Here is a 144,179-nt window from a genome sequence, read left to right as displayed (position 1 = left end):
ATATAAATACATGTCAATAATTTCATATTTCAATATTTCAGCACACATACGAATAAAAAATCAAATACCCGCTTTCTAAAGGGGTTGCCCTAGAGTTGGGAATATTAAAATTTAAATTAGATGGACTTGATCAAGGTCAAGTGAGCTAATCTATAGTTGTAGATGACTATAAAATGTGGATTGGTTAGGGATAAGGCAATGTCTAGTTGTGACAAGTTGATGGATTCAAGGTAGGAGTTAGTTTATGCCTTGATAAGACAAAATTGCATTCTATGTCTCTTACTTGAGAAAATTGCAAAGTGGTATAAATCAAAGATGTAAAAGTGTAATGAATATCATAAATGATGTGTCCTAACACTCAAATCATTTTCACAATTGAACAAATATTATTCTTAGTCTATTAGCTACATGTCACTCATGATCAATACACATCAACTACATGACCCCAAAAACTATTTTGAGTATTTTTCCATATTGATTACAACAATTTGATTAAACAATTCACTCTTTAATAGAAGAAACATTAAAGTGTCTCTATCTTGAATCACTAATTTCTATATCTATCCAAATTTTAGGATCCAATCTTTCATAACAATACATCAATCTATTATAGATATCCAAATCAACATCACACTAAAACTTAAAAAAATGTTATTCAGTCTCCATCATTCATAATATTATATATTTTGATTAATTCAATATTACATAATTATAAATATTTAATTGATAAAAAAAGTTATAAAAAATATCTCACACTAAAAAATACTATTCAATTATTTCATTTTAATAAAAAACTTAAAAAAATCATTATTCTAAATATAACATTACTATATATCTATATTTCCTATTGACAAACCCACTACACTTCCTAACAATACTTCAATTATAATCACTAAGTAGTCACATACAACTCTTTACATTTTGTTGTTCATGTTCATACGTCATTCAAACCCGTAAACAAACTAATCTTGCTCATTTTTTTGTCATCCCCGCCAAGAAAAGTGAGAATGGAATTTTAAATAAGCAGTCTTCGTTTTTGACAATTTTGTGCTTGCAACATCTGTAGATGAAGCATTGAATTCTCTATAATATCATCAGTTCTGTCGTTTGGATTCAGTTTATTTAATTTTATTAGATATAGATGAATAGTTGATCTTGTAATTAATTGAAATAAAAAATTTATTGTGGATTTGTATTTAAATACCAGAGAATATTTTGTATGGTAAAATCTAGTGCTTTAGATCAGGTGCAATTGTGTAGATTGGCTTGATTTTCTATTGACACACTTTTGAATTAATATGCTTTTGTTTATGAATATATTTTGCTTTAAAATATGATAGATTAGATAACTGTTTTCAATTTATATCAATTAAGATCACACGGAAAAATAAGATGATACAAACATTTCACATATGTAGTGCAAATATAGATCTAATGTCGTAGTGAAGTTTTACAATATATTAGATGTAGAATATAGATTTAAATGCTCTCATATCAAATGATCTTACAATTGATTTATTAATTATTTTTGGATGTTTAATTAAACCTATATATATATATATATATATATATATATATATATATATATATATATATATATATATATAGTTTATATTTTATTTTTGCAAACAAATAAGAAAATACCTACTTTCTTAAGTGGTTGTCCTTTAATTGAAAGTTTTAAAATTTAAGTAGATGGATTTCATCAAGTGACCTAGTTCATAGTGAACATGACTATGAAATATGAATTGGTTATGGATGAGGTAATGTTTAAGGGTGATTAGTTGATAGATTATAGGTAAGAGTTGGTATGTGTCTTGGAAAAATAAAATAAAATTTGACATGTACAAGTAAGAAATTGTGTAATTTGATATTAGTCAATGATGTAATAGTGTCATGGATATCATAATTTATGTCTCGGAACTCAATATGACTCATTTTCAAAATTAATAAAGATCATTCTAAGCCTATTAGCTATATGTCCCTCATGATTACTAATTATTAATAACACGAATTATAATCCCTATTTGAGTATTTTCCCACATAAGAGTACATTTGTTGAATTAAACAAAGTAAATTAATTAACTTGATTAATGTTATTAAAAATAATTATTTAAATATTTAAGTATTTAATTGATTTAAGTAAGATGCAAATTAATAAACTATACAAATGAAATGAAAGACTCACAATTATATTAAAACCAAAATTATTCTAGACAACAACAATTTGTTAGACTAAGTTATATAGTAGTCTAATATAAGACTAGGTTGCAAAAGACAATTCACTTCGGAACATTAAAATGTCTCTATCTTGAGTCTCTAATTTCTATATCTATTCAAATTTTAAGATCTAATATTTCATAAATATACATCAATCCATTATAAAAAATCAAAATCAACATCATAATAAAATTTAGATAAACTAATTATTATTGTCAATTTTCTCTTTCATTTAATGTGTCTATATTCCCTTGTAGACTAACCAACGACACTTCCTAACAATAATTGTGAGTTGTAACTTTTTGTCGTTCATATTCGTACGTATTTCAAACTTGAAAACGATAGATTCTCGATCAACGTTTGCCATCGCTACCTAGAAAAGTGCGAATGGCATCTACCCCAGAACAGAGAATCGACATTGAAGCAACCGAACATTAAGCCCATTTAAATAAGTACTCTTTGTTTTTGACATTCTTGTGCGTCCAACATCTGTAGGGGAATCCTTGAGTTATCTATAATATCGTAACTTTTGTCGGTTGGAATCAATTTAACACTTCAAAACTCCCCACTCTTTGTACAATCCGCCATTCAGCAAGACAGAAGCTTTCATAGTCTAACGTCTTCCACCACCTCTATAAAATTCCCCATTATCAAACACAACGAAAGCATCTCACAGTGCGGATCTTTCATCAAAATGAGCATCTTCTACACTGTCTTTGTATTTCTCTTTGCATCTGTGCCTGCTGAGAACGGAAAAGTTTATGTATGGCCAAAGCCAATCTCTGTCGAATGGGGAACCACTCCTCTGTTTTCCATTCCATTGTCTTCCAACTTTGAAATCGCGTTTCCCAGTCACAAAACCCTCTCAAATGCGGTCTCCCGCTGCAAACGAGCCGTTAATTTGTCAAAGCAATGGTACCCAATCGAACCAACTGGGGCAAAACCAGCGCCCATCTCTTTTACACAGTTGGAAAAACTGAATTTGGTGGTCTTCGATCTCAATGCCGACCTGCAGCACGGCGTGGACGAGTCATACAATCTCACCGTTCCGGCCAACGGAACGGTCGCCACTCTATCAGCCCGGACGCCATGGGGAGCCATTTGGGGCTTAGAGACATTCTCGCAGATCGTGCGCCGTTACAACGCGACGTCGATCTACTCTCGTGTCATCGTCGGCCCTGTGATGATCATGGATTACCCGCTTTTCCCACATAGAGGGATTGTTCTGGACACGAGCAGGAACTTTTACCCTGTTACAGACATTCTGCGGAGCATCAGGGCCTTGAGCTACAACAAGATCAATGTTTTCCACTGGCATATAACTGACTCGCATTCTTTTCCGTTAGAGTTGCCTTCGGAGCCGGCCTTGGCGCACAAAGGATCGTACCCTGGAATGACGTATACTAGCCAAGACGTGCGTGAGATAGTTGAATATGGTCGAAACTATGGCGTCCGTGTGATTCCTGAAATAGACACTCCAGGTTTGTTAGTTTTGGCCTGTTTACCCACAGTTTTTTAAAGAATTCTGTTAACAGCTTCTTTCCAGTCGGATTTTCATTTTATTTGCGATTTTCCCCCAGTTTTCTTTAGTGACAAATCAAAACTTGGGCGGAGGAAGGTAATAATATCCAGTTTTTTCTTTTCTCGCATCGATAACTTTTATTTGCTTTCCCCACAACACGCAAGTGAAAAGATTGATGCGATGGATACCTGCTGAAACCTTCACTACTGCTGTTGGACAAAATCAGGGGATTTCACAAAATTTGGGAAAAATGCGTAGATAGCAAAATAAACTTCCTCATATTAATTCAGAAAATTGCATTCATATTTATTTTCAATATTTAGCCCTCAGCGGTCTAAACAAAGTGGAACAAGGTAACTGCAATCAAACAGAACTACAATTAAAATCTTAGAGTGGGAGCATTATTTTTTTAACGAATTAAATGCTATCAATAAATGAACTAATTTCAGATTAGTTAATGGGTAACAAGTATGTTTGATCTTGATAAAATTTCATAGTTAATCACTTCCAAGTACCAAGTAGTATTAGGATGGGTGATATGTGGTGATGTCTTGATCCTTCATTTTATTGAATATCATCTACATGAAACAGATCATTCAGTTTCGTGAGTGATAAATTCATACAAACCACAATTCATAGAATATAGGTCAGTGGGTTTGATTGAAAAAACTACAGAATTGAATCTTGATATTAATATCATAAATCAAAGATTAGCTATAATATATTGATTAATCTGTTAATAATATTCAACTATTTCTCTATCTTATAATTTTAATATATTTTCTGCAGTTTAATTCTAGGGTAAAGGTACCAATAGTCATTATAGCTAACTTCAAGCTCCCTAAGCTTCTAAACAGTATATTAGATTTTGACAATTTTCTTTATTCCTCTTTATATGTGACTTAAGTGCTTATAGCTATTGTTTTGGTTTCTAAGTAGTTATGACAAATATGATGGGATTTGTTATGCATCGAGGGTTAAAAAAATTGCCATTTCAAGCTAACATCCAATACATATTTTCTATTGTACCGTTATTCATTCACTTTGACCAACACAAAATTTAGGTGATCTAATACTTATGTACAAATGTCTCATTAATTGAGTTATATTGATACCAATGAAATTGCATAATTCCTCTAATTATTAACTTTCTTTCAGCAATTAATTATAGTAATGAAAACTATTAATCTATTAAATAATTTCTCAATAGACTTTTCCTTAACAAAATCTAATGAAACATGAAACATGAATGATAATTGAATCAATTCCCCTATAACTGGAGGGCTTTTGGAGGGCTTTTGCAAACTATAGATGATCTATGAATACGCTCACTCCTGTAGGGTCAAAGTAAAATTCTGCATCTCTCCAAGGAAATTCTTACGTTTATCATTTCTCCAAGCATTTCTTTGTAAATTGTGAAGTTAACTTGTGATTTGAATGTTATAATGATTTCAGGTCATACATTGTCGTGGGCCAAGGCGTACCCAGAGATTACGACATGCTCCGATCTGTTCTGGTGGGAGGCCGGCACAAGCTGGGACGACCGAAAGGCCTCTGAGCCTGGATCCGGCCATCTCAATCCCTTACACCCCAACACATACAAAGTCGTCAACAACGTTGTAAACGACGTGGCCTCCATGTTCCCCGATAATTTCTTTCACGCGGGCAACGACGAGATAATACCAGGCTGTTGGATGGCGAATTCTGATATCCAAAAATTTGTTAGTGGGGGAGGAAACCTGAGCGAAGTCCTGGAGAAATTCGTGAAAGAAACCTACCCGTTAATAACAGCCCACAATAAAACTGTAATATACTGGGAGGATGTTCTTCTGGACGAAAAGATTAAGGTGAGGCCCGAGCTTCTGCCCAAAGAGACCACCATTCTTCAATCCTGGAACAACGGTCCCAACAATACAAAGCTTATTACTGCAGCTGGATACAGAACCATCGTTTCTTCTACCGATTTCTTTTACTTGGATTGTGGGCATGGCGGCTGGCTGGGTAATGATAGTCGCTATGATAAGCAGGTCAGCGACGATGGGAGCCCTTTCAACTATGCGGGAGGCAACGGTGGCTCTTATTGTGCGCCCTTCAAGACGTGGCAAAGAATTTATGACTACGATATCACTTATGGGCTGAGTGAGGAGGAAGCCAAGCTTGTTTTAGGTGCAGAGGTGGCCCTCTGGTCTGAACAGGCTGATGGAACTGTTTTAGATGCTCGACTTTGGCCCAGAGCTTCTGCCATGGCGGAAATACTGTGGTCGGGGAATAAAGACTCAAGTGGGCAAAAGAGATACGCAGAAGCCATCGATAGATTGAACCAGTGGAGATATCGTATGGTGGGCAGGGGAATCAACGCAGAGCCTCTGCAACCAATGTGGTGCCTCTTGAATCCTGGAATGTGTAATTTGAATCAATGATCTTGTCAGTGCACTCTTCTCAATTTATGATTATGCGCCCATGAATTTTCATTTCTTTGTGTAATGGTCGACATGGCCTATCTCGAGTAGATGGGCTTGAGCGGCAATGCATCTAATGTGGATCTGCTGAATTAATTTATGGAATATTTGGTTTCCGTAAACTTAAAATTCGTTGTGAATGAAATCCAATTGCTTGTGTATTGATTGTTGTTGATATCTTTTCTGGTTTGCCTTTTTTTTGGTTCACATTTTAAACCCACGTTTATTGATAATCAATTTGAGAAGTGTCAATTTTAGGCTTCTGCTTTTGGTTTAAACAACACATTTTAAGTTTTGATTTATTCACGTGACTGATCTGAAATCACTGTAATAGATGGGTTCTATGACAGAAGCTAGTGTAATTTAAGATGTGCCACTTAAACAAATCAAAGCTTAGAATATGTTGTTTGGGTTTTCCTATTACAAAATGATGATTGGTTGATTTAATTTCTTTTATTGTTCTCTCGCAATATTTATGTACTCTTGGGCCCCTCCCAATAGTGGTTGGCTGAAGTTGAATTTTGATGGCTCGTCAAAAGGAAATATAGGTCAAGCAGGTGGGGGTGGTGTCGTATGTGATCACAAGGGTAATTTTGATATGGCCTATGTGGCCAACTTAGGCACACAAACGTCGAGCTTTGCGGAGGTGGCAACTATTTACTACGGCCTCATTATTATCAATGAAAGAGGGTACAATCGAATCATAATAGAAGGTGATTCAAGAAACACTATCCTCCTTAAAAATGAAGCTACTTTGGACTAGAAGTGTGAGAATTTAAAAATCTAGATGAATATCTATGATATTCCAAATTTAGTTTATGCGGCGATCTTTGAAGACATAAAGTTTACTGATGGGTTATAATTCAAAACTTGCCATTTACATTTTCGTCGCCACCCTTTTGGCTAGTCATTTTCTGCTTTGGTGGCCAATGTCCTTTTCAAGAAGTAGTGTCACTTTCCCCTTTTCTAGCAAGTGTTGTGCGCAAACTGTTGGTTTTTGCGCTACCAACCTATTTTTTCCTATGAATCCATTTATGATAGAGATGGGAGGGGATTTAATACAAATAGAACTTGATTTGTGTGAAAAATTCAAGAACAATACAAAGCTATGTCAAAAAGTAGTAAAAGGGAACTTGAACAGTTATGTTGAAGGCATGCAAGGTTTTGACCTAGAGCTTTCAAAGAATTTTTCCCTAGCTTGGCAAAAGGGGGAGGTGAAGATTGGAAAGGTCACCTTTAGAGTCACTCCAGAGTTGATTGTCGCCATTACTGGGCTTTCGTAAGATGGGATAACCTTCCCTAAGAAGCCAAAGGGGTCTTATAAATAGGAATTCAAGTGATTCTTCAAGGTGGGTGAAGGTGTTTCTAGGTTACAAACTAGGTATAATTAGGAAGAGTTTCTTGGTATATGGAAGGATGCGGCCCTATTGTTGATGAAAATATTCACCTTGGATGGTCATTTCAAAATATTTAACACCCATATTTTCCTGATGTTAAATCACCTGAGGTATGGTATTTAGATGAATTTTGCTTATTGGGTTTGTTCCTTATTGTCCCAATCTGTTGCAAGACTTAAGGCTAGAAGTTCCCTCCCCCTTCATCAAGGTTTGATTCATAGACTATATAATTTTTACCTTGCTTTAACACCTACTAGTGGGTCCCTGTCAAATCCTTATGACCTCCCACTGGACCCAAATTTATTGATTGAGCTTTCCGGGGCCCCTATGTCAAAACCCAACCCTACTATTGGGTCTTCTTCCAAACCTAGACTTGTCCCCACTCGCTTTAACCCCATTAGAGAAGCGAAGCATAAGTCCTCTCCTAATCCACCTCTTAAGGATGTGGAGGTGTTGGAGTCAAATGAAGAGGAAGAGGTTTAGTATTCTGAGTCCTCTTATGATTTGAAATCCAACTGGTCCCCTTGGGCTTCATAGGAGGTTTCCCTCTTTCTCCCTAATCAATAGCATGATTCCAAGGATGGCCCCCTTACCTTGGAGTCTCTGATATGAAAGTTGGAGGATAATTTTGAGTGGCAAGACCTAGTGATCAAATGACTCTTATCACAATTCGACGTAGCTATCAGGAAGATTAATAGACTTGATGGAATGGTAGAGGTTGGGGTGAGAGAAGATAACTAGGCCATGGAAGAGAGGGATCATCTCATCTAGGAAGTGGCAAGAAATATGGCTGAGAAGTTAGAAAATTGGGAGAAATTTGAGGGGATGCTAAAGGAGCTTAGTGAGAAGATAACGCAAAAAGATGAAAACAAGATTGTTTTGGAATTGAAGAAAAACTAGGAGATCCTTAAGAGTAAAATTGAGGAGATGTTTAAGCAAAGCCAGGAGATGGTTTTGAAGAATTTGGCTTCTCTAAAAGCTATATAGGAAGAAATTGACTGCATGAAATACAAATGCAAGAGACATGTTTTATCCCCCTCTGCTTCGATGGTGCTCCCTACATCCATGTTCATAAACAAATCTAATTCTGGTACTCAAAACACTACAAAGGACTCTAATGAAAAATCCTCCTTTTCTAATAAATTTTTAGGTTTATGTAAGGATTGGCAAGAAGGCAATGCCTCTAGCCAATAGCTCATCTCTTTGTGGCTTTGGTAGTTGGCTAGTTCTATTTTGGTTTTTGTTGTTGGTTTTGTCTCTGGTCGTAATTTAGTTTTTGGTGGTTCTCTGTTGTTTATTTTTTATCATTTTGTCTTTAGCTAGGTGTGCACTTCTCGTGTGCCTTAAGTGGCGCTCTTTTTAGGTTATGTAATGGTACGGGCCTAATTCGCTTTTTATTAATCAAAACATTTATGTACTATTGTATGCATAATTAGACCCCTCTATATCTTTGTTCTTTGTGTACACTTCTACCAAGCTTAATTTTGTTATTTTCCTTCCCACTTTATATTCACAATGAACTTTGTTTCTTAAGTTGGTCTTGATCATGTATCGACGACAATATAATTAAGTCCAAATCTTTGTTTACTTTTAAGGAAACTTGCAGCCATCTTTATGACAATTTCCACATAACCCATTTAATATTTCAATCAAATCAACACATAGAAGCCACATGCAAAGAATAGACAATATACTTATGAAAATGTGATACAAGATATATCCTGGAAAAACCTAGCCTCCAAAAGCATCATCCACCATGTATTATCAGCAATGCATCCATTACAATACAACTATGGAAAGCCTTCAAAAACCCAGCCATAACCAAGCACTCCATGTGACCAAGTATGAATCTACACATCCCATGCCATGCTTCCTCCTTCGCAAATGCTCGCTTGGCTAACCCAGACAACTACCCTTGTGGTTGCTTTTATAAACACAAGCTCCCAGAAAACCACCAAGTGGTATTACATCAAAACCATGTGATAATAAAATATAATATTTTTCCTACCTACCCTTGACCCACATTTAATATTGGGCACTTCATCACAATTACATTCTCCAATATTAAATAAATACAATATAATAATACCGATGTGTCAATACAACTCATCAAGTGGTTACAAGAATATTCCAAGGGAATCTCTATATGTTGTACGTCGATCTAGGTGCACTCCAAGGTGCAACAACACAATATGATATTACAATATAATTTCATGTCCACCTCACACAATAATAAAATAATAAAACAATGAAAAATAATTATGCAAGGTGTACAACACCATTTTCCCAACATATTTTAGTATGCCCTACTAGCGGTAGTTATCATATATTTATCCTCCCATTGTAGAAACGATTCTATAATTCATAAAAATATTCTATGATGTGTTATGCATGTTGAACATCATCACTCTTCTATTAGGGAAGTCATGTTGATAGTTTTTAGTGGTTTAGACTCGGTAATACATCTTTGATGGTTATGTTGAATGGGTTGTATATGGTGATGGACATACAAATTACATGTTGGTTTTATGTTAATAATTTATGTTCAAGTGGTATATGATGCTTTTTATAAATCAATTTCTAATTTGAGCCCAATGGTTATTTATTGCCATATGTTTTTTTTAGCCACTATGTTCCTATCATTATATCTCCCTCTCTACATGTATCTAAAATTAGATATCCCTCCCCATATGCAATTGTCATCAAATATTATGAATGATTTCTTATGTATAACATGTGTAACAACACATAGACGAGTTCTACTCAACTAGGGTCTTGAATCTTCAAGGGGTAGGTAAGTATATTTTAATGATAGTGTGGACTATGTGGCATTTTTATTAATAAAATATTATGAACTTGAATCAAATACATGATTCATGTACTCACTTAACTCACTATATGAAATATTATATATTTGAGGTACACTAGGGAGGATCCAAGTTCATTGAATTGCCTCACCATTATACAATATTCATTACAACATAATGAATGAAAACTCTACCATAATCAAGCAAACTAATAGACTCTTCCTCTTCAACTTGCATCTAAATCTCTTCTAAATCACTTTATACATAAAAAAGTTATTATAATTCACACTAAATGGAAAGTCGTCATATGCAACGAATTAATCTTCATCCTCACAAAAATCAAGAAATAGTCCCCCAAATTGTACTTCAACATCCATGGTATTACTAAAAAGAATACTCTAATATTTAAAGTTTATCCTATTTAATGCATTAATAAAATCCCCAATAAATCTAGTCATATATGGCACTACAAGTATTCTCTTATCTTCATGGATGTGAGCACATGTGACAAGTAATGTTGATTCAACTTGAGCACATATTTAAATTAGTTTCTCCAGTTGTATATAAGTAGAAAAGTGCTAGAATTAACATATAAATCCTTCTTGGATCAATCTTATATACTTAATTTGTGTAATTTCTTGTACTTGGCTTCAATAGAGGAAAATGAAATAGTTGGTTACTTCTTGTTGCTCGAACAATTATTGCTTAACCCTGTATTGAATGAATAACTAAATCTAGATTTTTCATCATGTGGATTATCTACCCCAGTAGAATCTAAATAGATTGTCAACTCAACATTCTAGTACTCAATAGAAAAAAATATAGTACCCTATAGGTATCAAATAACTCTCTTTTCTACTTTCTAATGAATCTAAGAGGTTTATCCATGAATTGGCTAAGTGTATTGATTGAATATGTGATAATAGATTTTATTGTGCCTAAGTGGTTCAAAATACCCACCATCTATCTATATAGTGTCCCATTTACTTCTTGATTATCATTATCATTAAAAAATATAACAATTATGTTAATGAAGTTGATATTGATTTACAATACTTTTTATTAATCCTTCAGATCATTTTTTTTACATACTTTGAGTAATCGAACTCTTACCATCTTGTCTCCATACTTCAATTACTAAACAATTATATATATTCCACCAAGATCCTTCATTTTAAATTCCTATGATAGATCTTTTTTTATTTCATCAATAAAGTATATAACACTTCTTGTTTTGATTAAGTCATTGACATAAACTAAATTCAAAATAGCATTTCCATATTCATTTTTCTTTCTGTACAAATTTGGATCATTCTTACTCTTGTAAACCCTTGTTGGAAGAAGTTATAAATTTTCACCTACCATAGTCTTGGTGTTTGTTTAAGACCATACAATGCATTAACCTACATATTGGATGTTCTTGTCTATTCTTTACAAAATATTTTGGTTGAAAAAGGTAAAATTCTTCTTTTAATCACCATTCAAAAAATTCTAACTCAACATCCATTTCATGTAGATTCCAACTAAACATTGCAGCAAAGTGCAATCATAAGTCTAATAGTGTTTAGAATAGCTACAAATACAAATATCTTCATAATCTATTCCTTCTTTTGGGAATATTCTTTTGCAACCAATCTAGATTTGAATTTGTCAATATTGTGAACACTAAACTTACATGACTTGTGAAGCAATTTTGCTAAGGTGTATACTTGATGAAATACAAGCAAGAAGTATTAACTAAAATCAAATATGACAATCAAATTTCAATTAAAGTGGCCAACAATATAATCTATCATGCAAGTTCAAAACACATTTAAACATAACATCATTTTTTAAGAGAAAATATTCAATAGCAAGACATAGAATTGATATATTGTAACACAAATGAATACATGGCTCATATATTTACTAAGCTATTGGGCAAGAAAAAAATTGAACTCAATAGAGATATACTATGAGTCCGTCAAAATTCAATTATTCATTAAGAGGAAGTGTGAGAATAAGTCATAACTAAATCATGAATATGTGTCAATATAGATACATATATGTCAATAGGTATTATAAAGGTGTCAATAGTCTTCATTTTTCTCATCAATCAACTATAATTAGTTATCAATATTTTTAACACAATTATAAGAAAGTTGATAATTATTTTATATCTATAAATGTGTAGATCATCATTGACGAATAATAACGAGTCTTTCAAGTATCCACAACCTTTGTATCTAAAGAAATCACTAGGCAAACTTTAATAATATGACTTTAAAGAATAAAGGGATGAATAACAAGAAAAGGATAACCCTTGTTTGCTGGTTTTGGGAGCCAGTTTAAAATCCTTGATGAAGATTAGGGGAGCCTTTCAAAACCCTATTATTTTGTAGGTTAAGGGAGCCTTGTAAAACCCTTGTTTATGTGTTAGGGACGTTTTGTGTCCTGTTTGTGGCTTGGCTGCTGGTACGCTGATTTTCTTTTCTTTTAGCAGCATTGTTATGTGGGTTCCAGATCCTGGTAAAATCTGAGGGTTTCAGGTCCCTTCAAAACCTGTGGGGTTTTGGGTCCCCTCAAAACCTGTTTACGAGGTTTCTGGTCCCCTCAAAACCTGTTTACCCTTAATCAAAAACACAAAAAGGATGACATCATTACAACTAAATTTAGAGACAACTAAAAGACACACATTTTTCTTTATAAATCAACAATATTGCATATTTATAGTTAAAAATGATTTTAAAACTTCCTATACATATGTTAGTAATCTGATAGCTAACTACAACTGATCGAAATCAAACTAGAAACTCAAATAGAACTCTACAATATGTATCGAAACATGTTCAATACTTGTTGATACAGATCTTTCACCAGCATAATTTAATTATTGTTGATTATTCTAAGTCCTACCAAATATTTCATAATAGTTGAACATTTCGTCCTTCGTACCTCCTTTTGCATTGCTAACACTATGTTCTTGCAGTCACTGAAAACTGATAAATTGAAGAGGAATTTGATGAGAAAACAATCCACCACTTCCAAAGAAGAAGAAAAACTTATACTAAGTAGAAAAATCAAATACACTGAATCCATAAAAAATTAACCTGTTGAGCTCTTCGCCGGTAATATATGAAACATTTTTTTTTTAGGTGCCTGGCAATATTGAATGAATGCTTTGCCATATTGGATAAAACTCCACATCATAAAAAATGGGAATAATCTTAGCTTTTCTCTGCAACAAGTCGACGTCCGACTTAGTGTCTCCTATGATAATGATACAAAATCTGATTGTAACACCACAAGTTGCCTGTATAAAATATAAGATATTTTTATAATGGGTGACAAGTGCAGGCATAAATTATTAGGGTTTGCAAAATTTGGCAGATACGAAAGTGTAAGATATTATACAAATTTGTAAGATGCTTCAAATTGCGACATCAGGGAGGAACCTTCACGTAATTTTCAATGTGTTGGATGATGTGGAAGGTGGTCCATGAGCTTTCTTAATTATGCTAATAACTCAAGATATTCTTTTCTCAATGTTGTTAATGAAGAGTGTTATTCTCCTCAACAAATTACTTAGATGTATGAAATATAAAAAAATAAGTGTTTTGAAAATAGAAACAAAAATGAATAATATTGTATTGATAGATACATTCGCATTATAGTATATTATTAGTCTTTTTTCAAGTTTTTTTAATGTTTAATAGAATATAATTTATTGATAATTAAATTTTTTTTATCAATTTTTTATTTAAATGAATTTGATCAAAGTTGTAATTTTTTAATTCTAGAATTTTTTTTTTATTACAGATTGTTAACAAAAGTATATATAATACGAGGTGAAAACCATCACCCTAGAAACATCATCATGTCTACATTGAACACAACATAGTCAAAAGCTATAAAAAAAAAATGATTAGGTCTTATTATTAAGAGAAACTATTAGCACCAATATCAGAACAAAAGATCAAAATTAATGTCATAGAAGTAGCATGTGAAAGTCCAGCACTACTTCAAGCAACATATTCTTTTGTTGTTGGATTGATGCATGTCACACTCAAAAGTGCTAATCACTAGAACAACTAACTCTTCAATATCCAACTAGTTCAAACTTGACATTATAGAGTTAACTTTCTGAAAATTTTCAAGCATGCTAATCTTATGTTTCTTTATATGATCCCTTTATATTTGCAACTCTTTCTCGTTCAATTTGCTTCTATCTTGAGGCCAAAATACTTTCCTCTCACTTATTTTTTATATACCATGCCAAGTCCTAAAAAAATCATAAACCTATCTTTCAAGATTTCTAGGATCATAGAATCCTACATCAAATTTCCATGATGGGTGAACTCACATTGTGATTCTATAAGGTATCTTCTTTTTCCCTAGAAGGTATGAACCTTGATGTGGGGTCATGTGAAAAGATGTGCTATATTCAATAAGCTACACATGTTTCAATGCATGTGTAGTCAATGTTGTTCTTTTTTTTTTCTCTTTTATCATCTTTATAATCTATTGGCGATTTGAATTGTAGATCCCAAATCCCTAAGGTCAGATAATCTACTAGGTGCTAGGAGCATCAAACTTGGGAAGATCACCACAAACCTATCTTCAAGTTAAGTAACATAAACCCAATTGTTCAGGTGGTTAAGTCCTTTTAACTCTACAAGACAGAGGATTTATCCAAGGTTCTAACATGATGATTGAAAGTATAATTGAACACTTCCTTTAAAGAACAAATTATACCCATTACATAGTATATCCAAATACTAGTGTCACAATATACCTTCATGCTAGTTTGGACATAAAAATATTAACACCTTTTTAAATGAATTATCTACCACATAAACATGTTTAAGAATGTGTTCTATGATAATATTTGTGTTCTTATATGCATTCAAACACGACAATAAAACACACAAACTTATGAACTCAAAATATATTTAAGTTTTATTAAATAACTATGTAAAGGATTATGAGAGAGTAAGCTAGTCATAGACTAGTTCCATTATCCATTAGAAATATAGTATCTAAATTTAATTAAACATGTAATAAATGAAAATAAGGTAATGCCTTAATCAAGGCACCACAAAAGGTTATGCCTTTCAAAATGCACATGCATGTTGTGATATACGTATACATTCAAAAAAAAAAAATTATTTATAGTATAGTAAGTGAATATACTTGTTAATCCAAGAATATGCCCATATACTTCCTTTATTATGATGAAAAAATACCTTACAAAGGCTTTACAAGGATTTTACACAATTCTAGCTGAAAAACTTAATAACATATATATCAAAAAATGCATACCATACACAAGGAAACACTCAACTAATGTTGGTTCTACCTTTTATCATTTAATCTTTAATCTTCAAAATATGTTTTTAAAAGTTTGGGTTAAACCTAGATCACTACAATACAAAAATAGCTACACACGAAACTATAAATTGAAATCCTAGGGATTCTTTTATCTCTCTAATATTGGCTTTGTAACTACTCTCTTATAAATGTATTTCCCTCTTTGTGAATACTCTCTTATAAATACTCCATGCAAATCTCCACACACTAAGCTGAGACCCATAACAATATCCCAACTTGTCATCGATAGCATATCTAGACCAAAAACATGATCAAAATAAGATAAACCAATAGGACACATTGAACCATAACTGAATAAATCACACTCAAATCAACATAACTCACTTGTGAAGTACTAACACCACAATAGGATCTTATTGAGAACATTGTAAGAATCATATAATCACACTCTCTAAACTGCGACATAAACTTCAACATGTCTGGAGGCCGTCAAAGACTTTTCAGACCAGTAGATGATAGACACACTTCCTATCAGAAAGTAGTAACAACTAACTTAAAACCAATCCAACCTATCTATAGATGATGGGATATGCAACTCTCAAAGTGATTAACTTCAAGGACCAAACCAACCTTCACTCTACATCACTTTACTAACGCTCTAGTGAGATAGGGGATATAAATGATGAAACTAAACAGACAAGCCGCAAAACATTCTGAATGACCTTTGCTAAGTCTATGCTCTCGGGGTGAACTTGTAGAACTAGGACACCAACACGACATGCTAATGTCCTATACAGACAATGTACAAAAGTCATACAATGAATATAGATATAACAACAATATTAAGCTAAAGACACTACATTAAACAAAATAACCAATACAAAATTATAGTAGCTTAAAGAAGACAAAGAGGGATAAAAAAGGCTCACAACCGGTCCATGAGTGAAGCCTCCAGCAGAGTGACCTTCCTCCCTTGATAACAAACCTGCACATAGACAAAAGAAAAATTGTTGGGGCTGTGTTAAGAGGTATTCCTCAATTGGACCCTTGTTTTGGTATTTCCACCTCCACAACCAACCAAAATAATAGCCATGGATAAAAGAAAGATGATAAAGAAACAAGTAGATAATAGATAATCCTGATAGAAACTAATGGATGTGGAATTATGGAATGCAGATGAATGGAAAGAGAAGAATCCCCTTCAACACCTGAGAAACCATCAATCGATGGAATGAATTTGAGCACCAAGATCTTCTCCAAAGCTACAATAATGGCAGACATTGAATGCTAGAAAAAATTATTAGACTACCAAGATCTCCAAAAATCTCCAAATGATCTAGAAGACCAAAAATAAGCCTCCATGAATGAGATATAAAGCCCAAGAAAGAATCTTGTTGTCGGTGACTATGGACAAAGGCGTTACAAACTCTTCCAGGCACATGCGTAATGCTCAAATGGTGACCTGCAGGCTGACATATTCATGGGATGCTTTCACAACATGCAAATGTCTTCGCGATGCACTAGAGTCCATAGGTCAAATGATCGACATGATCAGGAAAAGGTCAGATTCTAAGCTAACAAGGAAATTCATGTGGACAAAAGGAAAAGGAGAAGAAGAATGACTCCAATCGACCTAAAGTGAAAGTGCTAATGTGGCATAAAATTGTATGGAGTGTAATTTACGATGTTATATTTTTCCCCCACTTTAGTGAGCATATCATTATCAAGAGATATGAAGCTAAAGTAGAGAGATATTACCGAGATTGAAAAGGGGAAGCATAATTAGCTCATTGAACAATGTTGCCCCCAATGAGATAAACTTGAAATTGTGCTAGAGTTTGCTAGGTTGTTTCATCACAAACACATTAGCTACAGACAAATGTGTTAGATGAGAGATTGAAAATAAAGTGACTAGGCACGAAGTAGACAAGATAGTGTAATAGAAATAGATCCCACTTAGTGGAGGAGAACCCCTATTATGAAAGATACAAGATAGCGTTGGTATGGGTAGCAAGTTTTGTTATTCTAGATAGCCATATGATTAAGCAAGATTTTGTCGACATGGGTAGCAAATTGTGTTATGCTAGATAGCCATACGATTGGGCAACTATAGATTGGTTTGATGAGTAGTGAATTAGCCCCCACATAAAACAAAAATATAAATAGATTAGTTGGTTTGGCCCCAAGAAAGGCAAAAAAGATAAATAGATCAATTGTTTTGGCCCCCACCAAGGCAAAAAAGATAAATAGATCAAATGGTTTGGTCCCCATCAAGGCAAAAAAGATGCCAAGATAAATAGATGCAAATGCAACCATGTCAATATGATAGCCCCCCCTTAGAATGGTATGCATGAAAGGCATGCCAGTCTAAGGAGAAGAAATGATGTGTCGTGTCAACATAGAAAGATGTTTTCATGGAATGCCACCTTTAGCTGATGACACATAAGAACCTCAACCTTGACAATAAATGCAATAACATAGGGGGATCTGATTATTTGGTGTCAGAACCCATAGTAGTAAGATAAAAAAAAAATAGTATAGTAGCATATGGGTATTTCATCACAATGGAAAAGTTCTTGGATCTGAGGAAGGAGACATGAAAACAACGATAAAAATAAAAATTTGGGTCAACATGGAAGAAGGCTTGAATGCCCCCAATGCTTTGCATCATCCCGAATGTTGAAAAGAAAGATACAACAAAGAGAAGAAAGAGATTAACAAATAGAAGAAGTACGATAGAAAATCTCCTATTTCCAGGAACCTACAAAGCAACCTGATTCCTTGAGAAGATCATAATAGATAAAGATAATCAACCTCCAGTTGCCAAGCACCAACTAAGTAACGTGGGTCATCTGAGAGGGAACAAACATGTAAAGCAAGCATGGGGGAAACAATCATGCACATTCTAATGCTACAAGATAAGAAGGGTATTATCCTAGAGGTTATCCCTTAGGAGATCATCGTCCTCCCAGTCTAGATCAAACAAGGAAGGAGGATGATCCCAGAGAGGAACAACCAAAAGGGAAATATCATGTGCCTCATCGGTAGCTAGAGAGAGGGATGAGGAAAATTCAACATCTAGGTCCACAAGCTCAAAAGATGCAAGAGTCAACGATCAGGTGAAGACCATAGACAATGCAGAGATATCCTCCAAAGAGTCAAACAAGCATGCCTCTATAGAGGAAGTAGGTGATTCAGTTCAAGGAATTGATATAGGAGTTGGACTGTTGGCCTCTGCAAAAGGGGCAGTGACAAACTCGGGAGAAGGCGAGACTCTCTCAACAACACAAATAGAAATAGGTAAAGAAATAGACATTGAAGTGGGAAAAGAGATGGGTGAGGAAGATGGCTGAGCTGATTTGCACTGATGAAACTATAGAATGGGGCCCTACTCAAACTTGCATTTAGGCTATGTAGGATGCACAGGCCACCTGTCAACCGTAGCAAGTTGGAGAACCCTAGGAAAGCTCTGATGAACAAGTAGTTTTGAAATAGGAGGATCAAGAAAAGTAGCAAGTTGGAGAACCCTAGGAAAGCTCTGATGAGAGGCAGCTCTAGGGACGACGCAATGAAGACTTGCACCTGCTTAGGGGGAGGTTCGTCAAGAGTCCTAAAAGAAGCCAATAACAACACCAAAGATGATGCAAATGTTGTAACTTTCAAAGGAATAGGAGCAGACACAACAAGAACAGATGTTGAAGGCACACCTCTAGTTTGCAAGGCAGGGTCACATTCCCAAGTCGTTGCCCATCGATGACACTTACGCTCACATGCACGCTGATTACAATGAAGATGGATACTAGGGGTTGAAGCCCTGAAAGGGTCAAGAGATTCATGCTCAATAGGAGAGTCTTTTGAGACCGTGTTTGGCATGGGAGAAGGTCCCACTGATGGAATAGGAGGTGCCCTTGAGATAGGTGCTATATTCACAACGATGGGCGTCCTACCTATCTTCACTCAAAGAGTAGATGGAGGAATAGGGGGGTGCTCTCAAAGGCCGTAATTAGGAGAATTTTTTTATGAATGAGCATGAGGGGAGTGCTTCCTTTTCTCATATTGAATTAGATAGGGGATATCTGTCAGGATCAGGAGCTCGAAGGGAGGGTGGGCCACAAACTTTGACAGCGTGGGTGTTTTTCCTTTTTCTGTAGTAGGTGCAGTCATAGGATGGAGGATACTATTGAAGGTTGTGTATTCTTGGGTGTATGAGGAGGTCTACTCGAAGGAACAGGCTTAACCTCAGCCCCTGATTAAGAAGGGGCAGAAGCACTACTCGCTCCAACACATGAATGGACAAATCAAAAGTTGATATAGAAAGAGGCAACTAATAGCTAGGATGAACCAATTTAGGAGCCAAATCCCCCATTTTATATTCATAATAAGCTCTATAAATTAAGTCACCATGGGGAAGCATAGGCCCAATCAGAAGAGGCCAAAAATGATCTTCTAAAAAATCCCCATGGGCTACTAATGGTCAATATCTAGTATCCTAGACAACATGCCCTGAACCTTCATGAGGAAAATTTAAGCACTTATGAATCATTAAGGGGACTACATCCATAGATACCAACAAGAGAATACCTAGTCTAGCTTGAGAGAGGTCTGATTTAGGAATGATGACAAACGTAGTTGAAACGGCCTTGGGTCCCATGATGACTATCAAGGTGATACTACCCAAAGGGGAAGGAGACAACCCATTATACATTCTCAATTTAGCATGACACACATCATATCTTGTCCTATGCCATCCATTTACAAAAAAAATATTCCTCTGTGATGACATTGACTTTGCACGAAGGATCAACCATTACACTAATAATAGTTTGACCATTGAGCTTCGCATGGATGTACAAAGGAGTAGGCTCTACACAATATGGGGCATCCAAAAGGGTGAATGATATGTTAGAGAATTTCATCTTCTAGCTAGGAGGTGATATTGGACTAATAGTGACCATGTTAATTGTGATGGTGAAAAATTAGCATTTCCACCATTAGATGTATGAAAACTGCTAATTTTTACTTAAGATCATTACATTAGGGAAAGATAGGAATTAGATAGATCTACATTTTGATATGATTACAAGGGTGTTTGGAATGTACCCATCTTTTTCCCTTGAGTTGAATTGATTTGTTGACTTTGCTAAAATTAGGGTAAATGGACTTAAATTGAGGTAAAAATGTGCCAACAATGAGCTACATTCATCGAATAGAGCCACAAACCTAGATCTGAAGATTGTAAGAGTATTCAGACCTGTTCCCAGAAGGAGCTCCTAATTTTTTAGGACCGATATGATGGTTTCTTTGGTCCTTTGAACTTTCTAATGGGGGAATGATTTGTCTCTGTAAATAAAGCTTATCTTGAAGATCACAGATCCGTACTTGTTTCCTACATAAAGAAAGAAGGGGAAATAGGTTGGGAATATTTGGTCCTTCAAACTTTCTGCACTCTAATGGGGGAATGATTTGTCTTTGTAAATAAAGCTTATCTTGAAGATCGCAGATCCATACTTGTTTCCTACATAAAGAAAGAAGGGGAAATAGGTTGGGAATAGGGGTTTGCATAAGTCAAACCCCAGTTTAGGAATTAACCTTGAATGAAATGTTGTAAATACTGAAATAAATGATGGAAAGATATATACCTCAAATTTGCAATGACTGATAATGATGCTTTGCTTCTTGAATGTAATCACATATGTTGTATGAAATGGCATGAACATAACAAAACCCTGATCACACACACATGTTTGCATATGAAAGTTATAATTTTCTCCACAATTATTGAATGAAGAAAATCGAGCCTTGAAGACCATTGGAAATGCATGATGATGGACACTTCAATTCTTGAATGGTTGATTGCTTGGATGTGAAGACTTCAGTTGAAATGAATTGATTAATGTCTTTATATATGAGGATCTATGTCAATTTACCGATTAGGTCAACCTCAAATGGTCATATTGAGCCATCGACTTCATTTCCTACCAGAGAAATGGGTCTCATCCTCTCCTTGAAAATTGGACCCCAAAGAGGGGGACCAAAGCACTAAGCATTCTGGTCTTGGACCTGGGCATTAGTGGCACCTTGGTTCTCCTCAATTAGGGACCAAAATCATTGCCCAAGGAGGATGATCCAACTCTAGAGGGTCATCTGGCCAGTGTATAAGGCATAAAGGTTGGAGTTAAGGCACTGAAAGGACACAGATTGAAGGTGAGGGGGGAAGGCACTAAAGTAGGGGCACAAATATTAGGTGTAAATTATCCTAGTGACAATTTATGATGCTACATTAATATAAGGGCCCTCATTTGATGTTGTATCCATAGATGATGTAGAGATGAAGTTGGGTGACTGCAATGGAAAAGGATCCTTATAAATTTTTAAGTCACTATTTTTTTTATCAGCAGATTTATTAGACATATGTTTTCTTTCACCCAACTTAATAGCTCCACTATCAATGCGGTCTTAGACTATGTGTCTAAGACGATAACAATATCAGTATCATGTCCGATCACACGGCGATATTGACAGAATTTTGACCATCATACCAATGAGGGTATGGTCTGTTGCTAGGCAACAGTCTAATCTCTAGAAGGGTTATAAGGTTATCCTTTAATGATTTTTGCATTATGCTCAGATAGGAGTCATTCAATTTGGTGAAGACCATATTACGTTGTGGTTCCTATGCAACAACTATTGATGGTGTAGCTATGACATTAGCCACAAATTTTTTCTTTCTATACCCTTCCATGGACATACCCCCAAAAGCACCAGTACAAGAGTTCAAAGCAAACTCTCTGAACTGAGTTATCATATGTTGGTAATCAGTGTGCAAAACACAAGCTAGAAAATGTTTGGTATCGATTAAGGGACAATTTCTCCCTCAATGTTAGCAGCAGATTTTTAATAAATATTTGTTACAAGTTACTATTTAGCAAGTCAAAGGGGATTTTGGTAGAGATAGATTAGTATCATGAAATAAAATCTGTAACCTTCTCATTTGGATTTCGCTTAAATTGAAAAAGGTCTAGGATGGTGAGCCTACTACCAATGTTGGCCTGCAACCATTTGAGAAACAATTCCATAAGTTGATCAGATGTTTGGATGGAATGATCAGGTAATGAGTTGTACCATTCTAACATAGTTTTGTTGAGGGAACAAGAGAGAAGCTTAAGCAAGATGAAATCTAAACTATGATAATCATTACACATGGTCATGAATGAGTCAATATGCACATTAGGATAGCTATCTCCATTGAATCAATCAAACTTCAATACTTTAGCCCCTTGGGGAAGGATAGTGTTAAGGATGGTCAAATTGAATGAGCTCTTCCGGTAATAATTATATACAGAAGAGTGGCTAGAGATGGATGCAAGATTTGTGAGTTGTTGCAAGATAGGATTTTAAGGTGGAGGAGCACCACGTGTGCCACCACCTCCACCAATACTAACATGAGGACCAGTACCACCACTAGGGATAGTGTTACCACCTATGCCAACACTGATAGAAGTGATATGAGCCACAGTGGAAGCAATAGAGGAGCTGTTAGAAATGCCTGTGTAACCAAGGGAATGGTAGAAGCATTGATGCTAGGGATAGTGGGTGTTGATTCAACCATGTGTATTGTCATCCCAAGTATATAAACACCAATTTCAAAACTATAGGTGTCAAACTAATTGTCTTGGGGAGGAGTACCTGCTAGGGGAACATGACTAATAACAATCAAAGATAGTTCCCTCAACATCTCTAGGCCTCTTCTATCTGAAATCAACATGTCTCTTAAAGTATTCACAACATTTTTAGCCTGAGGGAGGATATTTCCTAATTTAAGAAACCTTTGAAATATCTCAAGTTCTCATCTAATAAATGAATCTAGTCAAACTCAATAGTGATAGTGAAGTCATGATCAATAGAAAGAGGATAAGACGAGGGAGAGCTCGTCAAGGTGTTAAATCAAGAATTAGATTGTGAAATAGATGGAGAAAAACCCCCTGTCAAAATGGTCCTAACAAGGTGAGAAGCCATGAAGTCATTTGGATCGGGAAGTGGTTCATTATACAATGGACCTAGCCGAGGAGGACTATAATGATTTAGAGGAATTCTCTTCCTAATAGTCCTTCTTAGAACAGCCCCTGTGGCAGTCTGGGTCGTAAAGCTCGTAGACAAGATCTATGAGGGTACTATAATGGTCTTACAACACTTGGTGATAAAGGAAACTTTGTTGAAATTATTTTATACATATATACATATATATATAGATATATAGATATATATATGTGTGTATGTATGTATGTATGTATGTATGTATATAAGTTTTATAACCACACATACACAAATGAGGAATTAAAAATGAAATTGTTTCATTTTGGGTTCACCAAAATGTAGAGGATGGGATTTTCTACTGTCAAAGTGATGAAATTCAAGGAAAAAAACCAACCTTCACTCTACCTCACTTTACTAGCACTTTGGTGAGCCAGGGGATATAAACTATGAAACTGAACAGACAAGCCACATAAATTTCTAAACAACCTCTGCTAATTCTCTATTCTCGGGATGAATACGTAGAACTTGGACACCAGTGTGATGCACTAACATTTTGTATGGATAGAGTACCAAATCCATACAACAAATGTGGATATAAAAAAAATATTAAGCTAAAGAAACTATACTAAACGAAATCACCAATACGAAATAATAGCAACTTAAAGTTCAGAAAAAGATGAATTAGGAAGGCTCACAACCAGGACCCATGATTGAAGCCTCCAATAGAGTGATCTTCCTCCCTTGATAATGAACCTTCACACAGATAAAAGGAAAATTATTGGGGATATGTTAAGAGGTCTTCCTCAATCAGACCCCCATTTTGGTGTTTCCACCTCCATAGACAACCAATATAATAGCCACAAATAAAAGAAAGATTATAAAGAAACAAGTAGATAATAGATATGCTTGATAGAAACTAATGGATGTTGGCATTTTGAGTTTGTTGGCAATTTGCATAGAGATTGCATTAATGATATGTTGTCATTGATGTCAATTGAACCAGTAATGGTATTCATGTTATTGCTGATATTGTTGTTTTTGATATTGGCTAGTAACTGATAAGGAAGAGCTTTGTGGAAGATGTTGTAAACCGGTATGAAAAGTTTGTGAGTTGAACAGGTGAACCGGTGTAAAGGGTTAAACCTTTCTATGTAATGTAACCAGTAAACCCTATCAGTTTTCTAAACCCTAACCGATCAAGTTTGATGGTTTATTATCTGATAAGCAGTAATGATGGAGACACATGTGATCATTGTATGAGGATATATTCATATTGTTTTGGCACGTTTATTTCTTGTCTAGGGAAGGAGAAAAGTGGATTACATCTAATGCACAATGCATGGTGAGTTACAAAGTCCGATGAAGTGGTGATCATGGAGCGGTTGGAATTTTCTTGAAGAATGTGAAGAGATTGTCATGATTTCTAATGGTCAAGATTGTACTGACTTGTTTGTAATCTCGATGATGAGAATTAGGTTTTTGTTGTGTTACCGACCTAATTGATTTGTATTTAAGGTTGATGAAGTTGTTTGTAAAGTTTGTTGGCAAGATTGATAGAAACCTGTTGATTGTGTAGTTGCCTAACCAATGAATGGATCTACACTTTGAGTGAAGGAAGATTGAAGCTTAGAAGGATCTGATCAAGCAAATGTAGTGCTACTCAAACAGATCAAGAAAACATGTTGTTTTCTAACAATTACAGTAGAAGTGAAATCCCTTAACCGGGTAAGCTCTAACAAGGTGGTCCATTAGCTTGGATTCTTAAATCCTCCAGCGAGGTTACTCTTAATAGGGTATTGTGCTTTTCATCAAGGCATATTTGTAAATCCCTTAACCGGATGATTCCTAACCGGAATTAGTTCTTAACAAGACTTATTGTAAAGATTTAACAAGCTTGGCTCCTAACAGGGCGAACTTCAGAAGAGTTCAGATAGCTATCCTTGTGAGCCTCATCTCACCGTGGTTTTTACCTATTTGGGTTTTCCACGTATAAACATTTGTGTCAAGTGGTGAATGCTTTTGTGGTTGTGATCTTATTTGTTGATTCGGTTAACTTCTGATAAGGCATGCTAAGTAGAAGCATTGAGAGTTGAATATGTTGAGTTATGATTAAGCATTGTTGATGTTTACAAGATGGAAGTTGTTTACTGTTAAAGTTGTCATATTAGTTAAACCAGTTGATGTCAAGTATTCTTATGAATATTGATCTTGACTGAGATATGTTTCCTTTGTTTGACTGAGTTTGAGTTTGGGAACTTTCTATTAGTTTTTAAATGTACTAATTCACCCCCCCCCCCCCCCCCCTCAACTCCAACAAAGTTATAATGTTTTATTATAAGTATCTAGAGTGTCTTGGGTGCCAAAAATTAAAAAGAGATAAGATATCTATGCCTTTCATTGAAAGGAAAACACCAAAATATGTTTTTTCATGGGATTTTAGGTTTGTTGGTCATATGGCATGGAAAGAACCTTCATTTGTGGTGTATAAACAATATTTTTTTCTCTAGCTTGGCATATTTGAAAGGTTTGTTAAGAATATTGGGTACATTGAAGAAGATAATGGATAAATTTCACCATGTTGTAGAGCAAACACAAGGGTTGAGGACATGAAGATGATATATCTCTATTCAAGATGTGTTGATGATAATGATGATGTCAAGGTATTTAGTTTGTAAAAATTATGAATTCCAAAATTTTATGACAATAAACACCAATATTAGTCCATAATATCATGTTGCTAGGATTGATCATGTAGATAGATATGATAGTTTAGGAAGCTACAAAATCCTTGACAATTTTTTTGGTCATTTTGCTAATCATGGGTTCAAAGGCTTTACTCATATTCCATTAGGTTACTCTCCTCTTGATGCTTCTACATTTAACTCCTAGGGGGTGGTATCCATATAGATGGTTGTTTCAAAAAATCCCTAAACTTAACAAAAAATAATACTAATCTCTCACAGGAAAGTACTTTCCATAAACCCCTTGAATGGTATTCTCAAGCCTCTATATTTAGATTATTTTCCTAAATACATTTGAAATTTTAATTACATATTTCCTCTATTTCTTTTGATAATTATTTCCTAAATCCACAAGTAAGTGATGGTATTCATAGCATTTTCCTAGGAAGATATCATTGCACAATAGAGAGAATTTCAAGGTTTCATCCCAAGTTGACAAGAATGGAAATGTATTTGAAACTACTAAGGAGAATATGGGTGACTATGATAGTTATGAAGAAATGTTAGCTAGGTTGTTTGATAACATACTTGAAAGTCCTTTTTGTCCATGAATAAATTTGAAAGGAGTAGTTGAAAATGGTGTAATTTTGGGTTCTATAAATAAAATCCTTTCATATAACAATGAGAAAATCAAAATAGGCCAATGCCATTATCATCAAGAAGAGTGCTAATTTATGACAATCCATAATAGTTATAAACATGGAAGGAAAGGGACTATGCTATAGATAATTTCATAGTGATGTGATAAACCCTTTGACATAAGTTGATTGGAAGGTTATTGGCACCAAAAGCCACCTTTTTAATCTATACAAAACATCACCTTGCAAATTCACAAAAGGGTGTTAAATAATGATAAGAGAAGTCTCCTAAGTTATGATGAAGGGTTTGTGCTATATTTGGAGCTCCATAAAGTGGTGATGTTTGGGGTACGAAGAGACATATATTAATTTTTTATTTCCCTAAAAAACACTAGTTTATTTTTTTCTTGGAATATAGACTAGTAATGGACATTAAAGCTCATGTATGGAAATGGTATAAAGGGTTTAATTCAAGCTGAAGGGAGAATCACATCCCTTTAATAGATAGTGAATACATTAAGTAGAAGTGAAGGATAGTCTACTTTAAGTAAAAATGACAAGGAAAGTGGTCTTAAGGCATAAAGGAACATTCAAACAAGTAGATGATCATCAAGTTGAGGACAATAATACAAATTAGGAGTATCAAAGGAAATGACAAAGATATAAAATAGCATGGGCAATATACAATTCTAAATGAATTTTTATACCAAACAAAATTGAAATGAGAGTTCACAAGTGTAGCATGAAAAAAAAAAGTAGGCATGACAAGAATTAAAAGACAAATCCCTTGAGATAAAATATAGAAAGAGAAATCTTTTTAAGTTGACATAAGGGAAAATATATAGTCTTAAAATCATGCTACAATAGAGTTAATGGTGTGTGACTATGCAAAATAGACAATTTTTTAAACATGTTCAAAAGAACCTTGAGGTCACACATGCAAGAGGCAAGTTATGATGCATAATAGGGTAGGGACATTACTATCAACAAAAATGCATAGTCATAATTGTACTATTTGTGAGAGCATCATGATGGTGAAACAATAGAAAAAAGAAAAAGACACCGACTCTTCATGCATGATAGAAAGGTAGAAAATGGGTCAAAATCACATATGACTAACTTTATGACTTTATGGGTCAAAAATCAATGATATGGACTCTAGATGGCAGGGACCAAGCTTGAGTTGGATGAGGTCAAGAAAACCCAGTAGGCCCTTAACAAGAAAATTGAGAAGGTCCCTGCCTCCCTATAGGCTATTCATGATGAGATGGAAAGAAGGGAAAATAAAAGAAAACACAGGGAGTCCCTAGTCATGAGATTTTGTGCTGCAAATTCCTTGGTTAAAGCCACCCTTGACTTTGCGTTGGTCTTCTCTGCCTTTGGGATAGGGTCGAGTAAAAAGTTTCTTTTTCTAATAAAGTTCTTAATTTGTGCCACGATTGGCAGGAAAAGGGTACCCACATGTAGTAGACCATCTCTTTGTGTCTGTGTTGGGTGGTTCTTTTGAGTTTTTGGTTGTTTTTGTTCTTCTCTATTTGTTGGTCTTTTAGTGTAGTTGTTGGCTCTCTATTCACTTTGCTATGTTTTGGTGGGTTTTTTTTTGCTAGCTATGCATCCCTCATGCGCTCTTGGTGTTGCTTTGTGGATATGTAATGATACAAGCTTATCCTATTTTTATTAATCAAAACCTTATGACTTTTAAATGAGTCCTAACCCATTATCCTATGACCTAAGACTTTAGGAGAGGCATTATAAAGTGAGAATGACACATTAAACTCACTTAAAATTTTGGAATAGAAATTAAATTCACACTAGACTCCTAAGTGTTACATATTATCATTTGACTCCCTCATCATCACATTTGCATGCACTTTACAACACAACATCATACTTCACAACTAAAAGGTAAATTTAATAGTATTTATATTTTTTCACATCATAGGATATAAATGTGAAATAGAAGACCTTTACCTCCCCAAATAGGCTAGTTCAACTTAATTGGCTTAACACAATAGATCATTATGTCAAATCTTTGATTTGATTGGCCACGAATGCTTTCATACTCAATTCCAAATATTCGAAAGACATGATACTTCCATAGCTAAAGCAAAGGAACGCCAACATATACACAATCACATACATCGTTTCTAACTAACATATCTAGGTTTATTTCCATTCATAATAAAATTCCATTCAACAGTTAATGTATTCATAAGCTAGGTAATTAGGATTATCTAAAAGATAAACATATTTAACCCTAATTCATCAAATTAAATCATACATCACATTATAATACAAAATCATCAAATAATCATAATAAAATGTCCACAAAGATTATAGCATTAATATCTCATGATAATGATAAAATCATCCTAAATGTTCTTTCCTATAAATTGATAGATGAACTAGAGGGTGGGTCTCACAACTTTCTCCAAGTGCATTTTTTTTCATCATACATTTTCAATTGAAAATTCCACAAGAAAATTAAAAGTGAACATGTAGTCTTATATCTTGTAAGTATTTAAATATATATGTACTATCTTTGAAATGAGCACACTAAATTCCACCGTGTTGTGAATCATATTCACATGACATCCTCTTAATGAATTATGTATATATGGAGATTGAAATAATAGTATAAATGATTAGTCCTCCAACAACAATAAAAATTATTTGAGCTTGCCACTTGCACAACATATCATCATATATCCTAAATATTAAATTACCTTCATGGGCCTAGATGATCACCAATAGACACACACACACACACACACACACTTGTACCACCTAATAGAAATGACCAATATACATTTAATCTATAATAATTGTCAATATATGATAGATAGAATCACCAACAAAGTCCTAGCCAAATGTAAAGTGAATGAGACCATAGGAGGTGTGAAGACTATATATTGCAAATGCTATAAACTATCCTCATAGCTCTATCTATTGACATAATAAGAACTTTCTACCTAGATTTGTTAGGATCCTCTAAACATCCTATTCACCACAAGAGAACAACTCACATTATATATGGTATCACATTGTGCATATAAATAAAGCTTATAGGGTTGTACCACCTAATGGCCCTATCTAATGGATACAATATTGATGCAATAGTATGCATGGAGAAATAAAATGAAAAGTGGCACACTAATGATTACTCAATGAAAATGAATCAATACTAGGGGCACTAACATACCAAAATAAACTCTAACACCTTAGGGAAATTTCAAAGATAGTCCTAGATCACATCCATAGCTATCAAGAACTTGGAATCATCTGTATGTATAATTTAAGCTATGCAACATCAAACTATTAGCATATAAAACATATGATCATAATTTAGCTAATGAGAGCACATTATCATTGATCTCACATCCTCAAAGCTTATGATATCAAATGATCACAACCGAGATAATAGGAATACATTATTATAGCTCAAGAAAAGCACAGGGGTTGAACAATTAACATAGATTTAGGAAGGAAGAAAAAAGAGAGTTTGAATTAAGATTAATAATTGTATTCAATGGGGTCAATTGAATACTATTTTTCCCATTCATGACTAATATCTAGGCACCATAGAGTACATCAAAAGCCAAAAAATGGGGATGCACGACTTAGTGTCGATTGGGTTTTTCTTCCATAAAAAATTAAACAACATTAAATGTGCTCCCCTCTTTTTTTGAGTTTTGTTAAATATCTGATAAATACCATTAGTAGAAACTTAGTATAAATTATTCAATAATTTAAATATTTATTCGTACAACACAAACACACATATACATAAATTTACATATACATATACATATGCATATACATATACATATACATATACATATACATATACATCACACACATCACACACACACACACACACACACACACACACACATACGGAGAGAGAGAGAGAGAGAGAGAGAGAGAGAGAGAGAGAGAGAGAGAGAGAGAGAGAGAGAGAGAGAGATTCACTAAATTTGAAGTTTGAATGTGTGAATTATAATTACATATATATGTATGTTTGTGAAATTATATTATTCACACATCAACATTTCAATTGATATATTAGAAAAAATCTAATATGTACGCAAATATATAAATGTGTTAAGAAAGTTGTATTTAATCTTATCTTATATCTCATATATCAAAGAGTTAATTGAGACCTAATCCTTATAACTTTAATCTGAAAACCACTTATAATTTTTTTAATCAAAAATTATAATCAATATTACAGTCAATACTTTGTGCATTTATTATCCATTACATTTACTATTTTATTTAGATCAATTAAGAGTAACCGGACAAATTGTTCATATCCGCTTTCACATAAAAACAAAAAAAAATTGAAAAAAAAAATAAAAAAAATCCATCTAATATATTACGATGTCATAAATATTTTTTATTTTTAAATATAATAAAATCCAACCCATATTTCACAATGCCATCAGAGAATAATCTAATAGCCGGCAGCCGGGTTCAGCAGGCAACAATGCTGTGTTTCTTCAATCGACCTCAACGCCCGACACGTGTATGTCAAATTTTTTTTTTTCAATTCTAGTTTTGTCCCTCTCAATTGAATTAGCTTCGCATGATCCGCCTGCAACCTATCGACAAAAGCATAAAACAATCCATACACCTTTCTACCTCACGCACTCCATAAATTGCTCGTTCATCACCACAAGCAAACATAAAATCTTCAGCCATGATGAGGATCCCCCTGCGCTCTCTCATCTTCTCTCTCTTCGCATTCACAGCTGCGGCATCTGAAAACATTTATGTATGGCCAAAGCCCATCTCTGTAAAATGGGGAAATGAGACCCAATTCATGATTCCATTATCTTCGACCTTCCAAATCTCGTTTCCCAATCATACAAGCCTTGCAAACGCAGTCTCCCGCTACAAACAGATCATCTCGGAAAAGCCTTGGTATCCCATCCACTCACCCGACGCTGCACCATCCACGCCCGTTTCTTCGACCCCGTTAAAACAGCTCAATGTGCTGGTCCGCGATCTCAACGCCGACCTCCAGCACGGGGTCGACGAGTCATACAATCTCACCGTTCCCTCTGACGGAACGCCCGCCACTTTATCGGCTCAGACGGCATGGGGAGCCATTTGGGGCTTGGAGACCTTCTCACAGCTGATCCACCTCTACAACGCCACTTCCTCTTATCCTCTCCTCATCCCCGGGCCTTTGATGATCGTGGACTACCCGCTATTCCCACACAGAGGAATTACGCTTGACACAAGCAGGAACTTTTATACTGTGGAAGAAATTCTGAGGACCATTAGCGCCATGAGCTACAACAAAATTAATGTGTCATCCCGGAGATTGATGCTCCAGGTTTGTATATACAGTTCAATGAGCTTACTTTCTTTACTCCTTGAAAGATAATTCAATAGCTGATCTACACCAAAGAAGAATATGGACAGAAAGGTTTAGCTGGTATAGAATGAAATATTTTGGATGATTTTAGAATTATAATTCACAGGTCAACCAATATACATCGTAGCTTACAAATATCCTTCGATTCAATCTATAGTTTCTTGTTATCCTTATATTTTTCATGTCTGTACTGCCCAATCAGAAATGTCGCCCTTCAGGAGGAATGTACTCGATTAACTTATATATTGTTTCGTCGATATGATATGAGTAATTTTAAATATCTAATATTTGGATTTTATATTAAAATATAAAATTTATTGTTTAAATTTACATTCAAATTTAGGGACCATTAAATTTAGAAGATGTTTGTACGACATATTTACTATTGTGGGGTAAAATTTGTATAGTTATGTCAATTGTTATCTATTTTTGAATTTATTTTTACCAAATATTTTAATATAATTATATATTAATAAATAAGACATTTTTTTTATAGATTTGACTCATGACTCAATACTTTTTTTATTCAATTCATTTTATGTTTATATATTTAATTTTATCATATTTTCATTTGTATAAAACTTAATATATTTTAATTATTTAATCTATGTATATTAACTATTATTTTCATATATTTGTTTCCTACTACAAACTTTCAGTTCTAATCCTCTCATTCAATTTTATGCTACTCAGACTAGTCTAGTTCAATCTAGGACATGAGACTGAATCTAAAATTTAAAAATTTAATTCAATTTTTAATATTCCTATATCGTTTCATTAGCCATTAAGAACTAGATTGATGTATGTTTGTATTTATTATTGTTATTTTTTTATATTTAAATATACTCAATGTTCAATAAATTTTTATGGACACCAACAAAAAAATATTAGAGCACACTTCATTTATGAAGGGTGAAAGAATTATAGTCTATATAAAAATCATATAATACTTTTGTATGCTTACATATGATATTTATGATTATCCACTCAAAATTGCAAAGTCAATGTATCTAGAGGACTGACCTAGGAGGACTTGATCCTAGCAATTCAACAATCTCCCCCAAAGTGTTTGTATACACCACCTTAGTAGATTCATACACACAGAAGGTGAATAGATTTGTTAATTCATTCCCATATAATTATGTCCATTCTCATGTATTAGATCAAAGTTGTGGCACTTGGGTTCAAACTTAAGGGACTCAAATGTGAACCACATAAAGCATATATGCACAAAGTTTGCAACTTCTTCAAGACTAATATAATCAATTTCTACATATTTGAAAAGTGATTCCAACTTAATATCAATAAAATTTCTTTATATTTAAAATTCTCAAAACTTAACACATCTATCTTTCTGTAAAGCGGAAAAATCGAACCCTAGTCGTTCTCCCCTCCCCAACTCCAAGGAGAGAGAAGGGAGAGTCACTAGGGTTGATGGTTTTCACTTAGGAGAGACTTTACATTCAAAAGAGGGGTTGAAACCCACAAGATCCAATCCCACACAATGCAAGATTGGATTCTAAATGAGTTTCAAGGGTTGTGACATCAAGGATACCTTCTTTTGTAAAGAATGTAGATAGAAAGATTGAACTAGGAATGCATGTAAAGTAGGAAAGATTCGCTTATAAACAGAGATAGGGATATGGGATGAAGCTGTGGACCTGGAATTAGCAGTAAAATGTCGAGACGGTGCTGTTCTGTAAATTTGAGTGAAAGTTGACAGGAAGATGGCGCCCAGCGTGCACACGGTCCTCCGAAAAATCCGCAAAACGAAGGTGGATCTGTTCGTCTCTGCACAAGGATTCCAGATCTTCAATTACAATTGCGTACCTGCAACCTACACACAGAAAAGAGAGGACGATTGGGGGGTTAGGGATGAGGGGTTTGCCTTTAGGTCAAACCCCAGTTTTGGAATTAACCAAGAAATGAGAATGCTGTAAATGTAAATGTTTGTAATGTAAACAAGTACTAATACCTTGTTGTAAGAATGTTTGTATTCTTACATGCGAAGGTGTAATGTATGTAGTATGTTGTATGTTGTATGTGATCTCCTCTTCAATGGTTGAATCCTTGTCTTGAATGCAACACCTAGCCTTGAATGGAGACTTAGAATGCTCAATTGCTTGAAGGAATGCTTGAATGCTTGAATGCTTGAATGTTTGAATATCGCTTTTGCGTCTTGTGCTTGCTTATTTCCTTCCTTTTTCTTACCTCCTCAAATGGGAGGGGAAATGTAGTTTATATACTTGTCAATTAGGGCTGATAGACTGATTTTCCCAACCTTAGGCCGACCAGGAAACATTATTTCCCGAATTGCAAACTTAAAGACCCGATGCCCAAAAGAGACCGGGCCCAAAATAGGGCCAGGGAGCAAGGCGCTGGACGCCCTAGTCCAAAAGGACCAGGGCGCTGGGCATCATGGTCCCACCTCCCGGGACAGCAGGGTGCAAGGAGGGATCAGGCTAGGGTGCAGAAAAATGCAATTTTTGATGTCACAAGTAGGTTTCGGGGTCTCCATTCAGGTTCAACGTTGCGCCGCCATCGTGAAGACCCAAATGCAGTCGAAATTGCAAGTGTCGCAATTTTAGGATGCTACATTTAGCCCCCACTTTAGCGGGAGTATAAGCGTATACTCATACTTCTGGTAAAGTACAAGGAAACAACATTGAAAAACTTTCACCACGTCAAGGAGGCAAGATACACCAAGCCCCCAGTGGACTAAGGATCTTACGACTTCGATTGACAAAGTAAAAGGGAAGATCACGAGGGAGAACCATGACTGTCAGTAGTAAGGTTCCCTCACTATGAGTCATGCAAGAAAGATATCAAAAATTTTCAAGGCAAAGCTAAATTTGTCAAGAAATTTTCAAGTATCTTGAAAAGATATGAACGGGATGTATGCCCCCCTACGTTAAAGCGATCGCACATGCCTCACCGGGGGTGATTGCTTTAAGGTAGTGATACATATAAGAAATGAGAAAGGAGCACGTTATCACAAGGATTTAGCCCCCAAGTGTGAGATAAGCCCAAGGATAATAGACACAAAACACAAAGCACAAGGTGACTTCACTTTCCTCGGGGTCAGTATGCTGTATGATAATTCATGTATATCATATGTATGTATGTATGCATAATTGTTCTTCATTCCTCAATCAAGGAAGGTCACCTAGAAGAAGGGAACACATGTGTCTTTTGAGTCAACATGAGAGAGACCAAAAGAGATCTCAATGTTTTGCATCGTCCTCAAGTAGACAACACTAAGGACAACAAATAGAAGAATAAGAATAACACATAGAAGAAGTAACAAAAGAGATCAAGAGAGGAGGAGAGAGTCTGCTATGCTAATGAACTAGTCTAGCACGTCATCTACCCCCCGATCTTGTTGATCAATATTTCGGGAAGGTAGGAAACATGCTAGAGGAGGAACATCCAACACAGCAGATGGAGCTATCACAAGATCCAAACAAGGGCTATGTTCATACCCCAAGCCACGTTGTTCTTGTCTAGGAGCTAGGATAAGTGCTTTAGAAAATTCGTTAGATAAATGGTTATCAACATCAACATATTCATACTCACTATTAGAATGAACAAGAGTAACATTTTCATCTATATCATCATCAAGATTTATAAAAATAGGATCTTTAACTCGCACAGGATCAAGACCATCATGCATCTTATGTTTAGGAGATTTCGGGTCAATCGTTGGCCGAGGAGAAAATGAAATAATACTGGCTGAAGGTGTTTTTGGGGATTGCAAAGTTTGAGAAGTAGCTGCCTGAGCTCTAAGACGACGCTTTCGTCAGCATTCACGTGCAGAACGATTTCGTCTAGTCTTAGTAGGAAGTTGAGAAGATTAAGGAGGAGGAATATTCTCATCCTTGTCACTTGGGTGTTTAGGTTGTGGTCTCTTAGGTTGAACAATAGGAGAAGAGGAAGGTCTCTTCTCTCCATAAGAGGAAGGAGGAGGAACTGCTCCATATAAAGGAGGAATATTTGGTTTAGGAAGGAGACCAAGTCCATCATGACGAGGAGGTATAGGTCTACTTTTAGGAAGTTTATTAGATATAGACATAGTCACATTCATAGGGATGGGTTGGGAATCTTCTTGAGGAAAGACATTAGTTTTATCTTTCAAAGGAAGAACTTCCTTCTCAAGAACGATAGGAATGTCAAGTTTGGGTGTTCTAGGTTCACTTAGAGATAGGATCATATCTCTTTTCCACTTTTGATAAGATTTGAAAAGATGATCACTTCGCGGAGGAAGAGATTGGAATTGTTTAGGCCAAAAGTAATCCATAGGAACGCTAGAAGTTCTTTCAACTGGTTTAAAGAGACTATGATTGACAGTAACACCTTCACCATTATGGGGAAATTTCAAACACTTGTGAATAGGAGAAGCAATAGCTTTCATGGAAGATAGCCAAGGATAGCCTAGCTTCACACGAAATTGTTCGGATGATGGAATAATAGCAAAGTCCACATCAAGGGATTTGTTATGGACCTCAATAGGTAATGTAATAGAACCAATTGCAGGAGAAGAAAATGCATCAAATAGTTTCACAACCACATTTGTTTCATCATAGATCACTTGATTCAATTGCAAAGTAAAAAGAAATTCTTCAGTAATGATATTAACCATACAAGAAGGATCAATAAGCACTCCACGGCAAGGTGTATTCTTGACTTTTGCAACTATATATAAAGGACCATCAGGTGCCCTGATAGTTTCACTAGAATCAAAGGTGATGGAAGGTTCTTTAGGGATTTTCTGCTGCTCTACAAAGTTAATCACATTCGGAGTCATAGACACAAGATTATCAGGTGAGAAAGAGGAATCGTTAGTCTCAACCACATTAGAGGTATGAGAAGGTAATGGATCAGTAAAAATCTGAAGATTTTGGTTAGGAGGAGCTACAGATGTGTTGCCTTTATCATTCACAATAGAAATAGAGATAGTATTATTATCAATCAAATCTTGAATTTTACCCTTTAAAGCAAAACATTTTTCAGTATCATGCCCAGGATGACGATGAAATTGACAAAAAGATTTGTTATCAAAACAGGGTGAATTAATCTTTGCAGGATCTATTTGCTTTATAGGAGGAAGAGTAAGCACATTTTGTTCCAATAACTTATTCATAATACTATGCAATGATTCATTCAAAGGAGTAAACTTTCTTTCTTTCTTGAAAAACTTAGAAATAGGAGGCACACCTGATGCCGCATTCACATTGTTGTTGATGATGTTTTCATTGAATTTAATTGACTCTTTGTTCGGTTTAAACTTCCCAAATGGTTGTTGACTACTATCACCCTTATCACTCGGAGCCATAGGATTTGCTTGTTCCATTTGACTCACAGTCAGTTGATAATTGTGAAGAGTTGCGCACAACTGTTGGAAAGAAGTAAACTCAGAAAACAGAAGTTTTTCTCTAATATCCTTTTGTAAATTAGAAATAAAGATTCTTTGAATATCATTGTCAGGTACTGGAAAAGAAATTTGAGCATAAAAATGCTTATATCTACCAATGAAATCAGTCACTTTTTCTTTAACACCTTGTTTACAATGCATTAAATCAATCAAAGTAACTTTAGGACTTATATTGTTTTGAAATTGTTGAATAAAAGCATTTGCAAGTTGTTCGAAAGAAGTAATAGAATAAGAAGGCAACGAGCAATACCATTGTAGGGCTTTATCTCTTAATGTTCTAGTAAACAGTTTTGCAAGCAACCTTTGGTCATAAGCAAAATCAGTACATATTGTTTGAAAGGTCTTAACATGTGTTAGAGGATCACCCTTACCATTATAAAGCTCCAAATGCGGAATTTCAACATGTTTAGGGGGGATAGCTCGAACAATATCAAGAGAAAGTGGGCTCGCAACATCAAATGTGGGCACACTAAACATAGATTGATTCATAGAGGCAATTTGTTGCTGTAAAGAAGAGACAGTTTGTGCAAGATTGTTAATGGTCGCTTCAGTCGAAGAGTTCATATTAGACGTGTTAGATTGTGATGGAGGTGTTATGTTATTGAAAGAAGGTAGAGAGTAAGGTGGTGGGACACTATGATAGTTAGTCATAGGAGATGATTGGAAAGGAGGAACACTACAAGGAGGAATGGAAGGGTTAAATGAATTGCCCCCTTGCGTCATGTTCATTTGTGGAGATATAATAGGAACACTCATTGAAGGAATGAATGAAGAAGTCGGATTGAATGAAGGAAGAGGGTTGATTGAAGAAGAGGGATTGCCCCCATGACTAGTGATCATAGGTGGAATGTCTTGTATTGAAGTAGTCATTATGTTTGATGTAAAAGTAGGTATACTAGCAATAGGAGTTGTCAAAGGAATAGAATGATTAACTTGAGTAGGAGGTTGTGTATAACCTAAGGTTTCGGCACAACTTTTCATCGGCATCACATTCGAATCCACAATGTGTACAATACCATGCAAAATATCAATTCCATTCTTATCACTTTGAACCATACATTTTAGACCCTCAATTAAAGGAAGAGCTTGACTATCGGGGTATTCTTGAGACATCCATTGTCGAAAATCATCAAATTGGTTATCCAATTTTGAAAGTTGTTCTACAGAAACCTCATGGAGAGCTTCTTCATCATTAAGAGGATTAGAGGAATTACCCATGTCCTCATTAAAAAGGCCATTCAAATTAGGTTCCATCTCCTCGGTAATTACACCTTGGAAAGACTTAATTCTAAGGCTTCGTCTAACGGGAATAGTGTAAGTAGGGCTTATTGTTGTAAAACTCATGCACTAAAGAGAGAGAGAAGATTTTGAATTTTAGAGGTAGCAAATTTCAATAAAACCAGCCAATCTCCTGGATTTAAGCTGTTAAATACAATCAGGACAATCTCCCAAAATTTCGGAAAAAATGTCCGGGACCGTGGCGAACGGAGTGCACACGGTCCTCGCAACTTTTTTCAAAATTTTCAGGGATGAAAGTTATGATGATTTTAAAGCTAATCTGAAAAAATTGAGTGATTTTATGATCTGTAGATAGGCCAAATTAAAGTTGCAATCTCAAAATTGAACCCTACCAAGATTGTTGAAAAATGCAAAATTCGAATTTTGAAAAAGAGAGGGAAACTGAAATTTTGAATTTTATGATTTTAGAGGGAATACTTAAAGCAATGCAGGCTTTGAAATTTAAAAGTTGACTCGATTTCATGCAAAATTCAAATTTGAAAGTGGAAGTCAAAGTTGTTGCAATTAAACACTTAATTTCAAAAGTCACAAACTGCAAAAATTTGAATAAAACACTGAAATTTCGAATGAATGCCAACACACTTTTCAGATTTAGGACTGTAAGAAACACAATTTTGATATGAATTTTAATTTCAACAATTTTTGAATGATTAGAAGCCTCAATCCAAGTAATCGCTAGACCAACTTTGACTTTAATTTTGAAAGTGTTAAAATTGATAAAATCAGCCAAAATTCTGGATTTTAGCAGAAAAATACAGTAAGATCTAGCTCCCGAAATTTCGGAAAAAATGTTGGGGACGATGGCGCTCGGGGTGCACACGGTCCTCGCAACTTTTTTCCAAATTTTCAGGGATGAGAGATATTGTGATTTTGTTGCGGAATCCAAAGTTACAGCCGATTTGGAAGTGTTTTGATCAGTGGAATTATCAGTCAAAGGTTGAATCAAGAAGGTCTTAAAAATTAGGGTTTTAACATTTAAGCACTTAATTTTCAGAATTAAAGCACAAATATGAATTGATAATTTACAATAGAAGGGTAGATCTGAAACAAGCATTAACAATTAAACATTCCACAAGCTCAATTACTAAAATGAAAATTTTAGGGTTTTTATGCAATCAACCTCTAAAATTTGCAAAAGATCAAACATGGAAATGTAATTAAGGAAGCAAAATTTTCAGATCTAACCATGAATAATCAAAATGAGTATGTTCACGTCGGGTTCACCAAAATGTAAAGCAGAAAAAATCGAACCCTAGTCGTTCTCCCCTCCCCAACTCCAAGGAGAGAGAAGGGAGAGTCACTAGGGTTGATGGTTTTCACTTAGGAGAGACTTTACATTCAAAAGAGGGGTTGAAACCCACAAGATCCAATCCCACACAATGCAAGATTGGATTCTAAATGAGTTTCAAGGGTTGTGACATCAAGGATACCCTCTTTTGTAAAGAATGTAGATAGAAAGATTGAACTAGGAATGCATGTAAAGTAGGAAAGATTCGCTTATAAACAGAGATAGGCATATGGGATGAAGCTGCGGACCTGGAATTAGCAGTAAAATGTCGAGACGGTGCTGTTCTACAAATTTGAGCAAAAGTTGACGAGACGATGGTGCCCGGCATGCACACGGTCCTCCGAAAAATCCGCGAAACGAAGGTGGATCTGTTCGTCTCTGCACAAGGATTCCAGATCTTCAATTATAGTCGCGTACCTGCAACCTACACACAGAAAAGAGAGGATGATTGGGGGGTTAGGGATGAGGGGTTTGCTTTTAGGTCAAACCCCGGTTTTGGAATTAACCAAGAAATGAGAATGTTGTAAATGTAAATGTTTGTAATGTAAACAAGTACTGATACCTTGTTGTAAGAATGTTTGTATTCTTACATGCGAAGGTGTAATGTATGTAGTATGTTGTATGTTGTATGTGATCTCCTCTTCAATGGTTGAATCCTTGTCTTGAATGCAACACCTAGCCTTGAATAGAAACTTAGAATGCTCAATTGCTTGAAGGAATGCTTGAATGCTTGAATGCTTGAATGTTTGAATATTGCTTTCGCATCTTGTTCTTGCTTATTTGCTTCCTTTTTCTTACCTCCTCAAATGGGAGGGGAAATGTAGTTTATATACTTGTCAATTAGGGCTGATAGACTGATTTTCCCGACCTTAGGCCGACCAGGAAATATTATTTCCTGAATTGCAAACTTAAAGACCCGATGCCCAAAAGAGACCGGGCCCAAAATAGGGCCAGGGACCAGGGCATTGGGTGCCATGGTCCTGGGGGACCAGGGCGCTAGGCGCCCTAGTCCAGAAGGACCAGGGCGCTGGGCGCCATGGTCCCACCTCCCGGGACAGCAGGGTGCAAGGAGGGATCAGGCCACGGTGCAGAAAAATGCAGTTTTTGATGTCACAAGTAGGTTTCGGGGTCTCCATTCAGGTTCAACGTTGCGCCGCCATCGTGAAGACCCAAATGCAGTCGAAATTGCAAGTGTCATAATTTTAGGACGCTACACTTTCCATTTAAATTTCTAAATACTCAACTTTAATTTGACCTAAATTAATTATACTTTAATATTAAAGCAATTTTGTATTAGTCTATTGTCTCATTATGTAAGTGTTGATGCCATTTTACATTTGCACACATATATATAGTTATTATGATTACATATGTATATTGCAAATATATTGAAAGTAGAAGGAATGATATCGATAAATTTGGGATGATATGCAAATGCCTATCATTAAGCTATCCTCAATTCAATAGTTAAAAGATAAATTTTAAGTAACAAGATAAGACAACTATTTACCTATTTTTTATAAATGAAGTAAAAATATTCTATTGTTGAAAGATGATATATCTTTGTTACGGAAATATTCAATCTTTCAAACTTGTGAATTTGAGGCATACTTGTTCTTATGACTTCAATGCAAAGGCAAGATAATTAAATAATAATAGGTTATATTAAATATTATATTTGTAGTTATCAAGATTGAAATTTGTTGCTTCATCCTAATTGCCCATTGACTTTGCACATATAAAAATTCAACTCATGTTTATAGCTTTAATTATTTTAGTTATTGAAAACTTAAAATGGTTGAATGATTTTAGGGCATACCTTTTCATGGGCCAAGGCCTATCCAGAGATCATGACATGCGCAAACACATTTACTTATTCCTTAATTCAGTATTTAACTTTAAATATATTATTTTCTTATTTATTTATTTTTATTTACTTTTGGTGTTCAATTAGTCATCAAAGATCGTATTACATTTCATTGTAGTTACATATGTCTTAGTTGACAACATGAGATATATGTTCTACTATGATACTTCAATTTCATATTTACCTCCTTAGAAGGAAGAGAAAAAGCTAGAAGAAAGTTGGCAGTGGATTTATATTGTCGTATCTTTTGAATCTATAATTTTTACCTTATAATCAAATGATTGGAGCTTAATATGACATCACCACAGGTTATAATATTATTGTTCTCGTCGCAAGTAAATAATATATTACTTTGTTGTTCAACTGATTTTTTGTAAGTTTTTCTTTTATAGCAAGGTTGGGTAATCCATCACTGGCCCTTATGGCCATGACTACATCAATTGATCTTAGAGTATGGTCATTCTAACTAGTTTTATAAAATAAATTTGATAAGGAGGAATGATAACATGTGATGATTGTTGGTTCCCTGCAAATCAATAAATCCACTAAATCCTAAAGACTAGCCACGTTCTTATGCTTAGACCTAGTGTTGGATTTGGCCAACAAATGAGATTCAGTCATAAGGCTGAAATCGTCTACACTTCTTGCTTTGCTAGACCAAGGTGGGTGAACCTAACAATTCCTAAAGATTCAACACTTACTTTGCACAGACATTGTATTTTATAGCAGAGAATTCTCAAAAACAATTCACCAAGGGTAGTCTAAATAGCTATAAATATGGCTTTGATCTTGGCTATTTATCCTTTTCTTAGGAATTGGAAACAATTCCTACACTACACCTAATACCTATAAAAAAATTTCAAAAGAGATTTTAAGAATAATGTATTGTTTAAGAAAATGCATTAAGCTGAATGACAGATCAATGCCTCATTCTAGGCCATAGAGTCAGATATGAATCTATAAAGGAGATCATACCAACAAACAAATTTCAACTAGTGGATTCAAAATATGTTAATTCCTTACACTAACAGATCCACTCATGTTGTCATAAAATCATACTTATAGGTCCACCTTGTACACCTAATTTCACAATTGTCTAATCAAATTAATTTAACTTTTTTTTTGAAAGAGAACCATGAACAAACAATACAATCATAGGGAAGCTGATATGAAAAATTTAAATATATTTAATATATTGAATTCATATCATCAAAAGAATGCATATACAGAGACAACTCAATGATAGTAATATTTTATTTCATAAATTGGTTGGCATTTGCTCATAAAACTAGGCATTACAATTTACATCTTCCATCTGTGATTCAAACTCAACATTTTTCTATTAACCTCCTCAATATAAAATTTTAGGACCATTACAATGGAAGAGAAAAGAAAATATATAGAAAGAGAAGTTTCCAAATTAATCTTATAACTGACAATTGTCCACTTTCAAATCTAACTTGTGAGAAACATAAATTTCCTACTATTTTTTCAGTCTAACTTTGATATTCATTTTCCTTCATTTGCATTATGTTTGCAACAACACATTTTCACCTCTTCCCCTTGGTGCTATGTCTCTTCTTACTCATGAGAGTATTTTCACCAAAAAATAAATTATTCCCCTTTATGCACATCCTTTCTTGTTAATGGCTTTTACTATTATGTAAAAAAAATATTACTACTTGTTACACTTTGCTCCCTCCTATGAAAAATATTTTCACATGAAAAAAATACTATTGTTACATATTTTTTCCCTCATTAAATAACTACTTGCTACTGCATTATTTAACTTCACACAATATCTTTTGTGAGTACCCATGAGTAAAAAATACTTCACAAATGGATTCTGTAACGGACCCGGACTTTGCATTCATTTTTGGGACGAAGTCTTTTCTGTGTTCATGGTCATACTTGAACACTTAGCCGAATTCAAATGACACTTATCAATCTAAGGGGATCCACATGGATCACTTATGCATTTGGGGCCAACTTCGTGGAACAAGTACCTAGGAGGCCATAGATGGGTGCGGACCTATATGGTGCACGTTATGGGGGATTGCAAGTCCCTAGGCAGATCGCATGCTTAAGTAGGACCTATATTGGGCCGACTTCCTTAGCGTGTTGAGCCGACCGTTGGAGGAAAGTGGATCATCCTTCTACTTGATTTTTGTGTGTTGTGTGATCAAGCTATTACAAGATCGATGCCAGGGAAAATTTTGATCCATCCGATGCATTTGTAGGCGGGCTTGGCTATATAAGGCGGGATGCCTTAGCCATTTGAAGCATGAAGAGGAGTGACATCTGAGAGTTTGGAGCGAGGCACAGTCAGGTGAAAGTACGAGCAAGGCGGGCCGAGGAAGTCTAATTGTGGAGCTACGGACTGAGTTGGAAGCTCTGAGTGTTTTCTTTGTAATAAGTTTGGCTAAGCAATTTGTTAGCTCAGACAACACGGCGAATAGTGTTTCTTAACACAACACACTTGGCTTTTGATTTTGTAACGCTAGTTTTACATAATAGAAAAACATTTGTGTTCGCCCAGCATCTTTTGTGTTCTTGTGCATACTGAGTTAGTGCATTGCATCTGACTTCTTATTTCTGCATTCATTTGGATTCCACATTGGCAGCAAATCACGACATTGATTTTTAGGTGACATTGAGTTCCGATCCGAATAGGTATGAGAAGGCATAGTCTGGGTTGGTTGTCTGCAAGCTTTTGCACACCTGAGACGATTAATGCTAGCGTCACGCAGATCTTCTTGATAAGGTTCGTGACAGTTGGTATCAGAGAAGAACTTTGCAAAGGCTTTGCAAAGGAACTCAATGGTGGATGCTCAGGATGATGCACATCAAGAGGAAGTCACGGAACAACAAGAGCACAATCAGCATGGGTCGCATACCAGGCAATGGCTCTAGGATCATGAGCAGTGGATTTCTGATTTGGAGGCTTGGGAGGACTGATTTGATAGTATTCTATCAAGACTCAAGGAGATGAATGATGTCATAGACAGGATTCATCAGAGTGTGGAGGTTCACAACAATGAGATCAAGTTTCTAAGAGAAGGGCAGTCACTTCACCATGCATTGCTTCAAGATGGAACGCAGGGTTCCAAGACATCAGCACCGATTGGATCGTATGATGGTGATCGAGATGACAAAGTATTGGATAATTTCTTCTGGGATGTAGAATAATACTTGTTGAGCACACCTAAGTTGGTTGATGAGGCACAAGTCAGGAAGGTGGCCTTGTGCTTCACTAGAAGTACGAAGCTTTGGTGGCGGACGTATCTGGCGGACGAGCGAGCTGGAAAGGCAGTACGGTCGATTAAGAATTAACTCAAACTGAAGGCGGCTTTGCAAGATCAATTCCATCTAGGAAATTTGGATTGGGTGGCTCGAGCTCACTTTGATAAGTTGAAGCATACCGACAAGATTTCTAGATTATGTCCGACAGTTCCAAGTACTGGACTTGAAATGCACCAAGATAAAGGACTTTGAGAAGCTGTACTTGTTCGTGAGGAACTTACAACATTGGGCTGCCGATGAAATGTGACGACAGGTAGTGCAAACATTGGCTCAGGCGATTACTTTGGTCGATGGCTTGTTGGATTATAAGGGTGATGCAGCCAAAGGGTTTGGCAGATCATGGTTTGACTCAAGAGATCGACGCAAAAACTTTCATTGGAAGAAGGAAAAGAAGAATGATGGTCCATAGCCGAAGGCGGATGAGCAGAAGAAGAGTAAACTGACTGGGAACCACCCTCCCAAGAAGGCGAAGAATCAAACACCTGCTAAAGATAAGAAGGCAGATAATAGCTGCTTCATTTGTGGGAAACCTGGACATTGGGCTCGGGAGTGCCCAGAGCGGACTCACATCAATTCATTGCTGACCAAGAACCAGAAGGTCCAACCCAAAATGGGTGTGTTGTAATTGTTGAATGATTTGCAAGAGACGGCAAATCCGAATGCAGGCACATCAAGTCAACATGACTTATGCTTCATTGAGACATTCTTTGGAGCAAAGAAGGTCTTGGTGATGATTGATTATGGGGAAACGCATAATTACATGTCTATGAGCCAAGTGAAGTCACTTGGGCTCAAGATGGATCCGACTGAGACTAAATTCAAGGCGGTTACTGTTGCCGCACAGAAGGTTAGTGGCGAGATCCAGAATGCAGTCATGAGGACCGGATCATGGCAGGCTCCAGTCAACCTTGTGGCAATTGAAATGGAAGAGTTCAATCTAATTTTGGGACAAGCATATCTGAGATAAGAAGCAGTCGTTGTGGCTCCATACTTGGGTTGCGTTTTGATCTTGGATCCGACACGACCATTCTGACAGTCTGGTGAGGCGACTCAACTTAGATTCTGAGTGCAGTGAGTGCTAAGAGGGTTGGAAGCAAGACGACTGAGGAACTCTTCCTGGCTACCTTACTTGGTGGATAGGATGAAGGTGAACCATCCGGCTCATTTAATCCATCCGTGGTAGAGGATGTCCTGAAGGAGTTTGCAGATGTAATGCCAGAGAAGTTATGAGCAACACTGCCATCGAAGAGGCATGTGGATCACATGATTGAGTTGGAGACAAGAGCAAGACTATTGTCTCGGGCTCCTTATCGCCTCTTAGGACTTGAGATGGCAGAGTTGAGCAGCTTGCAGAGCTCGTTGAGGTAGGATACTTGCGGCCTTCTCGCTCATCCTATGCTTCTCCAGTCTTGTTTCAACGAAAGAAGGATGGGTCACTTTGTTTGTGCGTGGACTACCAGGTGCTCAACAAACTGACCATCAAGAATAAGTACCCTCTTCCCTTAATAGCAGATAGCTTCGATTGACTTGTGGAGGTTGGGAACTTCACTAAGTTAGATCTCAGGCAAGGCTACTACCAGATCTGCATCGCACCGGGCGACAAAGAGAAGACGACTATCACAACAAGGTATGGATCTTATGAATTTCTGGTTATGTCATTCGGCCTAACCAATGCACCAGCTACTTTCAGCACCCTCATGAATGATGTGTTTAGGCCCTTGCTGGATAAATGTATTGTTGTATATTTGGACGACATCTTGGTGTATAGTCGCACTCTTGCAGAACACAAGGAGCACCTTAGGGAGGTATTCGGCCTTCTGAGAGCACACTACCTCTTTGCCAAGAGGGACAAGTGTGACTTTGCATGAGAGGAGGTCCAGTTCTTGGTGCACATCGTGGGACACAGTTAGATCTAACCTGATCCAGAAAAGCTTGTAGCGATTCAGGATTGGGAACCACTTCGGAATGTCCATGAGGTACGACAGTTTTTGGGATAGGCAAACTACTACATGAAGTTTGTTGCAGGCTACTATAGGATCATAGGACCCTTGACCGACTTGTTGAAGAAGGAAAAGAGATGGATCTAGGGCGAGCGGTAGCAGCATGCTTTTGAGGAGTTGAAGAGAAAGCTCACAGTGGAACCTGTGCTTGCATTGCCAAGATACAATAAACCATTTGAGGTTCAGATGAATGCTTTTGACTATGTGATCGGAGGAAATTTGATGCAGCATGGACACCCAGTTGCATACGAGTCAAGGAAACTTAATGACAGAGAGCACATATATTCTACCCATGAGAAGAAGATGACAACCATTGTTCACTGCCTTAGAGTTTGGCAGCACTATCTTCTGGGAGTGCCTTTTGTAGTGAAGACGAACAACATTAGTTCGACTTACTTCAAAATGCAAGCCAAACTCACCCCAAAGTAAGCAAGGTGGCAGGAGTTCCTTGCAGAGTTTGATTTCGAGCTCGTGTACAACCCAGGTAGACATAATGTGATTATAGATGCTCTTAGTCGAAAGGCACAGTTGGGCACACTAGAGAACCTGGAAGGAGGTTCCAGCAAAGTCACAGTGGCTGAAGATGTGCTAGATGAGATCAAGGAAGGACTTGAGAATGATTCTCAAGCCTATCAGATTATTCTTCAAGTTCGTGCTGGGCGGACTAGGAGGTTTTCACTGCGAGATGAAATTCTCTACTATGCAGAGAACCATTTGTACATTCCAAAATGGAAGGAGTTGCGTAGAGAGTTGCTACATGAGTGTCATGATTCAACCTGGGTGGGCCACCCAGGGAAGAAGCGGACTTTGGCACTTATGGAATGTGGCTTCTACTGGGTGAAGATGCAAGATGATGTTGAGCTCTATGTGAGGACTTGCCTCACCTGCTAGCAGGATAAGTCAGTTCATGAGCGACTGGGTGGTTGCTCCAACCTTTGCCAATACCCATGTGGCCATGGACGAGTGTGAGTATGGATTTCATCACTCAACTACCGAATGTGGAAGATTTCTGCAACATTATGGTTGTGGTGGATCGGTTCAACAAGTATGTTATTTTTGTTGCTTGCCAACAACCATGTCTAGTTGAGTTAGCGGTCGAGTACTTTTTCAAGAATGTGGATAAGTACTGGGGCATACCATTGAGCATTATTTCAGACAGGGATACCAGGTTCACATCAAATTTTTGGACCGAGTTATTCAAACTTGTGGGCACCAAACTTTTGATGAGATCTACTTATCATCCATAGACAGATGGACAGACTAAGAGGATCAATGCGGTGTTGGAAGTCTACCTGAGGTATTTTGTGAATTCCGACCAAGGCAATTGGCCGAAGTTGCTTGACACAGCTCAATTTAGTTATAATTTGTATAAGAGTGAGTCTTCCAAGTACTCACCATTCGAGTTGGCGATGGGACAACAACCACTCACTCCGTATACAGTGATGCGTGGATATCAAGGAGGTGATACCAATGCGACAGACATGGTGCAGACCTGGAATGAGCGAGTTGACCTGGTTCGTTATCATCTCACCAAGGCATCAAACCGAATGAAAAAGAATGTTGATGGAAAATGCAAGCAAGTGGAATTTCAAGTGGGCGATAGAGTTTTGTTGCGCATGGATCCTTACCAGTTCAAAGTGCCAAGGGGTTGAGCACTTCACTTGTTCGCAGGTGGGATGGGTCGTTCTGCATTGTGAAGAAGATGGGTCTGGTAGCCTACAAAGTGGATTTGCCGGAGCATCTGGGAAAGAACCCAATTTTTCATGTGTCATAGCTGAGAGCGCACAATGTAGATGAAGAAGATTTGGTTCGCAACATTCCTGAGAGGGGGTCGGCTAATATGGTCGACCATCCAGGAAAGCGAGTGGGTCAAGTCTTGGCTATGCGAATCAGGGGCTATGGTAGGAAGGTGCACAGAGAATTCCTTATCATTTTTTAGGGTGCGCCACATGAATCTGCTTCTTGGCAAGCTGGCGAGACTCTTTGGCGCGATGAGGAAAAGATCATGGGGTTCCTCAAGAGGAACTCAACTCTGTAGACTTGACCGCAATAGAACACTCCCTCTGTAACTTTTGGTCTGAAGTTGCAGCAACGAGGGCATTGCACCAGTTTAAGTGGGGGAGGATGTAATGGACCTAGACTTTGCATTCATTTTTGGGATGAAGTCTTTTTTGTGTTCATTATCATACTTGAACATTTAGCTGAATTCAGATAGCACTTATCAGTCTAAGGGGATCCGCATGGATCACTTATGCATTTGGGGTCGACTTCGTGGAACAAGTACCTAGGTGGCCGTAGATGGGTGCGGATCTATTTGGCACACGTTATTAGGGATTGCAAGTCCCTAGGCAAATTGCATGCTTCAGTAGGACCTATATTGGGCCAACTTGCTTAGCATGTTGAGCCAACCATTGGAAGCACGCGGATCATCCTTCTGCTTGATTTTTGTGTGTTGTGCGATCAAGTCATTACAAGATCGATGGCGAGGAAATGTTCATCCATCCGATGCATTTAGAGGCGGGCTTGGCTATATAAGGCGGGATGCCTTAGCCATTTAAAGCATGAAGAGGAGCACCATCTGAGAGTTCAGAGTGAGGTGCAGTCAGGCGAAAGTGCGAGCAAGGTGAGCCGAGGATCTCTGACTGTGGAGCTACGAGCTGCGCTGGAAGCTCTGAGTGGTTTCTTTGTAATAAGTTTGGCTAAGCACTTTGTTAGCTCAGACAATGCGGCAACTAGTGTTTCTTAACACAACACGCTTGGCTTTTGATTTTGTAATGCTGGGTTTACATAATAGAAAAGCATTCGTGTTCGCCCACCATCTTTTGTGTTCTTGTGCATACTGAGTTAGTGCATTGCATCTGACTTCTTATTTCCACATTCATTTGGATTCCACTTTGGCAACAAATCGCGGCATTGATTTTTACGCGAAATTGAGTTCCGATCCGAATAGGTACGAGAAGGCGTAGTCTGGGTTGGTTGTCTCTAGGCCTTTGCACATCTGAGACGATTAATGTCAGTGTTGAGTGGATCTTGTTGATAAGGTCTGTGACAGATTCTTTATTGTCTAGCTATAGGAACATTCACATCAGTTATATTTTACTTAAAGCGAGTTTTCACCTCTACAAATCTAACTTCTTATATGAAATAAGTCTTGCTTAGGTGATAAAGCTTTGTTGGATCATTAATATCCTTTTTTATAAAAATGTTCTACTCTTGAAACACCAAAACTTTTCTCCCCCCATAGTTATCACTCACCATAATATGATAAAACCCAAACTTTGGAATAGAAAGAACAATATGTTATCATTGCAAGAATTCGAGTCTGTTGTATTCTACCATTTGGTACACCATTTTTCACAGCATTGTCTTCTGATTTCAACGACCCACAACCTCTGTTTCTATTGTAGTCTAAGATCACATCAACCATATCTTCAAGAATACTGCTTCATAAATGACCTTTTCTTGATTTTGCAACTTTCACTTTGAAGCCTCCATTGCTTGCTATAAATTGATGCTCTAAAGTTTCTCCCTAACTTCTTAGCACTGTCAGTTGCTGCTTCCTTATACTGCAACTGTTCGTCAAGGACGTAATCATCCCAGTGATGGGGAATGAGATTCAGTGAAAAATTAGAATGCCCCGTGCAACACAGAAAACACAAGAGGAAAGGTGAACCCTAACGCAGGAGTAAATATTAATGGTTCCCTTTTATCTCATTGATGCACATATCAAATTTTGTTGCAGGATACATGGGTACGTTGCCTTATAACAAAACATCCTTTCTACACTAAAGTCATTGCACCCTCCACATTGAACCCCCAATCCGCAAGAAGAATAATACATCTCTACACTTGCCGGCTTCACCTGATTTACAGGTACCAAGAGAACATGCCCATGCACGTCACCATAAACCTTCCGATCATGGGGCACTTGCATTCACTAATGCACCATTGTATTAGGGATTATCTAGGTCATATGTATAAAAGGATTTTCATTTCACAAAACACATCAACCACAGTGCGTTGCTCGTAACCAACACATTTTTACTGGTTATTGAAACACACAAAATTTGCAGATCATCTGGCCAAAACACGTTAGCAATACGAATCCCCTTTTCGTTACCTCTCCATCACATTCTTTATATGTTGCACAGGGGCTTTTCGCACTCTCAACAAGGCTATGATGGGTGGCTTATCAAAGTGTTGCAGATGAATAAAATTTATGGCCAAGGATGACATTATTGTTTGCTGCTCTTTGTTTCCAATCGATAGAAAATATATGTATGTTCTACTATGATTTGCCATTCAACATATCCATTCTATGTATATTCCACACTCGTTCTTTTCAGAGCAGACAACCACACTGCCCCATTTAACTATCAAGTATAGCTCAGAGATACATATCTACAGGCTCCAAGAAAACACATCCATGAACCACGCTTCATTGAAGCATTTATAAAACAATCACGTGCCTCGGCTGGGATTCAACATCACTTTGCTTCACTCCTTGGGCGCCATTTCTCTAAGATTTGCTATCAAATAGTGACCAGAATCATGCGTGGCCTTCTATCGACTCAATCACAAAGATCTTCCTATTCAAAACATGTTTTTCCTCTACTAGAATGTGTTTCCATTACTACGGGCAACTTCATCAACAAAACACGTTGCATGATCTAGTTCTTTTCATTTTGATTACAGTCAATTGCAGCCACAACCATTGGTTGAATAGAAAAATAATGAACCATCACAGCATCCACAATACATAGGCAAGAACATAGATTATGATCTGTTCTGATGTAGACACTCTTTCGTTGATCATGCCGCTTGGAAGGTGGATTTGAAACTAAATTCACAAACCCTAATATTAGCTACAGATCTCCACCAACACTTTGCATTGTGCCCTATTTTCCTTTGCACTCACACAAGTTCACCTCGCAGCTCCGCGGTGAAACTCACATTGACCTCTTTTGCCCTGTGAAACCGGATGGCTTAAACAGCACACACTAAGCTTTGACTGCTTAGGTGTGTGTGGGCCTATTCTTTCCTCTAACGTTCTTTCCCGTCCCGTCCGTTTCTGTTGGAGAAATAAGCACCGTTAACTTCCGTGTCTCCTGTGGGCCCCTCTAATCCATCTTTTTCCCTTACCTGTCGTTTCTGTCCCCATTAATCCCGCCCAAATTTTAATTTTTCAAACTCTTTTCTCCCGCCCATAAGTTCTACAACGGCAACAAATAGGTTTTTGACCTCAGCAGATCTCATTTTCACACCGCCTGTGCCAAAATGGGAGCTATCAAACTGGGTAGGGATGTTCGTCGTAACTGTTGGAAATGCTCTGAAAGACATGCATGTAAAGTGTGGAAGCATAGGCAAGGCATGTGAAATGTTTAAGAGGATGCCTCAAAGAAATGCAGTCTTGCTGAATGGCGTGTTTGCAGGATATGCAGAAAATGCATTTGCTGAAAAGGATTTTGCCAAACTCTCCACTCTTTGCCAGCATCCCCCTGCCTATGCCAAAATGAGAGCTTTGGAACAGGGTTTAGATAAAGAAGAGAATTTTTTATATCTCTTTCCACATGTTGGTTTCAAAGAAGGCATGAAAGAAGTCACTTCTCTACTAAGTTATTCGCAACAGCATATTAGGTTTTCATAGCACATCATTTCACGAGGAGCATGGAGCACCAGCCAAAGGATATATGTGCCGAACTAAGAAATTTTTGAAAGAATGCTTGCGACTGTATAAAAATCCTCGCAATAAAAAAAAATAGTCCAATCAATTAAGTTTGAGTTGGCTTGAAAGTGATAATAGTATTTTCTATAGTGAAGCCTGGAGGCTCCAGGCTGTACGCTTACTTTGATTTCTAATACCCTTACTTTTGCTCTCATAAAATATTCTTTCCATCGTATAATATATCAGCAATTACTTTAATCATACAAAGTATATGGTTTCAGCTTTCAAACCACGATTCATTTTCTGTCACTTAGAATTTATTCCCCTTGTGGTCTTAAAATCTAGAAGATGCCTAGTTGTGTTTTCTGCCAACTGCCCATCTTCCACGTATTAGCTTACAATGTGAACCACAAACCCACAGAATATAAATATTATTACAACCAGATGTCTATAATCTGTTTATAAATATGTTGTGTATGTATCAAGATCTATAAATTCTATGTATACCCATACATGTATCTTCCCCTAAGTGTGTAATCCATGTATATATATTGGATATATTCTTTTTATGTATATTCTCAAATAAGTTTTTATGCATGTGTGCATATGTAGACCGCTAGATATATATGATCATTTATGTTTTATTTGGGTAATGTATAGATGTGTATCTACTAGTATACCTATATTTAAAATATGTCAAGAGATATCTTATAATAAAAGAGAATCATCTGTAAAATAAATGTTCTTTTAAAATACTGAACACAAGAATACAAATCCATTCAACTGCTGCATATGAATCTAGTTGGAGACAAGTGGTGAGGGTTCTATTTTATTTGGAGTAATAAAGAACGCCTCCACAAAAACTCAAACATGACATATTCCATGCAGTTACCTGCCATTTGCATGTCAAATTGTTTTGAAAATGAATTTTTGTTTACTGACATTTTGATATCAATGTAGATGCCTCTCGGCATAATAAACTATTGACAATGGATATATGTGCATGTACATATGCATCTAGACATTTACAAAGATACGAGAATAATGGATTGTTTTCTTGCAAGTCTAATTTAAAAATAAAATAAAGCCATAATAACCAACCATACAAAAAGTTATTGTTGTGCACTTTTCAGCTGATATTAATAATCCAAGACAAACTATTCACAATTGGATATATACACATGTACATACACATTTGGATATTTGAAGACATACATAATAATCAATTGGTTTATTTGAAATATACATTAAAAAGAAAGTAAAGGCATAATAAGCATATAGACAAAAGGGTTCCATGTATTATGAAATGAGTTGCAGTTGATGATCTATAGAGGTATCAATAATCTAATAGTATCCAATATTAAAATTGGAAAAGAAAGTGAACTTTCCACAAGATAGACAAGAATTTGACAAGATTGTTGGAGTAATTAGAAAAACACCTTAGTAGTTGATTAATCAATCATTAATTACTTAGGTCCATTATTATTTTCTTACACTTAAGCCAAACTTAGGAGTGTTTTTCTATAATTAGATCGAGTTAATTATAGGTCAAGTTGTTTCAGGTTATGTGACTAAGACACTTGTTATGCTCTAATTTAATCCTCTCCTAGGGTTTTCATCTAGAGTTATGCTTTTATAAGCATTCATTGTTTACATTGTAATCTATCCAATTCATTTACAGATTAATCTCAATATCACATTCCTATTGGATCAATCTCTCTCAAGGTTGCACATCATCAAACATATTTTTTTCTCTTCAGATGTAATAGGTGTTTTGGTTGTAGATGGTTTCTTGGAGTTGGGGAGATAGCTATCATCTCCAAAAAGGATAAGATGTGAGATTCCATCAGGCCATAAATTTTGTTGATGTTGAATAAAGATTTCCCAAGAAACTAACACAATTATATGTCTTAGATTGAACCCACATTAAAAGACATTCTTACATTTAATTTCATAGCAATTGGGATCACCATTAAGAACTTAAGAATACATCTGCAATAATTCATTCCTTCCTTATTTGTAATTTACTCTATAATCAACAGACAATAATTCACAATACCTCTATAAGAAATTGATAATGCTACCTATCATGTTATATGTTAAGAGATTTTATTTATTTTAATTTCATAGCAATTGGGCCACCACTAAGAAGTTAAGAACATACCCACAATAACTCATTCCTTATTTTTAGTTTGATGTACAAGAAACAAATAGTAATACCCAATTGGCCTTTAAGACATTGACAATTTTAGCTATGATTCTCTTCTACATTGTTGTGTCCTAAAACCACTACTCCATAATCCTAGAACTCTTCTACCTTCAAGTATAAGGCTTGTCATCAAGAGGTAAAAAAATGCAGTTTTCATCAAAAAACTAAAGAGGGTCAAAGGCCCATTAGCAAGAGTGGATAACCTCTCTTTCACTTTGGGATCAACTTAAACCAAAAAAAGTGTTCCTAAAGGCATCGTTAACAAGATAAATGGTGCTAGAGTAGTACAAGGTGCCAAAATTGCAATTGTACCCAAAGTAAGTTTGACCAGAAAGATTGTCACTAGGATGAAAGCTAACCAACTACATAAAATATTTAATATGGCTAATAAGGGGAAGAGATAAAGGTAAGTATACGTGATTCACTATTACGAACAAACTAATAAGGTTCGTTAGTGGTGTTTTTCTATTAAAATTTTATTTATTTAAGGAGTGTGATTGCATCACTTTCTTCGAGGATCGATGTGTATCCTATGGGCAACAAAGTCACAATTTATCAAAGGAATAACAATGAAATTAAAGCATACAAGGATTTATTTAACCATAAAATGCATCAAATGAGAAGTATCAAATAATAGGACATAATTGTCTAACACCACAATAAAGAAGTTAAAAATCTTAGTTATCCACACAATTGTTATGCTTAGTTATCTAAATTTAATTGTACAAATAAATATGCATCAAACAAGTGAGAATTAAAAATCTTGTAGTTCATTAGAATGTTATCATATTATCAAATGTTCACATTCATGCTAGCGAGTGTGGTAAGGGAAATAAAAATAGTAATGGAGATATTCAATGTATAATATGCACACATGTATTTTATTCTTCACATGGTCAATGAATCCAAAACCTTTCTACAACTGTACAAGGCATGAGTTGAAGCCCTAGGGAATATTTCACACCTACATAGCCTCTAGCTGCCACTAGTAGAACCATTTTGAGAGAATGGTTGTACTAGAATTTAACTAAAAATCTATAAGAAATTTCTCATATTTCTAATTCAGAAATTGTTGAAATGATTTGCATCCATATGGGCCAATCAAAACCATTACAAAACTGATAATAATCTGATCTTAAATAGAAAACAAAGACCAATAAGAGCTACCACAAATTCTCTCGTGGAAATTGGTCTTCTTCCCTAGAAATTTGCTTCTCCTCCTTGAGTTATTTAAATGGCCTTCCGTAAAATCAGCAATAGGATATTTTAAATGATTTGTTACTTCCAAAACCAAAAGGACAACATATTCTCACTTTAGAAATTGAATTTAATGTCATTAGATGTCTTGCCATCTCCACCTCTAAACCTAGCAATTGATAATATCTATCAACAAGGCCTTCTCCTCCACTCACCCGGACCTCCACAATAGAAAGAGACCCAAAAATTACTCTTGGCACCAATTTGAATAGCTATCATTTAGGATGGAAATTATGAGTAGTAACAAATGATATCTCCTATAATATTACACCCAAAAAGGAATATTATAGGTTTGAAGTAGAATATGCCAAATTCAAATTTGAATCACCTATTTAAACTTTCCCTCAAACTATGGCCACAATATTTACCAAATATTGGCCTTTCATTAGAAATATATTCATCCTACAACTTTATTCAACAAAAACTTTAGAAAAATTATATTAAAATATTATTGGTGATGTAGGATTGCCCTTACACCATCCAAATTTCCACTATCAATTTATTTTTCTTTTGCCAACACATTCTTGTGTGTTCTAGAAAAATTGTCAAATGTAAATATATGAGCATACTATTTAGATGAGGTGGAAGAGCCTCTTTAATTTATAGTGGTCAATTAAAATTGGGGTTGATAGCTAGAGGTTGGCACACCATGATGAATACGTGTAAAAAAAATATTGTTGATGATGATTGCAAATCTCTACAATGAAATAAGAAATTATTAATTTTATTAATAATTTAAAGTGAACTTATTAATGCTTCTATGTGCTGGAATCTGTGGTGATCAGAATATCAACATTGAGATCAAAAGACCAACATACCAATGAAACTTTTGAGTACAAGGATTAACTAACTTAAACTAGTTTAACTTCTCAAGATATGTATCATTGTTCTCTATCTCATAGGATCCATAAAGCCAATGTTTTTATCTCATATCATTGAGAAAATTACTTTAGGAATGACAACTCCAAGAACGAGTGATATTGTGATCTATATGCATGCATGCATTCTAAGATCTAAATGATATGTTCAAACTATGATATTTAAGCTAGGATGAAGATAATGATATGATAAAGATATTAACAAACTATCCTAACATGATATAATAACATGGATATGTTATGGTATGAAATGCTTCTAAATGCTACATTGATATTATAACAAAGAGAGGCTAAAATGCTTGATATAATTAGATTATAATGTAGATGCATAAAACTTGGATATGCAGAATGAATAATGTGGGCTCTATTTATAGAGGAAATAGGGAAATGGATGGTTAAGATTGAATAATATTAACAATGACTAGGATTGAAAGTCACTCAATCCATGTTTACAATTTTCACCAATGAAATGGTGACAATTGTCAACAAGCGATGACTTGAGAGGAGATACAAGAGGTACTACATGCCTGAGAAGACATGAAGGTCACCTTAGGATATTGGGTGAGGGTTAGGTTAGGGTCATCCATTGGATAATGCTTTTACCCAAGGGATAAACTCTTGTGCAAGGGTTAGATGGGATAATTAGGGTCAAAGCCATGAGTGATTTGATGAGACCCCTGAGTTAGATGAGAGTTAAGTTAGAGAGAAAGTCTCTAACCATGACGGAAGGTTGGACTAACCATTAATGGTTAATAGGAATTTGGGGACAAATTTGTAAGAGTCCTTACAAATTTGGGGAACTCAACAAGTTAACTTGTTGAAGAAATAGAGTCTTTATTGCATATAGAAGACTTTCTTCCAAACTTGAGAAGTGATCTCCTCAAATTTAGGGAAATGATATGATTGGATGAAATAAGGCTAATTGACTAAGATTAGAGAGGTTCTAGAAGAATTCTTAGGAGGCAAGTGGGAAATGTAGGAAGGGGGCAAGTGGGAGAAACAAGATTTTAATTGAAATAAAAATGTTTTATTTCAACCAAAATAGATGCAACTTGCATAAATGCAAGTGAGAGGATTTTATAAATAAATTTGATTTATTTATATGCAAGGATCAATTGAATTAAATGTAAATTTAATTAAAATAGAGAAAGGGGATTTAATTAAATAAAGTGATTTATTTAATTAAATACTAGAAATAGGTTAGATGAATTTAATTAAATAAATTAAATAATTTATTTAATCAAATAGATGAAAAATGGATGAATTAATTAAATACAATTTAATTAATAGGGGGATGTGGTTTAAATAAATATTAAATATTTATTTAATAAGGTGGTCATATTTATACGTCTACAACTTCAAATCATAAAATTATTTTCCTTAAATTTGTAATAGAACCCATTCTTTAACATTTGGGCCTTAATCCTTATTTTAAATTATATTTTTTGTAACTTTTTTGCACTTATAAATAGGATTTCTCCTTTATGTCACCTATTGCATGAACCATAAGATATGTTAAAATAGACTCTTCAAGCGTTTGAGATATTTATAAGATACTTGATAGCATGCTTGAACAAAAAAGAAAGGCATTCATAGTAGTGATCCTACTTTGAGATTTGATGAGAATATTAGGCCCATTGCGATACAATGATGGAACATTTTGAACACCACACTTCATATGACAACCTATGATCTAACTCTCAAATAATATGTAGGAAGGATTGGGAAAGTGAATCCATCTCATGGGGAAGAAGTGAAAGAAAGTCTAATGAATTCCCTATGAAAAAAGTATACTAATGAGGAGTCAACTCTATTAACACATCGGCTAGCCTTCCTCATTCTTCGTAATCCAACCTTAAACAAACTAAAGTAATGATGGATAAATTCGTGCATTAGCTTAAGTTGACACTATTAAATGGTGAATTTCAAATGGGTAGGATGCACTTGAGCTAAGGGTGCTTTCCTTTAGCCTCCTTTCGTAGGTTGCCAATTATTTTTTTGCAAAGAAGAATTGGTCCACATGTAAATTCATTCAATCAATCAAGAGGAACAACCTTTACCTCTTAATGATCAAAGCAGTTGGTGATCACTCACAATGTCTCACAACTACAAAATAAAGAGATTTAAGTAATTCTAGACTCTGGTGACACATTCAGATGTTAATTCTTCAAATAGCATATAGGTTGTTGAGAAAGCACAAAAAAAATATCGGTTGGCATTCTAATGGAAGAAGAAACTTCTCATAGTAGGAGTGACTCAAAATTAAACTCAAATTTTAATTCAAACCAACTAGATGTTGGTTATGGATAACTGCATATTCTCTATATTTTATCATTTGTAGTTAAAATTTGTAGCCTTTTTTGTATTAAGTATCATAGAATCACAAAGCTCATTTTTTGCTCATTCGAGCATCCACGTTGCAAACTTATTACAAATACCAGCTCCTTTCAAGCAAACTTATTACAAATACTAGCTCCTTTCGAGCACCAAACTAGAAACAACAATTGGAAGACCAAGGGTCACAACTTAGAAATCCACTTTTAAACAACAACGGAAGATCAAGAGTCACAACTTAGAATTCTACACAAAGGTGTCTCTCATGGGAGTTGAACTTGGGTCTCCACATTGAGAACTCAATGCTTTAACCAACTAAGCTCAACCCCTTGGACAAAATTTGTAGCCTTTATGCATTTGTTATAGTTTTTGTATAATATATGCATATTAATAACAATAATAATAACATTTTTTAATTTATTTGTCAAATCTCCTATAAAATACCAATTCAATTCTAATGTTTTTTAATTAAATTATATAATATCTATGATGAATGGCTTAATAATGTTATAATATAAATATTTAAATTTTTCTTGTATTTCAAAATATTCTATATTTTAAAAGTATTAATCTATTGTCATCCCCTTACAAATTACTTCAAAAAATTCTCCTAGAAACACATCTATACTTCTCCTATTATCCCTAATGCAAGCCTAGATAATTCAAGCTAGTACTTAGTTATTACTATTTATGTTCTTAACTTTAATTCTCCCATGCATAAAAACAATATTTATTTCAAGCTATACCCAAGAATAACTTCAATCCAAATGTCGTATGATTTTGTTAACAATGATTCCCTCTTGACGATAAGTCTTTAGAAGGAAGAGAATATTTAAAAATTATTATATTTTAGTAGAAGTTCAAACTTCATAGAAATCTCAAGTTAATAATCGTTCCCTCTTCATGATAGGTCTTTAGAAGGAAGATAATTTTTTGAAAGATTATTTTATTTTAGTAGAAATTTGTTTAAGTTCAAATTTCATAGAAATCTCATGGCAATGGGAGGGAAATATCCTAGATTATTGTAATAATTTATTTTATTCTAGATCAACTAAAGCATTGCATGTATTAATAATGAATTATCTAAATATTTGACATTGTCATTCTTGAAAATTAAAATTGAAAGGTGAAATAAGTTAGCTGAAACCCCAAATTCTATGTGATAGTTCAAAAGTAATTATCAAGTGAAGCATATAATTAAAATAACCAAGCTAATCAATATTTAAGAAATCCTTTGATCTTTGGGAATAAATAGTATTCATAGCAAACCACTTAGAAAGTATGAGATGCTCTATTGAGAAGCCCAAAAGTTAAGAGACTATTTCTTTTACTTTTGGCCACATGTCTCCTTCAAACCACTCATTATGATATCCAATAGCTAGCATTTATCTAGATGATTCTAGTGTATGACAAAGCTAAACCAAAACTTATATTCAAATAATAGACATTCTGCTTCCAGAATAGATTGTGTGTATATTCAATTGTTCAATTTTTTTTGAGACCGATAAAGTCATTCCATAAAATTAAGGGTAAAACATATAGCATAAATTATGATTTATCAATTTATATTTAATTAATGACTCATTTTGTTTAAATTTTGGTAGCTGGTTTTTCAATGTTATAGGTGGTCACTAAAAATAATCTGTCAATTATTTTTAAAAAGAATAAGTTGTACAAAAAATAAAATAACAAATACACAATTGCATGTGAATGACATTTATAATTATTTTTCTACAAATAAAAAGTAGTTTTAAAAAATAAATAAAAATAGAAACAAATAAAAACAATCAAATTATTAAATATGATTTAAAACTACCAATGAAAAATATATAATCAAATGACTAATTAATGAAGAGTATATAATAAAATGAATGAAACAACCTTCTGAAATTATATTAAAAGACCCCATAGTTTATATCTAAGCTGAAAATTTAAAGAGTTGATTAATAAATGGTAGATAATAGTTTTCTTCCACATTAAAAAAAAACAAAAAAGTGATGTAAAAGAATAGTAATAAGCTTTAAAGCTTGCGAGTTAGCCCTAAATTTAATCATGGGTAATGCCAAATGCCAGCATAGATCACATGCAACTAATTTCGACATCTAAACTTTAGACCTGCCAATAGCATTTTATTGAAAATTTCTAAAGCATTTTTAAAAAAATCCAATTTCTTCATATCATGTTAACATGGTGTTCCATAAGAAAATATTTCTTTGAGGCATTCCGTGAAACAGTTCATGTGCCTTGTTTAAGCTTACACATTTTGCATATGTCTACCATGTCAATTGTAGTGATAAAATTACTACATTGTTTATCCATGGATGCACATACCGTATTCCAAAGCTCCCATTTTCGCACCTAATAAATAATAAACCCTTTTAAACCAATTTGATAATGACGCTAGGTTTTGGTCAACAGGAAATTCATCGTTTAGGGCAGTTAGATGGGACCCTGAAGCCTACAATGATGAAATTCTTGCCCTTTCTTGCCCAAAGTGGATTACCATCAAAAATATTCCAGCTTTCCTTTGGTCCTGTGTTGACAAAATTGTGGAACCATTGGGGAAAATTGTAAAAATAGACTCTTCCCCTTCGGTTCTCCCTCATCTCGATGCTAGAATACTCATTGCATTAAAACCAGGCATGGTTTACCCTACAGAGATTGCTATTTGTCTCCACAATAAGACCGACTATTGTCCGATTGAATACATGGGAGGAATAGATGCCTGTCACTTTTGTAAAGTTAGTGGCCACTTTAGAAGCAAATGTTCGTTACTTTCGAGCAAAAATTCAAGGTCCAAAACTAGGGCCTCCGGTCCCCCCTTGTAGCTAAAGTAGTGCCCTCTGAACCTGCCCTCGCCCCCCCCCCCCTCGTTCCCCTTCCTTGCCATCCCCCCACCAACTTCCTTTCCCCCCACCTCGCCACCCCCCCACACCCCTCCCCCTGCCTCTCCAACCTCCTTGATGGCTAATTCCATCTCAGATTATTGCAATGCTATCAAAGAGGCCCTCGCTGTTGCTCAGCCTCCCGCCCTTACCCCATTTGGAACAGTTGATCCCCCGTCCCACCCCTCTAACCCAAGGACCCTTAATGCTCAACAACTAGTGATGGAGAACCTAAGAAAAGCAGCGAAAGCTAGGAAGATTCTTGAACTAAACCTCCTCAAGCAGAAAATGGAAATTGAGGCCTCTCGGTGCCACCTACCTGACCTTGAGGACTTTGATAGAGGTGCTCCTGATATGACTAACACCATTAGTAGGGCCTCGGCCCTGGACCCTGAACTTTCCTCTTACAAAGAACATAATGGTCTCAATACTGAGGATCCCCTTACTCGGCAAGGGGTTGGGGACGATCCTACTCTAGAGGAGGTACCGGCAACCCCTCTAGATGAGTTGGGTAAGTTGCAGGATTCTAGGGGAGACCATGCTAGTGGTGCCCCCTACTCGGCTTGCACCCCTATTAGTGCCCTGAAGGCTGAGGTAGCCACCGATCAACCTGTGGAACCCGACTCAGGCCCCTTCAATCCAATGGAAGCCAACTTCGAACAAGGATTGACAATCCCTCAAGATGAATTTACAATGGTTAAATACAGAAAATCTAGGAGAAAGAGATCTCTTAAGAAAAACAAGGATAGTGCTAACAGGAAGGAATCTCTAGGCCCTGAACAAATCTCAGAGGCAAGGAAAAAGAGAGGTAGACCCTACTCTTCTATTGCATTGATGCTAGCAATATAACAACAAAGAGGACTGGCCCAAGTGTTTTGAGGGGTTTAAATCCCAATCTGAACCTCCCCAACTAAGTGAATCATGCTGAAGATTATTTCTTGGAACATCAGAGGTGTGGAGGACCCTGATAGGAAATACATCATAAACAGGTTTCTCAATGCACATAAGAACATGGACTGTCTCCTCTTGCAGGAGCTAAAGGCAGTGGGTTTCACACTGCAAATTGGTCTAAAATGTATCTAGAGGGAGGCCACCTCTTTTTACACTAACCATACCAAAGGAAAAGGTGGATCAGCCATTCTCCTTAGCCCTAAATGGGCCAGCAATCTAGTTAATTGGGGTCAATCCCCCTGTGCTAGAGGTATATGGGTCTCCATTCAAATGGGGAACCAGAAATTTGGAATTTGCTCTATATATGCCCCGAATGACTACAGGGAAAGAGGTGAACTTTGGAACTGGCTAGCAACTCTAGAGGATATCCCTTGGATTATTGGGGGAGACTTCAATATGATGGAATCTCCCAGTGATAAAAAAGGAGGCAATAAATTTGAGTGGAAAGGAATAGAAAGGCTTCAATGGGATAGAATGATCAATAAACTACACCTGTTTGACCCTATTGTGGGGAAGAAAGACAATTTGAACACTATATGGTTGACCTGGTGCAACTATCAACAAGTGAATAAAAGGATATATTGCAGGTTGGACAGATTCTACCTCAACAAAGCCCACTTTGTGATAAACAAAGGCCCCTGTGGTGACCACTATGCTGTTTCCCCATACACCCTATCTGATCACCACCCGATAATTATGGGAATTGACATGTCCCCAGTGGCCCCCCCTCCTCCTCAAGGGCCTCTTCATTTATCCTAAACACTAGGCTTCTAGAAGATGAAGACCTTTTCTCTGCCCTAGCCTTTATCAGACTATTTAACAAAAAGGATAGGGTGCAGCCATCCTATCTTGATGCCTGGAATGCAAACATTAAAACATGGACCATACTTTATCAAATAGTGGGGAAAAAAAGGCCAAGGATGCCAGGAGGGTTGAAAGACTTCTCCAAGAGGATCTATGTAATGCAAAAATGAATCTTCAAAACTCTCCGAATGATGACAACCTCACCTGCACTCTAATGACAATCAAAGACCAACTCAGGAAGTTTGAGAACCAGAAAATTAAAGGGTTGAAAACCAGGGCCAAACTAAATTGGCTGGACTCGGGGGACAAGGGCTCCAAATTCTTTTTTCACATGCTCAAAGTTAAAGAGGCTAAAGTCAACATCAACACTATATGGGACAATAATACTCACATCACAGACTCCCAGGAGATCCTGCAATGCTTCTCCCTCTATTATTAGAAGCTTTTCGCGTCAGAGGAAGTAAGTGAAGAACACAGACAAGCTAGAGTCCTTGTTAAGCAATTAACCCCAACCAAAATTAATGAGGAAGACTGTGAGGTTTTGGGAAGCCCTATTTCAAAAGAAGAAATAGTCAAGGCTATCTTCTCTATGGGAAACGACCAGTCCCCTGGTCCAGATGGATTCCCAGTGGAGTTCTATAAGAAAAATATGAAATGGATTGTGGATGACCTCCATGCCCTATATTTGGAGGCTATTTCCAAAGGAACTCTTGGTAAAGAGATCAATCAAGGGCTTATCAAACTCATCCCCAAAGAGGGAGACAAGACTTTGGTCAAGAATTGGAGGCCTATCACGCTACTAAATGTATCTTACAAAATATTAGCTAAAGTAGTAGCAAACAAGTTAATCAAAATACTACCTAAGATTATCAGCCCTACCCAAACAGGTTTTGTGAAAGGCAGGTTTATCCTTGAGAACTTGGTGACCTGCTGGGAATCTCTAGATTGGGCCAAAGCCTCTGGTCAGAATGGGGCTATGTTATTAATAGACTTCGAGAAGGCATACGATAGGATAGAATGGGGATTCATTACACAGATGCTAGACAATCTGGGCTTCCCAGACTCCTTTTGTAGGATTGTTCAGACACTTCTTACTGATACCAATGCAGTTGTGGAAGTAAACGGACTAAAATCTGATAACATCATTCTATCCAGATCAATTAGGCAGGGGTGCGCTCTTGCCCCGACCCTGTTTGTCTTGGCTGCGGATGCTATGTACTACATACTAAAAGACTGCAACTTATCTCCTAAGGTTATAGGAATAAGACTCCCTAACAAAGAAGAAGTCATCAATATACAGTTTGCAGATGACACAGCTATTATCTTCTCCCTAGAAGAGGAGAATCTATCACACCTGCTTCACAATATAGAGATATTCTGCAAAGCATCAGGCAGTATAATTGCCCTCCACAAATCTACCATGTTAGGATGGTCTGATGCCCCTCCTATCTTGCTGTCTAAGTTTGACCTAAAGTGGGGAGGCCCAGATATAATCATTAGATACCTAGGAATCCCTTTCTCTATCTCTCCGAACTTGAAAGAAATGTGGGAATGGTTCAAAAATAAGGTTGATAAGAAACTCACCAAGTGGAAACGGAACTTCCTTTCCTTGGCAAGTCACTATCAGGTTTGCCAAAAGCTGCTATCTTCCTATAATATATATTGCTCCTGAGCCTGGTTATTCAGCAATTATCAGTTCAACTACATTCAAAAATAGATCAGGAACTTCCTCTGATCAGATGGAAAAGGAAAAAAGAAACAACATGCAGTTAAATGGGATTGGTGTATCAAATCTAAGACTCAGGGAGGTATTGGCCTCAAAGACCTCAAACTTCAAGGAATTGCCCTGGCAACCAAATGGATTTGTAAAGAAATTGATGATAACGAACCCTGGAAAGTGCTTATTAGAAATAATATTCAATGCTCCACCCCAAAATTAGGTAAAAAATGGAAGAACCTACCCATCATTGATCCGATTGTTGGGAGTTTTGAGGTCTCCCCTGTAGGGTCAGAAGTCTTCAAATCAATATGGAAAGCCTGGAACCATGTTAGGCAATTTATTAGCAATAAAGACATAACAGATAAGGAAGGAACCCTTAATCTGGAAAGGTCTATTTGGTGGAATGTTCTGCATAATGGAAAACAACTTGCCTATCTTCAAGGATGCTCTTCCCTAAAATGGCACAACCTGGGGCTAGTCTCATTTGAACACATTCTGAAGGATGGCACCCTGATCTCTTGGGAATCTCTTAGCTCTAAATTCAACCTCCCCCTCTCCTAGGCCAGAACCTACTTTGTCCTTAAATCTGCACTGGCCCCCATCCTACCTGCTCCTTCCCCCGCCTTCCCCCCCTTAACCTCCCTCTGTTGGTTAGGTGGCTCCCCCCTCTTGCAAATCAAAGCCAAAATGATCTACTTTGCCCTTGCTGATTCTGGAGATATCCTTGACCACCTTAACTGCTCCTGGAGCCTTTCCTGGGACTCCTTGCACTGGTGCTCTGCCCTCTCAAGATTTTGGTCTTCCCCGACTGAGCCAAAGAAGAAATTTTTTGCCTGGAGGCTCCTACTGCATAAACTACCTCTTAAAGACCTCAATGGAGACCTCTTGTTGTGGAGATGACTTTAATTGTTGTGGCAATCAAGATTTAAATGAGGTTGTGGAGATGATTTTAGCTACTAAGGTTTTTAATTTTGATAAATGTAATGATGGGTCTAGGGGTTGTTCATGGCTTGTGTAATTTTTCCTAAACCCCTTTTATTGCCTCGTAAAAAGTTTAGATACTTTGTTCAGGATTAGTACTTTGGAATGTAGTAAAAACTCTTAATAGATTTAATATTAATCTTTAATAATAGTTCTTTTTTTTGTCATTGTTTTTGTTCTAGTTCAAATTTTTGATAGTTGGTGACAGATCTGTAATAGATTGGGGCCCTTCCCCACTTAATTTAATAAAAAATATTTCAATTTTTTTTTCTTAATTATTTTAGTTGATACCTCATCAATACTACAACTAATATTTTGTTATATATGTTATAATGGTAAATTTGAATATGTTTATATTTTGTTATTAATACTTTTTATTATATTTGACTACTTTTGTTATAGAAAAAGCATTGAATAGCTCGTTCGTGTTATAGTTAATTTATTTAATATATTAATATCACTTGGTTCTTGGATTTACATGCAATTCGATTACCCTTTTTGCCCTCATATTATGTCATAATTATATCATGAATAAAAGTGTTTATTATTTATTTAAAATTTATTAATATGATAAGATTTCACTTCAATGAACGAATTTAATTTAAATATTTTCATGAATATTTTTTATAATAAATTTAATGGATATTTATTAAAAGTTAATTTTTATTTTAATAATAATAGTTCAATAAAATTAAAATTGTTTAGATTATAATAAAATTATATATAAACTCTATAATAAAATTAATTAAAATTATTAAAGAAAATAAATTTGATAATAAGTTAATAAAAATATATTATTTTATTAAGATTTGAACTATAAGTTTATATTATATTTTAATTTCATGTTCATACCTCATGAAATTAAAATATAATATAAACTTGCAATATATAAACATAAAATAATTCTTGGTTGAAAATATAAAATGATTGTAAAATATTTATAAAAAATTTAATCAATTATATTATGATTGTGATTCTAATTGAATATTACTATAAATTTTATTATTATAAAAAATATTTTAATCAAATAGGATCAGGTGATATTACCACACCTCTTCAACATTCCCATTACATGCCAAGGTGATATTTCCATCTCTTTATCTCTCATTTCTATTTGTATCTCTCCCCCTTTTTATCACTATCTCTCTCTCCCTTTTCTATGCTTTAGACTTCCTCAGCTTGATTGTCTTCTCATTTTATAGGTTTTCTTTTAGTTGTGTTTGGATCTCTATAATTGGGTTCATAGTTTATTTGAAGTTATTACTTATCCATTCAAAGCTTTGTTGCACAAATAACATCATGGTCAAAATTATGAATGGTTTTACTGTATTTTGATATTGCTAGACGAATTTACAAAAGACTCAAATTTAAAATAATAAGAAATATTTTACTTTATTATTTTTAAATAATTATTTGTTCATCTTAAACTCTTTTAATGCAAATATCTACAATTTCACAATACATTTCAAATTATTTTATTACTAATAATAAATCTAAATTTTTGCGTTTAAGTAAATGCATTTTCTATTGTTTTCTACTCTAAACTAACAAAATTATTGGCAGGAACTTGACGCTTTGCATCTCTTGTTATTGGATAAAGAATTCTTTAATATGTTGTGACAAAATAATCAAAATTAAATTTAGATATAGATTTTTGATCAATAGTACGAAATATTCTTTTTTTACAATGTGTTGTGTCAATTAATCTAATTTGGTTGAATCAAATAAAATGAAATCAATATTTTATTATAGATTTGCGATTCAATAATAGAAAATACTTTATTCAATTAAATCTAGTATTGTAGATTAAGATGTCTTGTGTCTTGATTAATGTAATTATTTGGTTGGCATCAAATTAAATAAATTTTGGTTTATTATTGTGGATATGCAATCAAATAATAGAGTATATCTTGTGCAATGAAATCTAGTATTGTAAACAAGGCTATGTTGTGTGGACTAGTACAAATGATATTAGTTGGTCCTCTATCAGCATAAAATCTTCAATTAATATGATTTCATTTAATGTTTATTTGGATATAGTTGTGTGTAAAAGCATGATAGAGCTTGCTTCAATATGAGAAAATGGGTCATTGTCTTGTATTGATATCAATCAAGATTGTAGGGAGGAACAAGATCAACAAACATGCTACACATATAATGTTGATGTAGATCTAATATAATAATGAAGTTTTAAAATGGCCAAATGTAGAATATAGGTTTAAATGTGCTTGTGCCAAATAATCTTGGAATTGATTTCTTTATTATTTCTAAATGTTAATAACAAGCTAGGAATGTATATAAATACATGTCAATAATTTCATATTTCAATATTTCAGCACACATACGAATAAAAAATCAAATACCCGCTTTCTAAAGGGGTTGCCCTAGAGTTGGGAATATTAAAATTTAAATTAGATGGACTTGATCAAGGTCAAGTGAGCTAATCTATAGTTGTAGATGACTATAAAATGTGGATTGGTTAGGGATAAGGCAATGTCTAGTTGTGACAAGTTGATGGATTCTAAGTAGGAGTTAGTTTATGCCTTGATAAGACAAAATTGCATTCTAAGTCTCTTACTTGAGAAAATTGCAAAGTGGTATAAATCAAAGATGTAAAAGTGTAATGAATATCATAAATGATGTGTCCTAACACTCAAATCATTTTCACAATTGAACAAATATTATTCTTAGTCTATTAGCTACATGTCACTCATGATCAATACACATCAACTACATGACCCCAAAAACTATTTTGAGTATTTTTCCATATTGATTACAACAATTTGATTAAACAATTCACTCTTTAATAGAAGAAACATTAAAGTGTCTCTATCTTGAATCCCTAATTTCTATATCTATCCAAATTTTAGGATCCAATCTTTCATAACAATACATCAATCTATTATAGATATCCAAATCAACATCACACTAAAACTTAAAAAAATGTTATTTAGTCTCCATCATTCATAATATTATATATTTTGATTAATTCAATATTACATAATTATAAATATTTAATTGATAAAAAAAATTATAAAAAATATCTCACACTAAAAAATACTATTCAATTATTTCATTTTAATAAAAAACTTAAAAAAATCATTATTCTGAATATAACATTACTATATATCTATATTTCCTATCGACAAACCCACTACACTTCCTAACAATACTTCAATTATAATCACTAAGTAGTCACATACAACTCTTTACATTTTGTTGTTCATGTTCATACGTCATTCAAACCTGTAAACAAACTGATCTTGCTCTTTTTTTTGTCATCCCTGCCAAGAAAAGTGAGAATGGAATTTTAAATAAGCAGTCTTCGTTTTTGACAGTTTTGTGCTTGCAACATCTGTAGATGAAGCATTGAATTCTCTATAATATCATCAGTTTTGTCGTTTGGATTCAGTTTATTTAATTTTATTAGATATAGATGAATAGTTGATCTTGTAATTAATTGAAATCAAAAATTTATTGTGGATTTGTATTTAAATACCAGAGAATATTTTGTACAGTAAAATCTAGTGCTTTAGATCAGGTGCAATTGTGTAGATTGGCTTGATTTTCTATTGACATGCACTTTTGAATTAATATGCTTTTGTTTATGAATATATTTTGCTTTAAAATATGATAGATTAGATAACTGTTTTCAATTTATATCAATTAAGATCACACGGAAAAATAAGATGATACAAACATTTCACATATGTAGTGCAAATATAGATCTAATGTCGTAGTGAAGTTTTACAATATATTAGATGTAGAATATAGATTTAAATGTTCTCATATCAAATGATCTTACAATTGATTTATTAATTATTTTTGGATGTTTAATTAAACCTAAAAATGTATGTATATATATATATATATATATACCTATAGTTTAAATTTAATTTTTGCAAACAAATAAGAAAATACCTACTTTCTTAAGTGGTTGTCCTTTAATTGAAAGTTTTAAAATTTAAGTAGATGGATTTCATCAAGTGACCTAGTTCATAGTGAACATGACTATGAAATATGAATTGGTTATGAATGAGGTAATGTTTAAGAGTGATTAGTTGATAGATTATAGGTAAGAGTTGGTATGTGTCTTGGAAAAATAAAATAAAATTTGACATGTACAGGTAAGAAATTGTGCAATTTGATATTGGTCAATGATGTAATAGTGTCATGGATATCATAATTTATGTCTCGGAACTCAATATGACTCATTTTCAAAATTAATAAAGATCATTCTAAGCCTATTAGCTATATGTCCCTCATGATTACTAATTATTAATAACATGAATTATAATCCCTATTTGAGTATTTTCCCACATAAGAGTACATTTGTTGAATTAAACAAAGTAAATTAATTAACTTGATTAATGTTATTAAAAATAATTATTTAAATATTTAAGTATTTAATTGATTTAAGTAAGATGCAAATTAATAAACTATACAAATAAAATGAAAGACTCACAATTATATTAAAACCAAAATTATTCTAGAGAACAACAATTTGTTAGACTAAGTTATATAGTAGTCTAATATAAGACTAGGTTGCAAAAGACAATTCACTTCGGAACATTAAAATGTCTCTATCTTGAGTCTCTAATTTCTATATCTATTCAAATTTTAAGATCTAATATTTCATAAATATACATCAATCCATTATAAAAATCAAAATCAACATCATAATAAAATTTAGATAAACTAATTATTATTGTCAATTTTCTCTTACATTTAATGTGTCTATATTCCCTTGTAGACTAACCAACCACACTTCCTAACAATAATTGTGAGTTGTAACTTTTTGTCGTTCATATTCGTACGTATTTCAGACTTGAAAACGATAGATTCTCGATCAATGTTTGCCATCTCTACCAAGAAAAGTGCGAATGGCATCTACCCCAGAACAGAGAATCGACATTGAAGCAACCGAACATTAAGCCCATTTAAATAAGTACTCTTTGTTTTTGACATTCTTGTGCGTCCAACATCTGTAGGGGAATCCTTGAGTTATCTATAATATCGTCACTTTTGTCGGTTGGAATCAATTTAACACTTCAAAACTCCCCGCTCTTTGTACAATCCGCCATTCAGCAAGCGACAGAAGCTCTCATTGTCTAACGTCTTCCACCACCTCTATAAAATTCCCCATTATCAAACACAACGAAAGCATCTCACAGTGCGGATCTTTCATCAAAATGAGCATCTTCTACACTGTCTTTGTATTTCTCTTTGCATCTGCGGCTGCTGAGAACGGAAAAGTTTATGTATGGCTGCCCAGACGCCATGGGGAGCCATTTGGGGCTTAGAGACATTCTCGCAGCTCGTGCGCCGTTACAACGCGACGTCGATCTACTCTCGTGTCATCGTCGGCCCTGTGATGATCATGGATTACCCGCTTTTCCCACATAGAGGGATTGTTCTGGACACGAGCAGGAACTTTTACCCTGTTACAGACATTCTGCGGAGCATCAGGGCCTTGAGCTACAACAAGATCAATGTTTTCCACTGGCATATAACTGACTCGCATTCTTTTCCGTTAGAGTTGCCTTCGGAGCCGGCCTTGGCGCAGAAAGGATCGTACCCTGGAATGACGTATACTAGCCAAGACGTGCGTGAGATAGTTGAATATGGTCGAAACTATGGCGTCCGTGTGATTCCTGAAATAGACACTCCAGGTTTGTTAGTTTTGGCCTGTTTACCCACAGTTTTTTAAAGAATTCTGTTAACAGCTTCTTTCCAGTCGGATTTTCATTTTATTTGCGATTTTCCCCCAGTTTTCTTTAGTGACAAATCAAAACTTGGGCGGAGGAAGGTAATAATATCCAGTTTTTCCTTTTCTCGCATCGATAACTTTTATTTGCTTTCCCCACAACACGCAAGTGAAAAGATTGATGCGATGCGATGGATACCTGCTGAAACCTTCACTACTGCTGTTGGACAAAATCAGGGGATTTCACAAAATTTGGGAAAAATGCGTAGATAGCAAAATAAACTTCCTCATATTAATTCAGAAAATTGCATTCATATTTATTTTCAATATTTAGCCCTCAGCGGTCTAAACAAAGTGGTAATCAAACAGAACTACAATTAAAATCTTAGAGTGGGAGTATTATTTTTTTAACGAATTAAATGCTATCAATAAATGAACTAATTTCAGATTAGTTAATGGGTAACAAGTATGTTTGATCTTGATAAAATTTCATAGTTAATCACTTCCAAGTACCAAGTAGTATTAGGATGGGTGATATGTGGTGATGTCTTGATCCTTCATTTTATTGAATATCATCTACATGAAACAGATCATTCAGTTTCATGAGTGATAAATTCATACAAACCACAATTCATAGAATATAGGTCAGTGGGTTTGAGTGAAAAAACTACAGAATTGAATCTTGATATTAATATCATAAATCAAAGATTAGCTATAATATATTGATTAATCTGTTAATAATATTCAACTATTTCTCTATCTTATAATTTTAATACATTTTCTGCAGTTTAAATCTAGGGTAAAGGTACCAATAGTCATTATAGCTAACTTCAAGCTCCCTAAGCTTCTAAACAGTATATTAGATTTTGACAATTTTCTTTATTCCTCTTTATATGTGACTTAAGTGCTTATAGCTATTGTTTTGGTTTCTAAGTAGTTATGACAAATATGATGGGATTTGTTATACATCGAGGGTTAAAAAAATTGCCATTTCAAGATAACATCCAATACATATTTTCTATTGTACCGTTATTCATTCACTTTGACCAACACAAAATTTAGGTGATCCAATACATGAAACATGAATGATAATTGAATCAATTCCCCTATAACTGGAGAGCTTTTGGAGGGCTTTTGCAAACTATAGATGATCTATGAATACGCTCACTCCTCTAGGGTCAAAGAAAATTCTGCATCTCTCCAAGGAAATTCTTACGTTTATCATTTCTCCAAGCATTTCTTTGTAAATTGTGAAGTTAACTTGTGATTTGAATGTTATAACGATTTCAGGTCATACGTTGTCGTGGGCCAAGGCGTACCCAGAGATTACGACATGCTCCGATTTGTTCTGGTGGGAGGCCGGCACAAGCTGGGACGACCGAAAGGCCTCTGAGCCTGGATCCGGCCATCTCAATCCCTTACACCCCAACACATACAAAGTCGTCAACAATGTTGTAAACGACGTGGCCTCCATGTTCCCCGATAATTTCTTTCACGCGGGCAACGACGAGATAATACCAGGCTGTTGGATGGCGAATTCTGATATCCAAAAATTTGTTAGTGGGGGCGGAAACCTGAGCGAAGTCCTGGAGAAATTCGTGAAAGAAACCTACCCGTTAATAACAGCCCACAATAAAACTGTAATATACTGGGAGGATGTTCTTCTGGACGAAAAGATTAAGGTGAGGCCCGAGCTTCTGCCCAAAGAGACCACCATTCTTCAATCCTGGAACAACGGTCCCAACAATACAAAGCTTATTACTGCAGCTGGATACAGAACCATTGTTTCTTCTACCGATTTCTTTTACTTGGATTGTGGGCATGGCGGCTGGCTGGGTAATGATAGTCGCTATGATAAGCAGGTCAGCGACGATGGGAGCCCTTTCAACTATGCGGGAGGCAACGGTGGCTCTTATTGTGCGCCCTTCAAGACGTGGCAAAGAATTTATGACTACGATATCACTTATGGGCTGAGTGAGGAGGAAGCCAAGCTTGTTTTAGGTGCAGAGGTGGCCCTCTGGTCTGAACAGGCTGATGGAACTGTTTTAGATGCTCGACTTTGGCCCAGAGCTTCTGCCATGGCGGAAATACTGTGGTCGGGGAATAAAGACTCGAGTGGGCAAAAGAGATACGCAGAAGCCATCGATAGATTGAACCAGTGGAGATATCGTATGGTGGGCAGGGGAATCAACGCAGAGCCTCTGCAACCAATGTGGTGCCTCTTGAATCCTGGAATGTGTAATTTGAATCAATGATCTTGTCAGTGCACTCTTCTCAATTTATGATTATGCGCCCATGAATTCTCAATTCTTTGTGTAATGGTCGACATGGCCTATCTCGAGTAGATGGGCTTGAGCGGCAATGCATCTACTGTGGATCTGCTGAATTAATTTACGGAATATTTGGTTTCCGTAAACTTAAAATTCGTTGTGAATGAAATCCAATTGCTTGTGTATTGATTGTTGTTGATATCTTTTCTGGTTTGCCTTTTTTTTGGTTCAGATTTTAAACCCACGTTTATTGATAATCAATTTGAGAAGCGTCAATTTTAGGCTTCTGCTTTTGGTTTAAACAACATATTTTAAGTTTTCATTTATTCACGTGACTGGTCTGAAAGCACTGTAATAGATGGGTTCTACGACAGAAGCTAGTGTAATTTAAGATGTGCCACTTAAACAAATCAAAGCTTAGAATATGTTGTTTGGGTTTTCCTATTACAAAATGATGATTGGTTGATTTAATTTCTTTTATTGTTCTCTTGCAATATTTATGTACTCTTGGGCCCCTCCCAATAGTGGTTGGCTGAAGTTGAATTTAGATGGCTCGTCAAAAGGAAATATAGGTCAAGCAGGTGGGGGTGGTGTCGTACGTGATAACAAGGGTAATTTTGATATGGCCTATGTGGCCAACTTAGGCACACAAACGTCGAGCTTTGCGGAGGTGGCAACTATTTACTATGGCCTCATTTTAATCAATGAAAGAGGGTACAATCGAATCATAATAGAAGGTGATTCAGGAAACACTATCCTCCTTAAAAATGAAGCTACTCTGGACTAGAAGTGTGAGAATTTAAAAATCTATTTAGCAAGTCAAAGGGGATTTTCGTAGAGATAGATTAGTATCCTGAAATAAAATCTGTAACCTTCTCATTTGGATTTCGCTTAAATTGAAAAAGGTCTAGGATGGTGACCCTACTACCAATGTTGGCCTGGAACCATTTGAGAAACAATTCCATAAGTTGATCAAATGTTTGATGGAATTATCAGGTAATGAGTTCTACCATTCTAACATAGTTTTGTTGAGGGAACAAGAGAGAAGCTTAAGCAAGATGAAATCTAAACTATGATAATCATTACACATGGTCATGAATGAGTCAATATGCACATTAGGATAACTATCTCCATTGAATCAATCAAACTTCAATACTTTAGCCCCTTGGGGAAGGATAGTGTTAAGGATGGTCAAATCGAATGAGCTCTTCCGGTAATAAGTATATACAGAAGAGTGGCTAGAGATGGATGCAAGATTTGTGAGTTGTTGCAATTGACCCATGTTCTACAATATGGTATTTAAGATAGGATTTTAAGGTGGAGGAGCACCACGTGTGCCACCACCTCCACCAATACTAACATAAGGACCAGTACCACCACTAGGGATAGTGTTACCACCTATGCCAACATTGATAGAAGTGATATGAGCCACAGTGGAAGCAATAGAGGAGCTGTTAGAAATGCCTGTGTAACCAGGGGAATGGTAGAAGCATTGATGCTAGGGATAGTGGGTGTTGATTCAACCATGTGTATTGTCATCCCAAGTATATAAACACCAATTTCAAAACTATAGGTGTCAAACTAATTGTCTTGGGGAGGAGTACTTGCTAGGGGAACATGACTCTTAACAATCAAAGACAGTTCCCTCAACATCTCTAGGCCTCTTCTATCTGAAATCAACATGTCTCTTAAAGCATTCACAACATTTTTAGCCTGAGGGAGGATATTTCCTAATTTAAGAAACCTTTGAAATATCTTTGAAATATCTCAAGTTCTCATCTAATATATGAATCAGGTCAAACTCAATAGTGATAGTGAAGTCATGATCAATAGAAAGAGGATAATACAAGGGAGAGCTCGTCAAGGTGTTAAATCGAGAATTAGATTGTGAAATAGATGGAGAAAAACCCCCTGTCAAAATGGTCCTAACAAGGTGAGAAGCCATGAAGTCATTTGGATCGGGAAGTGGTTCATTATACAATGGACCTAGCTGAGGAGGACTATAATGATTTAGAGGAATTCTCTTCCTAATAGTCCTTCTTAGAACAGCCCCTGTGGCAGTCTGGGTCGTAAAGCTCGTAGACAAGATCTATGAGGGTACTATAATGGTCTTACAACACCTGGTGATAAAGGAAACTTTGTTGAAATTATTTTATACATATATACATATATATATAGATATATAGATATATATATATATATATATGTATGTATGTATGTATGTATGTATGTATGTATATAAGTTTTATAACCACACATACACACAATGAGGAATTAAAAATGAAATTGTTTCATTTTGGGTTCGCCGAAATGTAGAGGATGGGATTTGCTACTATCAAAGTGATGAAATTCAAGGAAAAAAACCAACCTTCGCTCTACCTCACTTTACTAGCACTTTGGTGAGCCAAGGGATATAAACTATGAAACTGAACAGACAAGCCACATAAATTTCTAAACAACCTCTGCTAATTCTCTATTCTCGGGATGAATGCGTAGAACTTGGACACCAGTGTGATGCACTAAAATTTTGTATGGATAGAGTACCAAATCCGTACAACAAATGTGGATATAAAAAAAATATTAAGCTAAAGAAACTATACTAAACGAAATCACCAATATGAAATAATACCAACTTAAAGTTCAGAAAAAGATGAATTAGGAAGGCTCACAACTAGGACCCATGATTGAAGCCTCCAACAGAGTGATCTTCCTCCCTTGATAATGAACCTTCACACAGATAAAAGGAAAATTATTGGGGATATGTTAAGAGGTCTTCCTCAATCAGACCCCCATTTTGGTGTTTCCACCTCCATAGACAACCAATATAATAGCCACAGATAAAAGAAAGATTATAAAGAAACAAGTAGATAATAGATATGCTTGATAGAAACTAATGGATGTTGGCATTTTGAGTTTGTTGGCAATTTGCATAGAGATTGCATTAATGATATGTTGTCATTGATGTCAATTGAACTGGTAATGGTATTCATGTTATTGCTGATATTGTTGTTTTTGATATTGGCTAGTAACTGATAAGGAAGAGCTTTGTGGAAGATGTTGTAAACCGGTATGAAAAGTTTGTGAGTTGAACAGGTGAACCGGTGTAAAGGGTTAAACCTTTCTATGTAATGTAACCAGTAAACCCTATCAGTTGTTAAACCCTAACCGATCAAGTTTGATGGTTTATTATCTGATAAGCGGTAATGATGGAGACACATGTGATCATTGTATGAGGATATATTCATATTGTTTTGGCGCGTTTATTTCTTGTCTAGGGAAGGAGAAAAGTGGATTACATCTAATGCACAATGCATGGTGAGTTACAAAGTCCGATGAAGTGGTGATCATGGAGCGGTTGGAATTTTCTTGAAGAATGTGAAGAGATTGTCATGATTTCTAATGGTCAAGATTGTACTGACTTGTTTGTAATCTCGATGATGAGAATTAGGTTTTTGTTGTGTTACCGACCTAATTGATTTGTGTTTAAGGTTGATGAAGTTGTTTGTAAAGTTTGTTGGCAAGATTGATAGAAACCTGTTGATTGTGTAGTTGCCTAACCAATGAATGGATCTACACTTTGAGTGAAGGCAGATTGAAGCTTAGAAAGATCTGATCAAGCAAATGTAGTGCTACTCAGACAGATCAAGAAAACATGTTGTTTTCTAACAATTACAGTAGAAGTGAAATCCCTTAACCGGGTAAGCTCTAACAAGGTGGTCCATTAGCTTGGATTCTTAAATCCTCCAGCAAGGTTACTCTTAATAGGGTATTGTGCTTTTCATCAAGGCATATTTGTAAATCCCTTAACCAGGTGATTCCTAACCGGAATTAGTTCTTAACAAGACTTATTGTAAAGATTTAACAAGCTTGGCTCCTAACAAGGCAAACTTCAGAAGAGTTCAGATAGCTATCCTTGTGAGCCTCATCTCACCGTGGTTTTTACCTATTTGGGTTTTCCACATATAAACATTTGTGTCAAGTGGTGAATGCTTTTGTGGTTGTGACCTTATTTGTTGATTTGGTTAACTTCTGATAAGGCATGCTAAGTAGAAGCATTGAGAGTTGAATATGTTGAGTTATGATTGAGCATTGTTGATGTTTACAAGATGGAAGTTGTTTACTGTTAAAGTTGTCATATTAGTTAAACCAGTTGATGTCAAGTATTCTTATGAATATTGATCTTGACTGAGATATGTTTCCTTTGTTTGACTGAGTTTGAGTTTGGGAACTTTCTATTAGCTTTTAAATGTACTAATTCACCCCCCCCCCCCCTCAACTCCAACAAAGTTATAATGTTTTATTATAAGTATCTAGAGTGTCTTGGGTGCCAAAAATTAAAAAGAGATAAGATATCTATGCCTTTCATTGAAAGGAAAACACCAAAATATGTTTTTCCATGGGATTTTAGGTTTGTTGGTCATATGGCATGGAAAGAACCTTCATTTGTGGTGTATAAACAATATTTTTTGCTCTAGCTTGGCATATTTGAAAGGTTTGTTAAGAATATTAGTTACATTGAAGAAGATAATGGATAAATTTCACCATGTTGTAGAGCAAACACAAGGGTTGAGGACATGAAGATGATATATCTCTATTCAAGATGTGTTGATGATAATGATGATGTCAAGGTATTTAGTTTGTAAAAATTATGAATTCCAAAATTTTATGACAATCAACACCAATATTAGTCCATAATATCATGTTGCTAGGATTGATCATGTAGATAGATATGATAGTTTAGGAAGCTACAAAATTCTTGACAATTTTTTTGGTCATTTTGCTAATCATGGGTTCAAAGCCTTTACTCATATTCCATTAGGTTACTCTCCTCTTGATGCTTCTACATTTAACTCCTAGGGGGTGGTATCCATATAGATGGTTGTTTCAAAAAATCCCTAAACTTAACAAAAAATAATACTAATCTCTCACAGGAAAGTACTTTCCATAAACCCCTTGAATGGTATTCTCAAGCCTCTATATTTAGATTATTTTCCTAAATACATTTGAAATTTTAAGTACATATTTCCTCTATTTCTTTTGATAATTATTTCCTAAATCCACAAGTAAGTGATGGTATTCATAGCATTTTCCTAGTTAGATATCATTGCACAATAGAGAGAATTTCAAGGTTTCATCCCAAGTTGACAAGAATGGAAATGTATTTGAAACTACTAAGGAGAGTATGGGTGACTATGATAGTTATGAAGAAATGTTAGCTAGGTTGTTTGATAACATACTTGAAAGTCCTTTTTGTCCATGAATAAATTTGAAAGGAGTAGTTGAAAATGGTGTAATTTTGGGTTCTATAAATAAAATCCTTTCATATAACAATGAGAAAATCAAAATAGGCCAATGCCATTATCATAAAGAAGAGTACTAATTTATGACAATCCATAATAGTTATAAACATGGAAGGAAAGGGACTATGCTATAGATAATTTCATAGTGATGTGATAAACCCTTTGACATAAGTTGATTGGAAGGTTATTGGCACCAAAAGCCACCTTTTAATCTATACAAAACATCACCTTGCAAATTCACAAAAGGGTGTTAAATTATGATAAGAGAAGTCTCCTAAGTTATGATGAAGGGTTTGTGCTAAATTTGGAGCTCCATATAGTGGTGATGTTTGGGGTACGAAGAGACATATATTAATTTTTTATTTCCCTAAAAAACACTTGTTTATTTTTTTCTTGGAATAGAGACTAGTAATGGACATTAAAGCTCATGTATGGAAATGGTATAAAGGGTTTAATTCAAGCTGAAGGGAGAATCACATCCCTTTAATAGATAGTGAATACATTAAGTAGAAGTGAAGGATAGTCTACTTTAAGTAAAAATGACAAGGAAAGTGGTCTTAAGGTATAAAGGAACATTCAAACAAGTAGATAATCATCAAGTTGAGGACAATAATACAAATTAGGAGTATCAAAGGAAATGACAAAGATATAAAATAGCATGGGCAATATACAATTCTTAATGAATTTTTATACCAAACAAAATTGAAATGAGAGTTCACAAGTGTAGCATGAAAAAAAAAGTAGGCATGACAAGCTTTAAAAGACAAATCCCTTGAGATAAAATATAGAAAGAGAAATCTTTTTAAGTTGGCATAAGGGAAAATATATAGTCTTAAAATCATGCTACAATAGAGTTAATGGTGTGTGACTGTGCAAAATAGACAATTTTTTAAACATGTTCAAAAGAACCTTGAGGTCACACATGCAAGAGGCAAGTTATGATGCATAATAGGGTAGGGACATTACTATCAACAAAAATGCATAGTCATAATTGTACTATTTGTGAGAGCATCATGACAGTGAAACAATAGAAAAAAGAAAAAGACACCGACTCTTCATGCATGATAGAAAGGTAGAAAATGGGTCAAAATCACATATGACTAACTTTATGACTTTATGGGTCAAAAATCAATGATATGGACTCTAGATGGCAGGGACCAAGCTTGAGTTGGATGAGGTCAAGAAAACCCAGCAGGCCCTTAACAAGAAAATTGAGAAGGTCCCTGCCTCCCTATAGGCTATTCATGATGAGATGGAAAGAAGGGAAAATAAAAGAAAACATAGGGAGTCCCTATTCATGAGATTTTGTGCCGCAAATTCCTTGGTTAAAGCCACCCTTGACTCTGCATTGGTCTTCTCTAGCTTTGGGATAGGGTTGAGTAAAAAAGTTTCTTTTTCTAATAAAGTTCTTAATTTGTGCCAGGATTGGCAGGAAAAGGGTACCCACATGTAGTAGACCATCTCTTTGTGTCTGTGTTGGGTGGTTCTTTTGAGTTTTTGGTTGTTTTTGTTCTTCTCTATTTGTTGGTCTTTTAGTGTAGTTGTTGGCTCTCTATTCACTTTGCTATGTTTTGGTGGGTTTTTTTTGCTGGCTATGCATCCCTCATGCACTCTTGGTGTCACTTTGTGGATATGTAATGATACAAGCTTATCCTATTTTTATTAATCAAAACCTTATGACTTTTAAATGAGTCCTAACCCATTATCCTATGACCTAGGACTTTAGGAGAGGCATTATAAAGTGAGAATGACACATTAAACTCACTTAAAATTTTGGAATAGAAATTAAATTCACACTAGACTCCTAAGTGTTACATATTATCATTTGACTCCCTCATCATCACATTTGCATGCACTTTACAACACAACATCATACTTCACAACTAAAAGGTAAATTTAATAGTATTTATATTTTTTCACATCATAGGATATAAATGTGAAATAGAAGACCTTTACCTCCCCAAATAGGCTAGTTCAACCTAATTGGCTTAACACAATAGATCATTATGTCAAATCTTTGATCTGATTGGCCAAGAATGCTTTCATACTCAATTCCAAATATTCGAAAGACATGATACTTCTATAGCTAAAGCAAAGGAACACCAACATATACACAATCGCATACATCATTTCTAACCAACATATCTAGGTTTATTTCCATTCATAATAAAATTCCATTCAACAGTTAATGTATTCATAAGCTAGGTAATTAGGATTATCTAAAAGATAAACATATTTAACCCTAATTCATCAAATTAAATCATACATCACATTATAATACAAAATCATCAAATAATCATAATAAAATGTCCACAAAGATTATAACATTAATATCTCATGATAATGATAAAATCATCCTAAATGTTCTTTCCTGTAAATTGATAGATGAACTAGAGGGTGGGTCTCACAACTTTCTCCAAGTGCATTTTTTTTCATCATACATTTTCAATTGAAAATTCCACAAGAAAATTAAAAGTGAACATGTAGTCTTATATCTTGTAAGTATTTAAATATATATGTACTATCTTTGAAATAAGCACACTAAATTCCACCATGTTGTGAATCATATTCACATGACATCCTCTTAATGAATTATGTATATATGGAGATTGACATAATAGTATAAATGATTAGTCCTCCAACAACAATAAAAATTATTTGAGCTTGCCACTTGCACAACATATCATCATATATCCTAAATATTAAATTACCTTCATGGGCCTAGATGATCACCAATACACACACACACACACACACACACACTTGTACCACCTAATAGAAATGACCAATATACATTTAATCTATAATAATTGTCAATATATGATAGATAGAATCACCAACAAAGTCCTAGCCAAATGTAAAGTGAATGAGACCATAGGAGGTGTGAAGACTATATATTGCAAATGCGATAAACTATCCTCATAGCTCTATCTATTGACATAATAAGAACTTTCTACCTAGATTTGTTAGGATCCTCTAAACATCCAATTCACCACAAGAGAACAACTCACATTATATATGGTATCACATTATGCATATAAATAAAGCTTATAGGGTTGTACCACCTAATGGCCCTATCTAATGGATACAATATTGATGCAATAGTATGCATGGAGAAATAAAATGAAAAGTGGCACACTAATGATTACTCAATGAAAATGAATTAATACTAGGGGCACTAACATACCAAAATAAACTCTAACACCTTAGGGAAATTTCAAAGATAGTCCTAGATCACATCCATAGCTATCAAGAACTTGGAATCATCTGTATGTATAATTTAAGCTATGCAACATCAAACTATTAGCATATAAAACATATGATCATAATTTAGCTAATGAGAGCACATTATCATTGATCTCACATCCTCAAAGCTTATGATATCAAATGATCACAACCGAGATAATAGGAATACATTATTATAGCTCAAGAAAAGCACAGGGGTTGAACAATTAACATAGATTTAGGAAGGAAGAAAAAAGAGAGTTTGAATTAAGATTAATAATTGTAGTCAATGGGGTCAATTGAATACTATTTTTCCCATTCATGACTAATATCTAGGCACCATAGAGTACATCAAAAGCCAAAAAATGGGGATGCATGACTTAGTGTCGATTGGGTTTTTCTTCCATAAAAAATTAAACAACATTAAATGTGCTCCCCTCTTTTTTTGAGTTTTGTTAAATATCTGATAAATACCATTAGTAGAAACTTAGTATAAATTATTCAATAATTTAAATATTTATTCGTACAACACAAACACACATATACATAAATTTACATATACATATACATATACATATACATCACACACACACACACACACACACACACACACACACACACACACATACAGAGAGAGAGAGAGATTCACTAAACTTGAAGTTTGAATGTGTGAATTATAATTACATATATATGTATGTTTGTGAAATTATATTATTCACACTTCAACATTTCAATTGATATATTAGAAAAAATCTAATATGTACACAAATATATAAATGTGTTAAGAAAGTTGTCTTTAATCTTATCTTATATCTCATATATCAAAGAGTTAATTGAGACCTAATCCTTATAACTTTAATCTGAAAACCACTTATAATTTTTTTAATCAAAAATTATAATCAATATTACAGTCAATACTTTGTGCATTTATTATCCATTACATTTACTATTTTATTTAGATCAATTAAGAGTAACCGTACAAATTGTTCATATCCGCTTTCACATAAAAACAAAAAAAAATTGAAAAAAATAAATAAAGAAAATCCAGCTAATATATTACGATGTCATAAATATTTTTTATTTTTAAATATAATAAAATCCAACCCATATTTCACAATGTCATCAGAAAATAATCTAATAGCCGGCAGCCGGGTTCAGCAGGCAACAATGCTGTGTTTCTTCAATCGACCTCAACGCCCGACACGTGTATGTCAAATTTTTTTTTTTCAATTCTAGTTTTGTCCCTCTCAATTGAATTAGCTTCGCATGATCCGCCTGCAACCTATCGACAAAAGCATAAAACAATCCATACACCTTTCTCCCTCACGCACTCCATAAATTGCTCATTCATCACCACAAGCAAACATAAAATCTTCAGCCATGATGAGGATCCCCCTGCGCTCTCTCATCTTCTCTCTCTTCGCATTCACAGCTGCGGCATCTGAAAACATTTATGTATGGCCAAAGCCCATCTCTGTAAAATGGGGAAATGAGACCCAATTCATGATTCCATTATCTTCGACCTTCCAAATCTCGTTTCCCAATCATACAAGCCTTGCAAACGCAGTCTCCCGCTACAAACAGATCATCTCGGAAAAGCCTTGGTATCCCATCCACTCACCCGACGCTGCACCATCCACGCCCGTTTCTTCGACCCCGTTAAAACAGCTCAATGTGCTGGTCCGCGATCTCAACGCCGACCTCCAGCACGGGGTCGACGAGTCATACAATCTCACCGTTCCCTCTGACGGAACGCCCGCCACTTTATCGGCTCAGACGGCATGGGGAGCCATTTGGGGCTTGGAGACCTTCTCACAGCTGATCCGCCTCTACAACGCCACTTCCTCTTATCCTCTCCTCATCCCGGGGCCTTTGATGATCGTGGACTACCCGCTATTCCCACACAGAGGAATTACGCTTGACACAAGCAGGAACTTTTATACTGTGGGAGAAATTCTGAGGACCATTAGCGCCATGAGCTACAACAAAATTAATGTGTTCCACTGGCACATAACCGACTCGCATTCTTTTCCGCTAGAGTTGCCTTCGGAGCCGACCCTGGCGCAGAAAGGATCGTACCCTGGCATGACATATACAAATCAAGATGTGCGTGCAATAATCGAATATGGGCGAGACCATGGCGTCCGTGTCATCCCGGAGATTGACGCTCCAGGTTCGTATATACAGTTCAATGAGCTTACTTTCTTTACTACTTGAAAGATAATTCAATAGCTGATCTACACCAAAGAATAATATAGGCAGAAAGGTTTAGCTGGTATAGAGTGAAATTTTTTGGATGATTTTAGAATTATAATTTCACAGGTCAACCAATATACGTCGTAGCTTACAAATATCCTTCGATTCAATGCCTTTTGAAAGCTATAGTTTCTTGTTATCTTTATATTTTTCATGTTTGTAATGCCCAATCAGAAATGCCGCCCGCCCTTCAGGAGGAATGTACTCGATTAACTTATATATTGTTTCGTCGATAGGATATGCGTAATTTTAAATATCTTATATTTGGATTTTATATTAAAATATAAAATTGATTGCTTAAATTTACATTCAGATTTAGGGACCATTAAATTTAGAAGATGTTTGTACGACATATTTACTATTGTGGGGTAAAATTTGTATAGTTATGTCAATTGTTATCTATTTTTGGATTTATTTTTACCGAATATTTTAATATAATTATATATTAATAAATAAGACATTTTTTTTATAGATTTTACTCATGACTCAATACTTTTTTTATTCAATTCATTTTATGTTTATATATTTAATTTTATCATATTTCCATTTGTATAAAACTTAATATATTTTGATTATTTAATCTATGTATATTAACTATTATTTTCATATATTTGTTTCCTACTACAAACTTTCAGTTCTAATCCTCTCATTCAATTTTATGCTACTTAGACTAGTCTAGTTCAATCTAGGACATGAGACTGAATCTAAAATTTAAAAATTTAATTCAATTTTTAATATTCCTATATCGTTTCATTAGCCATTAAGAACTAGATTGATGTATGTTTGTATTTATTATTGTTATTTTTTTATATTTAAATATACTCAATGTTCAATAAATTTTTATGGACACCAACAAAAAAATATTAGAGCACACTTCATTTATGAAGGGTGAAAGAATTATAGTCTATATAAAAATCATATAATACTTTTGTATGCTTACATATGATATTTATGATTATCCACTCAAAATTGCAAAGTCAATGTATCTAGAGGACTGACCTAGGAGGACTTGATCCTAGCAATTCAACAATCTCCCCCAAAGTGTTTGTATACACCACCTTAGTAGATTCATACACACAGAAGGTGAATAGATTTGTCAATTCATTCCCATATAATTATGTCCATTCTCATGTATTAGATCAAAGTTGTGGCACTTGGGTTCAAACTTAAGGGACTCAAATGTGAACCACATAAAGCATATATGCACAAAGTTTGCAACTTCTTCAAGACTAATATAATCAATTTCTACATATTTGAAAAGTGATTCCAACTTAATATCAATAACATTTCTTTATATTTAAAATTCTCAAAACTTAACACATCTATCTTTCCATTTAAATTTCTAAATACTCAACTTTAATTTGACCTAAATTAATTATACTACCTAAATTAATTATACTTTAATATTAAAGCAATTTTGTATTAGTCTATTGTCTCATTATGTAAGTGTTGATGCCATTTTACATTTGCACACATATATATTTTTATTATGTATACATATGTATATTGCAAATATATTGAAAGTAGAAGGAATGATATCGATAAATTTTGGATGATATGCAAATGCCTATCATTAAGCTATCCTCAATTCAATAGTTAAAAGATAAATTTTAAGTAACGAGATGAGACAACTATTTACCTATTTTTTATAAATGAAGTAAAAGTATTCTATTGTTGAAAGATGATATATCTTTGTTACGGAAATATTCTATCTTTCAAACTTATCTTGTGAATTTGAGGCATACTTGTTCTTATGACTTCAATGCAAAGGCAAGATAATTAAATAATAATAATTTATATTAAATATTTTATTTGTAGTTATCAAGATTGAAATTTGTTGCTTCATCCTAATTGCCCATTGACTTTGCACATATAAAAATTCAACTCATGTTTATAGCTTTAATTATTTTAGTTATTGAAAACTTAAAATGGTTGAATGCTTTCAGGGCATACCTTGTCATGGGCCAAGGCCTATCCAGAGATCATGACATGCGCAAACACATTCTGGTGGAAGCCCGGCAGCCTTTGGGAGGAGCGAACAGCGGCAGAGCCTGGATCCGGCCATCTCAATCCTCTCCACCCCAACACATACATAGTAGTCAAAAACGTCGTAAATGACGTAGCTTCCATGTTTCCTGATCATTTCTACCACGGAGGCAACGACGAAATCATTCCCGGCTGTTGGGAGGAGAACCTCGATATTCAAAGCTTCCAAGCTCAGGGAGGAGACCTCAGCGAACTGCTCGAGAAATTCGTCAACACAACCCACCCTTACATTACTGCCCACAACAAGACTGTAATCTATTGGGAGGATGTGCTACTGGACGCAACAATAAAGGTAAGACCGGATCTTCTTCCCAAAGAAACCACCATTCTTCAGACCTGGAACAACGGCCCGAATAATACAAAGCGCATTACTGCAGCGGGCTTCCGGGCCATTGTTTCGTCGGCAGATTTCTACTATTTAGACTGCGGCCATGGGGACTTCGCTGGCAATGACAGCCGCTATGATAAGCAGATTGGCGATGATCCAGGGAATCCATTCAACTATGCGGGAGGCAATGGCGGGTCGTGGTGTGGGCCCTTCAAGACTTGGCAACGAGTTTATGACTACGATATCACTTATGGGCTGAGTGAGGAGGAAGCAAAGCTTGTTTTAGGTGGAGAGGTTGTCCTGTGGTCTGAACAGGCTGATGGGACTGTTTTAGATACTTGGCTTTGGCCCAGAGCTTCTGCCATGGCGGAGACACTGTGGTCGGGGAATAGAGATTCAAGTGGGAAAAAGAGATATGCAGAGGCCATAGAGAGATTGAACCAGTGGAGATTTCGGATGGTGAGTAGGGGAATTAATGCAGAGCCTCTGCAGCCATTGTGGTGTCTCATTAATCCTGGAATGTGTAACTTGAATCAATAAGCATGTCCTCTGTGTTCCTCTGTTATAATCTCATTTTTTCTGGCATAATGATTAACTGCTCCCTGTTTTCAGAACAGGACTGCACCTCCTCTCCAATGATTGAATTTATCAACTTCAGTCCTTAATTCAGTATTTAACTTTAAATATATTATTTTCTTATTTATTTATTTTTATTTACTTTTGGTGTTCAATTAGTCATCAAAGATCGTATTACATTTCATTGTAGTTACATATGTCTTAGTTTACAACATGAGATATATGTTCTACTATGATACTTCAATTTCATATTTACCTCTTTAGAAGGAATTAAAAAAGCTAGAAGAAAGTTGGCAGTGGATTTATATTGTCGTATCTTTTGAATCTATAATTTGTACCTTATAATCAAATGATTGGAGCTTAATATGACATCACCACAGGTTATAATATTATTGTTCTTGTCGCAAGTAAATAATATATTACTTTGTTGTTCAACTGATTTTTTGTAAGTTTTTCTTTTATAGCAAGGTTGGGTAATCCATCACTGGCCCTTATGGCCATGACTACATCAATTGATCTTAGAGTATGGTCATTCTAACTAGTTTTATAAAATAAATTTGATAAGGAGAAATGATAACATGTGATGATTGTTGGCTCCCTGCAAATCAATAAATCCACTAAATCCTAAAGACTAGCCACATTCTTATGCTTAGACATAGTGTTGGATTTGGCCAACAAATGAGATTCAGTCATAAGGCTGAAATCGCATACACTTATGGCTTTGCTAGACCAAGGCAGGTGAACCTAACGATTCCTAAAGATTCAACACTTAATTTGCACAGACATTGTATTTTATAGTAGAGAATTCTCAAAAACAATTCACCAAGGGTAGTCTAAATAACTATAAATATGGCTTTGATCTTGGCTATTTATCCTTTTCTTAGGAATTGGAAACAATTCCTACACTACACCTAATTCCTATAAAACAAAATTCAAAAGAGATTTTAAGAATAATGTATTGTTTAAGAAAATGCATTAAGCTGAATGACAGATCAATGCCTCATTCTAGGCCATAGAGTCAGATATGAATCTATAAAGGAGATCATATCAACAAACAAATTTCAACTAGTGGATTCAAAATATGTTAATTCCTTACACTAACAGATCCACTCATGTTGTCATAAAATCATACTTACAAGTCCACCTTGTACACCTAATTTCACAATTGTCTGATCAAATTAATTTAACTTTTTTTTTTGAAAGAGAACCATGAACAAACAATACAATCATAGGGAAGCTGATATGAAAAATTTAAATATATTTAATATATTGAATTCATATCATCAAAAGAATACATATACAGAGACAACTCAATGACAGTAATATTTTATTTCATAAACTGGTTGACATTTGCTCATAAAACTAGGCATTACAATTTACATCTTCCATCTGTGATTCAAACTCAACATTTTTCTATTAACCTCCTCAATATAAAATTTTAGAACCATTACAATGGAAGAGAAAAGAGAATATATAGAAAGAGAAGTTTCCAAATTAATCTTATAACTGACAATTGTCCACTTTCAAATCTAACTTGTGAGAAACATAAATTTCCTACTATTTCTTCAGTCTAACTTTGATATTCATTTTCCTTCATTTGCATTATGTTTGCAACAACACATTTTCACCTCTTCCCATTGGTGTTGTGTCTCTTCTTACTCATGAGAGTATTTTCACCAAAAAATAAATTATTCCCCTTTATGCACATCCTTTCTTGTTAATGGCTTTTACTATTATGTAAAAAAAAATTACTACTTGTTACACTTTGCTCCCTCCTATGAAAAATATTTTCACGTGAAAAAAATACTATTGTTACATATTTTTTCCCTCATTAAATAACTACTTGCTACTACATTACTTAACTTCACACAATATCTTTTGTGAGTACCCATGAGTAAAAAATACTTCACAAATGGATTCTGTAACGGACTCGGACTTTGCATTCATTTTTGGGACGAATTCTTTTCTGTGTTCATTGTCATACTTGAACACTTAGCCGAATTCAAATGGCACTTATCGATCTAAGGGGATCTGCATGGATCACTTATGCATTTGGGGCCGACTTCGTGGAACAAGTACCTAGGCGGCCGCAGATGGGTGCGGACCTATATGGCGCACGTTATGGGGGATTGCAAGTCCCTAGGCGGATCGCATGCTTAAGTAGGACCTATATTGGTCCGACTTCCTTAGCGTGTTGAGCCGACCGTTGGAGGAACATGGATCATCCTTCTACTTGATTTTTGTGTGTCGTGCGATCAAGCTATTACAAGATCGATGGTAGGGAAAATTTTGATCCATCCGATGCATTTGTAGGCGGGCTTGGCTATATATGGCGGGATGCCTTAGCCATTTGAAGCATGAAGAGGAGCGACATTTGAGAGTTTGGAGCGAGGCGCAGTCACACGAAAGTACGAGCAAGGCGGGCCGAGGAAGTCTGATTGTGGAGCTACGGACTGAGCTGGAAGCTCTGAGTGTTTTCTTTGTAATAAGTCTGGCTAAGCAATTTGTTAGCTCAGACAACACGGCGACTAGTGTTTCTTAACACAACACGCTTGGCTTTTGATTTTGTAATGTTGGTTTTACATAATAGAAAAGCATTTGTGTTTGCCCAACATCTTTTGTGTTCTTGTGCATACTGAGTTAGTGCATTGCATCCGACTACTTATTTCTACATTCATTTGGATTCCACATTGGCAGCAAATCACGACATTGATTTTTAGGTGACATTGAGTTCCGATCCGAATAGGTACGAGAAGGCATAGTCTGGGTTGGTTGTCTACAGGCTTTTGCGCACCTGAGATGATTAATGCTAGTGTCATGCAGATCTTCTTGATAAGGTTCGTGACAGTTGGTATCAAAGCAGAACTTTGCAAAGGAACTCAATGGCGGATGCTCAGGATGATGCACATCAAGAGGAAGTCACGGAACAACAAGAGCATGATCAGCGTGGGTCACGTACCAAGCAATGGGTCTAGGATCATGAGCAGCGGATTTCTGATTTGGAGGCTTGGGAGGACCTATTTGATAGTATTGTATCAAGACTCGAGGAGATGCATGATGTCATGGACAGGATTCATCGGAGTGTGGAGGTTCACAGTGATGAGATCAAGTTTCTAAGAGAAGGGCAGTCACTTCACCATGCACTGCTTCAAGATGGAACGCAGGGTTCCAAGACATCAGCACCGATTGGATCGTATGATGGTGATCGAGACGACAAAGTATTGGATAATTTCTTCTAGGATGTAGAAGAATACTTTTCGAGCGCACCTAAGTTGGTTGATGAGGCACAAGTCAGGAAGGTGGCCTTGTGCTTCACTAGAAGTACGAAGCTTTGGTGGTGGGCGTATCTAGCGGATGAGCGAGCTAGAAAGGCAGTACGGTTGATTAAGAATTGGTTTGAATTGAAGGCAGCTTTGTAGGATTAGTTACGTCCAGGAAATTCGGATTGGGTGGCTCGAGCTCGCTTTGATGAGTTGAAGCATACCGACAATATTTCTTGATTATGTCCGACAGTTCCAAGTACTGGACTTGAAATGCACCAAGATAAACGACTTTGAGAAGTTGTACTTGTTTGTGAGGAACTTACAACATTGGGCTACCGATGAAATGTGATGATAGATAGGGCAAACATTGGCTCAAGCGATTACTTTGGTCGACGGCTTGTTGGATTATAAGGGTGATGCAGCCAAAGGGTTTGGCGGAGCGCGGTCTGACTTAGGAGATCAGCGCAAGAAATTTCATTGGAAGAAGGACAAGAAGAATGATGGTCCATAGCTGAAGGCAGATGAGCAGAAGAAGAGTAAACTGACTGGGAACCACCCTCCCAAAAAGGCGAAGAATCAAACACCTGCTAAAGATAAGAAGGCAGATAACAGCTGCTTCATTTGTGGGAAACTTGGACATTGGGCTCGGGAGTGCCCAGAGAAAACTTGCATCAATTCGTTACTGACCAAGAACCAAAAGGTCCAACCCAAAATGGGTGTGTTGTAATTGTTGAATGATTTGCAAGAGATGGCAAATCCGAATGCAGGTGCATCAAGTCAACATGACTTATGCTTCATTGAGACGTTCTTTGGAGGAAAGAAGGTCTTGGCAATGATTGATTATGGGGCAACGCATAATTACATGTCTATGAGCCAAGTGAAGTCACTTGGGCTCAAGATGGATCTGACTGAGACTAAAATCAAGGTGGTTACTGTTGCCGCACGGAAGGTCAGTGGCAAGATCCAGAATGCAGTCATGAGGACCGGATCATGGCAGGCTCCAGTAAACCTTGTGGCAATCGAAATGGAAGAGTTTGATCCGATTTTGGGACAAGCATATCTGAGATAAGAAGTAGCCGTTGTGGCTCCATACTTGGGTTTCGTTTTGATCTTGGATCCGACACGACCTTGTATGATTCTGACAGTCTGGCGAGGCGACTCAACTCAGATTCTGAGTGCAGTGAGTGCTAAGAGGATTGGAAGCAAGGTGACTGAGGAACTCTTCTTGGCTACCTTACTTGGTGGATAGGATGAAGGCGAACCATCCGTCTCATTTAATCCATCCGCGGTAGAGAATGTCTTGAAGGAGTTCACAGATGTAATGCCAGAGAAGTTACCAGCAAAACTGCCACTAAACAGGCATGTGGATCACATGATTGAGTTGGAGACAAGAGCAAGACCGTCGGCTCATGCTCCTTATCGCCTCTCAGGACTTGAGATGGCAGAGTTGAGGAAGCAGCTTGCAGAGCTCGTTGAGGCAGGATACTTGCGGCCTTCTCGCTCATCCTATGCTTCTCCAGTCTTGTTTCAATGAAAGAAGGATGGGTCACTTTGTTTGTGCATGGACTACCAAGCGCTCAACAAACTAACCATCAAGAATAAGTACCCTCTTCCCTTGATAGCGGATAGCTTCGATCGACTTGTGGAGGTCGGGTACTTCACTAAGTTGGATCTCAAGCAAGGCTACTACCAGATCCGCATTGCACTGGGCAACGAAGAGAAGATGGCTATCACAACAAGGTATGGATCTTATGAATTTCTGGTTATGTCATTCGGCCTAACCAATGCCCTAGCTACTTTTAGCACCCTCATGAATGATGTGTTTAGGCCCTTGCTGGATAAATGTATTGTTGTATATTTGGACGACATCTTGGTGTATAGTCGCACTCTTATAGAACACAGGGAGCACCTTAGGGAGGTGTTCGGCCTTCTGAGAGCACAACCTCTTTTCCAAGAGGGAGAAGTGTGACTTTGCATAGGAGGAGGTCCAATTCTTGGGGCACATCGTGGGACACGGTCAGATCCGACCTGATCCAGAAAATCTTGTAGCGATTCAGGATTGGGAACCACTTCAGAATGTCCATGAGGTACGACAGTTTTTGGGACAGGCAAACTACTACAAGAAGTTTGTTGCAGGCTACTACAGGATCGTAGGACCCTTGACCGAATTGTTGAAGAAGGAAAAGAGGTGGATCTGGGGTGAGTGGTTGCAGCATGCTTTCGAGGAGTTGAAGAGAAAGCTCACAGTGGAACCCGTGCTTGCATTGCCAAGATACAATGAACCATTTGAGGTTTAGACGAATGCTTTTGAATATGTGATTCGAGGAAATCTGATGCAGCATGGACACCCAGTTGCATACGAGTCAAGGAAACTTAATGACAGGGAGTGCAGATATTCTACCCATGAGAAGGAGATGACAACCATTGTTCGTTGACTTAGAGTTTGGCAGCACTATCTTCTGGGAGTGCCTTTTGTAGTGAAGATGAACAACATCAGTTCGACATACTTCAAAACGCAAGCCAAACTCACCCCAAAGTAAGCAAGGTGGCAGGAGTTCCTTGCAGAGTTTGATTTCGAGCTCGTGTACAACCCAAGTAGACACAATTTGATTATAGATGCTCTTAGTAGAAAGGCACAGTTGGGCGGACTAGAGAACCTGGAAGGAGGTTCCAGCCAAGTCACAGTGACTGAAGATGTGCTAGATCGGATCAAGGAAGGACTTGAGAATGATTCTCAAGCCTATCAGATTATTCTTCAAGTCCATGCTAGGCGAACTAGGATGTTTTCACTGCGAGATGGAATTCTCTACTATGCAGAGAACCGTTTGTACATTCCAAAATGGAAGGAGTTGTGCAGAGAGTTGCTACATGAGTTTCATGATTCAACCTGGGTGGGCCACCCAAGGAAGAAGTGGACTTTGGCACTTATGGAACGTGGCTTCTACTGGCTAAAGATGTGAGATGATGTTGAGATCTATGTGAGGACTTGCCTCACCTGCTAGCAAGATAAGTCAGTTCATGAGCGACCGGGTGGGTTGCTCCAACCTTTACCAATACCTATGCGGCCATGGACGAGTGTGAGTATGGACTTCATCACTCAGCTACCGAATGTGGAAGATTTCTCTTGCATTATGGTTGTTGCGGATCGGTTTAGCAAGTATGTTATTTTTGTTGCTTGCCAACAACCATGTCTAGTTGAGCTAGCAGCCGAGTACTTTATCAAGAATGTGGTTAAGTACTGGGGCATACCATTGAGCATTATTTTGGACAGGGATACCAGGTGCACATCAAATTTTTGGACCGAGTTGTTCAAACTCGTGGGCACCAAACTTCTAATGAGTTCTGCTTATAATCCACAGACAGATGGACAGACTGAGCGGATCAATGCGGTGTTGGAAGTCTACCTGAGGCATTTTGTGGATTCCGACCAAGGCAATTGGCCGAAGTTGCTTGACACAGCTCAATTTAGTTATAATTTGCAGAAGAGTGAGTCTTCCAAGTACTCACCATTCGATTTGGCGATGGGACAACAACCACTCACTCCGCATACAGTGATGTGTGGATGTCAAGGAGGTGATACCGATGCGGCAGACATGGTGTAGACCTGGAATGAGCGAGTTGACCTAGCTCGTTATCATTTCACCAAGGCATCAGACTAAATGAAAAAGAATGCCGATGGAAAATGCAAGCAAGGGGAATTTCAAGTGGGCGACAGAGTTTTGTTACGCATGGATCCTTACCAGTTCAAAGTGCCAAGGGGTTGAGCACTTCACTTGTTTGTAGGTGGGACAAGTCGTTCTGCATTGTGAAGAAGATGGGTCCAGTAGCCTACAACGTGGATCTGCCAGAGCATTTGGGAAAGAACCCCATTTTTCATGTGTCATAGTTGAGAGCGCACAATATAGATGAAGAAGATTTGGTTCGCAACATTCCTGAGAGGGGGTCAGCTAATGTGGTCGACGATCGCGGAAAGTAAGTGGGTCAAGTCTTGGCTATGCGAATCAGGCGCTATGGCAGGAAGGTGCATAAAGAATTCCTTATCGTTTTTTAGGGTGAGCCATGTGAATCTGCTTCTTGGAAAGCTGGCGAGACTCTTTGGCACGATGAGGAAAAGATCATGGGGTTCCTCGAGAGGAACTCAACTCCGCAAACTTGACCGCAACAGAACACTCCCTCTGTAACTTTTGGTCTGAAGTTGCAGCAACGAGGGCATTGCACTAGTTTAAGTGGGGGAGGATGTAATGGACCCAGAACTTGCATTCATTTTTGGGATGAAGTCTTTTTTGTGTTCATTATCATACTTGAACACTTAGCCAAATTTAGATAGCACTTATCGGTCTAAGGGGATCCGCATGGATCACTTATGCATTTGGGGTCGACTTCATGGAACAAGTACTTAGGTGGCCGCAGATGGGTGCAGATCTATTTGGCACACGTTATTGGGGATTGCAAGTCCCTAGGCGGATTGCATGCTTCAGTAGGACCTATATTGGGCCAACTTGCTTAGCGTGTTGAGCCGACCGTTGGAAGCACATGGATCATCCTTCTTCTTGATTTTTGTGTGTTGTGCGATCAAGTTGTTACAAGATCGATGGCAGGGAAAATGTTCATCCATCTGATGCATTTGTAGGCGGGCTTGGCTATATAAGGTGGGATGCCTTAGCCATTTGAAGCATGAAGAGGAGCACCATCTGAGAGTTCAAAGTGAGGTGCAGTCAGGCGAAAGTGCGAGCAAGGTGAGCTGAGGATGTCTGATTGTGGAGCTACGGGCTGAGCTGGAAGCTATGAGTGGTTTCTTTGTAATAAGTTTGGCTAAGCACTTTGTTAGCTCAGACAACGTGGCAACTAGTGTTTCTTAACACAACACACTTGGCTTTTGATTTTTTAATGCTGGTTTTACATAATAGAAAAGCATTCGTGTTCGCCCACCATCTTTTGTGTTCTTGTGCATACTGAGTTAGTGCATTGCATCCGACTTCTTATTTCCACATTCATTTGGATTCCACTTTGGCAACAAATCGTGGCATTGATTTTTAGGCAACATTGAGTTCCGATCCGAATAAGTACGAGAAGGTGTAGTCTAGGTTGGTTGTCTCTAGGTGTTTGTACACCTGAGACGATTAATGCCAGTGTCGCGTGGATCTTGTTGATAAGATCTGTGACAGATTCTTTATTGTCTAGCTATAGGAACATTCACATCAGTTATATTTTACTTAAAGCGAGTTTTCACCTCTACAAATCTAGCTTCTTATGTGAAATAAATCTTGCTTAGGTGATAAAACTTTTTTGGATCATTAATATCTTTTTTTATAAAAACGTTTTACTCTTGAAACACCAAAACTTTTCTCCCCCCATAGTTATCACTCACCATAATATGATATAACCCGAACTTTGGAATAGAAAGAACAATGTGTTATCATTGCAAGAATTCGAGTCTGTTGTATTCTACCATTTGGTACACCATTTTTCACAGCATTGTCTTCTGATTTCAACGACCCACAACCTCTGTTTCTATTGTAGTCTAAGATCACATCAACCATATCTTCAAAAATACTGCTTCATAAATGACCTTTTCTTGATTTTGCAACTTTCACTTTGAAGCCTCCATTGCTTGCTATAAATTGATGCACTAAAGTTTCTCCCTAACTTCTTTGCACTGTCGGTTGCTGCTTCCTTAAACTGCAACTGTTTGTCAAGGACGTAATCATCCCAGTTGATGGGGAATGAGATTCAGTGAAAAATTAGAATGCCCCGTGCAACACAGAAAACACAAGAGGAAAGGTGAACCCTAACGCAGGAGTAAATATTAATGGTTCCCTTTTATCTCATTGATGCACATATCAAATTTTGTTGCAGGATACATGGGTACGTTGCCTTATAACAAAACATCCTTTCTACACTAAAGTCATTGCACCCTCCACATTGAACCCCCAATCCGCAAGAAGAATAATACATCTCTACACTTGCCACGGCTTCACCTGATTTACAGGTACCAAGAGAACATGCCCATGCACATCACCATAAACCTTCCGATCATGGGGCACTTGCATTCACTAATTGTATTAGGGATTATCTAGGTCATATGTATAAAAGGATTTTCATTTCACAAAACACATCAACCACAGTGCGTTGCTCGTAACCAACACATTTTTACCGGTTATTGAAACACACAAGATTTGCAGATCATCTGGCCAAAACACGTTAGCAATACAAATCCCCTTTTCGTTACCTCTCCATCACATTCTTTATATGTTGCACAGGGGCTTTTCGCACTCTCAACAAGGCTATGATGGGTGGCTTATCAAAGTGTTGAAGATGAATAAAATTTATGGCCAAGGATGACATTATTGTTTGCTGCTCTTTGTTTCCAATCGATAGAAAATATATGTATGTTCTACTATGATTTGCCATTCAACATATCCATTCTATGTATATTCCACACTCGTTCTTTTCAGAGCAGACAACCACACTGCCCCATTTAACCATCAAGTATAGCTCAGAGATACATATCTGCAGGCTCCAAGAAAACACATCCATAAACCACGCTTCATTGAAGCATTTATAAAACAATCACGTGCCTCGGCTGGGATTCAACATCACTTTGCTTCACTCCTTGGGCGCCATTTCTCTAAGATTTGCTATCAAATAGTGACCAGAATCATGCGTGGCCTTCTATCGATTCAATCACAAAGATCTTCCTATTCAAAACATGTTTTTCCTCTACTAAAATTTGTTTCCATTACTACGGGCAACTTCATCAACAAAACACGTTGCATGATCTAGTTCTTTTAATTTTGATTACAGTCAATTGCAGCCACAACCATTGGTTGAATAGAAAAATAATGAACCGTCACAGCATCCACAATACATAGGCAAGAACATAGATTATGATCTGTTCTGATGTAGACACACTTTCGTTGATCATGCCGCTTGGAAGGTGGATTTGAAACTAAATTCAGAAACCTTAATATTAGCTGCAGATCTCCACCAACACTTTGCATTGTGCCCTATTTTCCTTTGCACTCACCCAAGTTCACCTCGGAGCTCCGCGGTGAAACTCACATTGACTTCTTTTGCCCTGTGAAACTGCAAGGAATAAATGTTCGGAAGAGCATTCTATCTATTTCTTATGTTCCCACCCCGCATGCCCGCACCTCCATGAGGCCTTTTCTGTTTTTACCTAGGGAATTGTGGGGCTTAAAGCTTTGGGGACACATTTGATTTACAATACATTTCCATACTCTTCTTGGCACGTAATAAATAATAAACCCTTTTAAACCAATTTGATAATGACGCTTGGTTATCGTGATGTAAGTCGGGTCCCTTTGTGGGTCCGGTTAATTTTTTTTGTTTTTGAATGTTTGGACCTTGGAGTTCGTTTGAAACCACGTTTGCACACATTCTGGGCCTAAAAATTGAGTAGGCTGTCATTTAACTTGACATTTGATAATTTTGTTTAATGTTCAAAACATCCTAAGTGGCCTCTAGAAACACCTTAAAAAGCTGATCAAATACTTGAAAAAATATCAAAGAAAGTGTTGGGGTTTTGCAAACAAGAAAGGAAGCATATGAATATACACAGAATCACAAGAACTTATCCATCTGACATGGAGGTCATTTAGTCATTAAATATTATTCAATATGTAGGGTCACGTTGGCAGATTTGACATTGTTTTGACAACAAATCTCAGTAATCTGCATTTGATTTTGACTTGGGAAAAATATAAAATGATGTCTAGGGTCTATAAAAACTAAGACATGGGTACGTTAAGATGTGGAAAATCACAAGAAATGACTGGTTTGACATGACAATCAATGGGTAGCAAGATATCACTCTCTAAAAATGGCTACTCTGGCTAGTTTAACAGTGTGCAATCAATGAACCTTCTTAGAACCCAAAAAATGGACCATACTTTAAAATCTCATCAAATATGATTCTAGGAAGCTGAAAAATGGACATGAAAAATTTATAATAATAGGTAAACATGATCCCAAAGTTATTACTCATGATTAGCAAATGGTGTCAAGTTATTCACTCTCAAAGTGGGCTACTTGGAAAGATTTTGCATGGGTATTTTTAACTTAGATTTGCACTTCTGATTGTAGATTAAAATTGTTCTTTCAAATGAAGTTATCTTCTCCCTTTTATACCTCGTGTTTGAGGAGGTCACAACTTTTCATTTCATGCCTTTTGACCATTCATTAAACTTAACTAAGTTTTATTTATTTTAATTTAATTCTTTTATGTGTTAATTTTAATTTTATTCTTTTGTGTTAATTTTAATTTTATTTATGTTCTTTAAATTTTATTATCAATATTTATTATTAAATCCTGTTCCAAAATGGGGACATGACATTGATTGAATTAACAACTTGTGTTTACAAACTAAAGCACTCTTCGATTGCCTTAAGTACCACCTTGCACATTATGTTGGCCATGACATCAAATTGTATCCATAATGCTAAGCTAGAGAGGGCCCTTCAATTTTTTCTCGAAGATGCATGCCCCTTGTGGCTCTTTCTCGAAGATGCATGCCCCTTGTGAACATGACAAGAATTTAGATCTCTAGTGGAAGAAAACGAGGTGTCTTCTTCATTGGGCCTTTTAACCACTGTATGTCTCATTCTTAAAATATGATTTCAAACTTCATTAGGTGGCACCAAGCCACCAAAAATGTAAAACCAACATTTATTTCTATCAAAGATAAGATTTTCATTTGATTTTAGTATGACCAATTTGAGAAACATCGTTGTCAACATCACCTTCATCATTGTACACTATATACACATGCATTAACTAAAAGCATTTATTATGAAGCAATACATATTTGTTACATTAATCCAATGACACACACTCATATCCAATGTAACATCTTTCATTGTCCATTTCACACTCACGATTCATCAAATGGGTATTAAGCTAATTTGAAAACTTGAAACATTTGTACATCACCTCATTATTAATGTTGTGACACCCAACTTTATCTATCAGCATACCTGGTTCATCCCTAAAGTCTTCTTTCATGTCCCTGTAAAAGTCTTCCAAAGACAACTCATATAAATCTGAAAAGTCTCCATCATTGAAACCAACATAACAAACTTTATAATCATGATTACTGTTGTGATGAACCTCATACATGTCCTCATTTTCCATCATGTGAAGATGAGTCTCCAAATCCTCATTATCCTTTACATTTTCATATCCATCACCATTTTCATTATGAAGTTCAAGTTTTCTTATATCTTCATACATATTATTGTTTACTTCCATTTCATGAACATGATTAGTTTCAACCAAGAAATAATGACAATCAATGTTACTATTTGTCCCATTTTCTAACCTTGCAATACAAATGTTTGAAAATTCAACAATATCAATTCTTTCAGTGGTATCTTGATTTGAAACACATTCCTTTTCTTGGGCACCTTCCATTGATGGTAACACCATAACTTGGTCCATGCTAACATCATGATGTATAAGTAAATGCGATGATTCCTGATCACAAAGCTCAGCTTTTATCTAGCATCCCGCCATTGGAGACTAAACAAAAGAAGAAATTACAGGATTCGAGTGTGCAAGGAACGAGTTCTCAGACTACGACTGGCTTGTATAGTAGAACCAAAAGAAGGAATCAAGAGAAAGGTACCTCTAGGATCATTATGGAAGACCTTGAAGACATAAATCGGAAGATGATCCAAAAGAACTCAGAGTTGGTGCACTCTTTTCAGTAGGGTGTTGTTGTTTTGTTTTGTGCTTAGCTTTTTTTTTGTAGTTTTTTGGCTTTGTGGGCACGGCCCCTATTTCGTTTGCTAGTTAGCTGTTGGTTCTAGTATGTTTTGTAAGTATTCTTTTGGTTATAAAACTTTGGGTTTCGGGTCCTCGTAAAACCCGTTTATCTTAATAAAAAACATCATGATGCATAAGTGATTCATTCAATAATGAACACATAATATTAGCATCATGGAAACCAAGACTACATGCACTTGGAGCATATGATTGAACCTATATCTCATAAGCTGATGCAATATCCATATCCTCTAAATATGCTTCTGTCTCATAATATATAATGGGTTTGAAATCATATAAAAAATATTCTCAAACACATCGTGGAAAAATATACGATTATTCATTCCATTATTTTATCATATACCAGATTTGGTAACCCTTGAAAGACACTTTCAACTATACATAACATGCACATTGGTTGATCACAATATATGACCTCACTAACTTTAGGGGCTAGCTCATCTTGGAACCCATCCATTCCATTTCCTTGCACCATGTCATCATATTGAGTAACACAGTCACAATCAACACAATCATCTTCATAAGTAAAAAGAGGATGGGGGGACTGATAACTTTCACTATTTTCCTTAGCAAGAAAAATGACATTACCCAAATTACCACGATACATTCATACACTGCAATGGACTCTAAATCTGATTCACAAATACTATTGTGGTTATTAGGACAATAAATAATTTGATTCAAACCACAAGATGAAGTCACATCAGTATAATTAGAAGTGCTAAAGTCATTGTCAACAAAATTATTAACATTTGCAAGCACATGATCAATATCACTTGGTTCTTGTCCAGTTGCCAACAAAGGCACCATATCATTGACACCCACATGCCTACACACTCCACTTAAGTCACCATAACCATAGGGATGCCATTGAACTTTTGTTAATGCCATATATTCATTCTTCGTAAGCACCCATGTGTTTCATTGTCAATCAAGGCTTGATCACATGCTATGGAGTTAATAAGATTTATATATTGTTGGTAACATGTATGGGGATGAATCAAATTTGTACCATAGAATGTTGCTTGAATTGGGACAATGGATTCACAACCACTTGAAATATTAGTTTCAGGTGTACACACATTATGTGGTTGGTTGTATACATACTTTTGAATAGGTTCTTGAGGTGTGGGTATACACTGAGACATATTTACTTCAGCCATGCATACTTGGTCATTTCTTGGCCCAAGTTTTATCTCATGAGAAATATGACCAACATTATGGACTGAATTACAAGTTGGAGTAGCAAGCTGGTAAACATTCGAGATTTCATTAATAATATCCAAGTTGCATTGTTTGCTTTCATGTGAAGCTCTTTTCTCAGGATTATTCTCATACTCATTTTGCATTTTGAAACCTTTTTAGTATTATGAATTGCTATCTCATAGGCTTCATGCAATTTTTTAAGATTCTCTTCTTAGCGTGTAGCTTATATTTCTATCAAATGCACCCAAGTAAATGAACAATGCTAGTGCATTATGGGATCTTATCTTCTCAATAATTCTCTTTAGTTTCCTCATAAATATGAGGTTGAAATATGGGACCAATTCACCCTCTTCAATTTTGAATATTCATGAAATCATTAATAACTAAAAACTCACAAATTCTTTCACTAAACTTCCCATTAAAAACATTTGAATTCATTCCAAGAACTAATTGAACATGGATGTAAATATGAAAACCATTCTCTTGCATCATTCCTTAATGATTGCACAAAGAGCCTCATGAATACATCATCATGATCTATCTCACTGTCATCCATCAAATTACTAAATTGTTGTAAGTGTTTATCGGTTGATTCATACTATGTACCACGAAACTTTGGAATTTTGTCTCTAATCTTAGGTGGTATGACATTTGGGTAACTAGAGATGCCATCAAAATTCAAAGCTCCATATATTTCAATGCTGAAATTCCTTTTATTACATAGTTGGGAGTGATTATTTATCATGGTTACATTTGGAATAGGTATGGATTGACACTTCGATACATATTCATGCTTATTTTTTCACATATTTACTCTTATAGTAGGAGATCTTAAAACTATTAAATTAATGACCTTTCTCAACTAGAACTAAGATCCCTTTTAAACAAACATAATACTAAAACATGCATACTCCTCCTCACAAATTAAAGCAATACAAATATGAGCTGAGAAGTATAGAAAACTTTACTACCACTAATTTTCCCTTCTTTAGTGCTATTTTGACCTAATCGGGAACATTCAACATCTTAAAAATTCTCATAAACTATCTTTCTTGAAATTTATTAGAATGCCGAGAATTATTACAACAACTATTGATCTATGTTTATGTCTAAAATCTTTGTAGATTTGGAGATTTCCTTTAGAGCTTCATTAGGTTCTTTTCTTAGAGTTGCCACCTCCTTATAGAGGAATTATCTTCAAACATATGAAAACCATTTATAGTGTATGATTCATTATGATTTATCCATTACCAGGGTCATTTAAACATTCCTTCCATACTATTGCAACAAAATATTTTCCAAACCTAAAAAATTTCACCAATTTAAAATAAATTTTCATAATTTTCAACTTCCAGACTCTTCACAAATGGATGTAATTCTTTTCTCCCTAGTAGAGTCGCCAATCTATTGGTTCCCAAATCAACAGATCCACTGAATCCTAAAGACTAGCCACATTCTTATGCTTAGACCCATTGTTGGACTTGGCTAACGAATGAGATTCGGTCACAAGACTGAAACCTCCTACACTTTTGGCTCTGCTAGAACAAGGTGAGTGAACCTAACAGTGCCTAAAGATTCAACACATACTTTGTATAGGCATTGTATTTTGCAGTACATAATTCCCAACAAAATTTCACCAAGGGTAGTCTAAATAACTTTAAATCTAGCTTTGATCTTGGTTATTTATCCTTTTCTCAACAATCAAGAACAATTCCTACACTACACCTAAATCCTACAACAAAAATTTAAAAGAGATTTTAAGAATAATGAACTATTTCTGAAAATGCATTAAGCTGAATGATGGATTAGTGCCTAATTATGGGACATAGAGTCAGATATGAAACTATAAAGGAGATCATTTCAAAAGCAAAGTTCAACTAGTGGATTCAAAATATGTTAATACCTTGCACTAATAATTCCACTCTTGTTGTTATAAAATCATACTTAAAGATCTTGCCTGTACGCCTAAAATCATAATTGTGTAATAAAAAAAATTAACTCTTTCCTTGAAAGAGAACCATGAGAAGAAAACAATACAATCATAGGGAAGCTGAGATGACAAATTTAAATATATCTAATGTATTAAATTCATATGATCAAAAGCATACAAATATGGAGATAGCTTAATGACAGTAGTATTTTATTGCACAAACTAGCTAACATATGCTCATAAAATCAGGCATTACAATTTACATCTTCCATTTATGACTCAGACTTGGCATTTTTCTATTCAATTGCTCAATAAAAAAGTTCAAAACCATTACAATTGAGGGGAAAAGAGAATAAATAGAAGAAGGAGAAGTTTCCAAATTAATCATGTAGTTGACAACTATCCACTTTCAAATCCGATTTATGAGAAACAAAAATTCCATCCTCTTTCTTCAATCTGGCTTTGATATGCATTTTCCCTCCTTTGAATTATGTTTGCAACAACATATTTTGTCTTTATTTGTTGTGCATTGCCTCTTCCTATGAAAATATTCTTTTCTAGGGAAAAAGTTTACCTTGCTATATTTTGTCATGTCTGGGGCATGTTTAATGTGATTTTTCATTTGCATCCTCTTTGAAACAATTAAAATTTTTCTTAGACTTTTTAATCCTTTTCTTGAGGGGCACCCTTATATATTGTCATGTTTGGGGCTATCACCCGCGTTCTCCATTTTTAACCTAATAGCGCGTATAATCTTCATTTTTCATGCAATCATGTCTAACTTTGCCTTTCCCATTTTCTTCCCATTTAAGATTTGGGGTTTCATTTTACTCTTAACTTTATCCCCCTTGCATCAGATCTTTCCCTTGTCACTTTTGTGGTATCATTTTGCCAAATTTTATCATAATTAGGGTTTTTTTTGCTCTTGATTTGGTCCTCCCATTTCGCCTTTTTCATTTTCTGTCCAGGTCATTCCATTTTCTTCCAATTTAAAGTTTGAGGTTTTATTTTATCTTCAAATTCATCCCCTTTGTGTCAGATCATTCCCCTCTCATTCTGGTGATGTCATTTTTTGACCTACACCCCTGTCTTGATTTAGAGGTTTTTGTTTTCTTTTTGGTCTTGCCACTTCCCACTTTCCATTTTCAGTCCTATTGGCTTCCTTTTTACCATATTCCTATTTTGGGGTTCCATTTTGACCTCTTCTCCTGCCCCATGGTGTTACATTCATCCCTTCTTTGTTTGTTGACTCTCTTTGACCTAGTTTACCTAATGTTGCTCAGTTTTACCTGGTTTGACCTAATTTTCTCATTTTCACTCAAATATTTCCATTTTCTCTCCGAACCTTCCCAGTTCTTTCCAGTTTCACCTATTTTGACAAAAAATGACTTATTTTGACCTAATTAAGGTCTTCAGACATCAATTTGACTAATTTAACCTTTCAAGTTTAATTAGTTATTTAATTATTTAAGCCTCTTCTTACTAATTATTCTACTTTTAATCTTTCATCATTTAATCAAACCCCCCCTTTTAATATTAATTAAATAACATTAAATTATTTACTTAATTTTTTTTTATTAATTATAAGAGAATTTATTACATAGGAGCACAATGATTACGAGCATTACAAAAAACAACCACTAGCAGCCCACATAACAACCAAGTCCCCTATACCCCACAACCAAAAAGATGTAATTACAACATATGTCGGTGTCTAAGCAAAACAATGTCAAAAATACATATCATTAATCATAGACCAAAAGGCTACTAGAAAATAATTTCCCCATATAGGGAGGTGGAATCTCCCACTGTCTCAATCCAAGTTGTCCATCCTAATTTGGTCCATCACACCATTTCAGCTCTTTGCCCCAAAGGATAGGGTCCACGTATGGGTGCACCATTGGGACTACCACTGCAATATTGGGTGCCTGCATGTTTTTATCCTTCTGTTCTTCCAAATCTCTCATGAAGTTCTCCAATCCTTCCTCAAACAAAGACCTCTCCTCCATAGTTCTTGTCCAGGAGAAGTCATGCGAGATCTCCCAAGTAAAAAAACTAGGATGGCCATCTTGTAGAAGTTCTCAAACTTCTTTCGTGCTAGTCTCAGGGCCAATGTTACCTACACACCAATATTATACACAACGAGTCTCCTCAGAGACTCGGTAAGGGATCTATCTCCGCCATTAAATAGATTATCATTCCTAAATTTCCAAATAAGCCATAAAAATTCCGAAGAGATAATAGACCAAAACAAATTTGCAGATTTCTTAAGACTTTGGACATTACTTGTAATTACCTCAAAAAATAAAATGTTAGAACTAATGCAGAAGCCAAAAATATTCCAGACCTCCTAGGAAAAAAGACAATGAAAAAGATGTGCAAAACAATTTTTGGCACCTTACAGCAAGAACAAATTATAATATCTCCACCTGGATTCCTAATGGGAAGTTTATTGATCAACAACAACCAACAAAAGGAAATCTTTTTGGGCTCAACGAGCCTTCTTCAAAAGTTGACAAAAACCTTTTGCCAAAAAAATTGATCTTGATTAAGATTCTAGCAAGACTCAACATGAAAGAGAATAGTATAGTCATCAGCTAGGATAACATACACCAATTTGGCTTTGACATTAGGTAATGAGGAACCATCAGGGCATTGAAAAGAAAGGAATCTGGAGTTATGATGTAGGAGCATCCCCGATCGATGATCAATCTTGCATCAACCAAAAATATTTCCTTTCAGTTTTGTTCTTGTTTAGTTCTTTGTGTAGTTTCAATATTCTTGTCAATATGTACCAGTAGTTGCTTGTTCTTCATGGAAGATATTATTTGTATTTTCCTGGTGGTTTCATGTAGTTGAATCTAGATTTCTAGTTCATTTGGGGTCTTCTCCAGACAGTTATCGCTTTCGGTTGGTTGTTTCTGGGTTCCCGGGATATTTCTTGTGCTTACCGGTTGGTTTTCCTTCATTACCGACATGATTCTTGGTATGTGGATCCATCTTGGGTTTTGTCTGATGTTCTTTTGCATGTGGCTAACCTTCCTGTTGAATCGCATCACTTAGTTGTTATTTTCCAGAAAGATTTCTTAAATCTTAGGGCCAACCTAATTACATGTTTCATTTTCCTGCATTGGTGAATGTAATCCTTTGAGGCCGACCCTTATATGTTTCGATGGGTATAAATATGATGTTATGTAATCATTTGTAGAGCAGAGGAGGTAGAACTGAGAATAAGGATTGAGATTTGCATGTTGTGATCCGGTTGATTCTTAGAGTCTCGATTGGATTGTATCTGGCTTGAAGCCTGCATGTAACCAGTTAACCACCAAATGTTCTTTGATAATAATATGAAGATTGTCGGATGATTGCTAGAATTTCTAAGGCTGTAATTTGATCTTTTTATATAAATTTGTTATATTTCCTTACTGCTTTCGTTGTGTCTCTCTTGCTGCATAAGCCGGTTGACTCTTTTGAGGGTTTTTACCGGTTATGGCTGCATCAATTGGTATCAGAGTTGGTTATGGACTGACTGGTGGAAGAATCATTTGCAAACATTGAGGCATTCCTTGAGGTGGACAGATCGTTGATTGGAGGCAGACTACGTGTGTGTTCAATAGATCGTCGAGGGGAGGCAGTTGAAACTGGTAGTCAAATCGTCGAGTTGAGGCAGTTTTTCGAAGTAGAAGGAGAGATGCCATCGAGGAGAACAAACCCCCGGAGGGTAGAACAAATGATGGAAGACTTCAAGAATGAAGTAAGGAATGAAATCCGGAATGCTTTGGCTGGTTTGCAAAGAAACCTTGACTCGAAGGATGAGTATGAGGAAGTTAGTGAAGAGCTTGGGGAAGCTGAAGGACTAGAAGATGAGAGAGAGGAAAGATTCCTGAGAGTTGTGGTGCAAGCAAGTAAAATGCATAAAGTTGAGGTTTCTAACTTTTTCGAAATGCTGAACCCGAAGGATCTAATCGATTGGATCAGAGAGTTGGAGGACTACACTGAGTTTGAGGATGTCAAGGACCCGCAAAGAGCCTGGTTGGCACAGACCAAGTTGAAAGGGCATGCTGCCTTGTGGTGGAAAGAATTGCATAAAGGCAGAGTGGAGAATGGTGAATTGAAGATCACTCGGTTGGGACAGATGGTTGCAAGGTTGAAGGCCAAGTTCATACCGGGAGACTATGAAATGGAGTTGTTCAAGAAGTTGCAAAACTTGAAACAAAGAAACATGATTGTGAAAGAATATACAGAAGAATTCTACAAGGTGGTAATCAGATCTGGACATAGAGAGATGGACGGGGAAAAGGTGGCAAGGTACATCAATGGACTTGCTTTTAACATTCAAGATGAGATGAGTATGTTGAAGAAGCTTACCATTATGCTTTGAAGGTTGAGGAGAAGGTGAGAAGAAGACAACCGAATAAGGGAAAGGATAAATTCAAGATGAATGATAGTATGAAGAAACCGGTTGAAAAAGAGGAGTCAAAACCTAAGTGGAGTAAAGAACCAGAATAGAAGACACCGAGGACGGTAGCAGCAGTACCGGTAGAGAATTTCTGGGCAAATGTTTCAAGTGTGGAGAAACCGGAGATAGATCCTATGAATGTAAGAAAGGAATGGCAAGAAATTGTGTGGCAAGTGAAGAATCGGATGGTACCGGATCTGACAGTGCACCGGAGCAAGGAGAATCCCTTATGTTCAGAAGAAAGGATATTGGATCTACTCAGAGGAAGAGTCTTTTTTGGACAGTATGCAAATCAGGTGGTAAGTGTTGCAAGGTCATTGTAGATAGTGGAAGTACTAATAATTTAGTATCTGAAGAGATGGTTGAGAAGCTTGGGTTGAAGAGGCTTGAGAATCCTTGTTCTTATGAGGTAAGTTGGTTACAAGATGATTAGAAGATAGAGATAAAGGAGCAGTGTTGGGTGAGTTTCAATATTGGGCCTTTCAGAGATGAAGTTTTGTGTGATATTGTGTCAATGAATGTTTGTCATGCTTTATTGGGAAAACCTTGGCAGTATGATAGAGGAGCTATTTATGACTGTAGAAGAAACCTAGTTACTATTGAAAAGGATGGGCAAAAGTTCACATTGATTTTTTTGAAGGAGAAAGAGAAGGAGGTGAAGAATCTGAGTCTTGAGAAAAGTTGTAGGAAACCGATGGTAGAGGTTATACCGGAAGGTTTGACAGAACCGGTGGAAAAGGTTATACCGGAAGGTTTGACAGAACCAGTGGCAGAGGTTATACCAGAAGATTTGAAAGAACCAGTTGCAAAGATTATATGGGAGGGTGACATGAGTTTGAAGAAGGATCTGACAGATGAGTCTGATGGACAGATGGAACCGGATGACATGAAGCTAATGGTAACAAACCAGATAAAGTCTTGTGGCAGAACCAAATCAGAATTGCAGAAACAAAGGCAATGTGTAGATCTGAAGCAAAGAAGGAGAAACAAAGAGAGTCATAGGTTAGAGAAGTCAGTTGAAGCACCAGGAGAGATACAACAAAGATTGGAAGATAAAGAAGATGTTTGGATCAGAAATGAGCATGGGATCTTCATTCCAAATCCTTTTAGATGTTCATGAGTTGCCTCTCATAGAACATATTTTTCTACCTGGGTTGTTTGATGTAGGAGCATCTTTGGTCAGTTTTGTTCTTGTTTAGTTCTTTGTGCAGTTTGAGTATTCTTACCAGTATGTACCGGTAGTTGCTTGTTCTTCATGTCAGATCTTGTTTGTAGTTTCCTAGAGGTTTCATGTGGTTGAATCCAGATTTATAGTTCATTTGGGGTTTTCTCCAGTCAGTTATCGCTTCTGGTTGGCTATTTCTAGGTTCCCAGGATAGTTCTTGGCTTACTAGATGGTTTTCCTTCATTACCGACACGATTATTGGTGTGTGGATCCATCTTGGATCTTGTCCAATGTTCTCTGGCATGTGGCCGACCTTCCTATTAAACCGCATCAGTTGGTTGTTATTTTCTGAAAATATTTCTTAAATCTTATGGCCGACCTAATTACACGTTTCATTTTCTTGCATTGGTGAATGTAATCCTTTGAGGCTAACCCGAATATGTTTCGGTGGGTATAAATATGATGTTATGTAATCATTTGTAGAGAAGAGGAGGTAGAACTAAGAATAAGGTTTGAGATTCACATGTTGTAATCCGGTTGATTCTTAGAGTCCCAGTTGGATTGTATCTAACTCGAAGCCTGCATGTAACTGATTAACAATCAGATGTTCTTTAATAATAATATGAAGATTGCCGGATGATTTTTGGAAGTTCTAAAGCTGTAATCTGATCTTTTTATGTGAATTTGTTATGTTTCTTTACTCCTTTCATTGTGTCTCTCTTGCTGCATAAGCCAGTTGACTCTTTTGAGGGTTTTTTACTTGTTATGCCTGCATCAAGTTATCACTCTAGCAAGGCTTGGGAAGGTCAAGAGGGGAACAAACATCTCTTAGCACAAACTAGGTCTTACGGTGAGAAGGGGGGATGTAGAATTTATCCATGATATCACACAAACTCAAGAGTTGTCCATTGTGAAGAATATCAAAAAAATCATTAATGCCTCTAGAAGCCCAGGTCTTAGATGACCAGCCTTGCAGTATGACAAGGGGTTTGCCATTGTGTTTTAGATTCTACTAGATTGAATGTTCTCCACAAATCTCCCCATCCATTCATGTAATACTATTGTTGGAGATGTGTATCCTCACAACCTCCCAAGCCTTCGATATAGACTTGAACACAATGGAACCTAAAGGTTTTATATCAAAACTTCTTGCAAGAATATCACAAAGTGGAAGTCCTTTCCATGTTGATCTTTTCTTGAGAGTATCTTGAAAGATATTGTGCCTGATAAGGACCTTCCACGGTTCACTTCCTTTCAATGACCTGAAGATCCACTTTGCAGCTAAAGATATGCCATGCCATCTCAAGTCCCTAAGTTTAAGACCCCCTAAATTCTTTCTTAAAGTACACCATTGTCATTTGACAACATGCTTTTTCTTACCCCCTTTACCATTATACCATAGCAAATCTATGATTTTCTTTTGGATGTGATAGAATTGGTAATTATTAAAGAGCCCAACAGATGCATAGTAAATATTATAAGAGGATAGGACTTTCTGACACTTTTGCAAACTCCCAGCCAATGAAAGAAAATGTTTGTTCCATTTTCCCAGTTTCTTGTCAATCTTTTCGCTAATCCAATCCCACACTGCTTTCAGATTAGGTTCAATGGAAAAAGGGATCCCTAAATATCTTGTAAAATGGTTGGAGCCTCCCCAAGAGATGCATAACTTACTGCACCATGGAGGCAGGAGAGGCTCCCACCCTAGAAAAATTGATTTAGGCAATGAAATCTTGTTACTTGAGGCTTCATACAAAAAATCAAGTTTGGTCATTAGTGTATCTATGATATTTTGTTCCAGTTTGGTAAGCATAAGCATGTCATCGATAAATTGAATGTTTGAGAGATCCTCTCCATTAGGGAGGGAGACACCCTAGAATTTTTGAGGAGTCTTGCAGTCTCTCATCAAATAGTGCAAGGCATCAGCAAAAATAACAAAAATGGATGGTGCTAATGGGCACCCTTGTCTGATGGATCTAGATAGGTCAAAGTATTCATAATTGCTTCCATTAATCTCCACACAAGCTTTGACATCCCTAATCAAGATATTCACCATATTTCAAAAGTGTTTCGAAAAACCCAAGCTTTTCATCATCATACGTACGAAGCCCCATTCAGACCTATCATATTATTTTTCAAAGTCTAAAAGTGATAGAGCAATGTCCTGATTTGATTCCTTGGCCCAATGCATGGCCTCCCAACATGTGAGTAGATTCTCAAGTATGTACCTTCCCTTAACAAAGCCTGTTTGAGTGGGGCTGATAAATTTAGGGAGAATATCCTCTAATCTCTGTGCAATAACTTTGGCCAGTATCTTATAAGAGACATTCAACAAGGTTATGGGCCTCCAATTCTTAATTTGGGTCCTATCTCCATGTTTTGGGATCAACTTAATAAGCTCTTTATTGATTTATTCACCTAAATAACCTCTATAGATGTCCTCTTGATATACCTATAACGGATCACATCTAATCCAATCAATGTATTCCTTATAAAATGCAGCTAGCAACCCATCCAACCCTAGAGCTTTTCCATTGCTTAAATTCCTAATAGCTTTCTTGATCTCATCTAAGGATACTTCTCTATCCAACAACTTAATATCCTCTCCACTAACTTTCCTTAGGATAATTCCTTTGATATATCTTCTAGCATTATCTTTGTTCAATTGATTGTCTTTGGTTGAGAAGAGGTTTTGGTAGTTCTGGTCAAATGCTCTTAGGATAGATGCTTCATTAGAGACATATGAGCCATCAACATTAATACTTTCAATACCAACTTTGGTTTCCTTGGCTTTTAGCAGTTGGAAGAATATATTTAAACCCTTTGTCTCCATTTTGAAGCTAGTTAATTCTTACCTTGGTCCTAATCCATTGAATCTTCTTATTTTGGATTATTCATAGGAAGTCCTTAGCAATCTACATATTACCTCGTGGGCCCTCTCATCTAAAGGATTACTCTGGATACCTAATTCAAATTTCTATAGACTCCTATGAGAAAGGGTTTCCTCTCTCCTACTATCCTTAGCCAACTTTTCACCAACTATTTGAAACAAATTCCTCCAACTATTCACCTTATGTGTCCATTCTTGAATGGGACTGTCATGCTTTCAACAATATTCTTGTTAATCTGATTGATGATATAGACCACCCCTATCAATTATTTCTCTTCCAATAGGCTAGTATTAGGTGCAAATTTCTCCTTATGACAGAGTCTGCTAGGAGGAGACTTACAAAAAGAGAGTTAAGCCTGAATGGGATGGTGATCTGAGAGTGTACATAGGGGGTGACTCTCATAGGAGATCCCTCTGGGTTCATGATGGTTTTGAATAAATCCTTATTGGAATAAATTTTGTCAAGCCTACAATATAACCTCTTACTACCTCTCTGTAAGTTACACCAGGTGAACCAAAATTTATGCTCTTCTTCGTTGCTACTAGAGAGAGGGTCAATTAGCCCAAGCTTCCCTTTCAATCTATTCCAAAAGAAGCATTCTTCACCTTTCCATTAAACCTTATTGCCTCCTGATTTGTATCATGGGCTCTCTACCATGTTGAAATCTCTACATGGGCTCTAGAATCCAAGGAATGTCCTCCAACTCAACCATTCATTTCCACAATTATGTTCTCTCTCTGTAATCATTAGGAGCATAAATTAAGAAAATACCAAAATCCAATCCATTTACCTTCAGAGAGACCCAAACCAATTTGTTACATGGGGAACAATCTCATCTAGAGACAAGCTTCTCCCATTTATGACTGAGGAGAACAGTAGCACCCCCTTTTCATTTACTTTGATTGGAGGTAAAGTATACAACCTCCCTCTAAATGCAGATCATATTAATATCAAGCCAAAAATCAACAACCTTGATCTCTTCGAGTAAAAGGAGATCAATGTTCTTATAGAGCTTTATGAATCTTTTAACACATATTTCTTGTCTGGGGTCTCCCGTCCCCTCACATTCAAAGATGAAATATTTAGATCCATATAGACTGTTTAAGGGTTAGAGTCCAATGGGGGCCTGAAAATGTTGTAGCATTTGGGTAACTGACCATGGGGGTCTTTCTAGTCTTTGGATAGGGCAGTAAAGCCAATATGTCTCCCTCTCTTCTTTTTGAATTCAAAAGGTTGGCCAACACCCAGATGGGAAGTACCAATTGGCCTATTTGGTTTCTTATGTTTCCTAATTTTCTTCTTATTAGTAGCTTTCCTAATTCCAAATTCTTTCATAGTCTCCTCAATAAGGCTTGCCTTGGCATCTGTCTTAAAGGGAACGGTAGCCCATTGAACTACTTTCTCCTCATCATTGAATTCAACACTACCCATATCAACCTCCATATTATCATCGAGTGCCTCCTCTATTGAAAGACCAATACTCAAACAAGGAACTTCCTCATCCCTAGTGGCTCTCAGTCCATAGTTAAAAGGGGTGGTACGAGGTGCAATTTGAGGTGTATCTTTATTAACTTCTCTAGGCTTATTAAGAATCTTTTGTTTGCTTGGAATTAACACATCCTCTATGGTGGAATCTACCTTAGAATTCCCCTTGACTTCCAATTTAGCCCCCTCCTTCACAACTTTGGAAGGGGAGTCACAAGGGATAGGAGAGTTACTCCTAATGGCATTGGCCTTAACAGTAAGGGATGGCCCTTGTGAGCCAGATGACCATCCATCCTTACTCATCACACCTGAGTTCACCATTTTCTGAATTTTATCCCGAGTTTCATCTAGTTTCTTGAATTTTTTAAATATGAACTATTGGGCATTCAACTTCAAATTTTGGGAAGGCCTTGAGGTATTATGCAAGGTAGGACAACTAGATAGAGCAGATACCCCATCTTTATTCACTCTTCTTATCTTGGCACTCAGAGCATTAAGCTTCTCAATCAGAGGGGGTTTCTCCATCAAGAGTGGAGGAGGGGGCAGAAGAACCAGGATTGGGTGGAGACAGGGGATTAGAACAAGCTGCAGAATTAGACAAGGAGGACGCAAGGGGGAGAGGGAATTCATTGAAGGAGAAGAGTTACTTAGTAAGGAATCAAGGGGCGACTGTGTAGAAGTAGGAGATTTTTGCCCCAAACTTCCAGTCTTATCAGATTTTCTCAACATAGGGAAATTTCTCCTAAGATGACCCTCCCTTCTACAAAGGAAGCAAGCGTTGATACCACCTAGGAATTCAATAGGACAAGAAACAGACTCTGAAATAAGTTCAATATTAAGGTCATTCGAAAGGTCATGTCTAGGGTTTAAGGACAACAACAATTTAGCATTCATATGAGGAAGAAAAGAAAAAGTTTCATCCATTCTTATCACCCTCCCCAGGGGCTCCAAGACATTAGGTATGACATTCTAAAGATAGGGTGGTATATTCTTGACAGTGATCCATCTAAGGCTTGAAAGTGCCATAATTTCATCCATATTAGCATTAGGTTCCCATGAGAGGGATCGAAAACATCCCTACCAGATAGACCACTATTGTCCATTGACCACTTCAACTTGGCTATTATGGTTATTGAAAAAAACTAGAAACAAACCCCTTTTAATCATTCTGCAAAAGGAGAAGGAGAACCCTAGTTTTTTCCCCTACACATTGTGCAAGCAATTATTTAAATAGTTCCTAGACGGTAATTTAGACAAGTCCAAAGGCACTAAAAAGACTGCAGATTTTCTTAATCTGTTTTTTCAGAGACAATTGCACCGCCCATTTGGGCAATAGGAAAGACAACCAAGGAACCGGTAGAAATTCCCTTGCCTCATCCTCAATTGCCATTTTGCTCGCTGCCTTGAAGCTCTTCTCCGTAAACCACGGGCTGGCTTAAACATCACACACTAAGCTTTGACCGTTTGGGTGGATGGTGTGGACCCGCTTAATCCGTTCTGTTTTCTTACCCGTTTCCGTTCCAATAAACATTCTTGTTACAGTCAGTTGTAACGGTCAGCGATCAGCAGTCAGCAGTTCCCGCGCGTGACAAAACCAAACTCAAATTCAAATGTCATTCCCGCGCTGCTCCAGCAGTTTGGTGGGAGCCATAAAGTGTCTTTGTGAGGCAATCGGACTGTTTCACCAGCCTCCATGCCGATCAGTTCACATTTGTACCAGCGTAATCGCAACCTGTGCAAAAATGGGGGCATTGGAACAGGATTTAGGTATCCGTAAAAGCATGAACAACAGGCCACTTTCATCCAAGGTAGTTGAAGTTGGTCTGGTAGACATGCATTCAAAATGGGGAAGTATAGGTAAGGCGCGTTAGGTGTTTGACCGAATGGCTCAAAGAAATGTGGTTTCATGAAATGACAAGGTCATTGCTATAAAAGCTCCTCACAAACAATGTGAAGGAGGAACAAATGTAGGTTTATTTAAACACGCAACTTTATTTTCAGTTCATGACCGCCTATATAGCTTCTCTGCTTTTATCTTTGATCTTTTATTTTAAAAATGAGCTCTATATGTACTGATTGTGCCTATATACAAGTGTTTTTCTGCTTCTTTTTTTCCAGTCTTATATATTCATAAAGGGGTATGCATCCATTACTTGGCAAAAATCTGGTCTGTATAATATATTGCGCACTCAACAATTTATTTACAATTTGAACTTTGTTCTGTCATAACAAGTGCGTTTGAAAGCCATATTCTTTTATCTGCAAAGATCGAAACGGGAAGTGACAAAAACAATATGTACAAACAAGACAAATTTTAAACTTTACTCATGTTTGAGGAAATAACAAAATTTGAGCTTGAAACTTAATATAACAAAGAAAAATTATATGGGTGCCTTCATGGATCTTGAAAAAATGGTGTGGTTTTAGTCAAATGTAATCAAACAAGGAATTTGGTGTACGAACAGGTCTGCTTTTTGTTTCTTAATATATTTTATGTAGACCTGCAAATGCAGACACTTATAATGGGAAAAAGCTTACATCCAAGTTTCTCTTCATTTGAGCAACCATACACTCTTCCAGTGACTCTTGCAACATTGCTAAACCATTTACTTAGCTTTTAAGGCAATTAGGTGTAGAGCATTTAACTTAAATAGTGAATTAGAGAAATTTGAACACATCTTTTTCTTATAAATGGATTCATAATATGAGTTTTGAACTTCTACAATATCATGTCAACAATCTAAACAACTTTATTTTATTTGTTACTTTTTTTAAAAAATATTGTAGATCCAAAATATATAATGGATAAAAAATTTACAACTAGAGTGTTTGGAAAATTTGATTTTGAAGGAAATAAAGTATTGTCTCATTTAATATAATCATTCACATATATGTAGCAATTAAGGTTTTTAATATCTAATTTTATTATCTTATATAAATTTCAAATTTATACCATATGACTTTTCATTGGATGTCACATAAATGATATACTTGAGTAAAAATAAAGCATTTATTGATCTAGATTGTCCACTTGAATGCTAGTCATTGTATCTTAAACTTTTACTTAGATGATACTATATGTAATTTTGATAATAAAATATGATAAAGAAATTTGCTAGAACTTGCAATGTTAAGAGGTGTAATGCTTGTGTCAATAGGACACATTCTATGAACAGATATGCAATACAAAATTCTCCTTGTTTTCTACTAAAAAATGAACATTGGGGTAAAATAATAATTTTGAGGTAGGGGGAGAATATATATGGAAGTAAGTATGAATAAAGGGGCAACAATGATGACTAGATAATGATGCATGGAAAAAGACGCATACATGAGTGAAATGGGTGTTAATAGGAATCTAGCCATGAACTAAGCTTAAAATAAGAGTATGTTGCATGTCATTAAGTCATTCTCATCAAAGTGGGTACACAACTAAATGGGAAATACAATGGGTATGCTAATATTTGAATAAATATCCCCATCATGCAACACTTTATAACAAACATTTCCTTTTGGCATAAATTGAAACTGTTAATTTACACTTAACTCATTTTATATTTTTAGATATTATTGCAATTATAGTCATACATGTGTACTATTCATTCTAATGGTGCACTAATCATTCATAGTACTTTCCTTAAAACCTAGTGAATTATGTTGATATTCACAAATAAGAAATGTGAGTTGTTATTCCAGTTGACTCTTAATATTTTTCATGTTTCACCAAGAATGCTTAAACTCTTGACACCATGAATTTTGGTTACATCTACACAAAAGAAACTCAATAGAGTTGTTTTTCCCAAGTCTACATCAATATATTCAATATGATCTTAATCCATGATGATGGTTGGTGTGATTAAATTTATTAATCACTTTGATTGTTTGATCATATAATGTTTCTCTAATGTCTTAATATTTGTAAAAGTGATGAGGACATTACAATAACGAAAGAAGGAAGAACCCTTTCCAAGCGTATCTTCTATTATATAAAATGTGTATTAATTGTCTAAGGGTTTTTCCAATGTGCACTAACAAAGAACAAGTGCAATGATCACTATTTATAATGGTTATGATTTTAAGGCATATGATAGATGAGGTTTATAGTACCTTTTATATTGATAGCATAGATTTATTGATTTCACATGTACATGAAATATTTGATGAGTTAGTTAGTACTTGACAAGAGAATATAATTTCCTCTATCAAATTATTGTACTACTCAAACTTTTAGAAGTGTCCCATCTATCAACAATTGAAAGTATCATAGAAAAAAATTATACACATTTTTTAATAAATAAAAAACTATATAAATTGTATTACTTATAGACAAGCACGTACAAATATATTTACAAATAATTCAAAAGAAAATACATGTTCATAGGTTTTGACAGCAACAATCACAATATTATTAAGATTATCCTAATCATGATTGTTTAATGTAAGAGTTGGTATAGAATGTTCTAGAGAACAAAATATTTGGCTAAAGATGTAGCCACCTAGGATCTATGAGCTTCAATAAAAGCACAAGACATATCAAATATGACAAAATAATGCTATTCTATCAAAGGATGCAAGTATATAATGAGAATTAATGAAGAATACAAAGAGAACTCCTTGGTTACATAGACTAGGGTGAGACATAGGATTACATAAGATTATCATAGGTGTTCAAGGCTACATTTATGAAGATGCAATCCAAAATCTAATTGGAAACAAATGTAGAACATTATACAAACACAAAGACACCTCCTCCAAATGCTACTCAAAGGTCTCCATACAATATTTGAAGTAGATGAAGCAATTCCATAGGAGCTAACATCAATCTACAAGATGAATATCATAAACAGTGTCCTCAAAGTCTACAAGATAAGGATTGACAAAATGAACCTACAATGTATATCAAGTAATCATCCCAAGTAGTATCATAATTCAATTAAATATCATGTTATCATAAAAACAATCTTTAATAGATACCACAATAGTATATAATAGTGATCTATATTACAACCTATGGACGTTATAATTTTATGAAGCCAATGTCATAGTCCACAGTGCCAAATTCTCAAAACAAAAAATAAAAGAAAAATAAATTTCTAAAAAACTAAAACTAAACTTTACTCCTTCAATATTAGTTTAGGTATAACATGGTGCAAATTATTATAGTGAAATCTTATTTTCCATATCACTTCATTTACTATTAGTAATAATCTCCATAAAAAAAATCATACATGTTTAAATCATGGAAACAATTCACATGTCTTACAACAATTTTTCTTGTAGAAATTGTAGAGATTGATTTCATTGTAGTGTGGTAATCAACACATACTTGAAGGTTCTTCACAACTCCAATAAAGCAATTACCCTTTTCACTATCATGGTAAATAAATAATTATTTTTCCTTTTTTCTACATCATTAAGTAAATGTCATAAATTTGGAAAATGGCCTCCTACTTTCATCTCCCAAGCCAACTTCTCCAAATTTGCATGAATCTCATTTTTTTGGATATGATTTGTCTCCTACACAAAATGAATCTACCATTTTATAGCTCTCAATCCAACTACATCTATGGATCTTTTAATTCTTCCATCTTTCAGTAATTTCCCTATCATTTGAACCTTGCACCATTTGTGGACGTTTGTATAGATGGTTGAGAAAGTAATCATTTTTAGGATCCAAATCAAAAGTTATGTCGCTTTAAATACTTCTAAGATTGAGGTCCCATGGAGAAGTTTCAAGAATTATTTCTTAAAGAAAAGGGAGTTCCATTAGACCAAAAAATGGTAGAGTAATTAAAATCTTTTTTAATAAATAGGAAGCCCAACCTTGAAATTTTTTGTCACTTATTAATCATTGGAGGTTTTTAAATTCTCTCAAATTAACCTTGTTTTCATTTTATATTATTATATTTTATTATAAAAAATAAAAAAATTTCATAAAACCCTGAGCATCTATAAATTTTGAAGGTTAAACTTTTAAACTTTAACTACGCTACAAAATCATAAGACCATCCACTTTAAAATACTCTTAAACATTTTCAATATTACTGATTAATTTCTTTTAAAAATCCCTCCAACTCTAATGCTTTCTTTTTAATAAGAATGCTTCAATAATTTTAAAATTTTAAGGCAATCTTGCAAAAATTCATTTTGTGCCTATCCGAGATATCTTAAATTTAATGCATTCCACGAGGCCACATTTCTCTGAGGCATTTCATCGAACAATTCACCTGCCTTAACTATGCTTTCATTTGTTGCATAGCAGCTACATCTGACAAAATTCCTCTATGCTTAATGCTTTGTTGGATACCCATACACTGCTTCAAAGCTTTGATGAAACGACATTTCTTTGAGCCATTCGGTGAAATACCTCATGCACCTTGCCTATTTTTCCCCATTTTGAATGCATGTCTACCAGACTATTTCCAAGTACATCAGATGAAGCCCCCTATCATTTATGCTTTTATGATTACCTAAACTCTGTTGCAATGCTCCCATTTTTGCACCGGCAAATGTAGACTGATCGGCTTCGACTGCCTCTTGAGGACGCTTTATGGCACCCACTAAACTTCTCGAGCAGCGCGGGAACAACGTTTGAATTTTTGTTTGGTTTTGTGACGCGGGGGAACAACATTTGAATTTTTGTTTGGTTTTGTGACGCGGGGGAACAACATTTGAATTTTTGTTTGGTTTTGTGACGCGCGGGAACTGCTGATCGCTGATCGCTGACCGCTACCACTGGCTATAACAAGAGTGTTTGTTTAGCGGAACGGAAATGGGTAAGAGAACAGAACGGACTAAGCGGGTCCACACCAGCCACCTAAGCGGTCAAAGCTTAGTGTGTGATGTTTAAGGCTGGTCGTAAACCACCTCCTCAGAAAAGCATTCAATTGTCTCCAGCTGGTCAACCATGGGCCTGCGCAAGGAAAGACTCACATGAGCGACTGAGTCGTAACGTACCACCCTCACCCTCTCGCACTATCAAGTTGCAAAGCAAAAAAATATGATTTTCCTTATTTTTATTAAATTTTGATTCATCCTCGTTAATTAAATGATTTTGATTATTTACTTAAAGGTTCATTTCTACTGCCCTATAGTTCAATAATTTATTTAAATTATTCAACTAGCTAATTATGTCATCAAAATTAATTAAATAAATATATATTTATTTAATATTTAATTATGTTTTCATATGAGGATAATATCCGCTTTTTAAATTTTTAATTGCCTAATATCCTCCTAATTTTTGAAAATGGCAATATTATCTTAGATATTTGTGAGATTTCTCTTTGATTTTCGAAAAATCTTGGTTTTTTTTGAAATATCTCATTATATTTTAATTTTAAATTAAAAAATGAGGTATGTGTCATCAAAAAATCTACTTTTTTTTTTCTTTTTCTCCACTTTTCCTCATCTCCTTCATCCTTCCTCAAATGGTAGCTTTGTTGTGTGTTTAGTCTGGTTCATCCACCTGATAAAAAATCTTTTCAATCTTGTTCATCTGTCGAATCTCCAATTTTCTATAAATTGAGACCTCTTTCAATCAATTCATCCACTTTTCGAGTGATTTCATTCTGTCAGTTTGTCCAGTATTCTTCTAGCTTAAGCATTGTCATTTTGTTGAAATAATCACCCATTCCTTGTAAATTTCAAGCATCACTCCTTTGCTTTCATTTTTTTTGTGCACCTGGCATAGAAGAGAGCAATATAACATCATTAGAGATGAAAAGAAGAATAGTGGAGCTTCATTGAAGATTCATGGTTTGCATTCATGTTTTAACTCTGTTTTCATTTCAATGATCCTATAGGTTAGATTGGGAAGGATTTACATGCTTTTCAGGTTCAAGATTAGCTTAGATCACTTGCATGTTTTGGTTTATATTGATTAATCATTTTTCCTTGATCTATAGGTAGCATATATAACTAGGAAAATGTTTTAAGTTTGATAATCTATCTTTGTGTTTAGTAATCTTTTGTGGATGAAAATCCATAATATACTACATGATTGATCTTCAAAAACCCACTAGTTGTTCGACCTAGAGGATAAAATACTTTTGATTCTTGATATCCTCAGTCAAGTAGTGCATTGGACCTTTAAGGTTTCTAGTTAGTTCAATATTTTAGCTAAAACATCATTTATTACATATTTGTGATTGCTATTTTTTCTATGTTGTACATTTGATTATTATAATACTTACATAAAAATAAGAAATATAACAATAACAAATATGGGGATTTTTGTATTATTTGTGCAACTTTTATATGTCATTATTTATCTTTCAATATGATTAGTTAATAAATTTTGTTGGCTATAGTTTTGGTAAGATTGTTAGTTATGTTTCAAATATTTACTTATATTGATTTTCTTTTGAAAAGGGATGTTACAAACTTCAACACATCCACTATGTAACTCCAATCTTAGTATCTAAAAAAATACTGAATTGATGGTTGTGGCATTGACCTTATTCAAATGGGATCTTGTAATTATGTTCAAGAGTCAAATCCATATGGTGATTTCATCCATAACCTTATTCTCTCCTTTGATATGCTTTTGTGAAAAAATTGAGGGCCCATAATAGTTGATGAATTTATGTACCCATGTTTATTTTATGTCATGAACCGTGTTACCTATATTCTCTTTGAGAAAAATCACTTTCTACCAAACAATATGTAAACCACAAATTATGGGATGTTCTTATCAAGTAATCTTAGATAATAACAGTATTAGAAAGATTGGCCTTGCCTTACGAAGATTTGATCCATGTGGATCCACATCAAATACTAACTTCTTAGATGCTATCTTGCCTTTTATTTTAAACTAGGATTAAACAAATATAAAGAAGCTTCTATTAGTATATGATACATACCTTCACCAAATATTAATTCATTTCTCTAGTTAACATGAGAAAACTATATTACATACTCCATATGTCAATTATCCTACAAAGAATGATACATCACAACAATAAAGTAAATAATTTTTATTCAATGAAGTTTATATAGTTATTTGAAAACTACTAGAACTTCAAATCTTTTAAAATGTTCATTTAAACTACATTCAACGTTATTTCATATTGACAACTTTTTCAGAAAAGAAAAAAATATTGTACATTAAGATAAGAATGATTTTTAAATATATTTATTTTAGGTATAAAAAAAAATTTTAGATAAAGCACTACAACAAAACTAATTTACATGAAACATTTTAATAATATTTAGCTACCCCTACAATAATTAACATAAAAGTATAATCAACTACAAATTATCAACCAAACAACATGGAATTTATAGAAAACAAGGGACGCAATGTGTCATGTTCCTACCAATAGTGTAGTTAGTTTATAATAGAAAACATAAAAGGATTTGGTTAGTTTAGAGATTGAGGGGGCAAGAGTGATCTAGAGGGAGAAGGTGACAAAGACAAGTAGAGAGAGAGAGAGAGAGAGAGAGAGAGAGAGAGAGAGAGAGAGAGATTTGTTAGTTGCAAATGACATTCTAAATAGTTGCATATAAAGAGATGAAGAGGAACAAATAAATATTTTAAAAGAGCTTAAGATTAAAATAAAAATTGAAACTTGATTTATTAAAAATTAATATTATTAGTTTGTGATTCTGTATCTAGATTTGAAATCTAAATGCCACCTATATTGCCTTAGTTCGATGATATGTTAGATTTAATATGAATAAAATAAAAACAATATTAAAATTTTCTAGAATTAAAACAATATTATAAAATAAATTTAAAAGCAAACAAAATGAAAGAATTTGAAAAAATTCTAAAATAATATATTCAAGATGTTGTAATGAAGGAAATGATTACATGTATAAAACTAGACTATATGAAAATTCTCAAGGGCCAAATTTTAACTCTTACATTAAAAGATACAAATAAAACCAAAGTTAAAAGGTTAAAAATGAAATAAAAACTATTAAAAATGTAAAAAGTGAATTCTTAATTCTTTTAAAAATTAAAAATTATAAAAAATAAATAAATTTGTATATTTGTCAAATTTTGGTTTTCTATTTTAATTATAATTATAAAATATGAGCCAATCATTAATACTAAAAATTACTATAACATTAAATTCAAAAATAATTTTATAATGCATAAATAAATAAATCAAAAATTTATTATAAATTACATTTGAAGTAAAAAATTAAAAATAAAAATAAATTTTTAAAGTTTAAATTCTAATTTTTACATTAAAAAAATACAAGTAAAATAGAATTATAGAAAGTTAAAAATAAAATGCAATCTATTGTAAAATAAGAACCCAACTCATATTTGTATTTATATTTGTTAAATTTATATTTTATATTTTAATAATTATTAAATATAATTCAATTATTAGTAAAAATAAATAAAACACCAACCCTTAAATAAATTAATTAAATGATTACTTAATGTTTACTTTTATTTTTTACATATAAACTTACAAGTAAAATGGAATTATAAAAAGTTAAAAATAAAATGCAAATCTATTACAAAATAAGACCAACTCATATTTGTATTTACATTTGTTAAAGTTTTATTTTATATTTTAATCATAATTATAAAATATAATCCAAATATTAATATAAATAAATAAAACTACAACCTTAAATAAATTAAAAAATGTCACCTTTATGAAGGAACTTAAACTATTTGTGTCAATAATTAAAACATTTGTACAAAGTTGATCAAAGGTAGGTGTACGGAGCATCCATACCTGTGCAACGGTGGTAAAAATACTAAGTTGTCCGTGGCCACTAGACAACTACATAAATTATTAATAGATGTACCTGTTCATTTAATGTCATTTGTGTAAAGTTGGGAGTTGTTTTTGAAAAAAGTTGATTTTTCCACTTATTGTAACCAACTAAAACACAAAAAAATAACATTTTTGAATCATTGAAAATTAAAATAAAATTAAAATTATAGGATTTTTGTCTAATTTTTTAATTCTTTAATATGATTGGTTGAACTAATTAGAAAAAAGAGTTGAATGGATGCAATAGCATCCTTCCTTGACAAGAACTAATAATAAGCCAACTAAAAATTAGATAAACATTTACTTTACTAGTTATTATTATATAGTACAATACTTGCAACCTCAATGGTGATAGTGTAGTGCATTTAATCTTTAAGTATTTTCATAATGGGTCTCTCCTGTCTTTTCTCTTGTAAGTAATCCCCTACATTAAAGGTACCACATTTATGGTATCTAACACCAACTACAACGGGTTTTTCATTAAGTGATGGTTCACAATATCTATTGCATTTTCATACCCATATTTTTTAATCACATATAAATATTATTATAAAATTACTAATACCATTACAAAAAAATTAGCTACTTCTGCAACAGTCAACAAAATAGTATAATGGAACGGCCATTGTTGAATGGTGGAATCTTGATGTTAATGGAACAACCATGTATAAAGTTGCCAAAAAACTTAAATATGTCAAAACCAATATTAAGACTTGGAACAAGAAGGTCTTTGGTGATATTTTTGATTCAAAGAAAAAATTAAAGGAGGAACTGGACCAGATACAAATTTCCATCCAGAAAGAAGGCTGCAAAAAGTATTCCAAAGTCATGGAAGATAAGGTCCTTGACAACATCCACAACATTATTTCTAGGGAAGAAATATATTGGAGACATAGATCCAGGGCTATATGGCTGAAGGCAGGGGACAGAAACACTAAGTTTTTTCACATGACTTCCCTAAAACATAAGGCAGCAAATAGAATCACAAAACTAACTGTTGAGAACAACACTCTGTTCAATAAGGATGACATCAGGGATGGAGCTGTTAGATTCTTCAAGCAGCTTCTATCTAGTAACGAGGACCTTGATCAGACCCATCAACTCAATCTGGTTAATAATATTCCTAAAATCATAAACCCTATTCAGAATAAGACCCTTGCTGCCATCCCGTCTGCTGAAGAAATCAAAAATGTTGTCTTCTCTTTTCAAGGGGATAAAGCTTCGGGCCCTGATGGATTCCCTATGTTCTTCTTTCAAGAATTCTGGAATATTGTGGGGAAGGATATGGTTAATGCAGTGAAAGAATTTTTTGGATCCAGAAGAATCCTTAAGGAATTGAATTCCACTTTTATTGCCTTAATCAAAGTTGCTGGGGCGGATTCTATGGGCAAATTTAGGCCAATTAGCTTATGCAACTCTTTCTATAAAATAATATCCAAAGTCTTGACTTCTAGAATTTTGGCGGTGCTTCCCTTCATCATATCTGAAGAGCAAAAAGGCTTTGTTCCTGGTAGACAGATTCTTGACTCAATCATTCTTGTTCATGAGAACATTCATTCCCTCAGTGCTACAAAGAAAGAAGGTTTCTTGATAAAGCTGGATTTGGCAAAGGCTTACGATAGAGTTGAATGGGATGTTCTATTTAAAATCATGGGGGCTTTTGGTTTTGATGATAAGATTATCAAAATAATCAGAGAACTAATCACTACTCCTATGTTCTCTATTTTGGTTAATGGATCTCCAACAAATTTTTTAAAAAGTTCTAGAGGGCTAAGACAAGGAGACCCCATATCTCCTATCCTTTTTACCATTCTGGCTGAAAGTATGAGTAGAATGATTCATAAGTTGAAACAAAGAAAAACTATCAAAGGTCTTCAACCTTCCTCTGCCAATGTGTTTTGCACTCATCAACAGTTTGTTGATGACACTATCATCATGGGATATTCTTCAGTCAAGGAGGTTGAAGCCTTCAAAATAGCTCTCAACTCCTATGCTTTGGCAACTGGTCAGCAAGTTAATTGGGACAAATCAGCTATGAACTTTCTCAATACTCCAGTCATAAGACAACAGAAAATTGCCAATATTATTGGATGCAAAGTGGAATCGCTGCCTTCCACCTACCTAGGTCTTCCTTTAGGGTTGGCACCCCCAAATTCCTTCTGGAATATGATCATTGATAAAATTAATAAGAGACTTGTAGGATGGAAAGGCTCAATGTTATCTCAGGCTGGGGAAATGCAGCTCCTCCAAGCTACCCTTCAAAATCTCCCTGTTTATGCCCTCAGTCTGTTTGGTATTCCGGCTAAAATTGCTAAAGCTATGGAAAGAATTCAGAAGAGATTCTTATGGTCATGAGTGGAAGAAAAGAAGAGAATACCTCTGATTGCCTAGGACAAGGTGTGTAGACCAAAGAACAAAGGAGGGTTGGGGATTAAAATTATAAAAACTTTTAACAAAGCTCTTCTTGCCAAGTAGTTATGGAGAGCCTATGACACTAAGAAAGACTAGAACCAAATTTGGTTTGACAAATACATTAAGAATCAGACTATCTAAGGAATCCTTAATTCTAAAGATATCCCGGCTGGATCCTTCATCTGGAATAGTGTAACCAAATCTATAAAAGTTGCAAAAGCTGGAGCTGGATGGGTCCTTGGAAAAGGTGACAGAATAAGGTTTTGGGAAGACCCCTGGATGAAGAATGAAGCCTTATTTGATCAAAGCAATAGTCAAATTATTGAAGAATGTAAAAGGAGGTTTGGGCTGATGGTTTGTGACTATTAGAAGGAGAATAAGTGGGTTAAACTTGAGGACATCCATCCTAGTTTTTCCTCTCTCCAGAAAGAGTTGTTGTCCTTTTCCCCTAACAAAAACTATGATGATGTTTTCCTCTAGAAAAGTGATCCTAAAGGTGAACTCACAGTTGCTTCTGCCTATAAAAACACTTTCTCTCAAATCAGCAATCCCATTTGGAGCAAAGTATGGAACAACATCTTGATCCCTAAAGTCAACATTTTCTTTTGGCTTGCTTCTCATAATAGTACCCTTACTATTGATAATTTAATCTGAAGGGGCTTCAAATTCCCTAATAAATGTGAGCTCTGTCAGAAGGAGGGGGAATCAGTTGATCACCTATTTTTTCATTGTTCCTTCACAAGGGAAATCTGGTATAAAATGTGGGAAAAATCAAAAATTAACTGGGTCATGAACAAAAGCATTAAGGATATCATTTGGCAATGGAATTATCCTACCAAATGTCAAATCATTAAGAACCTGTGGTCTTTGACCCTCCCCATGATATGCTGGGGCATTTGGAAAGAAAGGAATAACAGGATATTTAGGGAAGATAAGTGTAATACTCAGGTAGTCTTTGAAAAAATATGCAGGGCTATAAAGGAGAACATCAACATCCCTCACAAGAATAATCAGCAATGGGCTATTATTGATATGAATGATATGGAAAAAAACATTCTTACTGAATGGAACCTAATTCATAAGGTCTACAGATCGGACAACAAGAAAAAGAGAGATAACATTGTTTGGAGGTTTCTTGATTATGACTGGATAAAGGTTAATTTTGATGGGGCTGCCAAAGGGAACCCTGGAAAGGCTGGTGGAGGTGGAGTTATCAGAAGTGCTCAAGGAATTTGTATTGCTGCTTTTGCTTCCCCTTTTGGAACCCAAAATAACCATGTGGCTGAAGCTATGGCCATGCTAAAGAGCCTCTAGTTAGCACAGGAATTCAAATTTAAAAAAATTTGGCTCGAAGAGGACTCTTTAAATATTATACAAGCCCTCAAAGGTATTAGCTTCGTTTCCTAGAATATTGCCAATATTATTAAAAATGCTAAAGCTATCCTAAATAACTATGTTAGCATTATTATAACCCACACCTTTAGAGAGGGCAACAAGGTAGCGGATATCCTTGCCAATGAAGGGGTTAAATTGGAGAAGGGCATCAAATATATAGGGGAAGATCACATCAAGTGGGAGATTAAGGAACAATTATACTTTGATCGCCTTAATGGATCAAGCTAATATCATGATTGATTTCTGGGGAACGAGTACCAATGACAGATTTTGGGGGCAGATGAACTGCCAGATGATGAGTGTTTCTCGACATCATAACCAAGATCATATGTGTGCGAAAGGTAATTGTAATAATAGCTGGGTTCGTATGAACATGAGTAGAAATCTCAAAATTGTGAAAGACTCTTTACAAGGGGAACCAGAAATTCAGAGCTTTACCTGCGGGCTGAGATTTGTAACAGAGAATATTGTCACCTGGAAAGTAGAATGGGAGGCAACCTTAACAGGAACGAACCTTTAGGTTGTGAGCACTGGAAGAGTGAAAGAAAGGTGTGGAGAAGGTTCCACAGACATGGTTTCACTGATTATATGGAGAAGCTCCATGGTAGTAGAAACTCTGTGTCTCACGGGTTTGCTAAAAGCTGGAGCAATAACAGGGCTACCCTGTTTGGGGAAATCTGGCAAATCAATGAAAGTTTGATCTCGGAGGTCATGGGACTCAAGATGGAGGGGACAAAATTCTATAGGGATAGAAAGTACGCTGCTGAGGCCTTCAAAAATTTCCCTAAGATGGAGGACGAGAAGGGCAACCTGGTGAAGAAGGACAACATATCATACTTCACCCCCCAACAAGTAAAACCTTTCTGGCAAAAAGTTCTTAGGGCTCTAATGGAATATTTAACTGTGGATGGCAGGTTTACGAAAATTTACAATTATCATTTCGCCATCCTGAACCACTTCTGCCATGGGGCTAAAATATCTTTGCCCTTCTATTTATCCTTTTCTCTAAACGAGAGCCTGGCCGACCATGTTAAAAAGCCCAGCTCCTACCTTCTAGCGCACCAGGGACTCATTCTGCTAAATTATGAATATATTAAGGATAAGACTAGGGCTACCAAAGATGACCCTTTAATCATCAATGCTCAAATTTCTGAGAAATGCATAGACTCTGATTCGACTAGGGAGACCAGCACCCCAACCCATAGAAAAAGGAAGGTTGAAATCGTGCAGGAAGAAAAGGATGTGCTTTGTGAGGAAGAAGAGGGAAAGAATAGGGAAACTATTTTTGAAAAGGAGATTAACAAGGAGGAGAATTATGGGGAAGGAGAGGAAGGGGGCAATTCTGAGAATCGTCAACCTAACCCTGAAGGCTTGGAAACTGAGAAAGAGGCTCTGAAGCCTAAGGAAGGTGAAAACCCTAATGCGGAGGAGACAGAACAGAGCAAGGATTCTGCGGACACCATTTTGGATACCACCCGCAATTGCACCCTAGAATTCTTCAATTTTCAGAAGTGGTTGGTTGAAAACATTACTAGCATGCAGGGTAAACAAAGGGAGCTGGAAGTTAAGATCAACAAGCTGATCAACATGTCCGACTCTGGGAAACAACACGAGGAGATGGAGAATAGTGAATTGGAGGAGGAAATGGAAATGGAAGACTGGCTGGAGAAAGATTTGATAAAAGTCGACCTAAAACATCTAGAGGACATCATCAAAATAATGAAGGAACAGGTGGAGGAGGATAAGGACAATGTCAATGCCCGAATGGCTAGAAACGAGAAAGCCTTGAAAAGCCTTATGGACCATAGCCTCCAGGTTCTTAAAGTCTCCTCTCAGAATATGAATGCGCTGGTGAATCATCTGGAAAAGAAAAACCAGGAGAAGAACCTGATAGTTATTGAACAAGCTCCTACTTCCAGCCTAAGCCACCAGACCCCTAGGCGCAGAACCAAGCAGACTACGACGGAGAAGGATATGAAGATGAAAGAAAGCCAGATTGCATAGGAAAATACTGACTTGAGGGAAGCAGCCAAGGCAATGATGCTTTTGGTGCGGGATGTAGAAGAAACCATGAAGAATTTCTAAATTTATGTTTATGCTGGACTTGGGGCCAATTTCTTGCTGGCCTCTTGCTGTCCTTTCCTCTGTTGCTGGTTTTTTGCTGGTTTTTTGCAGTCGTTGTGTTTTGTCTCTTTCCTAAATATCTTTCATTTGTAACTGGGTTTTGGGTCCCTTAAAACCTGTTTTTAATTAATCAAAAACAAAATAGTATAATCACCAATAAATTCTCAATGAAACAAAACAACATGAAATTTATTGAAACTAAGAAAACAACTAAAAATTAGGCAAACAATTATTTTATTGTTTATTTACCTCAACAAATATTTTCCTTTTATCTAGTATCAAGTACAACACATCTATCTTATCTCATCTTCCACACAACCCCCAACATTAAAGCTACCTTTTTGGTATCTAGTATCAAGTGCAACACATTTTCCACAATATCTATCACATTTTTTTTCATGTTTTTCAACTACATAAACATCTAGGTTCACATAATCAAAATATCTATTGAAATCAACTAACTTTTGCAATATGATGAGTTCAAGAAATACTACACCAAAACTATAAACACCACACTTGTTAAGAAGTTGATAATTTTTCTTATAGTTTTCATTGTAACCTACGTTTTCTAAAGCGCAAATACAAATGAAAAGACATGACTTATTTTAAAAGTGAGATAAAATAAAGGCTCAAACTTTAGCATGCACATTATTATAAAACATAATGTTTATAGATTTAGTATCCCTATGATAAACCGCTCAACTCTCATAGTACCTCTCTTTTACTACTAATTAACTAGCAATTGCACCTTGGTGTCCAATGGGTATGCCAAAGAGGTGTGGAAAGTTGATTAGAGAAAATTATGTTATATTTTTTGTTTATATTTGTGTAGAACATGACTCAATTGGTAGATGATCTAGCAAATGACATTGTTTGTGCAACAAAGTTGTCAATGAAAAAGTGATAGATTTGTCATGCCCAAAATTTTACACTTAGGTAAAAATGCAACCAACAATTTAAAAAAAAAAAAAGATTACTCTTTAACAACACCTAACATGGTTAACCTAGTAATGGAATTATGCATTTAAAGACATTGCATGTGTAACAATAGTATTGACCCTATTCTTAAGTGGGAAAGAAGTAATACTTGAAGACACCTTATTCTAATTATGAATAATTAACCTACTATGTGAGATTCAATAAACATAACAATTTAAAATACCCCTTGACCTAATAACTATGACTTTGATCTTTACAAAATCTCTAGAATAGTCTGACTTAAAAAAACACTCTTAATTTTAAGAGTTGAAAATTATTGTTATTATTCTTATTAATGGAATAACAATATTATTTAACAACTCTAGCCCTCAAATAAGATAAGGTGACCTTTAATATTAAATTTATTTGATTCATTTAATACAAAAATAATATCATATTATTAACTATGTAAATGTCATAATATTCAACTTTCTATTTATTTGTTATCCATTTAAACTCTTAACTTTGGTGAAGTTTCATCAAATATTAGAGCAATAGATTATAATACCATTGGCAATAAAAAGTTATTAGTTAGGATAAAAAAAATGAAGAATAAATAATAATTAAAAATCAAATCATATAACAAAAGGGACATGATTTTACTAGGTCACTTCTCAACCATTTTATAGAATAAAATAAAACTAGCAATTGCGCCTTGGTGTGCAATGTATATGCCGAACAATGAAATTTTGGAAAAAATTCTGAAAGGGTAATTAGGAGAATAGTGGTAGATTGAAATCAAGTAATTGGATTGAAGGAACAAAATCTCATTATTTACTAATTTGCTTTAGCAAAGATATTTACAAATTGGAGAATTTAATTAAAAACATTCTGTAATTGAACATTTGGTTTAAATTAGTTGGAACCAGCTCAAAATCTCATTATTTACTAATTTGCTTTAGCAAAGATATTTACAAAGTGGAGAATTTAATTAAAAACATTGTGGAATTGAACATTTGGTTTAAATTAGTTGGAACCAGCTCAAAATCTCATTATTTACTAATTTGCTTTAGCAAAGATATTTACAAAGTGGAGAATTTAATTAAAAACATTGTGGAATTGAACATTTGGTTTAAATTAGTTGGAACCAGCTCAAAATCTCATTGTTTACTAATTTGCTTTAGCAAAGATATTTACAAAGTGGAGAATTTAATTAAAAACATTGTGGAATTGAACATTTGGTTTAAATTAGTTGGAACCTATAAAGAAAATCCACTTAAAACGTTGAAAGAGGATTTGCAAAAAACATTTGCATAATTTCTTCATTTATAGGTTCCCTATAATAGGTTACATAGTTTCACAGTTGATATCATACTTTATAGAAATAGTTTTTGAAAACACATGAAATTTGTCAAAGAGAATAGTGTAATTGAATCATACTATATAGAAGAAAAATATGCAAAAGAAAAATTGTCAAATTAAATTTGTGTAACTTGATTGAGTTTAATAATTTACCTTTTAGAGATCAAAATTAGAAGCATTGTTTTGAACATGTCTTGGACATTTACAAAACACCTGAAATTTGTCAAATAGAGTAGTTTAATTTGAGAAATGTGGTAAGATTGAATGGTATGCATAATATAAGTATTTAACTAAGAATAGAAGGAACAAACCTCAAATGCATCTGATAGTAGATTGTGCAGATCTGATAATATCTTCAACAGTGCCTCCTCTTCTTTGCATCAAGTGACATGTGGACTTTGTTGCATTCGTGCATACCTTTCAAATGTGAAGTCAGGGTGAATGTGAAGGCTTGTAAGATCATGAACTCTTGAAATAACTATGAATGTCATCCCTTGCCGGTCAATGTTTCCAATGTCAATTGTTGCTCTTTGAAATGTGAGTCCTTGTGATTTTTGTATTGTTAAGGCCCATGCCATTTTTAGTGGGATCTGTCCTTGAAGACGTCAACTTATTGGTGGTATAGGTATATTTGTTGGGTTATTGTGATCCCAAGTTGGGCCTGTGTAATTTTGGAATTGAACAACAACAAATAAGGGCAGTTGAGGTGGGTGTTCACCATCATTGCATACAATTTCTCTAACTTGTCCGAGTGCACCATTGACAAGTCTTGTTTCCACCCATAGATTTGTAGAAAACATAACCTCTTGGCCAATACATAGCAAGATCTTTGATTGTAGTTGTTCATCATCAGGATTTGAGCATGCCAATCCCTTCATTTGTTCAGCAATAGATAGGGCAATAGGTTTTGCTAAAGACAACAACATGTGTTTATTATGCAATGACACCATTTCATTTGTTACAAAAATATGTTTGGATGGTAAGAAAATAGATTGTTCTGTAGAGGTGAGTGATGAACTTGATCGAGACATTAGAAGTTGCCAGTCTTCAATTGTAGGTGTTGCATTTTGTAAATTTGAGATAAGTTCACGAAAAGCAATTTGTGTTGTTTGCTCTCCAATTTGCCGAAATATTTTATCCAATGTTATAATTGTTGTGAAGGTACACCATAGTGTCCCTCCATAAGAATTGAAAGCATACATTGGAATGTCCTTGACAGGTGGTAGTTGGCCCAAGTCACCAAATAGTATGATTGAGCGTCCTCCAAATGGGATTTGGTTATGTGTAGGAAATGCCTCACACAACCTCATATCAATGCACTGTATTACCCTGAGACCAATGAAGTTCATTTCATCCATTAGAATATAATGAATGAAGTACATGCTTTCTTGGAAGTTTGCAAGTGTTTGTCCTTGGAGGGGGGCCATTTCTTTGATTGGAATTCGAAGGGCAGAATGGATTGTTGAAGCTTGTATGTCGAATGTTGCAACACCTGTTGGTGCGAGGAGTAGTAGTGGTGATTGTCCCGGTGGTGCCAATCTCATCATTGTAGACTTTATGCTCGTTATCAGGTGAGACTTTCCTGTGCCTACAGTTCCTTGAACAATAATATTTAGTGGTGGCTTTAAAGTATTATCCTATAGATGTGTAATAACTAAACCATATGCTCTTTGTTGCTGTATAGATAGGTCATATGGGGCCTGTTGATTGTAATCATGGTGGGGTTGAAATGTTGTCCAATTGGAGTGTATGAAAGTAGTAGCTACAAGTTTTTGTTGTGTGGGTATGTGGTGTTTTCCCCAATCATGTCTCAAGTCACTAGTACATTCGGGTCAAAATTTCAACAGCAAATCGTCGGAATTCCGACAAAATTTCGTCGCACTACTGACAAAAAAAGCTGTCGAAAACTTTGTGTCAGAAGTTCCGACTATCCTTGTGGTCATCGCAATTCCGACATCACCTCCAACCTTTCCAACGGCCGCCATGGATGTTCATACCCCAAAAGAATACCGTCGCGATCTCGGCCTCTCATCGAAATTCTGACTCCAAAGGATAAAATTTCGATAGAGGAGTGTCGTCGGATGCACAACATCCTCGTCGGAACTCTCCTGGAGGCTGTCGTAATTTCCGATGAGGATGTTATGCATCGGACGGCACCCCTCTGTCAGAATTCTGATGAGAGGCCAATTTTTTGGAAAAAAAAAATTATAGAAAAAGATTGACATTGGTATCTCTCTTCTATCTCTAACTTCTCTATCCCTCTCTACTATCTCTCTTCTCTCTCCCCTCTCTAGGTCTCTTTCTCCATCCCTCTCTTCTTCTCTCCCTCTCTACTTCTCTTTCTCTACCCTCTCCAGGTCATTATCTCTTCCTCTCACCCTCTCTCTCTCTCTCACACACCTCTATAGGTCTCACCTTCCATATCTTAACATACCAAGGGCTTAAGTTTGGGGACGACAGGGGGATGACGAAGGGGCCGGGGTGGGATGCAAATATATATACAACTTAAAAAATTAATTATAAAAGGATGTGTATAGAATAAGTATAACAACTATAAATAAAACTTTGCCACACTATGTAAATTTTACAATAAACATTAAAAATATGTCAATGATTGCATTGAAATTTGAACATTAACAATGGTGGTAGAGTTTTGGAACTTTGGGAACAAACTAAGAATAAGTATAAGAATTGTAGATGAAACTTTGGCATACTAAGTGTTTAAACTAGTCAACATAAAAAAAATGGAAATGGTTGCATTAACAATAATAATGGTGGGTAGAGGTTTGGGGTCAATGGGTAGTGCCCCTTGTGGAGGGTTTGGGGAAGAGCCCCCATCAAGGTTAGGGGGCATTGCCAAACCTTTAATACGGATGACATTTTCACAATAATTTCACCATTTTTGTTTAGAATTGGAATTTCTAATCTGGGGCTATGGGAGACTCATAGGAATCCTCAAGATGGTCAAGATACTCCTTGGAGTCCCTAGGACGTCACTAAGTGGTGCGGCAAGGGGATGTTTCCCCTAAGTATTGCATCCTGAAAAAATAGGGATTTTGGAGGGGGGGAAGGGGTCCCCATGTTTCAATGGTTTCAAAAGATTCTAAGTTTTTTTTTTTATCTTGTCATAACAAAATATACTCCTCTTGCATCCTTGGATGATTTGAAAATTGAAAACAATTTGACAAGAAAAAACTAACTTCTAAAGTTTAGGCTTAGTTTTCTTTTTTTATCCAAGTCACTACAACATTTCAATTATCAGAGTAGCTTTTTTTTGGTGGTTTCGAAGCATCCAAAAGGCTTGAGAAATTCAATATTATCTTTCATTCCACCAAAATTGGAGATCAAGAAGCATGCTCACAAACAAGGATTTGTTTGTAACTTAAGGCAATCGACTAGTTTTTGGGGCATTTTCAGGTCTAAAGAACCTACCATTGTGTCAAAAAGGCCCATAAGACCCCATTTTCATCTAAAACTTGTCTCTTTTGGTCGTAGAAGCATTTAAGGAAAAAAAAATCACACAACCAATGATATGCCTATACCATACATATTTGAGTTACAATAAAAATAAAAAATTGACAAGGTTTGGAGACCATTGAACAATTTGGGAGATTGCTAATACATACACTCAATTTATAAAGTCTCAATTTGATGTACTTAATCTTCGAGAGGCCTATACAAAAGCATTTTGTAATTGCGAACTAAGATAAATTTCCATTTTTGGCAGTTTTCATCATGGAATATGGTATTAAATTCCGACATTCTATTGTCAAGATAAATTTAGAGAACCATTTGTACTCAAAACAAGGGATAGTGAAAAATTACATTATGTAGGATCTCCTACCCTATCTCATTGAATTCATTCCTGCACCAAGTGACTATGAACAAAAGCGTAGGTATTTAACAACAATGACATGGTCCATGGACTAGTGATCCTCCTCTTGATACTCCTTCTACAAATGAGAACATCTCTTATACACATTGCTACTTCAAAATTAAAAGTTGCTTCTTCTAGAACTTTCCATGATTCTTTGCAATAGGATTATATGTCTTCTAGATTCACCCACTAGGACACATTCCTATCAAGCATCTTTACTTTTTTTTAAAGTAGACCACATTTCAGATCTAGATGACACCATAATGACTTTGATTTCCTCTTGCAAGATATTCCTCCATCATGTATTGCTTCATCGAAGTTCAAATTTGCTTCTTCAAGGGCTCTCAATGATTCTCTATATAGGATTCTTCGTGTCTATGAGATCCACTTCATTGGGAGGCCTACTTAAACATTTCACATCTGTTTGTGGACTCTCACCTTTCAAATATTGATGAAACAATTGAGAATATTTGTCTTCTCATTGATGACAATGCCCATCGAGTTACATCGTCTCCCATTGTAAATTCACTTGTTCTATCCCCACCATATCATGCAACATGACACATTCTATTTCACATTAATTAAGGTCTCACACTTCAATGATTGTAGTCCCTGAATCTTCTATGGAACAATCACAGCTTAACATCAACATCAAGACACATGAGTCGCTTCAAAAACCATACATCTGAATTCCTTTCTACATTCCACTTGAATGGGAATTCAACAATTTGACAACTCAAGATTTCCATATTGTGAAAGGAAGGTGCATCATTTGTTGCAAATGAACCTACTACAACACTCACCATACAACATTTTGCATTTCCTTTCTCTCTTCTTTGTGGAGGCACCAACTTTAGGGGATGGGGTGGGTCTATATTATCCTTCACATATGTCACTTGGGATGGAGTTTTGTCCTATGGATTTTCTAGTCTCTACTTCGAGAGGGTACACTCTCTTTATAATTTGGGGTTATTTCATATTTTACATGGATACCTAACCTTGTGACCCATTTCTTCTTACCTCAATTGCACTTAAGGGGGTGTACCAATGTACCATTTTATTCACCAAGTGGATATGTTTTATCGTAAGTATGATATTGCATTTGTTTGTTTAGTTTACTTAAGTAATTTCTTTTAACTTGAGATAATGACTTGCACATTCTCCTTCTTTCATAGGATTATGTTTTTTTCCTTATCTTCAAAAATTTGGAAACTTGGATAAACAATTCCTTGTCTTTTGGTTTTCTATCTTATCCTCATCTTCATCCTCATGGATTAAAAATCTTGGATATCAAGTGAAGATATTGTGAACTTTTTCATTTTCTCTCTTATGAAATCAACTATGTTATGCTATTTTGATTTTATTATCATTTATATTTAACAATTTTAAAAACGTTATCACTTACATTAATTTCTAGGTTAATATTTATTTTGTAGATTCTAATAGAATTGAATACCATACCCAAACAATATCTAGTATGAACTAGTTAGTTATAGGCTAGGTTCCAAGCATACTTGGTAACACAATTTTTGAGCTTGTGTTTGTTTATGATTTAACGATTGATGCATCTAGCTTTGCTATGCATCTACTTTGAATACAATGAGAGGGTGATTTTGTTCCTAACAATTTCCAATTCTCTTTCCAAAAGGATGAAAAAGAAGAGAAAGGAACTAATTAATGTTGGGATAAAATTTAGAAGACCTATGTTTTGTGTCTGAAAGCTACTAGCCTAGAGAGCATGGAAACAATCTGAAGTCATGGGAGAGAGTTTCAGTTCTATCTCTAGAAATTATGTCCAATACTCTTGTATTGAATTTTTAAATCCTTCTAAGTTTAAATGTTCACGAGGAAACACTAAAATTTTAATAAAATACATAAATGAAAACCAATTTTGTTTTCGTCAGAATACTTTTGAAAATCACATCACCTCAGTAATTGAACTGTAACAATAAGATTGCATACAAAGTGCAGGTTTGCTATGAAACATGTTAAAAGGGTTAAACTGTTTCAATTAATACAAACACTGGAACTATTAAACAACAATAGCTTGTTGGTAATCAAGTTTTTGGACTATACCCACATTTTACACCTTTTCATACAGTTACAAAGAACATAGAAAACATGTACGTGGAACTACAGATTCCAACATATGTAAAAATACAACAATCTAAATAAGAATGGGAAGCATGTGGAGAATGGTTAAGACATGCATAAATAAAAGGAAAACAAAAATTTCTCAATGTGTATCACAAACAAATCAAGGAAAAAAGCTTTTAGGCAGGGGACCGATATGATCATAAAAATTTCAAAACTTCCAAAGTATAGAGCATTTGAGATTTTACAGAGAATGCGCTAATTCAGCTTTATTCATGATGAGGCATATTCACAACTTTTGCAGTCGCACCATGGTGTTGTTCATGTTGGCTCTGTTGGACCCTGCAATTAAGATTCAATATATGTACATTATTCAATAAGATTAACTGTGCAACATAATGAAATATTGAAAAGTGTGTTATCTTATTGAGCTTCGCTTTGTTTCGAGAATAGTTTAATATTCTCTACTTAACAGGGCCAACCACGTGAAGGTGGAAGCTCATTTGGCCCCTCCCCCCCCCTAACATCACTCTAAATTCCCTGTTAACATCTAACATTCATTCATTCTTTCATTCATTCTTTCATCCATTATTAAAATATAACATTCATTCATTATCACATAACGTTCATTAACACATAAAATTCATTAACTTTCATTAACACGCAACATTCATCAATAATCATCAACACATATCATTCATGAACATTCATTAGCACATAATTACATTTGTTAACACATAAAAATCAGTCATTATCAAATAAGGTAGATTACAGTCATTTCTTTCTTCTTCTTTTTTTTGAAGCTATGTAAAGTCTAAGTGGAGCATCGTCTTCTTCATCATTTCCCCCATCTTCAGATGTTCTGCCCTCTTCTCGTGCTCTTGATGTATGCCTAGTCCTATACAAAGGACGAGGATGTTGAACCAAAGGGGGGTCCTCTGCAATAACAAAGAATTGGCTTAAATTCAAAACATTTTTTTATTATTGTTACAAGTATTTCATTAATTTAAAGAACACAACCGTTACACTCTTTACCTGATGGGGCCACGACATCTTCCACATCATTTTGTCTAGCCTCAACCTCGACATGCTGAACACCCTCTAGATCCTCTAGAGTTGAAATACGAAACGTTACATTAATCAATACACCAATTGCAATTAAATTTGTTTAAAGGAATAACAGTGGTCCTCTTTACCTGATTGGGAAACATCACGTTCCTGATGTTGTCTACCCGGATCATGCTCCACTTGGTCACCACCGACTACATGCTCTAAAATATTAACAATAAATGTTACATTAATTACTACTCTAATTTTCAATTTAAGATGTTTAATTGTATTAATAATTACATAAAAAAATTTGAATAGCAAATGAATACCTCCACTACTAGGATGCACATCCGGACCTTCATGTACAGGTTTTGTTCCAAGATTATCATGTTGCATTCCAATGTCACGCGCAGTGTTAGCATTGCTTGCTTATTTAAAAAAAATATAGTCACTTTATGTTGAAACTTAACATCAAATAGATTATTGGTTAAGTATTCAATTTGAAATCATTTTCATTTAGCTTATTTACCATTGTGACAGATGCATCACAATCTCATGTTTGCCCACTCAATTCTTGTAGCCGTTCAGCCATGGCTATATAGCCTTGCTGGTAGCCAATTCTCTTGTCATCTTCTATGGGCGCTCTATTGAATTCAGAGCCCTGCATTTTTGCTTAGTATTGTGAATTTTGCTTGTATTGTTTGATAAAAAAAAAATTGTTTACAATTTATAAATATTTTGATGTGATACTTAATTTACCGATTCTTACAATTCGTGCGGCAAGTTTCATATAGCCACCAGAGCCAAGTTTTTGTTGCCCATGCTTTTCTTGTCTTGCCTTGGTTGCCTTTGACATGTCACTCAATCTATGAAAAGTTTGAAATATGTTATATTATATAAATATAATGAATAATTAGTACATATTCACATTCTTAATAGTATCACATACCTTCTTCTGGTGTTTGGTGGTGTATTTCCTTTTTTCCTTTCAATTCTCTCCTTTGCATCCAAAATCAGGTCCTTCCACTCCCTCTCTGGAATCATGAGGGGACGCTCATACTTTACGTTCTTCTCTAAATGTGTCTTGTATTGGTCCCTCACATACTTTAGATATGTGCCAGCTTTTTCCAGGAGCTTAGTCTTGTTGAATGTGTCATTTCCAAACAACCCTACCATACGGTTTGGGAGTTCATCTTTTAACTTTTTTTCTTGGTCATTCCACCTTTAAAGCAAAAACAAACCTGTTAGATTTAGAAAGAAACTGAAGCTACCTTTGATATAGTTCAAGAAATGGATAAAAGGAAAACTATTCTAGCATTGATATGAAATCAAAATAGTGGATAAGGGTTAGTTCACGTATGATGTTCCACCTTTTATGTACGGTGGGCCCAAATATCTGCAATGTAATGTCATTAAGATTTTTATAAAAAATATCATTTCCTGCAAAAAAAACATGGGATCATTAGTCCAAAATGAGTGATCAGTAAGTAAATTACAATTAGACTATATATAATAATAATTTTAAAGTACCTGGAACCTTCTGTATCTTCAAGGGAATCAATTCTTCGTCGCTCACCACCAATGTGGCCTGCAACGTTCCCGTACTAGCAATATGGGAAGATCCAAGAAATGATGGTATGTTATCACTAGTGCATCTCATGTGCATCTCCTGCCACAGTAAATGAATCCACTATGAAATGCCTCCAAGAAAGAACACTTCAAGGGTAATAAACACATAACGAAAGAGAGAGAAAAAGAGGGATCTACCACTAGTGGGCGGGTCAACACGAGCTGGTGTAACAGACGATGTCTGTATGCTACGTGTTGCCGACATTACAGTCAACAATACAGTTGGGGTCGACCTCGGACCCATGTCAGCACCTGAAGAGTAATACATTAAATATATAAAACATTAAAAAAGAAAGTTCACAAGTCCAAAGGAGTGGTTTTAATATATAGAACATGGTCATCAACATAACTACCCACTATACCCTGATCATCACCACCAAGATGATGAGGCCTTATAAATTTCTATAAAAACAACCCATACATATTTTAGTTAATGACATAAAAGAGAAAAAAATATAAACCATTATTGAACTTTTGTTATGATTAAAGCTTTCATTACTGCTTACTTGCAAGTTTTCCACTGTTCGCAACAATGTTGCACCCTCTCTGTTATCTCATCAGTCTGAGAGCTTATGGTTGCAAAATCAACAATCTCTTGGCTAATTTTTCTAATATTCGTTTGCACCAATTGTATAGGGTTTGCGCTAAGTGCGATGTCATCAGCACATAACATTGTCGAGTGCCCCACATCCCTATGGAGGTGCTGAGGTACTGCAGGTTCCTTTCCCTTATCCCGAACATCCGTCTGTGACAAGAATATAATTAACACTATCAAAATTACTTCAAAACACTCAAGAAAAGATCATAATGTAACAGTTTGCTTCTATCTAATTTGTACAATTACAATGAGGTTTACCTGCTCCGTAGAAGTGTCAGGACCTACACCCCTATCTGTGCTATGTGGTGGATCCATGTGGCCCTGTGACAAAGAAAAAATATAAAAACGTTAGCGAAATGAAACCAATAGACTTAGCAAAAAAACTTAATAATACAATGGTTTATTGGATTCATTAATTGGAAGTTGGCTTAAATGGTGTATATATATAGTACGTACCACCCCCATGATAGTAACTTTATTTGTATCTATACGATTCAAATTGTAATCGATTAGCAGCTCTTCCCCTGCACTTATTGATTTTATCGCACATACAAACACACAATTTCCCTCACATGCCCCAAATATTCAATTGGGTTGCTTATTAGTTGACCCAGGTCGTGTACTATTTATAAAACGTGCAATATTCCCTGTTGCTTTTGGCCTTCCATCAATGTATACAGCCACTCGTTTACTTTGATCATTATCTTTTTGTTGTATATAATTGGCTGACA

At 35.5% G+C, this 144,179-nt stretch overlaps 3 protein-coding genes across 3 annotated transcripts; all 3 read left to right on the top strand.

Annotated features, from left to right (window-relative positions):
- Positions 1 to 2,914: 2,914 nt before the first annotated feature.
- On the top strand, positions 2,915 to 6,197 carry LOC131065292 (beta-hexosaminidase 2-like). The gene is made up of 2 exons (XM_057999756.2): positions 2,915 to 3,701; positions 5,198 to 6,197. The coding sequence occupies exons 1-2, from the start codon at positions 2,915 to 2,917 to the stop codon at positions 6,160 to 6,162; spliced, it is 1,752 nt and encodes a 583-aa protein (XP_057855739.2). The 3' UTR covers positions 6,163 to 6,197.
- A 25,576-nt stretch (positions 6,198 to 31,773) lies between these two features.
- Positions 31,774 to 75,394, top strand: LOC131065288 (beta-hexosaminidase 2-like). Its single transcript, XM_059208748.1, has 4 exons — positions 31,774 to 32,334; positions 34,977 to 34,983; positions 72,777 to 72,998; positions 74,324 to 75,394. The coding sequence occupies exons 1-4, from the start codon at positions 31,774 to 31,776 to the stop codon at positions 75,286 to 75,288; spliced, it is 1,755 nt and encodes a 584-aa protein (XP_059064731.1). The 3' UTR covers positions 75,289 to 75,394.
- Positions 75,395 to 85,211: 9,817 nt separating this feature from the next.
- On the top strand, positions 85,212 to 88,998 carry LOC131065283 (beta-hexosaminidase 2-like). The gene is made up of 2 exons (XM_057999747.2): positions 85,212 to 86,001; positions 88,031 to 88,998. Exons 1-2 carry the CDS (start codon positions 85,212 to 85,214, stop codon positions 88,996 to 88,998), a joined length of 1,758 nt encoding a protein of 585 aa, XP_057855730.2.
- The last annotated feature ends 55,181 nt before the right edge of the window (positions 88,999 to 144,179 follow it).

This window comes from Cryptomeria japonica, chromosome 1 (assembly GCF_030272615.1).
Source record: "Cryptomeria japonica chromosome 1, Sugi_1.0, whole genome shotgun sequence".
NCBI lineage: Eukaryota > Viridiplantae > Streptophyta > Pinopsida > Cupressales > Cupressaceae > Cryptomeria > Cryptomeria japonica.
This window is presented reverse-complemented; position numbering and strand designations above follow the sequence as displayed.

What these genes read in the sequence shown, in the direction of transcription:
- LOC131065292 (XM_057999756.2), top strand. Translation starts at nt 2,915, where the DNA reads ATGAGCATCTTCTACACTGTCTTTGTATTTCTCTTTGCATCTGTGCCT. An exon ending in TCCTGAAATAGACACTCCAG is followed by an intron (nt 3,702 to 5,197) that starts GTTTGTTAGTTT and finishes TAATGATTTCAG; the next exon opens with GTCATACATTGTCGTGGGCC.
- LOC131065288 (XM_059208748.1), top strand. Translation starts at nt 31,774, where the DNA reads ATGAGGATCCCCCTGCGCTCTCTCATCTTCTCTCTCTTCGCATTCACA. An exon ending in TCCTGAAATAGACACTCCAG is followed by an intron (nt 72,999 to 74,323) that starts GTTTGTTAGTTT and finishes TAACGATTTCAG; the next exon opens with GTCATACGTTGTCGTGGGCC.
- LOC131065283 (XM_057999747.2), top strand. Translation starts at nt 85,212, where the DNA reads ATGAGGATCCCCCTGCGCTCTCTCATCTTCTCTCTCTTCGCATTCACA. An exon ending in CCCGGAGATTGACGCTCCAG is followed by an intron (nt 86,002 to 88,030) that starts GTTCGTATATAC and finishes GAATGCTTTCAG; the next exon opens with GGCATACCTTGTCATGGGCC.